Genomic DNA, 115,576 nt, shown 5'->3' with positions numbered 1-115,576 from the left:
GGGAGGGCGGAGGGAAAAAGTAGTCCCCGGCCCGGGCGCGCGGGGACCGGCGCGCGGCGCGGGGAAAGGGTGCGCGTGTGGCCGCGGAAAACGTGCGGGGGGGGCGGCGGGGCAGGCGGCGGCCGGGGCGGGGCGGGGGAAGGCGCCCGATGCGGGAACGAGAGGCCCGGGCGCGGAGGGATTGCGCGAGGAAGGCGGTCGGTGACGGCGCGCTGGTGGGCGGGGCCGCTCTGTGAGGTGGGGGAGGTGTCTCGGGGCGCGTTCGGGTGCGCGCGCGCGGCCGTTTGCTTGCCGCTGGGGGCGGGGGGCGCGCGGGACGGTCGGGAGGGAGGCGCGAGCCCCGCAGCTGCCGCCGGTCGCCGCCCCGGCCCGGCCCGGCCCGGCCCGGCCAGGCCTCCCGCGGCCCGGCGCGGTCAGGCCGGGGACCGGCGGGAACAAGCCGCGGCCCGCGGCAAGGCGCCGAGAGGCGGCTGCGGGGCCGGCGGTTCCCCGGGGCGACGCGGGGCCGGGGGAACGAAGCGGGCGGCGTGTCCTGCGGGGCCCAGAGCTTCGTCTTAAAGTCGATTGCCTTGCGGGTTCCCTGGCGTTCCCTGGGCCGCCGAGGGTTGGGTACCCGAGTTGGTGGAGCTCGGCAACGGCCCGGGCAGCAGCACGAGTGCGTTCGCAAGCGCCGCATCACCAAATTGTGTTTTTACACAGCGCCGCTTGTCTTTTGGCTCCTGCGTGCCGCTTCAGGCCGATCTCCTAACTCCTCAGGCCGATAGGTCTCTTCCTGTGCCACCGAGGCCCCATGGGTGTGATGCTCGGGGGCACCTCGGCTACCCTAACCGTCAGTTTAGGGAATGGTATTTCCCACCCCTCTCAGCAGGAAGGCATGACTCCATGGGCATCGCCTTCCCACGAACAGCAGCTTCACCCCAGTGTCCCACAGGGCCCCTCTGCAAACAGGTGCCAGCACCACCTCCACCCCACCCTGGCTTTGGGAGCCTCTTTATGGGGGATTTTATTTTTTTTCCTTCTTACTGTTGTTTCTCACCTCTGCCTAGCATGAATTCTAATGTAAATCTAGCAATGGCTGTACTTGTGTGGTACTTTAAAGCTAAGCTATTCCTTTCTTTATCCATTCCCCACCTGTGGTGGCTTGGTATGCATTTGTAGAACCTTAGAAGTAAAATATTTTTCGTATCATTGTAGAAATATGTATGTATTTTATTAATCTCACTACCTCAGATGTGCTTTCAGCTTCTGACAAAGAGCTTTTGTACACTTGAGGTGCAGGCCCAGCAGCAGGCAGTTTGCCCAGATGCATCCTGGAAGGCAGCCTGCTGACTCTGCTCCCTGCTCTTCACCACCTCCTGCCTGGTTAGTGCTCCTGCATCACAGTTGAGGTACAAGAGAAAAATAGGTATCCTGTCCATTAAAAACCTCACTTGAAGAAAGATCCATGTTTTTCTGCCTCCTGTTTTGTTGCAAGGTTCAGCCGCATCATTCCTGAAGGCCACCTGCGTTCCTCCAGATTTCACTGCTGAACAAATCAGTATTCATTAGCTAAACTTGGATGCGTTTCAGCATCCTGGCTGTGTTTTAAAGCACTGTGATCTAGTTGATGCTAAAAAATGAATTCCAGAATGGCGCAGCAGGAACATGTATGAAACGGCACTCTCTTAACCAGAATAACTAGTAGTGGCATACAAATACAATTGAGTAACTTCAAAGAAACATGTTTTGTTCTCTTCATGTTGTATTTTGAAATGGATGGTTCTCCATTACATACGTATTCCATAGTGCTGGGTGCAAATCTGCATTAGCTGTCATTCCATTCCTTAGTTGCATCTGAACGCCTTCCACTCCAATTCTCCACAGGCAGAATTGACATCTAGTGCCAATATATACAATGGCTCATTTTCCCAGTAGCCAAACTGGTGGGTTTCTATGGGTACATGCTGGCATTTCATTATATGTGGAGAAGGCCAATAGTATCTGTCTACTGCAGAATCAATCAAAATTCATAGTCAATTCACCTACGTATTTACTAGGCATACTTTATGTAATTAGAAAAGCCTGTTTCATTCTTTACCACATCAAGTGGGCTGTGCTGCTCAAAACAGATCTAGGGCTCCCGGTGCAGCTACCTCTGTCCTTTCCTTCTTCCAGCACAAAAATTCCTCTGTCCTGCGAGAGAGAAGCCGTCATCAACTCACCCTTGCTGAGTCCTTTCACTTCCATAATGAAGTAAGAAATAACTTTTTGTCCCCAAGTGTAAATATTAGGGAACAGTCACAATACATTGAACAGTGGATAATAGATGTTACAGAGAAGATATTGAAAGTCAACAGGATCTCAACATCAGAGACTCAAAACACATGAAAAGTAGGCATTCAGTAAAAGGAGGTAAGAGAGGTTACTTCAGGGTGTTTACCCAGAAGTTTATTAGTCATTTAACTGGTGCTTTTGACTTGGCTAGAAAAGGAAAGTAAAGAATGTCATGTAGCTATGTCATGCAGCTGTGTCATGCTACTAGTAAATTAAACCAACAAATAAGGTAACTGGAGGCGGGGGGGGGGGGGGGAAGGCAGGGGAGCTTAGAAAAAGTGGCATAAATTTACAGTTTTGGAATATCCACGAACTTGAAGCCAACGCCGCTGCCAAAGCCAGGTGCGCTCTGCTAGGAACACAGCTGTAGTGGACATGGACCAGAAGCACATTGTGGTCCAGTGTTGGAGGACATCCTACATATAAGCTAAATAAAAGGTAAACGTTGCTTAAATATTGAAGAGGTAAAAATGGTAAAATGCTTTCTTAAATGAAAGCATTATTTAAGAAAAAAAGTTAGAGGTGAGACTAAAGTGTTTTTTAGAAATAGCTGTATGACGATTTGAAAAAGGCACCAAAAATGTACCGGAAGCAGACAGTGCACTTGCAGGTGTTACTTAAGACCATAAACAAGTCCTCGGTCAAGGCGAAAAAACGAAGAAGCAAAGAACGACCATTTCTTTTTGATCCTGACTCCTCCCAAGACAAGGTTGACAGTTGTCTGGTAAGATAAAACTATGCTACTACCTGCTGCAATTCAGCAAAATAATGTGAAATGGGGGGAAAAAACCCAAACAGAACAACCCTGCACTCTGTGGGAGAACTGAAGTAATGCTGTACTAGATTTGATTTTTTATTTTAAGGTTAAGCAATACATACTTAATATACCCCCTTCTGATGAAAGGCTGTTAAATCTTCAACAAGATTGATTCAGTTTTCTCCAATGCAGCAAGGAAGGATCAGGACAGTTTTGTACTACATGAATTTGCTCTCAGCACAGGTGTGTTTTATTTGAAATGATGCTCTGTCAGCCTGCAACCTTGTACAGTGGGTACGCTTGCTGACAGCACGGTAACCTCACCCAGCAGCTCATCAGCACCAAAAGGGAAGTTTCCTTCTTCCAGACAGGCTGTTCCACGGCTCTTTGGGTTCCATTACATGCACTCAGCTACCTGGGGGAGTTTCACAGCCTAGGTTCATTTTTCCCCAGACATCTGAAGCTGTATTGATTTTAAGGCAGGGTTTGGGGAAATTCCAGTACGGTTCCAACACAACAGCAACACCACTTGATCAGTTAATATTCAAGAGGATTGCTTTGTGCATCTTCCTTAAAGCAGTTATTCACACACGAGTGCATATGCAAACTCCTAGATGCAGAACAGATTAAAACATCTGATGCTTACTAATTAGTGTGTTTTTTTTAAGGTAACAGAGCAGCACTAGGCTATCAGCTTTCAAACTGGAAGTCCAGATTAAGACCGCAACTACCGTTTTCTACTTGCTACTCACTCCCTGCATTACCACCTGTCACTTGAAAAGCACATTTTTAACAATATTAAGAACATGGTTAAGAATCAAAAGTTACACCACTTACATTGTGAGTTGTCATAGTCAACACAGGTGCTACAGAAACATCCTTTCATCATCAAGATTTATTTGGCTTTTGTTTGGTGATCACAGACACTATGAACAATTTTACAATTGTTTTTATTCACATAGGTTTTTAAATCTAAAAACTGTAATTCTGTTTTTTTCTAAGACTATTTCAAATATTTTTCGTTTGATCTTTGTAGACAAGCTGTCCTTTAAAACTGGATGTGAAATTCCAGCATCTGGAATACTGACATAACAAGTTACATCTGCCAAGCAGAAACTTTTACTTAGTCACTATTTAAAGATATAATAAAAGTTTCCAATCTCTCGCATCACAGCTACAAAGTTGTTGGAAAAAATAAAGCTGCAACTACCAAAAATAACTTTGTCACAGATATACATCACTCAGCAAGAAATCCAACACTAGGGAGCAGTTTTATTAGATAAGCAATTCTACTGATGGTACAACCATAGATAAAGATAAATAACTAAAATGTTAAGACATTCTCAACATATCATTATGAATTCCAAAGTCTGATCTGTGTTATGCTTCATTTAATAGGATAGAAAAACTGTCCCTCACAGCCTATGGAACATGAAGCCTAAGCAAGGCTTCAAAGCCCACTCCTTAATGTAACATGCCATTAATTTCTGGTTTCATAGAAAACAGACCACCAGTACATGATTTTACCACTTAAAAAAAGCATTTACACTTATCTAAATATGTAAAAAAAAGGGTTGAGTTGGGATTCTCTCCTTTTTAAAAATGTGTTTTCTAGAACTACTAAAAAACTTGCATTTACAAAATAGCTGATAAAAATATTCCTCTGAATTGTACAAGAAGAAAGGTATAAGGACCACCAATTAAAGACTTGGTACCAGATGTTACTCAGACTTAGCTTCTTTCTCTACTGCTGCATCAGGTGCTGAGGTCTGAAAAGAAGACAAAAAAACACAATACTTCAATGCAGAAAGTTTCCGAGTGACTCAGCCTCTTAGTTCGTAGTATTTTTAAAGCACAAGTTAGCTAACCTGGCACACAGGACAACCATGACTTGTTTCTACGTACCATGCTTTAAAGTCTTAGTAAATTGGTGTTGTGGTCTGCTTATTTCTCTTGGATAACAACCTACTAAAAACAAGCTGTCTTGAAAAGGCTTCTATCTTCTCAGGTATATCAGTATGGATTTCAGAATGTTGCTGTTGTTACTACTCAATACACACTGCAAAGGGGGTTTATTTTTTTTAAAGAACAAAGCCCCTTTCAATAATTACTGCCTTTATGACAGGAAAAGGAGGCTTTTTAACATACTAAGCTGAAATCCCTGCATATAGGGTGTTTTTCTAGGAAAGACTATAGATACACTTCATAAATTTCAGTGCAGCACTGTTAACATATTCTCAAATCTTACCATGTTTTAAAGTAACTGAGACTTAGAAACACAGTACTGCATTAAATGAAACATAATTTTGTAAAAATACATTCGATGAAACTGAACTGTGGCAGCAGAGCTATACTGTTTTCAAGTCAAGTCTCTATATGCTGTACCTCAACTTCAGAACAAGTTCATACAAACTTAATCGATTAAAATTACAACTCCATTTAGATTGGAAAACTCGCTGCATTTGTAACGTAGGTTAGAAAAAGGAACTTATGTATTAACATAAAAATTATACTTAATTATTCCAAAGCTTTGCATCACGAGCAGCAGAATAGATTGTTTGGTCACACCAGTGCCCAAAACGGAACCCTAACGCCCCTTCAGTCTTCAACTGCCACCTGGGGGAAGCTTTGGAAGGATGAAGTACAGAAGCCGTTTCCATTCGCAGGCCTTAATCTCTCTGAGTGTCACCAGAAGTCAGCCACTGGCCTTTCACCAGATCGTGGATTAACAACAGCGTCACTGACACTATTGTCCTGATTGAAAACAGTAACGTCCAGCAGGACAGACTAAACCTCTGCGCCTCTTCTCGGCTTAGGTATTATATTAAACCTGCAATTTTGGCTGGTGTGACCAACATGAGACCAGCATGAAGATGTGCCCCAAAAGTCATCATCCATTCCTTGTAAATTTATAGCGTCTCTGCACTAGTGCACTAAATAGACCCCAGTTGAGAAATATTGCCAAATTTAACTTTTGCTGGTATTGCTGAAATACAACATGCACAAATTAAAAGACCAAATTATGCGATAGTAATACAGAGCCAGAGCTACACAGAAAGTTAAGCCAACTAAAGAATTCCTAGTTATAGCACATCTTTTTCACAAAGATCACACTGTAAGCTTGCAAATGAAAAAACTTACCCCAAAGTAAGTTGTATTCTACACTCAAGCACTACCCTGTACCTTCCTCACCCACCAAAACGCATCATCTACCTAAAAACCAAATACTCTTTTCCTCTACTTGAAGATCTATCTGCACACTGATAAATGAGTGTAATAGAATTCAGACAGACTTTTTTTTCTATCTTAAAAAAATTACTTTTCAATGCAACCACCAGACAGGAAGCATGAGTCACACATTTACATTAAAAAAATCATCTGACTATCTGATCAGCAAACTCCACTGAACTAATTAAAAGGAGTGAGGTGTTCAATATGGCAGAAACCTGAGACTATTTCTAGGCCTGTTACCACAAGAAAACTTGTGTTTCATCCAGCTGTTAACAGCTGCCCTAATAAGAGGCACTGCTTCTCCCTACAGATCTTGCCCTAAATTTAAAACTAAATTATGTCCACACTCCAGAAAAAGAATACAGTGTGGAGGATGTTTTACGTTAGATGATCAGTGACTCCAAAAACTTCAGCAACACGGCCATTTTAGCACAGTATTACAGCCAAGACTGATTTGGCGTGTTCATTTCTTCAGCAACAACAACTATTAGTAATTCTTGCACTTTCTCTTCCACCCCTGCACCAACCTGTCTCTTCTACCAGCAGTGTCTGTATCTATGACTACTATAAATGTTATCTCAACTTTGGTTAAATCATTTCAACTTTGGGTTTTCAGTGAAAACTGTTTCCAGTCCCAAGAAAATGAATATTGCATTTGTCAAAAAACTTCCGTAGCAAGAAGGAACCTCTCTTCCAGTAACAGCAAAGGCAGACTAAAACCCAACCCAAACCCTCCAAAGACAGACCTCACCCCCCCACCGCCAGAGCAATACCCCCTCTGTACACCCTGTATGTATTATTTTGCCAAGACCTACACTCAGGGAAGACAACCCCTCTCTGAAGGACATTATCCTGTATTGGCACTTTGGTAAAATTCTCATCTTTTTCCTTTATTTTAGGGACTGTTATCGCATCACTGCAACTCTTTTTGGGACAACTAGAGTTTTCCAGGTATATCTACTCATGTTTCAATAGCCCACATCTTTCTTTTGGCAGAAATAGATTCTATTACAAGAACTGCATATGTTTCCGATAGATGTTTGGATAAACCAGTACAGCAAATTATACAGCTGCTTTGCACCAAAGAATACAGACAACTTTACCTCCTCACTCTTAGCTTCCCCATTTTCTGCAGGCAAATTGTCCTTTGTCTGTTCTTGGTTGGTCTCTTCTGTCTGTTTTCCTTTAGGCCCCTTCTTCCCCTTTGATTGAGCTTTCTTGTCCTCAGATTTATTCTACAATGAAATAAATTTCCAGTAAGTAAATTCCTATGACCTACTAGATAAACCTTGAAAATAATGAAAAACACACAAAACCAAGATAGACTTGCTAAACAGCAAGAGCTACTACCAACAGCTAATGAGCTAATACATAGTTCAGCTGCCAAAAAACATTTTCCGAACTATACACAGACAATCAAAAGTTTGAGATAGTCAGTAAAATGAGAGACTTGAACTCAGATGCGAAGAGAACTAGATTCTAGTCACTAGAGAGAACAATTTGTAATATATGATTTAACTTAATGGTGTATTAAAAAATAGCAGTCCCTCCATTTTTGTAAATACAAAGCACCTCAAACACTCTTTTTCCTCTTATACGGATAGGCCGGAATTTCAGTAACCTAACCTAAATAAATGCATCACCTAGAAGTATCATTTTCAGTGCTCCCTTGTTAGTACCCCTACTTACAAAATACTTCTATCCATTCATAATTACATAAATGCACTGGTTTTGATATCATCTGTCAAACGTTACTTTATGATACTAGCAAAAATTTTCAATAAATGACAAACTGTTACACTTTTTCTGGGCAGGTACAATGTGAATAAGTGGCAAGAGAACGTAATGTACTTATACCTCTAAGCAGAAGACCCCTACACTGATCTACCTTAAAATGTGTCTAATCTCATTAAAAATACTGTGTGCATTTCCTAAGTATGTTCTTCAAATTATGTCCTAATTTGTTGTCTCTGACCTAAAATTCACTCCAAGAAATAAAGTTCTCATTTTGGAATATTTTAAGTACTATAGAAATGTCTATCTCAGATTACTATAGAAACCATTTGGTCAGAAGTATTCCATACTATCGTCACTCCAAGCATTCTTCTGTACAAAACCCATGCAACTTCCTTACTTCACACCTGCAACTTTTTAATAGCTATCTGAATACACTTCCTATGTTAGACGAACGTTCATGTAAAATACTGTCCTCATGAAAATATGGTTTTGTCAACCAATTGCAACTATTGAGCAAAAGTTCTAAGTCTTTTACACCACTGGATACAAACATGCAGTAAGTTACATTACATATGTAAGAGATGGAAGGTTTAAAAAAAAAAAATCAATGCTGAAGCATCTTATGTCAGGTAACTAAATTGTCAATGTACACAAAACTTTAGAAATTCTTTGCTCCTATTATTAGAAAAGATAATTTTTTTAATCCTCATGAGCACAGAGAAAAGAGATTAAACATGCTAATGGAAAAAAAATCCTTTTAAAAAATTATAAAGGCTAAACTCAGTATTACAAATACAGGTAACACAATTTCACAACATGTAGACTTCTGTGTTTTGGTTGTTACAATACACTTTTTCTTCATTAATATTTATTTAAAAAAGAACAAACCTCCAAGTAACTCCATAATGAGCAAACTTCTCCCAACCAGAAAAAATTCAGGGAAGTTTTAAAAAGTCACAAAGTTGATGCAAAGAAGCATCTTTTGATGGATCAAATACGGAAAAAAAGACAATAATTTAAAAAAAAAAAGTAAAAATCTATCATTTGACTGCTATGTAGCCGTGTCATATTTCTGCAACCCATTTAAAGAAAGTCCAGAGATAGCTAAAATGAGAGAAAAATTACAGAGGCTGGAGAAGTAAAACGCAATCAGAACAAAAGGGATTTTTACCTTAACAATGAGAAAGTTTCCAAATGACAAAAGATTTTAGTGACAGCATGAGTTTTAGAACAAAGAGGATCAAATATAAAATAAGTTATACATTTGTTTGAATTGCCAATAGCAATAGAAATAAAAAAAAATATTGTTCACATATTCACATTACAGCAGCATTGCATGGGGGCCTCGTGAAAGGTGTTCTACTTAATATTCTACGATGACAAATGTTTGTGATGTACTTGGTTTACATGAATATGTTCCCAGCTATGAGCTGTGGAAATGCTTCTTTCTAGAAGTAAAGTAGTCATAGGCAGCAAGTCAGTATCACACATATCAGCCAGCATCAACTAGCAGCATTAAGAATTAGATGCACCACACACAAAAACACTGGAAAAAAAAAAGAATCAGAACTGAAGTAAAATTGGAAAGCTTCCCCAAATTCTTTAGTCTTAAAACTTCGAGAATGGGAATGCACTGATATTCAAACCACTGGAATGAAGGTGCATTACTAATAAGTAGCTGTTCAGTAGGATTAATAAAATGGAAACACCAAAAAAGTCTGCAAAGCAGAGTTCTGTATTAGTGTATTCGAAATGCTCTTAATCCATATTAAAAAGAAAAGTTTATAATCACAAAGGAACACTTAAAAACACATATACCAACAAGCCAACAGATACACAGCTTCTTTTATTTCTGCCAAGAAATTTTACACCTCAGTTACTGGCACGGTGAAGGCTTTACTGAAAAACTGAAACATCATACTAAACCATGCTTACTTACACATACGCACAAAGACCTGAAAGTTATAGACTACATGAACACAAACTCAGAACTTTTTCAGTGGCTGCCTCATTCAATTTTTTTTTTCTGTCCTAACACGCTGCCTTAAATTGTGAGTATATTTTATCCCCTTTCATTACAGCGATGAAATACAATCCTATGTACAGTCACTTTGACATTCAAGTAGTTCTGCTCAGTACCAAACTACCATCTAACCCCATGAATCAGTGCCCACATTTCTGTGCCATACTTCGAGTGCTTGACAAAGATCTAATCAAACAGTGGTGGAATGTACCCGTAGGTACTGGCAGAAGCATCGGAAAACTATCCTTCAGCTAAATGAGTGCTCCCACAAAGGAGCATGCGAAGACGAGTAGAAACGTTCAGACACCGTGCATCGACGACGCAAAACGGGGCGCCAGCAGGCGCCTGCACAACGAACTCAACCGCCTCCTCTCCCTCCCCTCTTCCCAGTGGCTCTCACCTTTGCCGCTAACTTTTTTGGCTTCGGCTCTGCTTTGGCAGGAGCAGGTTTCTGAGAAGAAAGAACCAGTAAGGGAGAGAGTCAGCCCTCGGTGACCCCCTTTTCGGCAGAAGACACCCCCCTCTCGCTCCTGTACTTACAGCGGACAGCCGCGCCGATCGCCTCTTCGGCTACAGGCAGGGAAAGGAGAGAGAGACGGCGTGAGCGGGCGGGCCGGCAGCGGCCCGGGGCGGGCCCCGCCTGGCCCGCCGCCGCCCTGCCCTGGGCACCTACCTCCTCGGGGGCCTCCCCGTCCGCCACCGTCACCTGCCAAGACAAACAGCGCGCGTCAGGCGGCGCAGGCGCCTCGCGCCGGGGCGGGATGGCCGCGGGCACGTGACGCCGCCGCTCGCCCGCCCCTTCCCGCCGCCGCTTTCGGATTTCGAGTCCCCGTGAGGCGAGGCGTCCGGCGAGCCTCCGCCGAACCTTCCAGACACCGCCGCCGCCCTCAGCGGGCCCCCGTCAGCGGGCAGGGGGCCGCCCGCCGAGGGGAAGGCGCCGGCCCCAGTCAGCGAGCGCCAGCGGCACCGCCGCCCGCGGAGCGGCCGCTCCCCTCCGAGCCCCGTCCCCGCGCGGTTCAGACCGCCCTCCCCGCCGCAGACCCGCCCGTCCCTGGGGCCGTGGCGCGGGGCCGCCCCGGGCAGCGCGGTTCGCCGTCGGCGGCTCCGCTCGCTCCCGCCCGCTTCACCTTTCTCTTCGGCATGGCGAGGCTGCGCGGCGGCGGCTCCCGGCCGCGACCCCTGGAGCTGCGGCGGCTCCCGCCCGGCTCTTGCGCGCGCTGGGTACCTCACGGCGAGCCGCTGCGGCTGCCTGCGAGCCAGCCTCGCTGCGCAGGGAAACCGCCCCCCCCCATCCCAGCAGCGCCAGCGGCACCGCAACAGGATCCAGCCGGATTGGAGGCGGGGGGGGGGGGGAGACAGGGGGGTGGGAGGGGGCGACAGCGGGGGACGCTCCCCGCTCTCCGGCGGCCGCCGCCGGCACCGCCCCCCCGCCCGCCCGCGGGGCGCCTCCGCGGGGCGGGGCTGGCTGCCGCCCGCGGCCCCACTGCGCGCGCGCCCCCCCTGCGTCTCGCGCGAGGCGGGATCTCTCACCTCGCCACCGCCTCCCCTTGCCGGGGGAAGGGGGAGAGGCCGCTTGATTGGCCAGCCCCGTCACGTGGCCGCACCTGTCCCCGTTTCCCCTCACACAGACACCCGCCCGCCGCGATGCCGCCCGTGCGGGCAGCTCGTTAGTGACGGGGGGGAGGGAGGGGGCGTGCCCGCCCGCGGAGGCGCGCGGCATGGCGGAGAGCGGCGCCTGGCTGCTGGTGCTGAGCTCCGTCTTCCTCTGCAACGCTCTCAAGATCCTCCTGCCCTCCTGCTCCTCCATCGTAAGTGACGTCACCGCGCCCGCCCCGCCCCTGTGCCGGCCGGCGGAGGGGGGCGGTGGCCGTTACCAAATCGGGGCCGCGGCCGAGCGCCCGCCGCCTTCCTTCCCTGTCCCCTGGCAGCGGGGCTGCGGGCCGGCCCTCGCCTCTGCCCGCGCGTTGCTGCGGGCCTCGCCCTGCGAGCCCGGGCTCTGCCGCCGTCCGCCGGGACAAAGCGGGGGGGTGCCGGGCCCTCGGGTGGCTGAGGAGGGGGTGAGGCCGCGGGGCAGGGCGTTACGGAGGCCCTTGCGGAGCGCCCGGTGTTTTGCGGAGGTGGCGTCACCCCTGCCGGGCCGCTGAGAGATGAGGGTGGAGTGGGGAGGTGGAGGGGAGCGGTGCCGTTTCGGAGGGCTCCCGGTGCCCCGCGTAACGCATCCCCAGCTGTGACTAGCGGGGCCTGGTCCTGCTCCTCGCCGTAGAAGAGGGAAAGCTTGAGAGGCTGTTGCTGGAAGAACTGGAGATGATGAAACCGAGCACCGTGACAGTGGGCGACTCTAGCAGCCTCGATGAAGCAGGTCTTTGAAGGAAAGTTCTGGGTAATGAGTTATCAGTGTCTTAATTGATGCTCCTCAGGCTCCAGCCCTTAGGATGTTGCAGGGAGCATAAAGGACAGCTTTGCTCAGTCTTCCATGTTTTCAACAGATGGACATCTCCGTTGTTGAGAAGGGAGATCAGTGGATACAGAGATTAAGGAGTTAGGCATCACAGGAGAAAACGTTAAGTTGCAATCACTAATCAGGATGCCCCCTGGTCTGATCTTAAGTGTTTCTGTGGAAGTGTGGATAACAGAATTGCAGACCAATAAACTCTGTGATTGCCAAATAAACTTACATGTGAGCAAGCATGCTAAAATACCTATCATTCTCCTCTTTCATGTAAATAACTTCACTGTCATGCAGATCAGTGCACACTGTACAATAATGGATACAATTCCTTTAAAACATAAATTACTCTTAGCAATTGGGGAAGCTGAACTTGGTGTTACTATAGATGACTAATGAAAATCTCTGCTCAACTTGCTGCTGTGGTTCCTGACAGAAAGTAGTGTAATGTTCTCATTGACTACAGTACTGAGTACCTCATTTGTGGGGAAGAAATTGCATGTGTCTTGAGAAAGCTAGAAGGATTTGCTAATGAACAGCAAGAAAAAGATTTTATGGCCTTTGTATCTTCATTTCTAAGGTAAAAGGAGTTCATGAACCAACAAGTAGGTGGTGTCTCGTGAAAAGGAAGTGGGAACATGTGATCAAGTTCTTACATTTCCGTCAGCAGCAAATAATTTTAGCCAAGAAACCAATAAGGTGTTATAAGAAAACTGCATTTAAACACATGGATAAGATGTAAGAAAAACAACTAATGCAAATTTGTGTTTCTGGTTTTGAGGCAGTGGTAAGATACTGCGCTATATGGATCACAACTCTCAGCCAGTGTGGCAACTCGTGTGTTTCTAACAGCCCAGACCAGGCAATCTGTAATCTAGAGGAGTCATTCCCGATGGGTGAGCCATGCGTTATTGGTGAGGTCTAACATTGGGCTTCAGTGAACTAAGTTTCCACATTAATTAGTTTAGGCCCTTGCTGAGGCTGCTGGAGCTGGAAATGGGAATGATGAATGAGTAAGGGGCATTGCTGAAGCTGGAAAGAGTAGGGATGAAAAGGAGCGCTTCTCCGGTCCTTCCTCTCCTGCACGTGTCAGGTGCTTGTGATCCAAGCAGTGCATGATGAGAATTTCAAGGAGGGAGGACAGCAGCACAGCTCAGGATGCAGCAGCAGGCAGGGCCTGGGAGGTTTGAAAGGTCTCAGAAGGCAGCATCATCGAGAGTGGGGAGATGAGGAGATGAAGGCAGAAATAGAGAAGGAAAAGGCAGTTAACCATAGCAGAAAAGTTGAAAATCACTGCTCTACAGGAACAATTTTCTTTGACCCTTTTTTTTTTGCTTCAGTTAGAACAAGACAGTAAAAATTCTTTGGCTTTTAGAACATGTTGCAGATGTTAAGCTGAGATTTTCCTGTGTCTTGATGAAAGGGTCTTGCTTTATGGGAGACTTTTGAGTACGTAAACGACAGGTTTATACATATTAAAGAAAATCAACAGAATTCTGGATAAATAACTGATACTATTTCTTTACTTCTTAGATATCCAGATTGTTACAAAAGGATGCAGAGCAGGAGTCCCAAATGAGAGCTGAAATTCAGAACATGAAGCAAGAACTCTCAACCATTAGTATGATGGATGAGTTTGCTAGATATGCCCGTCTGGAAAGAAAGATTAACAAAATGACTGACAAGCTTAAAACTCATGGTAGAGTGCAATGTTTATTCCCTTTTCTAGTTTCTGAAAAACATTTTTCCAGGAGTGTTCAATTTTAAGTCTGTTTCTCCTTCAACTTTTCTCCTCCCTCTCTTACCCATTTCCAGTGTTAGTTTGTTGTTTGTTTCTTTCTTTCTTTCTTTCTTTTTTCTTTTCACTTTTTGGAGAGCTTGCTTTTGTCTTTCAGTTGTGCATAGTTCTGCATACACTGGTAAGGGAGTGATTTAGAGATAAAATTTTCCTTACAAGCAACTTCCTGGGCTTCACTGTCCTCTGCTGCTTATCTTCCTTGCAAAAGGATGCATTGCTTGGTTGGGGCTATTTGGTTGGTGTACTACAAAATGCTAGAGAGAAAGCATTGGTCTATAAGGTAACCAGATGAGATCTTTCCTGTCATTTCGCAATCCTGTTTGACCTTATGCAGCAGCTTTTGCAATAAAGCTGTAGTGCTCTGTCTCGATTAGGATTTTACAGTAGTATAATCCATCATCTCATTGTAGAAAGTACACCTAAACTTTTGGCACCAGAGCTTTTGCTCTCGTCTTTGCCCAAGCTCACTAACGGATCCTAAGAGGATAGGAGACTGCTTGCTTTGTCTGCCTCCCTCTGTGCAGAATGGGTAGATGTTTATAGGCTCCTTGCTTGGAGGAAGGACAATATTTACAACTGGCAGTTTTGGATTGCTTTCAGTAGTAGTATTCTTAACCCAATAATTTCAATTAAACTAGATTTGAGTAGTTTACTTAGCAACCAACAATGTTGTTTTGGAAAACTTTAGGCCACCATTATGTTTGAAGATGTGCTGTCTTCACTGGGCTTCTTAATATTGGTCTGAGGTACTGTGACAGAAGAAAAATAGACATGACAAGTTTTAATACTGAGCCTGACCAAGATTCATTCAGTGAAGGAATAGTTTTAACTGTGTTCCTGAATGAAATAAAGCAAAAAGTGTATCTGCTAAAGCCATTGTTCTCCCCTTTTAGGAAAGGGAAAAATTTACTTTATGCTTCATCTGAAGCAGGTCACTAATTTAAGACTGTTCTCATTTGGGAATAGTGTTCTTGATTACGTGTGACATTTCTCTGTCTAGGATATCAGTGTTTTGCAACTTTTCATAGTAGCATTAATGAGAAGCTATGTTGTGATGCGGACCTAGCACTTTCTTGCAGAAGGGTACTTTCAGTATAGCTATGAGTCATTTGAAAAGAGTTTTTTAAATAGTGTATTGTCCTGGTTTGAAGAGTGAAATATTAATATGTTAATAGTTTTATGTAAGTATAATTCACTATTATAAATAATGCAGAGTAATTTTTTTTTTAACAGTGAAAGCACGAACTGCCCAGCTAGCCAAAATAAAATGGGTTATAAATATTGTGTTCTACATCTTACAAGTAAGTAAATATTTTATTATCAGTAGAAATTGCTAAACTAAATCCTGAGTGGTGTTACAATTCTCTCCTGCATTTATTGGCTGCTGATTAGTCACACAGGTGTTTGACATTCCAGTGACACAGTGCATGCCAAACTGAAACAGTTTCTTGAAATAGAAAGGAGAGATGTTGCTGATAAGGACTGGTAGTTGTGGATGAAAGGATTTTGAGTTTCATTTTGGCTCTGTGTTTCTGGTTTTGAGATGACAAGCTAGGAGTTCGTCTTAGCTCTTTCATCACTGTTTTTTTTTTCATTTATATATGGCTCTGGACCCAGGAAAGTTCTGACACCTGTGAATACATTTTGCTTATAGTTTTGAAAACAAAATGTGCTTTTGATGAGGATGCAAACCTCCACTTAACAGCTGCCGCACGTTTTGCCCCAGTGCCTCATCAGATTGTCTCTGTAGTTCAGACGTGATGCCAAAGAATTGTCCGCTAATAAGGACGACAGTGGTCAACCTGAAGATATCTTCAGGGTAACGTTAAAGCTAGTTGGATTCCTAGCAGGCAAGGATTATGGCTAAAAACAGTCATCAGAATTTAACAGTTACTATTACTGTGTTTGTCTGTGCTAGGCTTGAACCAGGGTCTCAAAAGAAAGCAGTATTTTCTAATGTCTCACTGCTACTTCTTAATATTGTGTATAAAGTGAAGGTCATACTAATTTTAAAATATTTTGAACTTGCTTAAGAACAGTGTAAAATAACAAAGAAACTATTTGCTTTAATTAGAATTTGTGATTTACTGCTTTAAAATGGCAGTGGAAATGTACTTTGATGTGTATTATTATCCAAGCTAATAAAAAATTCAATTCTAGGCTGCCTTGATGATCTCTCTCATTTGGAAGTACTATTCTGAGCCAGTTACAGTGCTTCCAAGCAAATGGCTTGCTCCGCTGGAGCGCTTGGTAGCCTTTCCTACGGGGGTGGCAGGTAAGGACTGTACAGTAGAAAAAATACATTTCCCAAGCCCATGCAGATGCTAGCAATGTAGTGACAAAGAGCGTACATAGATTAAAAGCACTGCTTCTGTACGTTTCTTCTAACTCCCTTAACACAAGGAGGAGTTTCAAACATTTGATTAGCTGTTTCCTATGTAGTCAATGAATGGTCTTTTTGTCATTTTTATTTCTTCTCAAACAGTGCAGCTTTATCTTAATATGAAGTAGACCCTGGAGAAGATCTCCAATACGAAGTATTTTTATATTAAGGAGTCCACTGAAATAGTAAATTGGGTTTAAAAATGGGCAAATACTCCTTAGGTCTGTATCGCTTACATGTGTTTCTTGTAAACTGCTGGGGTTTCACAGCAGTGTAACTCCAGAATGATTTAGGTATGCCCTCTCGGCATTTTGTCTTGTCCGTTGCCACACTTTTTCCTATCACGCTTCTGTTGCATTTTTACCTACGTAAATCCTTTTCTTTTGGGCAGTTTAATGATTAGAATGCTGTCACAGGTTGTGGATACCTGTTTCTGAGTGAAAAGTATGCTGGCTCTATGCTAACAGGATAAGTAGACAGGCAGAATGACAGGACAACATAGTGTGGAGATTTACCATCAAGCTAAAATGCTGCTGGTGAATCTTCATGTTAGGCTTGTAGGTCCCAACTGCCTTAGAAGGAATTCCAAAATACATTGTTGGAATTTTATGTTGTTGTATCTTTAAAAGCTGTCTAGCGAATGATTTGTATCCAGCAAGCTTACGGGACAAGAGAAGAGTCTGCTTCTGTGCAGGGTGGGGGAGTAGTCCTTGAAAGACATTTATTTAAATAGCATTTTAAGGAATTTAAAAAGGTTCACATCATGCCTGCCTTCAAATCTCCTTTTTTGTCTTGGCTGATAATCACAGTAAAGAGATTGCTTTTGAATTGTAGGTTATAAACACAAAAATGTCTAAAAATCACCAAAAAGGTAGTTTCTTCACATGCCTGCTATGCATAGCTATGTATTCTGTGATACTATGCAGCTTGATTCTGTGTAGTCTGCAATATGGATGTACTGTGTATTACAGTCAGGGCACACCCTCGGTTCCATCGTACCAATACAGATTTCTGTGCTGCTAGTTGGAATGACAGGACCCTGTAAAACAGCAGTGCCAGGCATCTGGGTCAGCAGCAAAGGTCTCAGTAGCGTTTTTCTGTATAGCTGTATGGGGAGCTTGCAAGGGGAAAGCAGAGAAGTAGGGATTTAAAACTGTTTAAAAGACTGATTTAAATTTTGGAGGAAATTTACTTTTTACCTATCTCAAATCTTGAATTTAGGTTCTAGCAAAGTATTACGTTACTTGCCATGCCTTAGACGTTTTCTATTAGATACATAGTAAATGTTTTTAGAAGCTGTGGGTTGTATGTACCACACTTTGGCTCATAATTTGTGTTATTTGGTACTCTTTTCCCTGGACAATCTTCAGGTTTTCTCAGGACCAGCGTGGAGTTAGCTGCCATCCCTTGAAGGGAGACCTTTGTGTATAAAAAGAGAGATGTTTTATCCCTGTTCACCTCATAACTCTTCAGTTTTTATTTTTTTACACTTCCAAAGTTGTTTTCAGAAGCTTGTGTGCTTCAGGATAATTGATGCAATGACTTAAATTGTGTTTTATATCTCTTTCAGGTGGTGTTGGAATTACATGTTGGCTTGTGGTTTGTAATAAAGTTGTAGCTATCATGCTGCATCCTTTCAGCTGAAGGAATCCCAGTAATCCATGGAGTCCTCAACTACATTTTCATTATCACTGTTTTAAATGAATAAAAAAAAAAAAGAAGGAACAGTTGTCTTTCATGAGACTAGGTCTGAGATAATCTTTGTTACTTCATTTGGATATCAATCAGTATTCCTTTTGATTTATTTTATCTTTCCTTAGTTTTTTGTTCAGTTTGGTGGTCAGTTTTCAAAGAATAGCATTGTTGTTTATAGAACTTCATTTTGTGTCTATTTCAACAAGTACGAGCACTGATTCATGGCAGAACTGCAAGACACTTGTCATGGCCTATATTCACCAAAATCTAAAAGTGTTGGATTTGTGTTTTTAAGTTGGAAATGCACTGTCATTAGGAATTAATTTGGGAGCTTTGCTGTTTCTTTGCTGTATATTATGGCAGTTTCACCCAAAGGTGGGATTATATTTGGTGGCAAGTGGTACTAGAGGATAGAGGTAGGTGGTTTGGTTGGCTTAGCATAAAACAGAATTAGTTTTCTCGTCATTTTTTACACTAGAATTGGTGTATTCATGGGCTGTCTTAGAAAATGTGTTACTGATACATACACAGAATCAACCCTTAAGAGACTCAGTCAGTTGCCAAATACAGGATGGCTGGCTACTTTTTCCTCCCTGACTTTTAAAATTCATTGAACACTTGAATTTTTTCCTACTGTTATTGATAACTGACCTTTTCTTCCTTGACATACTTTCCTCTTCCCAAACTGAGGGAGGATCACTGAAACTGTTTCCTTCCATGTTTTAGGAGGAAAGGTCTGGCCAACCTTCTCAAACTCCATGTTAAGAAAGAGAAGGTAGAAGACAGTGCTGTTCCTTCAGAGGACTACATTTCTAAGGGCTTTAGCATACATTAATGACAGGCCAGGATAGCCCAAAACAGCTATGTAAATGTAAAAAAGCAAATTAGTGATTTAAACTTGTGAAGTAGTAACAGAATGGTAGTGAGCAGGAGGAGGAGGGAAAACAACTTTCTCTTTTGGAGTAAATCCTTCTTGCTATATTTAGGTACAGGAAACAGCCACAATATTTTGAATTTAAAGGCGGACAGAATTCTTCCTAGTACCGTGCCTGTAGAACAGCAACGAAGTTGCGTTATCTTCGATGCTGCAGTGGTATCTGCAGCCCTGTCGTTGCTGCCCCGTAAGACAAATGGGTGGTTTATGAAATTCTTGTTCCACACTTCCTTTGTTTTTTGACATGAGCCTGAACAAAGCTCTAGGGAACACCTTTCCCTCTTCTGCCGGGCTTTGGTGATTCTGGTTCAGCTTCCCACTCTGTACAGTGGAATGCACCTGTTACGTTATTTCAGGTCCTTTGCCTTCCTGCAGGAAGGGGCTAGGGCCCCTCCGTAATTAGCACTGCATTTAGAAATTAGTTCAAAAGGTCATGATACATCGTATGTGTGTATGTATATATGCATGAATATTTTTTTTTAAATGTTAATTTAAAAAAAAACTGGTTTTATATTAGGGATTACATTTAGCCAACATGAAAATAGATGCATTAAATATCATCAAGAAAAAATTGTTGCGATTGAATGTTATGTATAATTGTGTTTTTATTAATGAAATAAAGCTTTTCAACCCATCTTAAGTTTTCTAACCCATTTTTCAATGTTAATTACAGTTTTCCAAAAAAAACCAAAAAAAAAACCCCAAAGCCCAAACCAATGACAGCTCCCCCCCATGTTCTTACATAAGGAGATACTGTTGGAATCAACAGGCCTAATTTATTATTTTTTTAAAGTATTTGGGACTGATTATTTAACTATGACGTTGACATATTTCTGAATCTAAAGATGTGTCTAATGGTGTTTCTACTTAGCTTGTTACAGAGTTTAACACAGTGAAGTCAAGAAAAGCAGCATCGTTTAAATTCTTCACGGTGGCATTTGCTGTTTATCCACACTTACCATGGGGTCATCAAATAGGCAGTTTGTTGCCTGCTCTGGTCAAACATTTGGGTAAGTAAGGGCAAAAAGGCTTTTGGTCATCAGTCAGTACAAATCAGAGTGTTGGATTGTGTATGCTTGTTTGCTCGTAGCTTTGGGACAGCAGTAAAGGTATTGGAGAAGTATTACTAGTTCATAGAGGAGAAACACCTACTCTTCTGACTATACAAAGTCATTCTTTGAAACCTGTCTGCTGTACAGCTTAAGTCCTACTTCAAGAAAAACCTTTGAAATTTTGAAAATAAATATATTGCAAGTAGGTTCAGATCTAAATGTCTTAATCACTTTTTGCAGTATAATTTTTGGAGGTTTTTTTTTTAAAGTGCTACTGTCTTTTAAAATTAATAAAATACACATAGTTTTCCCTAACTTCACATTGTTTTAGCAAGCATTTAATGAATTACTATGAGGAACAAAACATAATCCTCCTACCCTTGCTTACATAACCTTAAACACAGGATTTTTAAAGGCTTTTTGAGAACTGGATATGCCTGACTTCTCCAAAACAATAGTTTACTCTTGCACATTCATCTTTGGATGTCAGCTGTGGAAGTTACCAGGCAAACTGCTTTGATAAGTTCTAACAGTGGAAAAGAATGAAGCTTTAGAGCTTTATAATGCTAGTGAAAACACTGTAATAGCGAATTATTTTTATTACGTGTGAATTCTGGAAGCTATTTCAGGAGTGAAGAAAATAAAAAATTATTTTCTTTTATTGCATTGTTGGTACTAACCCAATAATGAACCTTATGAAAGCAGATTGCTCACTTCAGCTAGCTAACAAATAATCAGCTTCAAAATTCAAACTGCAGAGAGAATGCAAAAAACTGGAAATTACAAAACAAGGACTAACTTGGACACCTGATTAACAGGTAAAAATGTCATCATTGTTAAGGCAGTCTTACTATGATGTGTATGCATGTACATGCATGCACACGGACCAAGGACAGAAGAATGTTCTTTTGTGAGAACTCATTTGACTATCATTTTGGAAAAATCATTGAAAGAAATTCTCAGTACTTGTAAGACTTAGTATGCATTTAATGAAGGTAAAAACATTGTTTTGTAAAAAAAAAAAGTTTTAAATTATCCATATTTCTAGAGTAAAGATACGTTGATGTACTTAACTAAATACCAAATAAAATAATTAGTTTGTGTATTCTCCTGACGATTTCATTAGTGTTAAATGCTTTACATTACAAACTAGTTAGTAGTGGTGATTTGAAATTTGGCTTGTGTAATCCTGCATCCTTTCACTTCTCTTTCTTCATTCCTCTCATGTTAGAACTTGAATGGCTGTCTCTTCAAACACAGCCTGGTCCAAAGAGTTCTTTCATAAGGCTGTTTCTCCTGTCAGCAACTGTCATACAAGCGCAGCCTTCCGCTTCAGTGGAGCTGTCCTTCCGCCTTGTTTTGGTAACTTCACCAAAAGATGGTTCATATAGCCTAAAGGAATTTTTGACTTTTGATTCGGCTGTGACACTGCAGTCCCGACCTGCATGTCTATGGTTGCAAAGACTGCCTTTCTTGGATTTTGTACCTGATGTAGGAAGCCCATGATGCAAATTCTCAGTGGCTTCTGAGAACAGGTATTCTTTTTTCCGCCTAATGAGTATTTTGTTTCTTGGACTGGGAGTTACGCATTTACTCCCTGCCTTCTCACTGTTATTTAGCGGTTCATCTGGCTTTTTTTCATCTTTTTCATGTTCTTCCACTGTATCTTCCTCTTTATTGTTCTCTTTTACACTGTCACTTAGAGGAGTTTGTTCAGTTTTCACCAGTTTTTTTCAGCTCCCGTTTAAGCAAATCTGTCTCTTTTTCTTCTTTTATAAATTCCAAGCAAGTGTATTCTTCCATCAGTAGTCTGCCCTCCCTTAAATACTCTAAAATGAAATATTGTGGGTTTCAGGAATGATCTTAAATTGCCTAGGAACATAAAGAGTCATGAAGCATTAATAAGAGCAAGTTTTACCTTCTTATTTCATTGCTTAAGTTGTTATTGATGGTATTTCAGTCTTGAGGGTTATGACAATGCTATTTACTAATAAATATAACAGGATGGGGCAGGATTTGAACAAGATCATTTTGCTGTTGGATCCAGGTAAATATCTTCATTTTTCATTATGTTTAATTTTATTAAATGAGTTAGCATGCAAATATAATCAGTAATGGCTAAATATAGGGCCAGAAAAGTCATGTACAATGCAGCAGAGAAACCACATGAGATCTAAACTCCAATTGTAATTTTCTTGCTTTTAAATGGAACTTGAATATATGTATGATTTTCTCTCCCTTAATTGACAACATAGTTGCGTGTTGCGTGGAGCAGAATATACTGCAACTCTTTAACCTATAAATGAGTTGGCTCCACTTTTTCATAGAAAAAGGTATATGTATACTGAACACCTACAGTAAATACATTTGTCTGATGCAGGGGACAAATTATAATAGGTTCTGTGCTTTGGAGAGACTCAGAGTACCTCCAAAATGAGATAAGAGTCCAAGCTTAAAGGAGAAGAATGAAGTTGCAATGATTAAAATAGCTAGATAAGACTTCAACAAGTAGGTCTAATATCAGCAGTGGGAGAAAGCTGGAAAAGAGTCTGGCAAACAGTGAGGAGAGAGATTCACAGGCAGAATCAGAAGACCTGTGTTTTCTGTCAATTTTAAAAGGGGATTTCAAAGACATGGTGACTTCAGTTATCTGGTGGGGTCTGGAAAGGCTGCAGGCTGAAAAGGTGGAGTACAAAATGCAGGAGTTAACGCATTCCAGATTACTAGCTCTGTTACTGGTCTAGTAAGTGACCTCAACAACCCGTTTCACCTCTGTAAATGTGTGATCTTCAGGTCGTGTAATGTCTCCTACCATTTGTGAAGTATTTAGCATGATGGCATTCAGGTCTTGGTTATTACTACAAGCCTCACTATAATGAAAATAACATTAGTATTTTTGGAAAGAAAAAATCAGATAAAGGAATAGATGCATTGGTTTCTTCTGTTCTATAGAATCTCTTCAAAATAAAGGTGTTTATAGATGAGTCCCTTGCATATAACCATTATATGAGAACACAGTCAATGGCTAAGATTTACATAAAATCTATTTATCATTGTAACAAGGAGACACTCCCAGCCCTTGAAGAAGTCCTTTTCCTTTCTCAGCAACAGATCCTGAGCCAGAAATATATGTTGACATCAGCTATGATGAATATTCACAACCAACAATTTGAGATCAGTATTTGCTTAGGGTGGAATTAAGAAACTACCAGCTGAAGTATACTTTTACAGATAAAGCACTGACTTTTTACCAATATGACCAGGAACTCCGTTTAGCAGTACAGCAGTATGAAGATGCCTTATACTGTGGAGCTGCTCTGCTGCTAGTGCAGCACTGCCAGCAGCTGGATTTCAGTGATGCTTAATATATTATTTTGTCAAACTCTAGTTCCTGTCAGTCAGGTGCCAGCTGATGGCTGTCAGACCCATGTAAATTACCAATACAATCAGTTCATTCAACTTTCGAAAAGATCAAATGAGTTTCTGAGAAAAATGTTAAAATATAGCTCTACATGTTCTATTAAAAGTTTCTGGCTTTGGTATTTTCTGGGTTGATTGCTTTTCTGTTCTACATTGGGCATCTGTGTATGCTTCATTTGCTTTAGCTTTTTGATTCTTATCTTTGGAAGACTTTTTCTCCTATAATTGGCAATTAAAGATAAAAATAACGGGGGAATACTTGTTTAGTAACTTTTAAAAGTAGTCAGTGCACTACTTATAAAAAGATTAGTAATTTCTATTACTATTATATTCTTATTTTGTATCACAATGTTTGTCCTACATATTTTCTGTAATGTAATTACATTCGTACAAAATCCATGTCCTAGAAAGTTAAGATGACTGATCAGGCTATTCAGGCATACTACTGAAACTTATGGAATAACATACAGCTTAGTTGAGAGTTTAGACAAGGGACTGGATCCAGACCCTTCATACCTTTGTTAGCTGAATTGGACCTTTTTCTTTTTCCTGAGTTTGGTACTGGGACAGCAGCAGTGATCTAAAACTCTGTTTATCTACTTGTACTGATCTGTTTATACTAAGACCTATTGAAAAAGGACAATTGTTAGTAATACAGTAGTTTCTGGAATTATATTGTTGGTATAAACAAAAGATATCTTTGATGACTGGTAATACTGGTTTGTGGCCTAGGATTTGAACATTTATTTGCTGCATGTCTTAATGCCCTTTAATAAAGAAATTCTTTGTTCTGCCTGATCTATAAATGCTGAAACTACCTGAATACCTACCTGGACTTTTGAGCATTTTCATCCATACATCATAAACACACTTAAGTTTTAGATCTACAAAGTCCTATTCGGATAGAACATGCGAAGTCAGACAAATGTGTCTATACCCTAGAGCCCATATGGGTTTAATTTGTGTGGCAACATTCTAATGTAAATTTAAGAGGTCTGGTGTGATGCCTCAGCTTTCAGGTTCCTAAATTTGGATCTTACAGAGTATAATAAACATGCTTGCTTTTATGGCTTCTGACTTGGTTACTCACCTTTCTCAAAGTTAAGCACTTATGTAAAAGCTTTATGGAACCAAACTCTTCAGAGGAAATGCTTAACACTGAAATATCTATGGTGTTTGAAGAGAGATTCCAAGGGAGTGATTGAATGAGAGAGACATTTAAAGCAATAGCTGAATGGAGATGGGATGGGATGGGACAGGAAGGTGAGTATATTGTTCTTTTATTCTATTTTTAGAATAATTTTGACATGAGTACAGTAGCTGAGAAAGTTGCTAGCACAGCAGCAAAAATATGATCTTACCTACATCAACATTTGACCTTATTCCCAGTTTTGATCTCAGAAATCAGAGGAAGACTATCCATAAAGATGGTGATTTTCCAATGTTTGCAGTTTGGTGGTAAAAAGGATGTTGATAACTAACTTGAGGATTACTCTTGAAGGAGTGGCCCTTATGATGCACAGGGAATTAGGTTTCCCTTTCTAAAGGGAACCAGCAAGTAGTTAGTTCAGCAACTTTTTCAGCAGAAATCCGCGGAGCATTCCTCAGATTCAGAACTAGGGGGAGCTGCACCTCTAGATGAGCTGATGTGACCTTCCCACAAATGAGCAAACTTTGCTCTCATGGAGAGCTTATGAAATTAATGGCTTCATTCAATAAATCAATTTTATTTATGTACATAGAGCTTTCTGATAACCTAAGCAAGCCTACCTTCAGCTATTTATCAGGAGTGTTAAAGAACACAGGCCCACATTTCTTTTTTTCTTTCCTGCTGGGTAAAAATTTTTGCAAATGCAGAATAGAAAATAACTACTCAAAGTAGCTCTTTCTAAGTCTGTTACAGGAAAATGCAAGTCAACAGTGAACAGAAAGCAATTGCCAGTATTCCAGTTCTAAGTTTCTAAATCATCTGTTTCCATTAACTGGCAGAGAATGAAACCTTTACTGGCCAAGAATACCAAAAGATCAGACAACTTTGCTTGGTACCTTTTCATTACAAAACATCAGGTTTCTGTCCAACTAAGCTCCCTCACCTTGCTTAAAGAAAAGAAGAACTTAAATAGTAAATAGTGATTTAAGTAAGTACTGTAATTTAAATAACAATATTGTACAGGTCCATATGTGAGTAAAGTTTAAAAAAACACAGCTGGTTATGTGACATAACTAAAATTGGAATTCAGAGCTTCATAAAAAAATGGGTCTGACTTGGAATGAGAAGTAGCAATTTGTGTTTCTGAATTTTACAGCTTGAATTACCAACCTTTTCTCTGTAGTTCACTTGTAGTTAAGGTAGAGTAATGGATTTGCAAAGGCAACAAAGAGGAAAGAAACAAGCAACTGACTATGATTAAGACTTTGTACTGATACCGTAATTTGAAGAATTCTGTGGGCATATGTAATATTTCCAGCAGGTATGTTTGCTACCATGTAAATTTTAAATGCTCTTCTGTACCCAGATGAAGAAAGTTCCAATTCCTCCTTCAGTTTAGGAGCAGGAATATCTGACCAGTATTTTAAAGAGGTGCTTAACGCAGGAAAATCAATGTTCAGATCATTATCCAAAACTAAGGGTGTAAGTTTGTTGTGCAGAAAGCTCTCCTTTAGGATATTGACAGAATGTTTATGATCCTCAGTAGGAGGCAAAATATTACTTTCCATGTGGGGAAAGTACTTGAAATCTGTTTATCAGTTTCTGTATAAAACATATTTATTAGTAAATTCTAGATACTACATCTAAAGCATATGACAATTAGAAATTTGTAAGTCCTTCTAGAAAACTATCTTCTTCACCATTTTTGTCCCTGATGAATATAGTGAGCACATGGGCAACATAACAGTTCTTGGATTGTACCATTTGTAATTGTTTTTAGCTGTTGCTCCCTCAGTTCAAGGGGTGGGATCCACTTGTCTGAACACAGGCGCCTCACGCTATTTGAGGTGCCCTCAAGTATTCAAGGTATCCACGTAAGGCTGTCCGATATGACACAGGACCAATGGAACACCCATGTCCTTCTGCAACAACAACTACAGGGCCAGGCAGAATGTGGTAGGACATCTCAAATGACACTGGATGCCTATAATTAGGCAGTTGAATCCCACACAAGGTAGCTGCTCTTGGAATGTTTGATAGACAAGATTGCATATAATAGATATTTCTCTCCAATACCTGCCTGAGCATCCACATGAAAGAAATACTCTTTACTAAAGAACTCTTTCTTCCTTGCTAGAATTAACTTTCTGTTGTTCTCTTCTATCATTCTACTATATTATTCTAAATAACATCAATTCTGTGGATAGAATTTATTGAGAGGATATACAATAACCAAGTTATTATGATCTCTGGTTGCCCATTTAAATTTACTTATGCTAAAAACCAAAGGACTACTAAGGATAAACATTCTTTTCTCTCAGGTAAGCTAACAGTATGACCATCAGACTGGCCTTTCAACTTCCTAACCTTGTATTAGGAAACTCCTCCTCTCCTTTCACCCTAACAAAATGCAAGTTGCAGGAGCTTCAGTAATGGACATTGGAGCATCTCTGCTATTCGTAAGTTACAGGGTTTAAGGATTTTAAAGATGAGAAAACAGCTTTTAAAGACCCAATTAAATTCATTATTTTTGCTCATACAAAAGCACTTTGAAAGTCTGTACTAGAACTAGGAACTTGCTACAGAAGGGTTGTTTGTGAGGTGCTATGAGTTAGTGAGCCATGTCGTGGGAATTCTAGGTCTAGGGTGGACACTTCTCCAGGCCAAGTCAAAGGGAACAGCCTGAACAAAAATTAGTCTGCAAAAGCTTTGTGGACTGATAGCTTCACCTAGTTAAAAAACAAATAGGCAAACAGCTCTTGATGCAAATAGACAAAATAGCAGCACTACTTCAGTGTCACTCTTAGTATACTAAAACCATGTATGCTAAACGCTATGATGAAAATTGGGTTAAATATTAAAAATGGGTCACGTATTTGTATTCATAAAATAAATGAGCAAAAACCCAAGCACTTCTCTTTAAATGACATATGACAGAATATTTTTAGCCCATACAAAAGTACTATATTGGCTTTTATTTTGGAATATACATCCCAGTTACAAAACAATGTAAGTTTCACGTAACTAAACAAAAAAGGAAAATTAATATACACATACTTTTTTCATGAGGTACTGAATCTCTTTTGTCTTTTGGGTTTTTAGGCATCTGATTTGCATAGATATTTTTTACATAAAGCTGCCGATCCTTTTCCTAAGAAGAAATAGACACTATTAAACTTCTAATACGCATTAAGAATTACTTTTTACCAACTTAATTTTCCCATGTTGGGAGAAAACTGTCAGTGATTTTGCTTTGTGCCAGGCCATGTGGTGACTTTGTCATTTACATAAATAGGAATCTGTCATTTTCTTTCATAAGCCAAATCAAAATTCTCCCTCTTTAAGGCTAAGAACGCATCTGTACACCTACAGATCTTTTCCATAATACAATATTCAGAAGATTAAGTCTTCTCTAATGATTTTTTCATGTGTTGTTCTGAGTTATTTTTTTCAGACCAAGCAATTTTTCATTTTACTTCCTTTTTTTAAAGTTTATTTACTCAGTGCCCTTGGTTACAATGTGCTCAGTTCTGTTTTACAACCTATCGCTTGGGAGATTACATAAACTTCAGAGGCACACTTTTAAAATCTATTTAGCAAGAGTCCTCTTTCCTTACTGAAATCTACCTTAAACACAGAAGAGAGATTTCAATAACACTCTCACCGTATCAGTTTTTAGTGTGAAAAATAGAAGCTGCATTTACTTTGGAGATACAGGTTGTCCTGAAAGCACGTCTGAATACCTTGAATGGTCTGAATAAGCCAGGTGCCCAAAACTATGAATGTGTAAGAATAAACTCTGTTCTGGCACAGAAATAAGGTTAATAAGCATATCTGGTCTTCTTTGTGGTAAAACAATAGAAGGTTTTGTGAACCTAAATATAACATTAAGAGAACTGGACATACATAGAAAACTGTGTGGAAAGCACATGAAATAAATAGGAATATTTTAGAGAAGCGTTAAGGTGGGAACTGTACTTTAGAATAATTTGCATTTTGGAACAGTTTTACATTAGTATTCCTGGGACTATAATTATTCCTGTCTCCCAGATCTGCACATACAGGAGGAGATCAGACTCTGACAGGGCACTCCTGGAGCACTGCAAGTGCTGTTCGGGGGACTTTGGTACGGGGCCCGGGAAAAGCACTGTACTTTTTTGCTTTCCCAACAGCACACCAGGCTTTTGCAGCTGGGCAGCCTGGCTGCTGCCAAATATCAGAAGGAAAGTTTCTGCACCTCATATGTAGGTAAGAGGGACAAACAGTGCCCAGTACAGAAATGCAAATCTCCATGAATCCTCAGGAGTTGCCTGTTCTGCCCTTCATAATGTCTGGGGAAACTCCTCGTAACAGCATCTTTCACAGACATTTGATTCCATTTAGAAAGAGAAAGCTCCTTAGCAGGATCAACAGATGGATCAGTCACTTTACATTAGAAATAAAAAAAGTATATTTTAACTGTGTAACAAACACAGTTTAAATTATTAAAAAGCCACAAGGGTTTTCATGTTTTCTGGAATATGTACTGTTTTTCTTGTTTACAACTCATACCATTCATGGCAGTTTTGTTTCTATTTCTACTTAGTGCCATTTTTAGGTTTTCCTGTATGTTTGGTTTACAAGCATTACAGTAAGTGTTGAACTGGACATATTTGTCCCAAAAATATTTGTCTAATAACTAAGCTGGAATTTAAACAAACTATTGAAATATTTACGTAAGACTTTTTGTTAAACTCTAGTTTTGCAGATTGTAATATTTGGCTCATTTTGATTTGAAAGTGTTTCTGTAAGGGAGCTCATTTAAAGTTAGTAGATTAATATATTGACCTAGATCTATCAAAATGGTAACAAGTTGGTGTGGATAATTTGTTCAAATTGTGATGCATTAATCTCTGTTCTGATTAGTTCTAGAACTACTTTGAACTTTTGACAAATAGACCCTACAATAATGTCACCATTTGATATTTTGACTTCTTTTGGTAGACTATAGACTCAACTAGGAAACAAAAATTCTATTAGTAAATAATATAAAAGCGGCAAAAGGAATAGGTAACATTAAATACTTGAATTTTCTTGTAGGAACAGAAACCTGTTTAAAATCTTGAATACCTTAATTTTTTGGTGAAGAGAGTTAATTTATATTTGCAAGTTCTTCATAATTATCCTAGCTTCCACAGCTTTTTTGTTCTCATTTGCCAGCTGACGACTAAAGGTGCTAGTGTTCACCTTCAGCTGCTTTTCTAGGCTCTTAAAAAAATGATGTATTTTACCATATGGATGTACTCAGTATGACTGTTGAAAAAATTCAGTTTTTACCAGACTTAAAAAATAAGCATGCTAATATAATGAAAGCTAAGCTGATATTAATTATATGCTATTGTAAACAATGCATGAAATTATGATGAAGTATCCGAAAAATTACTTTAAAAATGAGCAAAAACTGGCTTAAAACCTAATTTTACTAAACAAAGTTTATTTGGCATTCAAAAATAAAAAATAAGGCTGTACATTACCTTTGTGATGGATTAATGAATACAATCATTTTTAAGAAATGTTAAGACAACATTTCTGTTCACACTGAGATCTATTAACTGCGGCAGCATAAGGAGGCTTAGTGTAAATGAAAACTAGGTAATTTATTGAGTACTTGGTCAAGTAGTTTATCATCAGAACCCAGTGCCATGCACTGAAATTATAGTGACTAAAACTGTAAGGTGGACACCCAACCCTGCATGCTTTTTATAGCTTCTCACTAGGACTTCTGTAAATAGAAAGTTTTCAAAAGAGAGACTGAATTCAGTTGTTTATGTTTTCATTTTCATTCATATAATAAATGTACTTCAGACCTAGCTGTTCAGATGGTGAAATGACTCTAATATTACCTGGCTCTTTATTTAATTCTATGCATAATATACCCCATAGGAAATAGAAATTAGTTCCTGGAGGACAATGGAAATTCCGCTTTTCCAGTTTTGCATTAAAAACTGTATTCCTGTCTTTTTGTGAAAGGTTCAATAAGAGTAAAGAAGCATGAGATCTTAAAAGGAGCTGAATTATCTCCTCTTAAACTCCCACCAGGCTTTTGCTATTTTTTGCATAATTTTACTATTTATTATTTACTATTATTTGCATAATAAACCAGCAGTAGAACCAACCCTAAAATCTAGGACACCTGACTACTGCTTAATTCAGCAGCTGCCCTACAGCCGACTACAGTGAGTGACAGTAACTAGTGAATAGGAGATGTAGGTATGTCCGTACTGCCCACCAGCACCACGTAAAAATAACAGTGCTAGTTCCAGATAAGCCAACTTTAGTTGTTCAAGGAAGTAGATCAGCAGCAGCCTGGTGGTCTCCATGTATGACTAATCCTGTGCTTTGCCAGGGTAAATTAGGGTCTGTGCTATTGTGGTGAGATGGCCCAAGCAAGCCTGGATACCCCATGCTGCTGGCAGAGAGCAGAGTAGACACTCTGCTGAAGATTGCTCTCCAGCTATATGCTACGCTTCTGACCTAACAGGAATATGACTTAATTTCTAAAAGCTCTTTATTGCCAAACTTAATCTACTCATACATCCCTGCCAGATTTTAAAATACTGGAAGGGGGTACTACTGCCATTTTTAGTACCTTACACTCAGGACAGCACTGGATTAGAAAGAATGTTCAATGTTCAGGATTGTATCAGAATCATTAACGTGACAAGAAGCAGCTAAAAACTTTCCACTATTCTTGCACAGAAACCTCTCCTATTATTATTCCACAAATACAACGCACATATTTGTGGAGGAATGGCTTAGTAACAAGGGACACGATCTGATTCCCATGAGCAACCCAGTCTCTGATGAGGGGGAAGGCTCAGAGGAAACCGTTAACTGTCCTTGAAAGCCTGTTGTGATAAGAGACAGTGGAATGGTAAACAAGAAGAAGGAGCTACATCCACGAAGAGGAGAAGTGCTCTTGTGCGTGCACAAGAGCACTGTACCAATCCCACTCACCACCTTGGCGCGTGAACAGAGGCTGTAAGCCAATTATACAACTGTTGCGGACGCGTGTTCTTGGCATCTGTCTACATATACTCTGTAAGCTTGAATAAAGGGGAGAACGACTATACTCATATTGAGATTCCATCGTTACTCTGAGTCCATCTCCCACTCCAACACATATTACCTGTATTCTCTTTTCATTCACTTCCATTTTTTCTGTAAGGACTCATAATAAGTGATCAAGTTCCTCTCTCTCTGCAAGAGCTTTGTCTTCTGAAAGCATATGCAAGGTCTGCAAAGCATCTTTGGCTTTTAGCAGCTCTGCTTCAACTTTTCTGAGCTTCCTGGATGTATTTCTCTCATCCTCCTGAGACATCCTCAGGAGTTTCCTGAAAGATCTCACATCATTATAATGAATTGCTAAAAGATCCAGCAAGTTACTTTCTGGATTTTCATATCTACCTATTGCTTTCAAGTGTCGACACTGTGATTTTCTAAGCCTGATGCTTCTAATTTGTGTTGTAAATCAAATATTTCATTCTTCAGCTCTTTAATTTTGTGAAGGCTTGCTGATGATATTCGCTGAGCCACTGCATTTTTTTTCTGGGAAATCGTACTACTCTGCAGGCTTAAAAATGAAGAATTCTGATGTGGTACCTTCTCAGCTGGCAATTTTTTTCCTCCTGCATTCAGACCAAAGTAAGCTGGCATTGATATATCACAATCATTTGTGACAGCAAAATCACTGTATGCCTTTACTGCTCACATAAGCTCGTATACTGCTCATCCAAGCCACTTAACTGCAGTACATTTGACAAAATGCCCAAGATCTATACTAAGACTCCAATATGCAAGTATTTCATGGACAAATCCATCAAAGATTTTATATCCCTGTGTGTGCATTTGTGTGGCTGCATTGGGCCATAGCTAACTAGGTCTATAGGAGGTCAAGGTTCCCTCCTTTCATTCTCTGAAGCCATTTTCATTTGAAACAGCCATCATGCTCACTTTCCATCAGTAAGGGTAAATATACAGGTGGTGCCTTCTGAGGCAAACAGCAGTGATAATCTGGGAATAGCTTAGCAAAGCATCTTTATGTTAATACATTACTCCAGTATCAATGCAAATATATTTTCTCTCTGTAAAGCATGCAGTTCACTAATGCAGGCATGATCTAGGGACTGATGAACCAAATTCAAGCCATCGAGAAAGATTCCCAAGAAGGAGGACCTACACCTTGAATAGGAGTGATAGAAAAAAAGCAATTTAGTAATCTACAGGTCTGCAAGAACTCAAAAATCAAGGTGATCACAATAGCATGTGGTTAAATTTCTCTGCAGCTAGGATTTCTAACCAGCTTTCTAGAATTTTAAAGTCAGCTTTGAATTGAACTACATTTTTAAACCTTACATGCTTGTTAGTATAGAACAGTGATGCAGTTGTGTACACTGTTTCTACATAGCAATTGAAAAAAATCTTTATGGGCTAACATTCTAAGTGTATTACTGCCATTTGGCTTTCTTTATGGCCAGCATTCTGAGTCAATTACTCTCATTTTTCTTTCCTGGAATTAGAATTTGAAAATAGTCAAGACTGTAAATCTGTTTCCCTTTTTCAGGCATATATTCAGTTTCACTATAGCTCTCAAGCCATTTCAGGTAGTAGTTTGCTAGAAGGTTGTTATAATAACTTATAGATCACATAACATTTTATGGATAAAATAGGCAAGGTCCTAACCTAAACACCAGAGGAAAGGGACAGATCTTTTCAAGCACTTCTGTTGAATCCAACGGGTGTTCTGCACACAAACTCCTTACAGGAGCAGGCCCCAAACAGAACACGCTGTTGCAGATGGGAAGCAACATCAAATCAGCAGTAGGAAAAGTAAAGCAGGACACTGCGTAGGGCACCACCATGCCATAGCCTAAGCCAGAAGCCAGAACAGTGGAATGCTATGGAAAGAGTGTTTTCTAGGAAGACAGAGATGTGTGGGGCAGTGGCTTCAGCGGGGAAAGGGCTCTTCCCTGTAGCAGCAGCAGCAGCACCTATTGCTCTCTCCCCCCTTCCCTGCTGGCAGCAGCCACACCAGCCTTCCTGTTCTCCACAGCTTCAGCCCAGCTCTGCTCCTCCCCTTCCCACGGCAGGGCCTGGGGTCGGGCCTGGGCCTGACACCCATGTGCCTAGCATGCGAGGTAGCAAGTTCGAGGAAAGTGTGAGGAGGGTCGGCTATACAATTCTGTCTGGCCTTTGCTCTTATTCCTGAAATACCTGATCCACTCCACTCTTTCAGGATACAAACTGGATGGTCTTTGTTCTGATGGCCCTGCTGATAGAGGAGAGAAAGTGGGGGCAAGCTGGTGGGACCTTGCTCCTCGCTCCCTCGGAGCCACCCAGGGAGAACAGACTATCAAATTCAATGTGATAGCAAAAGGAAAGGATAGAAAAAAATCTGAGATTAGGAATCAAAAGGAGAGAGACTGTGATTTGGGCAGGGCAGTTAAATTTTTTTACAAATGCTTTAAATGGATTAAGAAGTACTATCATGGTTCCAGTAAACAAAGAAGAAATTACAGCCATCAGTTCAGGTCAGACACATTCAAGACCTTCTGCAGTGAGAAAAATTAAAAGATGCTGTGAAAAAACTTACCAGAGGTAAAGAACAAAGCAAATGGAAGGTACACAAGCATCACACCTGCATGTTCTCTGTAATAAGATTCCACTGCAGGAAGACCACAATATGACCACAAAGGTCGTCGCACAAATATTTGCACAATGAAAACAACCATTACATTACTATTTTCTTTTGCCAGAATGGAATGAGAGGATGTAAAAGAAATGGGAAAATACCTTCCTACAAAAGCTGGCAAAAATACTGTAAAATCTATACATGTCTATACAAGGTGAAAATGTAGGTTATAATTGTGTTCCTGGGAAACTGATCATTTCAAGTAGCCATGAACAAGCAAAAATAACCTTAAAATATCCAACACAGCTAGTAGCCAATAATGATTCTTCTGCTGAACAGATTTTTAAAATGTGGTTATTCTTCCTGGTCTGCTAGCTTCATGCCAGTATGACTTCTTGACAGCAACATGTAACTTATATAATAGAAGAGATAATCAGTGGTTCCTCTCTCTTTTTTTTTTGGTTGATTTGCATCTTTTAGATCTGGTAGATCTAGATGAAATTTTGAAGTTCAGCAGGACAGGAATCATTGGGTTTACATTTATTTTTTGACATGGCATGGCGGGATTTAAGAAAGTATGGGTCTAGATATGACAACATGCAGACATGCAAAGATTCTTCACTGTTAACATTTACGTAACGGGAATATATTTGTGCTATATGGTCATTCCATTGAAGCACAAACTTAATTTTACATGATACACCATGACTAAGCTGGCCAAAACATCGCTTTTTTGTCCAAACTGACACTTTTGTGCAGACATACAGTTTTTGAGTAACTTTCCTCAGGAAAGGCTTTTTCAGACTCATCATGTGATGCATGGTCAAAACCAGAACTTGCAGTATATGTGGGAGAGCCATTTTCAAGTCCTCAGATTGAAACTGAGGAATAAGGATTGCAAAGGTGCTCCCACATCTCAGATGATGATCCTGCCTCTTGGATTGCCGAGTATTGTGGGATAACACAATAGGGAATCTCTCTGTCTTCCCTCCCCTTCCTTGTGTTTGAATTATTTATTATTTTTATTCACTGAAAAACTGTTTCCTCCATCTTCCTAATTACAGAAAAAATGCCAAAGAAAGGGAACAGCTGTATTTCTCAAGAGACTCTCATTTTACTACTACCAGAAAACAGAGTACCTTTTTTATTATCCTGGAGAAAGATACACTGTCCTTTTTTCTTCTTTTCCTTTTCCTTTTTTTTTCCTTTTCCTGTGTTTTCTTCTCTTCAGTTCCTGATACTTCAAAACCTTTGCTGCTTCTAGCTGTTTCAGAGCAAGTCACTGGCAAAGCCCTCAGAATAGTTAGAGTGAGATTCTTCATTTCTGTATTCTCTACTGCATCGCCTACAATCATTACCTCTGCTACAGCTGCTGCTTCTGATACTTCTGTGCTTTGGGGAATCTTTAGTATCCCTGCTTTTTGTGCCACGTTCTGACTTATTATCTTCTGTCACTAAAATATGGAGGAAACAATCATCTCAGTTCACCATTGTGTTATGTCAGAAGACTTAAAAGTTGACCTCCATATCCTATCAGGATTCAGAATTTTACTGAGTTGTTTACAGTTAACATAAACAATAATAAACAGTATTCAACTATATTAAACGATGCTAAAAAATACTAAGTTACCTTTAAAAAAAATCCAGTCATTACTCTTTAACCCATTAAAATAATTGTGTGGTCTGTAGTAAGTGGGTAAGTTTGTTTCCAGAATGAACTGCAATATGAAACATACTAGTTTTTATCTCAGAATTTACTATGATACTGACATGTGTTTTCTAAAGATTTACAAGGTACTACCATTTAAAGTTAAATAGATACCATAGTTTGTTTCCTGTAATGTATACATTTTCTCCACTGTTAATGTAAATTAAAATAAGTGTAATTGTATTTATGCTCAATACCTACAAAGTGCTTCACAATATTAAAAAAATAATTGTTCAAGTCTCTAGAAACTGGATATTTCTAATTGTGTTTTAGTAGTATTTTTAGCTTTCCATTCATGTCATAAAAATACCATTTTTTCATATTTTGCAATAATTAGATCACAGATCAGATCACAAAATTAACTTATGCGTTAAAATAGAAAAAAAAAATCTTAGCTGCCATATAAACATTATAGGCAGAGGACACAGCAGCACCTAAAGCTGCACAACAGAGTATCTGATTTAGAGACTGAAATAAAGGTTTTTTAAACTTTTGAGTTGCTGTTTATTTTATGTATTTATTTTTTAATCAGAATTGTTTGTAAAAACAAAAAAGCTTGCTAAATAAAACCTCACAATGTAATAAAAGCATCTCTGCACAATTTCAGAAGAAACGTTAGGGAAAATTTCAGTATTTTTTTAATGAAAACAAATTCTTCACAGCCTAACTGTATTTAACACATTTGTTTGCTTTTCAAAATGCTGTAAGACGCTTATCTCCATGTCTACACACCCATATAGCTCGGAAAATATCAGCTGTAATGCACTGTTGTCAGAAATGTGGTTCTCTGATGAGATGATGATCTCACTTTGTTTGATCGGGTTCTAAGTAATGTTGCTGCTTCCTCTGGAATTGTCTTTTCTCAATAGTCTAATTTTCAAACCAAATGAACTCTCCTAATTGTTTAGTTTTTTAAAAAACATATATTCAGCATAAAATACAGAATGCTGACTAATTTTGTATGTCTTTGTGAATATCTGTTACACCTCAATATTTTTGCCTACTGACGCTACCGGAGAGTAGAACAGATTACTTCATACTCTTGGCAGCATTATTTAAACGCTGTGGTTCTGGTAAAAATTATTTCTTGGGATACAGTTCAATCTGTTTCATTTTCTTAATATCACGTGAAGACTACCCAGACCATAGTTTTATAGATGCAGAACTCTACCCACTAGTAGAATAAGTTGTGTATTTGGAGGGGTTCTAAAAGGGGCATAGCAATTATGTAAAAGAAATTGGGGGGGGGGGGGGGGTAAAATGATATTTTAGTTCAGATGGACTTTAACAAGTAGCCTAAGCTAAAAAAATGAGAAGAAATTTTTATAACATTTTAACTACTTTGTTGGCATTTTTGCTTTTTGGTGGCATTTTATTTTAAATTAAATTAGATTTCTTAAAGGGGAGAGGGGAATCATGTAACTTGCAAAGAAAATTAGAAAGTGTAATTTAGGATTGCACAAAATGTTCTAGGCTGAATAAAACCAGTTTCATTACTCTTCATTCCCTTACATGAACAACTCTTCTTTATGGAAGACTGAGGAGTGCCCAGGGTCCTACTAAATTTGAGCCAATGCAATAACCTGTAAGAGATGGGAACTTATATTTTAAGATGAGGATTAGGCAAAGGGCAGCTTGGTACATAAATTTGTATTTCTGTTTGATTTGGCACTGTCAATGCTTTCTGGCCAAATTGTGTTTAAATCAAATTAGCTTAAATTAAACTTAAAACTACTGCTTTAATTTGCTTTGATGAGAAGCGTGGGCTTAACCTCACCATCCAGCTTTGAGAGCAGATGTAGAGAAGTAAGTAAAATGGAAAAGAAGAAGAAAAGACAAAAAACCAAAAGGTGAAGGATAAAAAACAGAGAAATTAAATTAAAGCTATTACTACAGAAATGAAGAAAAAAAAGCAGTAGCTGAAGGGGGACTGAAATGGACAAACACTAGGAGAAGTATGTTGAAGGAAGAATCACAGGGGTTGGAAGGGACCTCTGGAGATCATCTAGTCCAACCCCCCCACCAGAGCAGGTTCACCTAGAGCAGATTGCACAGGAATGTGTCCAGGTGAATTTTGAGTATCTCCAGAGAAGGAGACTCCACCACCTCTCTGGGCAGCTTGTTCCAGTGCTCTAACAACCTCAAAGTAAAGAAGTCCCTCCTGATGTTTAGATGGAACTTCCTATGATCAAGTTTGTGCCCATTACCTCTTGTCCTGTCACTGGAACCACTGAAAAAAGACTGACCCCATCCTCCTGGCACCCACCCCTTAAGTATTTATAAGCATTAACAACATCCCCCCTCAGTCTTCTTCTGACTAAAAAGATGCAAGTCCCTCAGCCTTTCCTCGTAAGAAAGATGTTCCAGTCCCCTAATCATCTTTGAAGACATGTAGGAACAAAAATAATTAGGGCCAATCTATCTGTTCAAAGATGAAAATGCCATTTAAAGCATCCAGAAACTGCAAAACTGTCACAGGGAAGAATTAATTGTAGTCTGTGTGCAAAAACAGAGTAAGCAAATGAAGCGGGAGTCCTGGTGGGAGAACACTGTCTGACTTCCCAGACCAGCATGGTGAAGCAGTCCCTCAGCCTCACAGCCTCACCCTGAGCCCCAGGGGAACCAAGCCAGGCGCCAGGGCCCACCTGCTCACCAGGAAGGGTGAGGGTGTATCCAAGGCCCTCAGACCTGCCCCCAGGCTCCCCCAAGAGCCCCAAACAGCTCCGTGGTGTGGTCCACGCAAGGCAGAGCTCCCCCACCACCCTCACAAGTGCAAGGTTTCCCAGGGTGCTGGTGGGGTCCAACCAGCACACCGCTCTCCCCAACCGCCTCAGAGGCCTTGAAGCCCTGCAGCACTCCGCCCCCCCCCCCCCCCCGCCCCGCCCTGATGCCCCGGCAGCACCTCCCCGCCCCAACAGCCAACTCAGCACCTCAACACCCATCCCCAGGCCCTGATAGCCACTTCGACACCCTGGCACTCAGACCCACGCCCTGCCACCCAGCCTGACACCGCCCTGCTCTGCTCTCCCTCTCCAGAGTGGGAGAGCATCCCCCGCCACAGAGCATCCCCAGGCAGGGGATCCCACCTTCCCCTCTGCCCTCTCAAGAAACCTTCTCCATCCCTCCCCCGGCCCCACTGCCCACCCCGGCCTTCCCCATCCCCTCCCGGGGCCTCCCGAACGTCTCCCCCGCCACCGCCACGGCCCCCGCCGCCATTACCGGCCGCCTCGGCCGACAGGCGCGTCGCCGTTGCCATGGGGACAGGCGGCGGCCGCGGGGCACCCTGGGAGCTGTAGTCGCACCCGGCGCGGCGGCCTCGCCCGCCCGCACCGCCCCCCTCGCCCCGCACTCTGCAGAGATGTCTGAGTACATATTTCCACCCTCTTATTTCTGTACCCCACCGGAGTCTTAGTGGGAATTTGACAATGTGGTGTAGCAGGCAGCGGGTCCCTCTGCGCCACGAGCTATTGGGCCGTGGAGCCTCATGGTGGCGGTGGGAGCATCTCGCCCCCGGGGGTGGGGTGGGGTGTGGTGCTCACCCTGAGGGCGCACAGGCCAAACCCCAAAGGCGCCAAACTCACGGTTTGGTTTACCCAAAACGTTTTTATGCCAAAAAAGGGGGGAAATCCCACAGGAACGAAAGCAGGCGGAGCTATGTTTTTCTTCAAGGCTGGACGCAATGGGAATTGTGCCCTAAAGTCCTCGGCTGCCAAGCCCTAGGTGGGCCGAAGCTTTGGGCCGCATCCTGGTTTTCCCCTGTGTAGTTCAGTGGGCATTTCAGGTGTGAAGCAGAACAGGAGAGAGCATTAATTGGCAATTTTGTCCCAGTCCTGACCGTGGATGTTTGATGGTGCAAATGATACCAAAGACTTAAACAATTTAGTTAGCATACAAAGGACAGACCCCTTTGTGCAAACTTTGTACAGGTAAGTTAAGAAGGTATTGCATCAGATGAACTGAAATATGCATTAGTTTTCCTGAAAATGGGCTGGGTGTGATGTCTGGTTGTTTTGGGTTGTGTTGACATTGTTTACCTTGAGATAAACAGCGTACTGAGATATAACACCCTGGAGGAGCTTCTGGATCTCCTGATAGCAGCTGGGTATACAACTTTGAGATTTGGTGTTGTTTACGTACCAAATAACAAAGTCAGTGCAATGCCCCAAATGGGTGTCCTAAGGCTGACCTACCTCATTATAATGTGAAAACCACATCTCCTAGCTAGAAAAAGCCCCCAACCCCAATAAGCCCCCCACTCTCTGGGCATGCATAGTGAATTAAAAGAGAACTGTATCTTTAAGATGAAGTAAGAAAGGTAGTAACCAATAGTTAGTTAAGGGGTTGGACCAGTAGGCGTAACTAACTTTGTTAACTGTTTAAATACTTGTCATGTCAACTGGGTGTGCATGCTAGGAGGAAAAATTCCTCATGCACCCAGTGCTGCAAATCTATGTTGGCTTTCTAAACTATCATTTGGTTTAGAGAGGTTATGATTTTCGGTAACACAAATATTTACTGCTTTAATTACTAGTATTGCTATACTTGCAAGGCTTATCAGTATGCTTTGAAGCCAATGACCACTGCATCCTTTGTTTGTACTTCTTCAGAGCACTAGTAACCAAATAAATTAATTTGGAAATGGTATGTTCCAAATGGCCAGTCATTTCTGTTGAATTTACTAGGCTATACTTATGTACAAAACCTCCTGAGAAACAAGCATGTGTAATAACTCCTGGCAATAATTTATGTTTTTGCACTAAAGTGGCGCTTTTTTGTTTTACAGGAAAGTAGTCTGAAAATACCTGATTCTAACAGGCTTTTCTTTTTGCCGGACCTCCTATTGCCTCTCAAAAGAAGAAAGAAATGACATATGGTGAGTCACAGTAAACAGTGCAAACTATCAATATTGTTATTTTTAGTTTTCAGTGAGGTTTTTCAGGATCCCTGTTCCATATATGGAATACTGCATTTCCAGCTTCACATAATGGTTTGCACAGACAAAAAAGTTACTTTTAAGAGCATCTGTACCATTGTGCATTTGGTCCTACATAATGAATCCTGGAAAGAAAGTATTATATTCCATTTTAAGTATTTTCAGGATTGGACACTGCTATATTCAATCTTAACATTTGAAATGTGCCTAAGCACTTTCTAAAACCTAGGCCAGTTTCACCTCTGACATAGGGTCAGATTTACTGAGCTCAGTGGCATGTTGCTTACAGCAGAAACAAACTTGGCCCTTAAACTTTGAAAGCAATCTGTTATCATTTAACATTCTTAAAATACCTGTCATGCTCAGAGGCCTCCTTAAGCAAGTTAAGTGCAGGCAGCCACTGAATTGTGACCATCTCTGGGGTGGAAGGCGACAACCAGATGGAAAAAGAGCATCCTGGATAACACAGTAGAATGGGATATATTTTACCAAGTATTCTGGACCTCCTCTTACACCTTGTGCCCTGCCAATTTTCACTGGTGATGCAAAAAGAAGGAAAAAATACAACAGTAGGTTCTGAATACGTAGAATCAGCTAAATCACCTTCCTCAGTATTAGGAAGTGTACTGACATGTAATTATTTCAGAGAAGTCCCTGAGCCCTGCAGTGTGGATGATGATCTGAATTCTTCAAAGCTGAGAGCATTTGTAACCAAGGCTTATTTCAATATGATCTCTGCTATAATTACTTCTGCATCTGTGTTCCCCTTGCCCTCCCCTTCCTCCTTCCCCTTTTATAATGTAAAATTTGCAGCTACAATTCCTAAGCTTCCTTGCTGTGGTCAGGGAGAGGGCGCAAGCCCTTTTATGCAGGAGGTAGCTGTGACAGTGCCCATGCAACATTAAACACTACCCGACAGATTTGGGATCACCCCCAGAAGTAGGTTGCCTGCTTCCTGTCCCTTCTCACTTGTCCCTTCCCCCTCTCCCAAATATTTCTCCAGCCCTGTCTCATTGGTGCACTACTCTCCTTTGCCTTTTTTGGACTGCCACCCTGTCAATCTAATGCAATAAGGCCAGGGGCAGGTGCAAACCCCTGGCTATGGCTCCTCTTACTAACCAATCCTCTACTGGCCCCTGGTCCCAAAATACCTAAGAGCCAATGGAGTGGGAAAACCTGGGACTCCGAGGAGAGGGAGAGGCCAAAGCTGCTGGATTGCGGGGGGGCAGGGGGGTCATACATTTAGGACCTGGGTTAGCCCAGGAGCTGCCAAACGCTTGGATTCTTCTTGGGACTGTGGTGACTTGTGGATAGCAGGCGTGCTCTGCTGATTCATTTTCATCCACTGTCAACATGGTGATCAAAGTCTTTGTAGCCACATCTTCGGGGTCTACAGCGGTAGGTGTCTCATTTAACACACTCCTCTTTCTGCTGGGATCAGGTTGGTAAATTAGCCTAGAAGATCCCAGGACAACCTGAGTTTGCATGGAGAAAAAAACACTCTTTCTTCTAGGATTTCTTTTAGTCTGCATTGCGCACCTGATTCTTGAAAACTGCTCAAGATGTAGAGAATTTCTATTAATGCAGGCTTGCTTGCATGTGAGGTTTTACTACAGGTATAACAGTTCCATATAAATTATCTGTCATTTAATAAATCTACTTCTGTCTGAAAAAAATGTATGCTATATATTCACTGAAGAAGGAAAAAGTGGATATTGTATTTGCACAAAAGCTAAGGTAGATTGTTTACACTAGAAATTAATGTATTTGTTTTTAAAAGAGACTTTAGAACACTGCTCCTGCAAAAGGGAACTCTGTCTAAGAAAGAGCCTGGAGCCAAAGTAAGCTGACTAAAGTTATGCAGAAAAAAATTCTTCCCCACCCCCCTCCCTTTCCCTAGGTTTTGGGGATTTTTTTGTTTTTCCTTGGTGGTTGTTTTTTTTGGTGTGTGTGTCTCTTGAAATGCTATACTGATGATTTTTAGTATTGAGATCTACTGCGGTAGCTGTCAGCATAGTGTATCAGCTGAAGGGAAGGGCATGTTAATAGTAGGGACGTTGGAAGTCTGTGGGAGGTGGGAACCGGGAAAGGACTGTTTCCTTTTATATCCAGTTCCCAGATGAGCTCAGATTGCAGTTTTTCTTTGGCAGTCACTCACTCCCAGTGACATGGCTAAACAAACTGGCTGGTGCTTGCACATAGCTGTTACTACATCTTTGTCTCTCTGCCACCCGTTCCGTGTCTTTAAGAAGCTTCCAGAGTTGAGAAGCTCCAAAAAACACCCCCTATTCATGGGGCCATCACCTCTAGAAAATGAACCGGGGGTCATTCACTAAAAATCGAATTGGAATAAGGCTGAGGAAGTTTGCAGTTCTCTCATCAGCTTGTCTTGCCAGCCTATCGCTAAGCCTGACACTAGATTTACTATTGACATTTTAGCATTCCTCTTTTTATAAGAAACCTCAGATGCAAGGGAAAAAAAGAAGAAGGTGTTGGAAACTGCAGGCTTGGTAATTTGTAATCTAGCAGTTACTGCTCAAATAGCTTTATAAATTGCTATATGCTGTGGCAGGCTTTTCACTCCTGTTTTGGTCTCCTGTTTTGGTCTCCTGTTTTGGTCTCCTGTTTTGGTCTCCTGTTTTGGTCTCCTTTGGCTGACCAGAGAAGAGTTGTCCCTACCTCCTTTGCCACTCATCCATTTTCTGGGGAACGTTGTGCCCGTGACTGAAATCCCAGTGCAGACATTCCGTATGTGTATGTTGGGGCCATCATCATCTTGTGTGCCTCAGGCACGAATTGTTGCCACTCCAGCTATAGGATTGGGGCTGTGGTTCAGCAAGGCAGTTGTGTGAGTGCTTTGATTAAACACTGACATTCAGAGATCACTTACGCAATTAAAACTAAGCATATTATATATTTAGCACTAGCTGAACCAAGACCTTTCCGCTGCTGTACACATTCTCCTCCCAGCTAGCAGCTATAACTAAATCTTTTCCTCTTGGACTGCAGTGAAGAGATGTGTATGCTACACTGAACACTGAGCAACATGCAGCCATTTGGAGACGTTTAGCATTGCTGCTGTAGTTTATTACTGCTAAGAAAGATAGCTAATGCCAGTGAACTGTAATAGGTTTTACGCTTATTAATGCCAAGCTCCGCTGTGTGTTAGCAGCCCACAAAAGCAGCTAGTGAGATCCCAAACATATGCTGAAAGGAAGGGTATGGCATCTTTACACAGCAATATGCCTCTCTTTCCTCCTTTCTGGTGTGTTGGGTGTATGTATAGCTGTAGCAATCTCGGAAGGCAGCATGTGTTCAGATTACTGATACGTAATTGTAAAGCCAAGTAAACACAATGTTCAGCTGGAGTAGTTTTTCACATTTACTGATTAAAATGGATGGAAGGTATCCTATCAATGAACCTTTAATGAGTTTTGGTATATATAAAATAAAACTCACTCATGCAAGGAGCCAGCACAAACCCCAATATATCACTAAAATCCTATTAAAAATTTTTTGAATCAGGCTTGTACAGCTTTTCCTGGGAAGAATTAATTTAATCCCTCAAGAGCTTAAATTGGAAGTCTAAATTGTCCTGGTAGCACTGGTGCTCTCTTCAGTATGGCTGATCTCCATCAAATGTGTGTTGTTTATTTTGAATTTCAAAATAAGATGAGGCCAGCCTCCTCTGGTGTAAATCAGCAGAGGATCATTGGTAAAGAATGAAAAACGTTTCTATTCTATGTACTACACAGTCACACTACTAATTGCAGCTGATTATCATGTTAATAAATACTTTTTAAAAATTAATGCAGTGAACCCAGTAACATTCTGGTGCTCTGGATCAGATGCTTGAATGTTGTAATTCACTGTGGCTCTAGAGCAAATCTGCAGTCTGTATTTTTCTCCTCAATGATTCAGAAATTTATTTTAAATAACTTCAGCTTTATTATCTTTCTGCTCCAAACTTAGCTGATATTGAACTATTCATTAAGGCAAGCAGAAGTGAAGACACTTATTTATAGCACTAAAAAGTACTAAATGCTTAGCTTGAAGCAAGCAGTAAAAAAATAAAATAATTCTGTTACTAGCCACGGAGGTGTTTAGAAATGGGTAATATCCTGCAAGGTTCTAAGGTACCATGAATCACTGGAGAAAGGGGATTCATGTCTTACCCGGAGGAAGTCTTCCAAAGTCTTCTCTACTGCTGCTCATGGTTAGGGCACCTCTAAAATCCTTTTATTCCCAGTGTTTCTGGTGACATTTTATGAACTTGCCCAACTTCAAATCTGGAAGTCTCAGAAAGACTGAGGAAAATGTAGACTATTTGAACTATGTCCTCTAAAATAAAGGTTAGAGGTTTGTCATCCATGATTGTGAATCTAGCCATATATAAAACCTGAGCTCAAATGTCAAATCAATTTCAAGTCAAATCAGAGGTTAGAGTGTGATAAATAAGAATAATTATCAGGAATAGGTTGTCCATGTGGTGTTAGAACCAGAAGCTGCAGCAACTCTGCCTACCAACATTATCGTTCCTCTTGCTGTAAGTTGTTGACTATGTACCATTTGCTTCTGTCATAGGCAGCTGGTCAACACGAATGCTCTGGATTATGAGGATATAGATGATGATATTTAATTATGCATCAGGTGAAACTAATATTATCTGTAGCTCCTACACTCTAGCTAAATAATATTTATTTAAAACAGTTTTTTTCTTATTTTAAGGGACTAGCAGCTAGGGATGGTGGAACTTAAGCTTTGTTGAAAGGGAAAATGACATTGATGAAATAATATCCTGCTCACCATCACTTTCCAGGGAATCTATGCCCAAGTAATCTGAATTCTTCCCATGCCGTCAGACACAAGTAAGGGCACAAACAAGCTCCTACAATCTCATCCATTCTGGGAAAACCTTTGCATGTCCTCTGTGTTGTTATGTCCTGGAAGATTTCCCTCTCTGAGTGCTGTTTGCTGGAGAAATTCTTTTGGTTGCCCAGCTACCTAGCGCCAGCCACAGCAGAAGCTTGCTTTATGGTTTCATACTTAGCATGTGTCCCATCTTTTGCTCTGCCTAAACCTTAGTAACTGTAAGCCTTAAGATATAGTACATCTTCTGCATAGTTTGTTGTTGTTACCATAATGAGAAACATCTTGCCTTTTCCTTACGCAGGCATAATTGCATGTAACTTTTTATTTTTCCTCAGCATTCATTTTTCACACAACCCTCTCCTAAATTTTGCTTTCAGTCCTGGTGCTGTCTGAGCCTCCTGTGTATTATGAACCTCAAGCTGAAGAAAAATTATTTATCCAGGTTTAATTCTAAAAGTTATAGCTACAGCTGTAAACAAGGGAGCACAGAATCTATAGCTCGGTTTCCATTATCTCCTCAGAGGCACTATCCGTCTGGGGCACTAGCTATTCCAGGAGCCATATCTACTTCAGTGCCTGTGTCCAAAGAGACAAACTGACGCTGAACTTGCAGCTGACAGCACTTGAGTACACTGGCTTTCAGAGCATATGGTGAAACTCTTAGTATTGGCTCATGCAGATTTTATTAACCATTTATACAAACATTATCCTGCCACTTCCTCCAATGAAGTGTCCCTCAAGCAATCCTTTCTGCTGCCTGAATGTGTTCTGCAAATAACTGCAGCTAAATAGCCATTAAGAAAACGACCTCTGTTTAAAAAGTGAAAATAAGAATATAAATAACCACCTTTGAGATCTGTCGACTGCATGGCTTTTGAATGCCTTGGATTAGTGTTTCCATTGAAAGTGATGTACTTTTTTTAGCTCACTGTAAATCTCTGTTGTTGTCATAAAAATGTACAGCATTTTATGTTTGTTATTTTTATAAGCAAGCATAGCTGTATAGATAGATGCTTCCTTATTTAAACAAGAAAAAGAAAGTTTCTCCTTAATCATGAAAATTCATTCTTCCAATATTGTAGACTATCACTCTACTTCAGCTTTTCAGGTTTATTAGATTACAGAAATACATCATCCATCAATTATTTCTCGTCTCATTGTCTGTCTCAAACTGGTTTACACTAGCTTGGTGTCACTTTAAATTCAGTTGTTCAGATGCCTGACTTGTGGAAGACATGGTTTCAGATCATATGATGGCTTGTATGTAAAAATTACCTTCATACATCATTCTAGCTACCATCTATATAGGACATCATTAACTTGCTGCATGGAGTAGCATAACTGGGAGGAGAAGAGAGTCACGTCTGGAACGTGATTGTGCTAGACAGTTATTCAGTTGTCTGTGACCGAAGAGCAGTATGAGAGAATTTGTGCAGATCAGTCCAAACAGTGCTTGCTTCAAATGCTGCAGTACTTGTGGGGCTAAAGTTTGGCCTCACAGCTCTTAGAAAAATTAGACATATAAAAAATGGGGAAGTTCTTTAAATGTTGCTTAGGAGTAGCATTCCTTTAGTAGCGAAGTATAATCAGTATTGCTTCTTCAAAGTAAAGGGATAAGTTATAAGGTTGATGCCTGCATCCTAGGTGTATACAGCACTAGCATCAAAAGGAATAAAGGCCATGACTGAATTTTAGCTGGCAGAGAAGCTGTGTATAGAATGCTTTATTTGTATGTAATATGTTCTTAGTCCAACTGGAACATCATTCTGTAATGTGGGAAATACTCAAGCACAGGAGTTAAACTGTACTGGATCTTCATTGAGCTTTCATTCATATTTAATTATGCCTAGCATTAAAGAACAGGGACAGAGGGAAACATGTGGCTCATGGAAAGCTAAATGTCATATGTAATGAGTAGGAAAAAGGAGACTGTTACATGTTGGGGAGAATATGTACATTCTCAGACCCGTGCTGACTTTAGGCGGGATTAGCTTACGTATCTGTACACCACACTCACAGATCTGGAAACAGAGTAGGAGGCTTCCTGCTGAGCCTCATCTCTTAGATGGAGGTATCACTGCTTCCAGGGAGGAAAGAAAGAAGCTGGGTGTGTAGGGGGGAAGTAATGGCAATGGTCTGGGTGCTGAGAAGCAGTGTTGAACCTCAGCTTCAAAAAGTTTGGGGGCTACTGGAGTAGTGGATCCAACTTGACATACTTGCATTAGTTCTGCTTGTAATAGCAATGGCTTTTAGCAAATAATTTTCATTTTAAAGAAGGGATTTTGTTTTTCCTCTTTTCTAACCAGATCAAAAAGAAGCAGCAAGAAGTAGTGGGCTTTTTAGAGGCCAACAAGATTGACTTTCAGCAAATGGACATAGCAGGTGATGAAGACAACAGGAAATGGATGAGAGAGAATGTCCCAGGTGAAAAAAAGCCTCAAAATGGAATTCCCCTCCCTCCACAGATCTTCAATGAGGAACGGTATTGTGGGGTAAGAAGCTGTTTGGAAATTTAAATACCTTCAGAGAGCCTTCTTTCACAGAAAGTGACTCTTTTCCATTAGTAGGAAGTGTCCTCAAACAAACTCCTTAAAACAATTTCAGATTCACTTTGGAAGAACAATTCTTAGAAAGCATTTTTTAGGCACAGAAAGGCAATGAAACAAAAGATTATTCCAACAAAAGAAGAGAAAAATACACATGGAGGGAAAACTGACCAGAGAGACTATGCTCAACAGGTTGTGTGGATTATCCCCTGCAGACCCACAGCCTATGCAGGACCCAGAGCTCACTGCAAAGTGTGGAGTTTGCCACCTGTGAGGAGCTCTGTGTTTTCCTCTCACATTCTCCTACCTCCTGCTGTGCAGCTCACTCACAAGTCATCCTGCTGTTGGCTCTCTGCCCGCACTCTCACTTCAGCTCCTGAAGACCAAAGGCAGTACTGTCTAGGTGATACTGTGGCTTCTTCACGCAGTATCTCAGGATAACCAAATGTAGACTATCACGACAGCTCAGCTGTACTTGGAATAGTAAACGCTCAATTATGTGGTTTGACAACATCGAGCTACCCAAGACTAGTGGCATTCATAGCAAGGCTGATTTGCTATCTCTAGCTGTATTGCGCTTTGCTTCTTGTATGGTGAGTGTTGATATTTTGTTTGTTTGACACAGACTTGTCTGGGCAGCTAGGAAGTCAAGTAGGTGTCTGAGGCACCAGAGGCCGTGAACAGGAATCTTTCTTTTCAATTATATTATAAAAATAAATAGGAATTATAGTTGACTGGAATAGTTCTAGTATGTGGTTTGAATTATTGAAATTATATTGCTTATTCAATAAATATCCAACTCTTCATTACAGAAATTGTAACATTCATCAGATGCTTTTGTATTTTCATATATGCTTGTAACAGGTTATTTCTCTTGGGAGAGTTTGTTCAAATCAGTGATAGATAATACCGTACCAGCATGAATATTAGGATCATGAATCAAGAGACATATCTGAGACAGTTTTTTTCTCACAGTCTGGATGGAAATACGTAGTCTGGAAAGTACTCTGATATGATCACGGAAATGAACTTGGAAAGTACTCTGAAACGTAGATCACATTGTGAGCCCAGTTTTAAGTTACTCCACAAATCCAGTGTGAACTACTGCAAAGGTTGTTTTGAGAGAGAATGGATTTACATGCCACTATGTTTTCAGAATTAACTTCAGTGCTTTCAGAGCAAAAGTTGATAGAATGAGTAATGGAGTGCAGTTGTTTCCTCATTTTTTCATAGGAATCTTAAAAGAGAACTTGGTAGGTTAGAGTTCATGTGTATTTCAACATCCAACCTGCACCAATAAAAAGTGTAATTTGATCTATCTTACTCGGATTTTGTGGCAGCCAATGTTGCAATAAATATTTCTGATATTCCCTGAAGAGGTTATATAGTGAATTAAACAGTAATTGCCTTACAAAGTGTTGCAGCTACTCCGCCTTGCCAGTAAATGATAAATACACAGTTTTTACTCCATGTCTGAAGCTGTTTCAGGAAGCCAAATAATCTACATCTTGAAATAAATTTAAGCTAAGAAAGAGTCCTTTGCAAAGGTACTTGCATGTGGAAAGGGGTCCAGAAAGCAGTTGCAGCTACTGATTTAAAAACTAAATCAAATTTACAACTAGTCTAAAAGTCTCCAGATTTCTAATGTACCCGGTTCTCAAAGCTCATAGCTAATGATCTCAGTGGGTGCATAACAAAGATTAATTTATAGCATCATTATTTCCAAATAAATAAGGTAAGGAGATCCATATCAGTACATGAGCCTTACCCTTCTCCTCAGGGGAAGGTGCTTAAGGGATCTGCACAGTGAGTGTGAAGTGGGATTATGTGGGCTGGTTGAGAACATGGCCAGGGGCTCGCAGACTGGTGCAAAATTCTTCCAAGTGACACGATGTCTTCTGTGACATGTCTACAATATAAAGCTGGGGATTTGCATTCTACTTCCCTGCATAACCTGTGCAGGTCCAAGAGACCCGTCGTTCTGAAATCCAGAACTGGTTTACACTGTTTTAGGTTTACATGATATATCTTAACTCTTCCTCTGTGTCCCACTTCCTTTGTCCTCAGCCACTTCATTAAAAATAGGGCTGAGAATTGCAGAGGTCTTTCTGAGTCATGGACTCCAGTCTAGTATCCTGAATTCATGAAAGTCCCTTTAAAATGTTTTGCTCTTCTCAGTACAGTTTTCAAGGGTCTCAGCCTTGTGACATCTAGAAACCTTTGAATTTGTAGCCTGGGTATATGCAGCCAGCTTATACGCATTTCCTGGTATACCAAAATCACCCTTTAGCTTAAACAGCTCTAGTCCCGTGTATGTGTAAATGGGAATCATGCCCTTTTTTAATCTTCATTTTGCTATGTTAAACAAGTTAAGCTCTTTACATCTCTTTTTTTTTTGTAAGACATTTTCTTTTTCTCTTTCTCCTTCCTACTGACTTTTTTCTTTCCTCATTCCCGGGTAGTCCTTTGTTTTTAGGTCAAACTTGTTACGTTTCATTTCTTCTCATTCTCCTTTCTGAGATCACTCTTTTCGCTCACTTCCCTTCCTATCGATTGTCCTGTACGTTTGGTTCCCATTTACACGTGTGCATGTGTATACACATTAGCAGCATGCTGGCCTGGGAGCATTGGCCTTGGGGGGATGAAAATTCAAGATAAAAGAATTCCTTCCTCACCCTGAGAAAGAGGGATTTGGAGAGATACATGACAACCTTCAAATATTTTAAGGGCTGCAGCAAAGAGAAATTCATTATGGGTCTGAATTCAGTGTTCACCCCGCTTTGAGCAGTGGTTTGGACTAGATGGTCTCCTGAGGTCTCTTCCTACTTAAATTATCCTGTGGTTCTAGGATTCTGTAAAACATGTTCTGCTCCACACTCACTGGAGGTAGGACAAGACGTAATGAGCAAAAAATGCAACAAAGGGAGTTCAAGTCAGACATCAGAAAAAAAGATGTAGTGTTCAGGAAATTGTCTCATTATCTCATTAAAGGTCATTACCAATGGATTGGATAAATACCTATCAGGAATAGTGTAGTGGTTCCTGCCTTCGAGAAACGGTCCTTTGAGATCTTCTCCAATACCCTCTTCCACAGTTCAGTGACATTTTGGGGGTGGGGGTAAGGAAAGAGGATACTGGGGACAGGTGGAGAGGCTTCCTTTTTGTGCTGGAATAGACTGATATAATGAGCAAGTAAATGCAGTCCTGTTGCTAATCTGCTTTTCTACTGATACATAAAAGTGTCTGCATCTTCTGGCTGACCCTGAAGAGCTGCTTCACTTCCTAACTTGTACTGTAAAATGGAGGTTTCTTACAGATACATTTATGAAAATACACCAACAGTGCGCAGCTTTTCCGTGAGGTCAGAGATGCTTAAGGCTGTCTTACAAATGGCTTGAATCTTATTTTTCTTTCAGATCTTTGGTATTGCCACTTGAAAAAACAGATTAGAAATGGATTAATTTTGTATGCCTGGCTATAGCACCAATTCCAAGTATCCATTCTAATCCATCAGTGTTGGCAATTATGTTCTTATTTGATCTTTTTCTTAAGCTGCCTTTTTGCTCATGTCTAGACAGACATCTGCATCTGTGTCACTTTCTAAATATATTGAGCACTCTGTTGCTCTTGTCTTTACTTTTGCTTAATAAAAAGAACCTTAGAAAACTAGGAAAGAAATGGAATGTAAATTTCTGGGTTTCTCTGTAAGCTGAAATCTATGCTTTTCTCTGTAAATAGAAATCCATAGAATAAAATACCCATGTACTTTTTTTTTAAAAGAATCTCTGAATTGTTAGGCAAGACTTTTATTTGATGCTTCATATAACTGCTGAAGTCAAATATATGGAAATCACAGAGACCTCTGGAGGTCTATAGTCCAGCCTGCTGCTCAAAGCAGGGATCGCTTTAAAGTTAGCTTATGTTGCTTGGGGCTTTGGCCATCTGATTTTCAAAAGTCTCCAAGGATGGTGTTCCCATGCTCCCTCTGTGCGCCCTGACCTGGTGCCATACCACTTATGTGGGGAAGAACTTTCTGGTGATGTCTGGTTGGAGTTTGCTGTTTTGCTGTCTGGCATTTCCACAGTGGTCATACAAAGGATGATAGCATAGAGTGTATATGTGCATATGCACTCCTATCATAAAGAAAAACTCATGGAGTTTTTTTTTTTTAAATACATTTCACTGTATTTTTCAAAGACTTGTTCCAAAGACAAATGACACCACGACCCTCCACCTAGACCACTTATGTCTTCTCATACAGATATAATATTATTGCTTACCTGAAATAAATTGTTACTGCTCATTTTTCTCTCTGCCTGCCTTGGGAACAGTTATCTTTGGTCATTCAGTGAATGGAGATGTGAACAAGTCACCACTAGGGAAGTAAAAGTGCAAATATACAATACAAACACTATTCCCTGAACACTGTAGTCATGCTTTTATCTCATGATAAATACCTAATAGCTTAGTCCTCAGTGTAAGCAAGGTAGGTGACCTTCCATTTACTGTGAGATACCACATTTACTGTGGGATGTCATGGTACACTACCAGTTGCCAAGGAGTACCTGATACGATAGAAGGTTGTATCATCTTCTGATAAGGAGTCCATCTGGTCATTCACATGTCTTGCTTTTGCCCTCAGGTCTTGTTATCTACAAGGCTATGTGTCTCTGGAGATTTTTAGTACACTTGCTGTCTGCTGCATTTCCTCTGGGGAGGAACTAACAAGACATATAAAATATCAAGTCCACTTCATGGCCCTTCCTTGTTATAGTCTTCTCTTTGTTTCCCACATGTTGTGCCATAGTTTGCTTAGGCTGATTTATGAGTATGTGGTATGCAGGAGGACACAAGTTTCCTGTGTTTGTATGGCCTGTCAAAGGCCCATGTCAAATTCCAGCCCTTCAAATTGCAGAAAATGCTTGTGTTCTTGTTTGCTGTATTGCTCCTAAGTTTATGGGTTAGACTTCAGACACTGGCTTTCTTAAATACTTAGGGCAGACCTGGGTTAAATAAGAGGGAGAACCCGACAACTACGTGAAAACAGCAAAGAGATGGTTTGAGAAATGGGTGGCCTGGAGCAGCAGCAGGTATTCTGCCTGGTCAGGGGAAAATGTGCTCTGGGTCTTCTCCCAGACTGGGCAGTTTCCACTGCCTGTAGCTAGGTCTATGTGAAAGCCAATCTGTCCCTTAGATAAATCAGTGAAATGGGCTGTAATTTATCCTGTCTGTTAAGCTATGTTGGCTCTTCCAAACTGGACTGAAATGTCATTGATTCCAGTCTTGTTAATATTAAGGTGACTTCTAAACCATCCACTCCAACCTTTCCCTAGGATTACCCTTGGCCAATAATTTATTCTCTGGAAATACAAAAACAGCCCAATAAAACAACTCAGGTCCTAACCCAGCTTTACAAAAAAAGTCTCAAGGATGAGTCAGCACCTTGTTATTTACAGCCTTCTATTTTGGAGTTATTTGGGATGAGGAGAAGGGTGATAACATGGTCAAGGCAGTAGTCTAGGACTCAGCAGACATGCATTCATCCCCTGTCCTACACAGAGCTGCTGTGTGATTGTGGGCTGGTCACTTATGACCAGAGTTTCTGCTGAGGTCTTACATACGTGTTGATTTTTACCTGTGTAAGATGCGAGTCATGAACTTTCCAGTAACAAACGAGTGATAGCAGAGCTTCCTTAATTGATAGGAAAGCTGTATAGGTAAATACAGTAAAGATCATGCAAGTTCTAGATGGTAGGATAGGAGCCATCCTTCACATCTTTTCAGTTATATAAGCACTGAAGAGATAACAGGTATTTAACATAATGATTTATAACTTCAGTTCACATGTGGACAAGACGTTGTGGCTGGTACATGTAAGTCAGAGGGAGCAACATAGTCCTTTGTTAAGTTCATCTGAAAAGTAACTGCATTTTCTAAACAGAATGCCTTCTTTAAAATAAAGTTTCCTCACTATCATTTTACTTGTTATGTTGTTATGTTGACTGTCGTGTTTTATTTGCCATAAAGCTGTCCAGGGTTTTGAGGGCCTGTTTTGTGTTCTTACTCACAGCAAGTTTTATTTTAACATTTAAATAGGAATAGCTTTGCTTTGGTGTGTACAGCTGAGGCACATTAAAATGAGATGTTTAATTTTATCTGATTCTGACATAGATGTGATATAATTAAAGTGTAAGTCTCTGGAGAGGTTTGCCCATTTGTTCATTGTGCCAACCGGTGTGAAACTCCCTTTGTCTGAGTTTTCTTCCTGGGGCTTAGACAATGCAGGCGCTTGTACAAATGCATAGTCATTCTCACCAATATAAGAAAGATTTGCGTGGGCTAGTCTCTTCCTCCTCTGCTTTTTGTTTGATATTTTTTTACCAATTCTCTGTTATTTGTTTGTTCCTTTTGTAGGATTTTGAATCCTTTTTCTCTGCTAAAGAAGAAAATATTATTTATTCATTCCTGGGTCTTGCTCCTCCTCCAGGCACAAAGGTATGCACTACTGTCCTTCCATGGGGGCCATTTATTTGATTTTAATAAAAGATGAAGATAGGCAGTGACTCAGCATGTCAAATAAGGGGCAGTGACAGGCATTACATTAGATGCTGGTGCAGCAAAGTGTTCTTAAGGGAAAAAAAAAGTGGCTGGTTCAGTAAATTCTAGAAAATACTTCTCTCTTCCCCTCTTTCACTGCGGGCTTGTTACCATGCCTCCAGCTGACGATTTTGTTGTTGTTGACACAAAGCAGTATTTTATCATGTTCAGCTTTTAAATGAAGCAGAATTTCCTGATGCAATTTGTAGGTTGTGTTAATTACAAGAAACCTTCACTTGCCCCTGACTGCATTAAACCTTGGGCAAACAGGGTTTGTACTGGCCACCAACAGAGGGGCTGGGGTGTGGACCCCTTCCATCCTCTGTGTGTACACGCAGACTGGCGCTATGGGGTTTGCTCCCTCTGCCTTGAGGAGATAACTTAAAGTCTCACCCAGGATGTCACAAAGTCCCTTTGGCAGGTCTACCTGTTGTTCTCTATCCACTGTATTTTGGCAATGTTCTAATATATTTCTGGCAAAAGAAAAAGATGTTTCTTTTGGTTTTTTTCTTTTTTCTTTTTTCTTTTTCCTTTTTGGCTGAAGAACTCCCCGGGAGCCTGAGATCTGCCTCCTGGTCCAACTCTGCTGCCAACTGTGTAGCAACTTTGAGTGAAACATTGTTGTAACTGTCTCTGTTAGAAAAGGAGCCTTTGCTAAGTGCTTTGGGAGCTGCAGATGAAGAGATACCCGGGGGAGAGCCGCAGTTGCTATAAATGTCTTTGACGCTCAGTCCCTGTGTGATAAGGAGCAAGTGATTTAAACTTTCTGCTTTAGCTGTGCCATTTCCCACCAAGGGAAATAAAAATTACTTGCCTACTTCACAAGGGTCTTGTGAGAATTCATTTAATTAACATCCACAAAGCCATGAAAGGCTTAAAGGACTGCAGGTATTACATATGAAAATCATTATAAAAGATACATGGAGAATCAATGAGATAAAGAAAATTGCATTTTTTCCATCTTCCCACTTCATATATTATCTGCTCCTTCATGCAAGGTTCTGTTAGATAGTGTGTCTATGAAGCAAAGTAGCAATTTTTGTAAATTCATTCATTCCCAGATGTCAGCAAAGGCTATTACAGTTTCTACTTCGTGACAACTTTGTAAATGCTGAAAATAATATGTTTGGTACATTCTGCTGGGCAGATAAGTGTTAGTGCCATTGGTAGCAAGCAAGTATGGTTTAAGCTGATTAACTGCTGCATCAGTGGTGGTGGTGATTGTTTCAGTCCAGCAAGTGGAAGTAAGTCACAGTGTTTTTAAAAAATCCGTGTAAAGAGTGGAAGTATATTTCAATTGTCTCCCTTTTAGAATCTGTTACTGAATTTAAGAGAGACATATAAAAGTGTTTTAGCATTTATTGCAGAGGTGTTTCTCAGCATCTGCACTGCCTGACAGTCTGGCTGTGCTTTGTCATACAAATAACCTTGCTGCACTGCTTCTGCTTTCATTTCATTAGGCTGTCAATTCAACCTTAACATGAAGTACAAGGAATGGCTCGTGACATTGATTTCCAGCAGCATGAACCTGGAATAATAAGTCAGGTGTGAAAGAGATGGTCATGATGACACATATGACAGGGCTTCCTACTAGTATCTTCTTAAATAACTGTGGGGTTTTTTTCTGGAATATGGTGATAACTTATAAAGCAAACTATAAAGCATGGGAACACCACAAAACAGGCAGTAAGCATCTGTTTTCTAGGGGTTTTTACCTCACAGAGACATTACAAAGATTAATATGAAGCTGTTACATGATTTATACTCTTGCCTCAGAAGACCCTTTTTCCTTTTCCGTCCATCTTTTGTCACATATTGCACCAGCAGTAGAGAAGTTCTTTAATGAGCGTGATGCTCTTTCACAGCACAGTCCACTAAGATCCTGACCCAGGACTGTTTTGAGCCTATTTTCTAGAGCAAGCAGACGAATTTTTGCTAATCCCTCAACAAAGTATAACTTCCCAACAAAATAACTGTAGTTAAATTTGTTGCCTTGTCAGCCTGCTGAGTGCAAAATAAACATGTTTCAGTTCTGCAGATTCTCATTTTTGTAGCCCTGACTTCTCTCTGGGTTAGGTGGCTACAACTTGTCACCAGACCTACTTGTCCAGTGTTTACACTTTACAGTTACTGCTAGGTATTTGAGCTCTGATGGTGCCAGAGCCTAATATGCAACCTGATCTACACTTACAGGGTGAGTCTGATATGTCTAGGACACATCAAAGTTGTCACCAAGGTGCTTATTGACTCTAAGATACATGTAAAGAAGCTCTGAATACACACAGATATAAAGAAGGTCCCTCTCAGATCTGCAGCACACATGCAAAGTAGTCTTTACACACTTATTTATTTAAGTATCCTCTTACTTACAAAAAAGCCGTAATTGTTTCAGCAGGAAATAGCAAATCAACATCAAAGTTAACCAGGCTGGCTGGAAAACAGGCTGGGGGGCAGCTCCCTATGCAGGTGCCTACCCCTCCCTGCAGCCAGCCGTGTTCAGACCTCTGCTAAGGGTTCTGGTCAGGTACCACTGTACAAATGACCAGTTGCTGTGTCCCTCACCATGTTCCCGGATCCAATACAATTGAGTATTTAGATGCTTGGATGGCATATGGAAACTTCTGCAGATCTTGGTGGAAAGGCCAAAGCTCTAAATGCTAACTATTTGCTTAGACCACTGTGGAAGTCAGTCACAGATCTTCACACTTTTTTTCCTATATACCAAGTACATTTTTATCCTTAAAGGGTAAAGGCTATGTGGCCATAAAACTCAGTGACATTACAGGAAATCAGTATGTACTTTTGGTACTTCAGAAAGGGTCAATTAGGTCACGGCATCTGTTAGGTCATCTCCTGTTGCCTCCCCATCACACTGGTCATCATGTTTTCTAAAGCATCATTTAACAGGGAGGGGTAGCACAGTTTTATGTGCCTAAGAGAAGAAGCAGGCATAGTGTTTATATTAATAAATTCTTTACTTTATTAATATGAAATACCTTCTCACTTTAAGGAATATCAGATCTAGAATACTTCTAACTTCTAAACATGTTTCATGGCAGGCTGGGATTTAGAGGACAGCTGTGCTTTATGCCTGACCCAAAGATCACTCAAGGTAGTGATAGATTTCTGAATGATCCCATTTAATCTTGGATTAGTGGCATGAACAATGATAAGCCAATAGTATACCTGTGTACATTTGAGCTATAATCAATGCAGTTTATATGTCTAGGGTCAGGTGTGTCAGTCTCAGCTGCCCCCAAAGTTGGGTACGTTTTGTCAATGAGATGCCTATTACTTAAAATAAGAGACAAACATTATGCTGTATTACTACACCTTCTGAGTATCTTAGCAAGGTTTGAATGCAGGTAATTAATTGCTTTTTATTTTCAGGGACAATCAGTTTTTTTGAGAACTTTATTAACTGTTGTGGAATACTGCTTCTGTTTCCCAGAAGTCCGGAGAGACAGTAGCTTGTAGCAAGATCATTTAGGTTTGCAATTGCGCTGTGAACTCAGTGAAGCTGATTTACTTGAGCTGAGAGTGTGTTTTCAGATCTTTTATATACTTATGTCCTTAATCTTAGTATTCTTGGTCTTAATATCCATAATCTTGATATCCCAACATCCGTAGATACTTGAGCTTTAGTCTTTTAGTTGAAGACGACTTCTACTAAGACTGCTTTGAATTACAAATTTACAGTACGTGCATTTTATTTAAAGAGAAAATGACCTGCCAGCCAATCTTTATAAATTATTTTAAATTTTAAATAATTTTAAATTAGTTAAAAATTAAATTTTGTGTTTCTGTGGAGAGCTATATATATATTATACCTAATTATAATATTCCAAACAGCACAGTTCTCCATATAATTAATAAGAACTCTGTATGTGTGTGTGCATGAGTGTGTGCGCGTGTGTTCTGGCTGTTAACACACTACTTCTAGGGTTTAGTTCTTTCAGCTGCAACTTTTTTTTGCCTTATGCTCTCAGTAAGTATATGATTCATCTGAGATAGTTTTACAGAATCACAGAATGATAGGGATTGGAAGGGACCTCTGGAGATCATCTAGTCCAACCCTCCCACCACAGCAGGTTCACCTAGAGCAGATTGCACAGGAATGCGTCCAGGCGAGATTTTAATATCTCCAGAGAAGGAGACTCCACAAATAGGTCCATTTTAATTAGAATGCCATCTTCAGTCTTTATGTATTTTATGTATCTGCCAAAAAATATTGAGTACATAGATTGTAAAATGAAATGTTAATATACATGCTGAAAATAAATATCTAACCAATTTAGTTTTCATTAACACTATCCTTTTCATTTTAGGAACTGCTACAAAGAAAGTATCTGTAAGAAAGTTATAATTTGCTTAAGAAAACAATGTATTAATACAATGTTGCACAAGAGAATTTCAATATATGTCTGTGTTACTACACATTTTAATCTTCAAATATTTTGTTAGCTTGTGGGGGAAAAGTAAAAGATAAATTAAGCCAAACAAATGTCTCTTGTAGATCTGTTTTTAATAACAATGCCACCAGCATCAGAGTGTGATGAGCCCACAGTTTTAGGTGTACTTGAAAAGAGACAATATTGCCAGAAATAGAAACAGTCTTTTCTCCTTCCTTCTTCCGCTGGCTCCTTCTGCTTACTCCCAGCTGCTCATTTCTCTCCCCAAGCATCCCCCACGTGCTGGCAAAACCATTTATGCAGCTGTGTAATGGAGTGTGCAAATTGCGTGACATGATAGAAATGTTTTTCTTTTTAAAGCTTTAATCTCGATCAGCCTCCTGCTCCAGTTCACCACACAGCCCTGGAAAGGCTTTTGGTGCCTGGAGGGCAGGAGCAGTGCAGTGCTAGGGAAGGACTGCAGGGAGGGCGATGCTTGCTGCTTATACGTTTGTTTGCTGCTGTTGTTTTTCTCTGTGGAGAGGAAGGGGAACTTCTGAGCCTATGTGCCTACTCTCTTTTCATTACAAGCTCCTTACATATAGAACACATTGCCCATGATTCAGGAGAAAACTGCCAAAAGGGCACCAAACCTTACACACAGTGAATTTTCAGGAAAAAGGTAAAACTGCAGAAGTATTTTGTCCATTTTCACTCTGTCATGATATCTGCTTCCAAACATTCCTGACCTCCTTTCTATCATTCTTGTCCCCATCCAGCAGAGCATCCCAGCAGGAGGGTGTGTCTTATATTGCACACCTCGTTATGGGGCAAAGATCCCTAAGTCAGCACTCATCCAAGTCTGCTCTGGGGCTAAAAGCCAGATAGCTATGCTAGTGTCACACTTCTGCAGGCTAAGTACACAGGCTGAAGAAATCATATATGATGAGGACGCTGCAGGAGGACTTGAGAAGCTTAAAGGACAGGGGATCATGACTGGGCGCTTTTGTTTAACTGCAGAGACAAATGAAATTATGGAAAAGAAGAAAAACCCAAACCGACCAGGTGGATATGTTATAAAGGCTTGGTCACAGGGATGAGAAAGGAGCTTGTCTTCTGATCAGGGATGTGGTGCTCTGCCCAAAGTGTGTAAGACTTAGGATGACACAGGACAGGACCTCCCCTGAGCCCAGTTATCTGCTGCTGGAGGCAACCACACCAGATAACACCTCTCGGAAGTGGTCAAATTCCCTTTTAATGAATGAGGTCCTTTGCCTCAGCTTCTCTACTAGAAAGCTTTTCCAAAATTTCACACTGCTGATTATTAGAATTTTTACTTTCAGCCAGTTTGTACTCACTTTGCATCTACCTCAGTGTTCTTCCTTAACCTATCCCTCCTTGATGTTTACTCTGATCTATTTTTAGAGGACCATTATATCCCCCCACAGCATTACATCTAATAGATTAAAGTAATGAAGCTTTTTTTGTCACCCTCTCATAAGACAGGCTTTACACTCCCTCAAATATTCCTGTAGCCCCCCTCTGCACCTGTTCCAGTCTGAATTTCTCTTTCTTGAGCCTGAGTGACTGGAACGGTAGAGCGATCCAGAGGAGGTTTCGCCTTAGCCTTGTACAATGACATTAATATTTGCTTTCAGCTCCACCAGCTATACCTCACCTCATACATCTGAGGATCACATTTATTACCTCATTCACTGTCGCATCACATTTGTGGCTCAGTTATTCCATGATTATTTAAATACATCCATCATCTTCTTCTTCAATGATCATTAACTAACAAGCTTCCAAAATGCAGTAGAAACATCTGTTTCTAATCTCTGTCCCAGAACTACCTATCCCAAATAATGTGACTTTGCACCTCATGCTATTGTATTTCGTCCTATTTCTATTGTTCCACTTGAGGCCATACAGGTCTCCTTTTAGCTGACACAGTGTGTGATCCAGTGTAGCCTTTCACAGCTGCCTAGCTGAAAGTACAACAGGACTTAAAACAAAGAGCCTTCTTGGAGGTGCTTGTTCACGCTGCTGGAATAACTAGATTTGATAGATTGGTGTGTGAATTGAGGAACAGTTTCCTGATGATTTTAAACAAGAAAGTTAAGAGGCTATATATGAAATCCTTTATTACTCCTGCTTTTCTGTAGCTTCTTAATGATGTTTAATTGGAATACATGCTGGTGAAAAAGGCTTTTTCTTCTGAAGCTAAAATGTGCCATCAGGGTGAGCTTCGGTTTCTATTAAACTTTCCACAGAAAAGTTAGAGAATCTGCTATGCTCTGAAGAGGAAGCAGTGCTTGAATTCACGTTTCCCCTACACAAACCCCATGCCTTTAGCAACAGACCAACATGCCAACAAGTGTTCCTTTCACAGGAAAATGTCCAAGAGAGTATATTTTCATTTGAGTACTGAAGCAAAATTAGAAAAACACCTCTCAAAACTGTAAAGTCAAGAGTTTTATAGAAATGAATTGTTGGTTATGTGCCCTGAGGCTGACAATAACTTCTCCTTTGCTGCCAGGAGACTGAACAGTCTGATGCCATGGACAAAACTGAGGCACACACAGAAGACAAGGCAGATGAAGGGGCTCATGAAGAGGCTCAGTCTGCTCAGTTACCATCAGAAGATCAGCAGGTAATTTTTTCTTTTTCCCTTTTTGATATGAGGGTTTTACCTGTGCTAAGCACATGAAACAGAAACCCACAGGCCCTCCTAGTGTGCCTCAGAGTGGGAAGACTGATTGCAGAGTGGTCCTGCTTGCTTTTGGATGCATTTCCTTTGACATCATGGTGATATGAAACATAGATAAAACTCCAGGGAACTTCACTCTGAATCCTGAATAACAGAAGTTATTTAACAGTTTCCTTTTGCCACTTGTTACCATGAGCTTTTTTTTTTTAATGCTCATTTGGAACCAGACTCTAGTTATTGAGAATAATTTAGGACTAGACATATGAGTCCTATCTGTGTGGAAAAATTTGCTGCTACCAATGGCCAGCATCTGCAGTGCTCGTAAATCTAATTGTTAATATGTTTGTTGTCATGTACCAGCATTGTCTGCTGTTGCAGCCAGCCACATCTGACAGTGTCTTCTCCAGGCCATGCAGAAACCCCTGGGCAGTGCAGAAATGGAGACAGTTTTTCTCTTTTCTGCCTGCATGATGGTCTGATATTACAGTCACAGGGGCAGATCTCAAACTGCAGTGCTAAAGGTTCTTGGAAGAAGCCACCTGAGTTCCTTCAATTCCCTAGTATAATACCCTGCAGTTAGCTAACATCAGTAAAGTACTTGTGGTTGAAAGGTAGATGGATCCCACAAAAAGGGACCATTCTGTTGTGTGCCGGTGTCTTCCTCAGTGGGGTGTTTATGTTACTGGCCACGTTGTAGACCCAGTAGAGACTAAGCAGAAATGGATCCCGTGTCTGGAGATAGGGATCCAGATGCTTTATTTCTCCTGCTGCTCTGGCAGTTTGGCATTTAAGGATGGGTTTATTTTGAAGTTGCAGTGTCGGGTGACTCTCTTCCCAAAGAATCAGGCCTACTGCTGGATCAAGCACTTACACTTGTCAGGATTTTTTGTGGTTTGGAGAATAGATGGTCCCAGTGGAATATCTGTCACAGACGCATCATCTCTTTCACTAAAGACCAAAACAAATGTGTTTTGGTTTTTTTTCCATCTAGCTGCAATGTTTTTCCAGAGGAAGCCCCCCTCTGAAAGCCTTTCCCCACTACCCTTTTTAACAATGACTGAACCAGTCATTGTTAGGCTGGAAACGCACCCTTTTACACAGCCTCATGCAAGTCTCAGGCACTGGGAAGTCCCATTTAAAATTTCAAAATGGTGATGAGGAGAGACAGTCCTCAGTGGGAACTGAAATTTCTCCTTAAATTATATCCAAGCACTTTTCATATCTCTGTGAATTTCAGCTGGCACATAAGTGCCATCAAATGCCTTTTTCCTCGGCTCTTCAGAGAAGCCCAGCATAAAACTGCAGTGCATCCCCTGGCTGGATTAGGTTACTTGTCATTCTGGCCGGCAGTCTACTCTAATGTTTTTCAAATGAGAACAGAATGCTGGAACACATCTGCAAATGTGTCAAACAGCTGTGTATGAGAGGTTTTGTAGTGACATAATGCAATACCTCTACTATACAACAAGCACCTTGCTTCATTTCTCACAGAATGGATTGGAACTGTGAGTGGAAAATATATTCTCCTCTAGTTTTAGAGGGAAGGGATCGGCAGAGGAGAGAGCACTAGGCAAGATAGTGTGTTTGAAGAGACCTTTCTGTGGTTATGAGGGCATAAAATATTATTAGTCTTACAAATCCTCCCCTTTCACCTGCACAGTCTTGGCAGCGTCGAAATGTTCTTACACAGTCTTACATAAGGAGGAGGAAAAGTCTTCCTGAAATCATGCAACTCTGATACCCACCTTCAACATGCCAGGTGTATATTAGCTCCTAGGGGAAGAAAAAAATCACTGTTTCTGTTCCTGTCTCACTTGTTTTTAGAGAGGCTACTCACCACTGCAGGCAGCATGGTACCAGTGGCTCCTGCCAGGGATGCACAAAAAACATTTTTCACCCTGTTCCACCACCCACTTCCCATGTCACCTAGGACAAATCACTTCAGTGACATGGCATGTGTCCACTTTGCCACAGTTCATCCCAATTATCACTTCTGTTGGGATGGCATGAATCATTCTGTAGAAATTCTGGTATTCTTATTGACTACAGACAGCACACAGAGGATGAGTTTAGATGAGAAAAGTAACTTTGAGGCAGCTACAGTGAGATGAATTCCACCTTTTGTCTCTGTATCTCATTTTACCCTTATAAAAGAAAGCTAAAATAACATCTCCTTACCTGACCAGGGTTTTATGAAGTTAAATACATTTAAAGACTGTCAGATTGCCGTTGGAGTATCTCCACTGGATGTTAGATCCTAAAGGCTACATGTAGTATCAACACAATATTTTCAGTATTTCCCTCTTTTCCTCTCATCCTGCAGCCCAGCACATCATGTTTGACTGCTTGACCACATTGAATAGATGTTTTCTGTGGGCTCTCCCCACCCATGTCTTGTTTTCTTCTAGCTTATTAAGAGCTGGTCTCTGTATACTGAGTTCTGAAAGGGGGACCTTTTTATCAGCAGCCCACTGTGTTTTGCAGCCAAACAGTTGCATCTTTTGAACAGTAGTCAGGTCCCTTTTGGAGTATCAACTTACTCTTTTGACAAACCCTCAAATCAACATGCCATAATTTAAATATTGCAGTTTTATGTTCTGCTTCTGAATTAATATACAAGTGAGAATCTAGTATTGGCCTTTTGGCCTTATTTAGCACTCAGTTTCAAACCAGCTTAAAAATTACTCTGATGTGGGGTGTAACCCAGCCAGCTTTCCTCCAGTGACTTTGCAGGAGAAATGCCAGTGCTATGGAAAAATTCTGGAAGAGTCTTGATGAGGTAAAGATATCTCAGTCTTTGCCAATGAGCATAAGACAGATAACAAAATAAACTGTGACTGTCTCAATTGTGGAGCTGCATGGAGGGTCCCAAATTTCAGAAGCCTCCTCCAATGCCTCAGTAGCAGGAATGGCAGCCGATGGTCAATGTGGGTATGTGTGGAGGCTGCAACTCTCCCCTACTGCATCTGCTGCCCTTGCTGGGAGATGCATGAGTCCAGAAGCTCCAGCTTTTTGTCTCAGGCTGGTATGACGCTGAGGAAACCAGCGAGAGACCCTGATCCTCTGAAAAACAGATCTCTTAATTCAGCAGCTGCCTCCTGAAAGCGACAGGGATAAGCGCACAGTGCGACAGGCTGTTCTTTGCACACCTCACATTAGACTGCCTAGGCTTCAGCAGCTCCAGTCCTTCATTCACACAAGCATCCAGGAAAGCCCAGAGCAGATGTCAAAATAGAAAGTCCCTTACACAGATCCAGCACTAAGTAACTGGAACAGCTTTCAGCCTGGGTCACCAAGGGACAGCTGCACTAGGATTTCTTTAGATTATGAAATTTTTTTTACCTTAAACCTGTTGCATACTTTCCTTCCCTAATCACTTCATCAAGCTTATCCTTGACTTCTTCCTAATCTTTTTTTCATTCCTAATCCCCATCCTCTGATGGAGAAGGGTGAGAAACCATTTTTTTTTTATATAGTGTCCCTTTTTCTTGCTTTGTCTGTCCCTCTGCTTCTGAGTTTTTTTGAGGAAAAGACTGTGACCTCCTATGCACGTGGCGCAGCAAGGGGTCTGCTGGTCACTAGATGTGATGGTAATAATTTTTCTTTATTTTTACTATCTGATTTTAACTTTAGATTTTAGTGTGGGGGTTAGAATATTTTTAAGTGGTGTCCTAGTTAAATCAGTTTGCAGGACAGATTAGGCTCACTTCAGGGCAGAATTATTTTATAAACATGTTCAAAAATCATATTATAATGCAAGTCTATATCCTGCCTCAGCAATTCCCCAGGCCATATATAAGCCCTGGAACTGCAGCTCACTCTGTTATCTCAACTCATTCTGTGCAGACTTGCATCAACCGGTCATGCCTTCTGCATGGTACTATTCCATTTGCCCTTTCTTTTTGGATTTTGTGTAAGATTAGCTCTTGTCTCCAATAACCAGCTTGGTATCTAATATTAAATTCTATTCATTGTACATTTACATTTTTTTCTCTTTTATCTCTCTTCTCTTCATCATTTTTGCTCAATCTTCAGCCTAAAACCAGCTTGTATTATTTCTTATTCCCCAGTACTGTTGAGCCAAGGCACCTGCTCCAGCCTGCAACAGTTAACAGAACTGCAAGCCAGATTCCAAGTGATGATCTGTAACATAGATAAGACTCTGTATAATGCTGATTTAGCTTTCATTTTGCAGACCAGCTAATTAAAAAAAAAAAAAAAGAAGAAGAAAAATCACCTGAAAAAGCAAACAAAACCCCAGCTCTAATGCTTTGCTTGTCAGTGAAGCAGATTTGATTGGAAGTAACTGAGAAAAAGGGAGCTGTATTTAATGCTTTTATAGCCCTTTTTCAAAGTAAAAGCTTAGCTTAAATGTGCTTTGTGAGTTAATCTGGAGGACATTATCTCAAAATAAATCTACTGAATTCCACAGAATTTTCCTAAATTCAGTGTTTAATTTCTGCTGTGTTTTGCCTGTATGACCTCTGATATTCTTTCTTTGATTTATCTTTTAAACTTTTTGTTTTGTATCGCTTACATAGGAAAGCAAGGAAGATCATGCAGCAACAGGGGTATAGTATATTTGGACATTTTGCTTTCATCTTTTGTTTGTTTGCATTTAATTCCTTTTCAGTCTCTTTGCTTCACTCAAAAGATAGTAAATTCTTATTCATGAAACTAAATATACTAGTATTATATTCTGCTAGAGATAATTATTGGTCATGTCATAGTCTTAGTGTTTGGGAACAAAGGTAAGCCTTTAATCATTAAAAACTATAACTGGAAGAGAAATTGTCTTTTACAGACTCTTTAATAAAATTTGCCAAGGATTCCCAAGACAACTATTTCTTTAACAAACACCTACTGACAACATGCTGATTACATTTTCAGTGTCGTGACTGTGAAAGAGTCATTCTGACAATTTAGGCATTTCTGCCTATAAAGGAAATATTTTCCTTGCCAGAATTTGTAAGACCCAGGTGCAAATCCTTATATGCTTTTCTGCTTTGCCCAGCATTGCAAGTTTATGCCTTGAATATTTCTACAGTGTTCCCAGTAAAACTAATGATTACTTTAGGCTATTTTCCACTACAAACCTGCAATTAGTAAGAGGACACATTCACATCTTCCCACTTCCGAACTGCAATACATGCATATATACATGTGTATACATACACATGCCCACTCTCAGAGTTATGCATTGTGGACCTGGCAGATGAAATGGAGCTCCTGGGCTCATGGGCAAAGCGTGGGGGTTCCTGGTGAGACTGGCGAGGGCTGTTAAGGCTGGTTAGTGCACCCTGGCACCACTAACTAATGCTTCAAGCAAGAAAAATACCATTTTTTCCCATAAAAGGTAATTGACTTGAATTTTGAACTGAAGTTGTTAATATCTGAAAGATGTTGCTTGTCTATGGGCTTGCCTGGCCCTGCTTCAGAGAGTGCTAATGAAAGGCACCCCTCCTGGGGAAAGATACTGAAAGAGGCAATATTCCTTTGGCATGAGAACTTCTAATCCAGCTGACCTGTGCGGGCATTCGTGTTACGTTTCTGCTTTTGCAGGGACGATCCCTTAGTGCAATAGTTTTCCCTGAAAAACGATTCAAACCAGGAATCTGATTACAACAGGTCCATTCCCAAGCACATGTTTAAGCAGGTTTTTACTTCAGTGACTCAGATGTGCCTCTCTTACAGACAGTATGTGTCTGAGAGGAAAACCTAAGGTCTGTGCTACTCATACACTACTTGCAGTCCTGACTGAAAACTGGTTATGTATTCATTGATTGGTTGATTATGTCAGGAGGAAATTCCCATGATTTTTCTAGTCTAGGTAGTATATGAAGGTATGAAATTTTGAGATAAAGCTTGTTTATACACATGGGTGGAATGCCTTTGAACAAGAGTTTGCTGTAGGAGAAGGAGCAGAAAAGCCTACAATGCCATTTTCAGTTGTTTTTCAGAGCAGGACTACACTTTAAAGCTTCATTTATTAGCTCTTAAAAGACACTAAACACAGATTGTTGTCTGTGTTACATAAATGTTAGCTTTCAGATAAATGTTAATTTGGTTGACTGAAGGAAAGGGCTATTGCCTTTAAGTTGTACCATTTCTCCTTTATAAAAGAAAGAAATAAGGATTTTTGAAACAGAAACAAGGCTGTATTATCTGACTCTGAATGATTTTTGGACTATTCAGGAGTCTAGTTCCTGTGCCATGATTCTTGACTTGTTTACTGCTCCAAGAAAGCATATAATTAAAAATACTAAACTTTTTCTCATATTTACATATATTTAATATTCCCATTTTGATCTTGAACATCTATTTACAGCTTAACCATGTGCCATGTTCTAACCTCTCTAGGAGGGTTCTTATATTCCAGCACTTGCCTATTAACTCCACAAAGCTAGAGCCCTGGCATGTTAAGATTAAAAGCTCTATACGTTACTCCTCTGTTCTATTTTTTAAGCTCTAATAATATTGCATTTACTAGAAATGCAACAGTTGCAAAAGCAGAGCTCTGCATTTCAAGACTCTTTATTTTTTCCTTCATTTTCTACATAACTACAACTATTTTCTATAAAAAAGGAAGAAGAAGAAAAACAGGAAGAGGGAGAAGAAAAGCAGGAAGAGGGAGAAGAAAAGGAAGAGGAGGAGGAGCAAGGAGAGTCTTAGTACACTTCCCTATGACACTTTCTTTCTTGATCAGGTTTTCAGGTAACTATTAAGATATCCAGCACAGTTTCTAAATGTTCTTGAAGTAACATAAACTTGAAAAATTTGTACATATTGTTGCTAGATGCAATGACAAGAATGGAAAGAACATACCAAAACTAAGAAAGGTATTATGCATTTGACACATGATGGTTAGTCAGAACTATTGCCCTTAGTGAGTCTATTAGCTTTCCCCGTTTCTGTGGCACCAATGAAGCAGACTTTCCTACGCAGCCATCTCTGTCATCCCTAATACCCAACAAATACTGCAGGCCCTTCGATCCATTCCCCATCGCTCTTACAACCTTCACGTCCCTGCCAGGCTTCTGACATCTGCTTTGGGCTTATTCCTTAGCATCTTCGCATGGTACCCCCTAGCTCTCTGCTGTGTCCCCTGAGTATGAGCAATGCAAAGTGCAGCATGCTAGGTGTGTACTGCTTGAGTGGTCAGTGTATATGCATGAAGTGCCCAACTGATGGGCCAAAAGTACCCTTAACTGTTAGACTCATTGCAGCTTCGCTTTCATCTGGGATAAGAATTCGTCTCTCTCCTCTCTTACTCAGCTATTGATTTCACTGAAACTTTTAGGAGCTTCACATCTCAAATGAAGCCCTCTCTCCAATTTAGTTGAAATGTTAAAAAAAAAAAATTACTGGAGAAGGGAGAGGAGCCTGACCAGAAATACAACACACTATAAAATTACTCTGACTGCCTTAGAAACTAGGCCAAATGTGCTTCCTGTTCCTCAAAACAGGAAGCATCTGGGAGGCACAATGTGTACATGTATAGATGTGTGAGCATCCAGCATTGCTTAAGTTTTGTCAGCACGTGGTTTCAAATCTAATTTTTACATTTTCTTCTTCCTCCTACTGTCTCTTCTCCTCTGCACAGAAATAGAGATCAAATGATCACTTACTAGGGAAAAACTGTTAACCTACAAGCAAGTTGGAATTTCCAGCAGGTTTTTCCTTGGGTGGTGGGACTCTCTCCTGATTGCAGATGGAGAGTGTGATATGCTCTTTCTAGAACTAGTGAGTTTCCCAGCTAACTCCGCCTCTGAGGTAGCTGCCATAGTTTTCACCAACCGCACGCTGATGTGGAGACCCAGTGCCTTAACAGGACAGAAAATGCATCACTTTTTTCACGCTACCTCTCCCAAATCTGGGTTCCTCTGTTGCATGGGAATTAATTCATCCCAATGTTGTCCAGGGTTCAGACATGTAAAATCACAGAAGGAGTGCTAAGTTCTAATCTAATTTTCCTTATTTTTGTTCAGGAAGCACAAACCGGAGCCGCCCTGCCAAAGAAAATAAAATCATTGTTTCAAGCAAACCATCACTACCTTTCATGCCTGTAGACTTATGAACATACAAATACATAACAGAACAAAGACACCATTCTGTCCTACCTGTGGCCTTTATATATGTATTTGGTATTCCATTTGCTTGTTAAAATGGGTCTTCTTATATCTGACTGATGATATTTCAGTTGATTGATTGTTATATGTTGGAATAGTATTGTCCATGACACATTTTAGATTGCAAACTCTTCAGGGCAGGAACCATGTCTTTCTCCATGTTTATATCCTGCTAAACACATTGCTGCCCCTCAGCAGATAACTGCACTCACACAAGTGACATGTTCAGAGAAAAAACAATTCAGCACTGAAAAATGCAAAGAGGCTTCCTGTACACAAGCTACGTGAGTCACTTCTCCCTCAACTGGCGTTTGAAAATGATTGAGATTTCCGTTGTACAGCAGTTTAAATAAATGTGTTCTCTGTCATATCTGTTCTTTGTCTGCAAAAGCATTAATTTAACCCTAGCAAGCTGTGCTAAGATCTGTAAAGTTGTTTTCTCCATCGTTATGGTTGTAGGCTATGCAAAGTGCTTCACCTTGCTTTATGTTTCTGCTGATGTTTCTGGTGTTGTGTATAAGACCTCAACCACGAGGATACACAATCTGCATTGAAGGAAGGAGCTGTCCCAGTCCCTTCTACTGAAGCCTTGTCAGTCTTCATGGATACATCTGTATTCACTGGGCCAGGGAGGCAGAGAAAATTAATCCACGTTCACACTGTAACTGTTGCCTAGAAGTTCACTGAGGAAGATGGACCTTGGATTTCAGTCCCTTGTCCAATTACTTTTTATGAGATTTATAAAAACTGCTTATAGAGGAAGGGAGGGGATGAGAAATGCATATTGCCAAAGTAGCCCGTAGCTTCATAGACAAAACAGTCATCTCCAGAGGAACCACAAGTTTATGTTTAACTCTGGTCAAGAAGAGGTTGGCTTTTCAAGCTGAGATCTCCTAATCTGTGAGTGCTTGAACAATAACTGAAGAAATAAAGTGCAAGAAAAATTTGTGGAGGTTTCCTGAATGTCCTGAGTGGGTACATTTTTTTGTTCAGGATACATCTAAAGTTGCAGTTGTTGGGAGGGGATGGATGGGGAAGCAGTGCTCTCTGTCTGCGCTGTTCTTATGCTTGTAGGTGATGCTGAGCTCAGAGCTGGCAGGACCAGCTGAGGGAAGAACCTTGGAGTCCTCACTAACAGCTCACCAAAACCACCAGCTCTGCAGCAGCAGCCAACAGCCAGGAAAATGCTGGGCACCGTCAGGAGGACAGCATGACTTTTTGCTGCCATATAAAGCCTTGCTGAGTCGACATCTTGAGCACTTTGTGCAGTCTGGTCTCTGCATCTCAGGGAAGACGTAGTGGCATAAAAAGAGGTACAGAGAAAACAACAGTTGGAGAGGATGAAACAGCTGCTCCATGAGGAGACTGAAAAGACTCTTCAATTTGGAGAGGAAGACAAGGCATTTACAAAAATCATAAAGACAGTGAATAAGATGAATGCAGAACAGTTAGTCAAAAAATCCTGCAATACTATAATGAAAATTAGTATACACAGTTAGTATACACAATGAAATTAGTAGATCAGCTTAAAAGAGATGAAAGAAAGTACTTTTTTATATGGTGGGTTGGGAACTTCTGGAATTTGTTGTCACAGGACATTTTGGAGACTGACAGTGTCAACAGGCCCAAGAAGGTGTTGGGCAATGTCAGGAACAGGAGGCTTGTCAGTGGATATTACAGCCTGGGATGTGTCCACCAATATCCCTAACCCAGTGAATCGTGGACGCTGGGGATTTGGGACAGAAGAAATATTGAATACAGCGGACTTGCTGTCCCTAAATAGCATTGCCCATTTCCACTTCCTAAGACTGAGTACTGGGTTAGGTGAGCCACTGATCTGACCATTTCTTATGTTCCTGCAGGTGATTACTGTTCCCAGGGAAAATGTTCCCCATCTCACCGGCAGCCATATTGGTGTGCCAGTCATTGCTGCAGTAGTTCTGAGCAAAAGGCTGGTCTTTTGGGAGTGTGGTAGACAAAATGATAACAGAACTGTTAATCACTTTGGAAATGCGGTAAATCCAATGCAGTGAGTGTGTGTTGTGCAACAGCCGGTGTGTTCGTGGTAGCCTTGAGATATCCCTGGGCCCTCTGCGCTTCGCATGGCTGATGAACCACGGGCTCCACTTTTCCCCCCACCGATGTACAGAACAAAGCCTGAGCATACTCGGTACATCAGGCAGGGCCACAGGCTTTGGGCTTGAAACAAAAACACCACACATTGCGTATTCAGGTATTACTCGTTAAGGCAGAAATATGGCAACCATCTTCTCAAGAGGGTATAATCTGGAAAGCTCGTCAGGGAATGTGAGGAATGCTAAGCCTCCGATACAGGAGTGACGCACTCCTCTGGTCTTCAGCTGGTGACAGGTTATGCTCAGTATGTAGTGAAAAAGCAAATGGGATAGCGGATGGTCGTACTCACAACACAGCTCTTCGGTGCGTTCCTTGGCATAATGCTCTTTAGCATTTGCTGATCATCTTTTCCACCAGACGAAAGGAGGTTGTGAGTATGCAAAAGATAGATAAACTGAAAGCTGAAAGCTGACTGCTGCATGGTGATTTTAGCCATAACGCTAATTCTGCTTACATAAGCTTAATACTTTCTGCAGTAATTTAGTGCGACTAGGAAAAGAATTGAGTCTTTTCTAACTGCAGCACAGTAGCACAAATATGTGTACTATTGACTTAAATGCATTTGAAAACATACTGTCTGCATTTTTATATCATTTATATTTTACTGGGAGAAAACAACTGCAGTTGGTTAACAGGGCGTGCCTGGTACACGGTGTTTCACATGCTTCAGGAAACTGTGGATGCAAAATCATCCCGATACACGCTGCTTTTTGTGACATTTTGGTATGTAAAGTATTTCCTTGGATGACTGATGCTAGAAACTTCTAGTATACTGAAACAAGCTAAAATTAGAAAGGCTTCAAGCTATGCTTCTACATATGTCATAGGATGGTGGCTGTTTGCACTTTAAAATGATTGATTGTCAAGTTTAACAGGCTGCTGAAATGTAAAAGAAGGGACTACAAGAATCATCACAAAGCCACTAAGTAGACAGGGCTAGTCGATGGCTTGTTTTGTAGGAAAATAAATATTAGGAGCTTCCTTCTGTTGCTAGAAATAAAGGGTCTTGAGTAACAGGTCCAGAAGGCAACCTGGGCCATGTTGTGTCTTGCATGAGAGCGCAACAAATTGTGTAAGAGCTTTTCTCCTAAGAAAACTCTAAGGGAAATTTATTGGAGAGAAATTAAACTGTTCAGCAAGCCCCAGTCAGTGTTTCTGGTCACCTTTCCAGCCACCTCATCTGTTCACCTGCCTTCCAATTAGTAAGACTTGCTAATAGTCTTCTGTTTACTGTGAGAATATCAGTGTTAAAGGAGATAAGACTATTTATCTGCATGCTTTGACAACTTCAGAAGGCTGGAGATACACTTGACAAACAGTCTGGGAAGCTGAAAATTTAAGATAGTACTTTCTTCAGAAGGCAGATCAGAAGTTTGTGGTTTGATGTCAAATATCTTGAAGAATGCTTGCTGTTCCTCCAGTTGCAAAGTCATTGCCATGCATGTAACAAGCGGAGGAAACGGCAATTCTCAGCTGAGACTCTCTTTCTTTATGAGTTACTGTCTCCATTTTGCTCACGGGGAAAGTAAGGTGCAGAGGTGGGATGACATGCTTAATACCACAGATCAAGGGCACTAGAGTCCAAATTAGATGTGGACTACCTGCTGTGCATTCCCTTGCTCCAGGACATACCAACCACGGTTTTGCATGTGGTGATGACTTGCTGTCACTAAATATGTTGAATCATTTAGGTTGGAAAAGACCCTTAATATCATTGAGTCCAACCACAAACCTAACACTGCCCACTCCACCACCAAACCATGTCCCTGCGCCTTTTAAATACCTCCAGAGATAAAAGTAGGAAGGAACCATGGACTACTCTCAGAGAGATGAAGGATGAATCTCTGAGAACACCTGGAACTGCTTTACAGTGACCACAGTTTCTTTGAGGAATGGTACCTTTCTCTTTCAGGATGTTTGATTTGTGAGGAATAAAATTGTCACCAGGAAGAGAAGCTGAGTTTTGATACTAGCCCATCCAAAACCATTTTTGACCACAGACTATTCAGTTAATTTTCTTGCACCTTACCTTCCCTATGAAAGTGAGAAAATACTTGCAGAAAATGTATAGGAATAAAATCAAAGTATCAATGCACTAATTGAAAGATGAAAGTATGACTGCATCTTCTTTCTTTGATAAGGTTATTTGCTTCTGATTTGTCCATTCCACATTAAAAATGTTAATTTCCACTTTTTTTTCCATCATATTGATATCTGAGAGCTATCAAAACCACTTTCTCCCTTACATTACATCTTCACTGCTTTCTCACCTAACTACTATTAAGCACCCTACAGAAGAAAAGGCTGAAAAAATAGTCACCTTTGCCTCTTTGTTGCTCACTGGCCTAGATTGGGATTGCACTTGCAAAATGGCTCTTCAGGAATTCCTCTTAAAAAGTATCAACTATGTCAGCATCTTCATTCTCTCAGAGTTTAACAAGCATGTATCTACACACACCTATATCACAAGCTGTCCTCAGAAATGCGTATGTGTTTATAGTTGTTTGATTTGAAGTCACATTCATACAACTTACACATTTACTAAGTAATATATTTTGAAGCTGAACAGAACTTATCTGGGTTTCCTACTTCATTGAAAAAGTTTAGAACATATTTCCGAAATTGCAGAAGCTACTTCTTTATGTAAGTAGAAAAGGATGTCACACAGAGTGCCTTCCTGTTAGCTAGCTGTGATTTTGCTGGTAGGTGTGGAAAAAAGGCGCTAGCATCTCTAGTTTTTCAACAGTGTAATCCTTCAGGAAAATGTAACCCCAGAAAAGGAAGCCTGGAGGCAGAACACAGCACAAGAACCTAGAAGAACTTTTATTTTTTCTAACTTCTTAGCACCTGAGTGGGGCTCGGCAGATCAAAGACTGAAGAGAAACATTGCCTGGGAGGCTGGGCCCATCAGCGACCCACCTCACGCTGACGTACACCCTGTGCAGAAGCCCCGTAGCTTCTGCATGCTGCCGTGGGGGCTTTCCCCTATCCCCAGTCACTAGCTCAGCGCCTGGCTGACGAGATGGAGCAAGTCCCCATGCATCCCCCAGATCTGCTGTCCCCACCTTGGCGCAGCAGAAGGGGACCCCTGGGGAGGGTCAACCTCCTCGGTCCCGTCAGACGGCTGGGAGGTACCCATGGCTGGAGAGGAGCCCGAGGAAGCCTTCCTCTCATCACGGACACTACGCACTGGCAGCTGCTGAAGCACACTGCTTTCAGCATTAGAATAAAAACTATCCTGTCGCTGCTGCAAACAGCTCTGGACAGCAACACTCAGTAGTTTAAGCTGACTTGATGGTGGCCCAAGCTGGGCACTTGAGACCTGTTCTCCTCTTTGGTCTGGGAGAACTTCAGCTCTCCTGCTGCATTCTTGTGCTGCCTGTCCTGCAAAAGCAGCCTTGGAGGGGTTGTTGCGACAGGGGAGTCCCGGTGAGCACGGGAGATGACTTCAGAGATAGATACTGGGATACAGTGGAGCTGGGAGTGCACAAAGGTAGGGATGAGGGTAGCTGTCGAAGCGGGAGCACCCGACTCCCAGCTGAGTGCCCACGTGGAGCGATGGCTGCGGAGCTGGCAGCAAAGCACGATGGTTTCTGCTCCACTGACTTTAAGGATGGGATGCTGGACGGATGCCATTTTTCTGTCAGTTCCAATTTCCAGCTTTCTGGGAAAATTTTTTATTTCTTTTTGACCTTCAAGCTTTACAATATTTGAGCAGTAAGGCTAGAAGAGAGTTTATATAGTTTTTCTTAATAGTGGCTTAGCATGCTGGAGGAGTGTTTGTGTGTGAGTGCGTGGCAAAATCCACTCCCCTGCACCCACCAGCTCCTGGTGGGGCAGAGCAGAGGCTGCAGGGGAGCGCAGAGCCAGAGCAGCACGCTGAGCAATGGTGAAGCCTGCTATTGCTGCCCTTAGCCTTCAAAATCACATTACCCTGATAAAATTAGCAGTCCCAGGGCTTGCCAGGCAGCACAAAGCACATGAACTGCCTTCTTTCTTGCTCCCCAACCTGTATTTACCCTCCCCTCCCCATGGGGATTTTTCTTCCTTTTTTTTTATTTTTAATTTTAACAAAAGTGAATCACCTCCACAATAAGCTCCGAAGAAACAAATAAAGCAGATGCATCCTCTTCCAGCATCCCCCTGGGTGCGGAGAAGGTAATTCCCACAGCAGCAGCCCTGGCTGGTGTGCTGGGCACAGCAGTAGCAGGCAGCAGGGCTGTGCATGGGGCTGTGGGGTGCAGCTGGAAAGGGCTGGGCTGCTGGGGATGCTTCTCCCAGGCTCCCAAAAAACGGGTGCTGTTCCAGCCCTCACAGCTAACTTAGCAGCAGTATCTCGGGTGTGAAAGCTTGGCAGTAACTCAGTGATGTTTCTTACCCAGACTGGAGTGGAGGGAAGGAAAAGCAAGAAAAGTGAGAAAGAAAATGGGGGCAAAAATCCCCTTTGGGCTAGGAAGCATCTTTTGGTCATTGCATGTTAGCAATTCCCAGCAGTCAACAATAGAGCATGGTGTGTTAGAGGAGTTTTGGCTTTCTTTGTGCTCCAGTACTTTTCCATAAAGGTTATAGCATTGCTGGATTTTAATGACATGGTGTGCTGCATTAATATTGGCTACATCCAACTTAAGTGGGTCTGATACTGGCGTCCATGTGCTCCTAATCAGATTTTGATGAAAGCTAGAGGCAGTAAAAGAAAATTATATTCAGCTTCTGGCCAGCCTCAAGCTGTTTTTAGGGCAGCCGCCGGTGTGGCCCATTGCAGACAAATGCAGGAGCTGGAGGAAGCGACTCTGGCAGGACCTTGGGGGCCCGGGTGGTCAAAATCTGGACAGGGAGTCACCCAGCTGTGCCGACTGTGATAGGGTGGGTGATGTATTGCCCGGCTGTTGCTGGAGGTGGTGCGGATGCCTCCACCTGACGCCCAGCACTGGGAGAGGAGAAGGTGGTGGGGAAGGAGGGGCAGGGCAGCCCCCCGTGGGCTGGCAAGAACGTACCTAGGGTAGTGAAGGCCTCCAAGGATGGGTCCTGGGGACCGCGGTTAACCAGTGGCCCCAGCACAAGATGCGTGTGCTGATGAAGTCTGGCATTGGCGAGGAGTTGGGGAGCGTTGCCAGTGTGGAGGAGAAAAGGACGGTGGCCCAGAAAGAAGTGAAAGACCCCAAAGTACGGAAGTGAGATAAAATTTGGCGGTATGGAGTACCGGCATTATGTGCTTTGGGGGAAATAAGAATTTCTGCTACAAGCTGGGAGCCCATCCTCCTCGGATTGGCATAGGAGGAGAAAGGTTTGTGTGCACAGGTTCGTCTCCAAGCCACAGGGAGCTGTAATGTGATGCAGCGGTGGCAAAGAGAAATGTGATGAGTAGGTGCGCTAAGGAGCTATTTTCAGAAGCAAAGGGAATACTGAGCAACATTGCAAAGCACTGCAGTGGCACCTCCTTTGGGGTAGGTACTGTGTAATATTTGAACCCCTGCTCAAAAAGGATGAATTCACACTGAGAGATCGAGGAAAAGCTATTCCAGGTATCAGGGACTTGCACTGTCTAATTTACGAGAGGAGGCGACAGGACCTTGGTTGGTGTAATCCAGCAAAATTTCCAAATTTGGAATTCCAAAAAATGGTGGATATTGACAGTATCTGGAAACATCTCTCACCTGAAGAGAGGAAGCAGCTAGTTAGGCTGGGAGTGACAGGTCCCCTTCACACTGCTGTGTGGCTTTTCCCTGTGGTGACACCGCCGAGACTTTGCGGGACTTTGCAAGGAAGCTGGGAACTTCCCCTGAGAAACTGGCTGCTGTTAGCAACCAGGGTTTCACTGGTGGAAATCTGCTACCTAGGGAAGTCTGGAGTACATTAGAGGTAGCTGAAGAGAGTGAATTCAACCAGTGCTATATATCCTTAGCAAAGTATTCTACACTCCTGCTCTTAGCAGTACATTTTTAACCTGCAGTGATCTTTCCCTGACTGTTACTATTCTAATGTCAGCATCAACATCTTCTCTCAAGTGACTCATGCTAAAAACACAGGTATTTTGGTGCATGGTGTCTTGAGGGTGCATGTTGAAGTCTTGTCCACTACTATTCAAACATCACGAGGGCCTGGCAGACACTTGATCCCCATCGGCGTCAGCAGGCGGGACTCAGAAATGTGTGCTGAGATAATCCCCTGGGAGGTGACAAAGCCTCTTTGGGTTACAGACAGACCCACCCAATAGTCACCCGCGGCGTGCGGCCGAGTCCCAAAAGCTGGCAGCAGGGCTTATCGACATGCTGTAGATGAAGGACAGAGACTTCTAAAGGGTGGCCTGTCAGGCTGTATTTTTTGTTTCCAAATGAAATGTGAAGCTGACGGTAGAAAGTCAGCAAGTGCTTCTTCCTCGCTTGGTGCCATCACCCAGCGGGTTGGCACCTGGGCAGCAGGTCCTGCCCCAGAATGGGGAAAAGCAGCTCCAGGGGCAATAGCTTTCCCTTTCCCTTTCCCCTTTCCCTTTCTCAGCCTCCTGCACCGAAACAGCTGTCTTCTGCTCACTTGCAGGAAGTCAACAGTACTTCCTATAGACCAAGGTTTCATGCTTATTTTTCCATATTTTACCCATATTTTACGTATTTACACCCCGTGAGGAGTCACGGGGTGTAATGGGAAGGAAGCCAGCTTGTTCTTTGCCTGTTGAAATTAGGCACTGTTGCAGATGTGTGCATGGAACGAAGCGGCCTTGGAAATATTGGTGCAATGTGGCATTAAGAGGTGACTTATCAGACAGATCTCTCTTGAACAGTGACTTGTCCCTTTTGTTTGGTTAAGCGGTTGCCAAGTGAATAGTTTTTGCAGGATGAGGCTGGGGGCTTGCGACTGCTTGCACCACGTCGTCTGACCTCGAAGGTGGCAGGGGAGGGTTAAGCTCACCAAGCGCTCATCAGATGTCACTGTTGAGGGTGATTGGTTGCTAGTGCCTCAAATTGGGCTAATGGAAAATCACTCGTGAACTGTGTGTCGCCTGGTAAACTCTCCCTAACCTCATAAGATGCCGTACTTGTTGACATATTAAAACACCCCACCTCACTGGCATGCCAGTTAGGTTGCGATCGAAGATGGCAGGGCACCAGAGGGCAAGAGCCCGGCAGAAGAAATTGTCTGCAAATGGTGTACCCAAGGGAGCAGGGGGAGGCTTTTGTCTCTCGGTGGCATGGCTCTCTCGCAGAAAAGAAACCAGCTGCCTTTTGGGCAAAAATAACGACGCCAGCAATTCTTTTCTATGAGTCAGATGAATTTTTTTGTATGAGTCATTTCCTCTAAAGAAGTTTGATTAAAAAAAAAAAAGTGTTTCCCAAAAGCAAAGCTCAATGACCTCCTCGAATTTTGCCGGAAATTTTGTTAAAAGGAACAGTTTCCTCTCTTTCCTTTGTGTGCAGGGGCCTGGAGACACCCTCTGCAGCAGGACACTGCCAAAAAGGGAACTTCCAACCCCAAAAGAGGTGTGGGGTGGGTTTTGCCTTGTGGGGTATTTCGGGCCCCCTGTGCAGCCAGGACAGAGGGGGAGAGCAGAGCTGGGGCATGAGAGCTGCCAAACGTGGCTCTGCGATGCTTCTGCAGCTCAGCAGTGGAAGAGGACTATCCGATGGGGAGTTTGGGATTCCCTGAGCCTGTTGGCTGCTCCAAGCCACCCGATCGGAGGAGCTGCCCTGCCCTGCCCTGCCCTGTGCCTACCCACTGCCTGCTGGCCACCCCCAGGTAAGTCTTTGTGCACCCAGGTGCAAAGTTTAGCCCAGCGTTGGTGAATTACTGGATTTGCTGTTGTTTCAGGCTGAATGACAGAGCTATTGATCTGTATTTGTCACTGTATTGTTATTTAGAGATAAATTATCTCTGAAGCTGTTGGTCTGGTGCCTGTTGCTGTATCCTGACCCCATAACTCGCTGGGGTTGCCCTGAGCCCTTGTTCTGTCTGTCTTGATTTTGTGGCTGACCATAATGCTATGAAAGCTTGCTGCCTAACGTGTGAAATTTTTGGGTGCGCCAAGGGAGACAATAAAGTAGACGGATGGTTGTTGTTTCATATAGGGTAGGCATGGACAATGAAACAGCTGACTTGCAGAGTGGGGTGGAAAGTAATAGATGGTCCTAAAAAGTCACTTCAAATTAATGTGCTGTGTACTAAGTACATGGCAGAGGGTATATGTTAAGGTTCAAAATATAGCAGAAAAGTGCAGTATGTACCTATTTAAAGCTGCTGAGTTGTCTATTTTTGAAATATTCGGTCATTAAAAATCTTCTTAGACATCTAAGAAAGTGCATCAGCTTTTTTTTTATTATTTTTTTTTACCCCAGGTGTCTTTTTCTATATTAATGATTAACATGGCTTCATGATTACCTCCAGGAGCACAAGTGCAACTCTATATACTTAGAAATACGGGGGAGGATGAAAATGGAGGCATCCCAGTTCGATGCTTTAAGTGGAAACCTTACACTAACTGAGCTAGAGATACTGCAGTCTCCAATTGCTTGAAGATTTGATGGTTTAATACTCGAAGCCCAATACTGACGATTCAGATGTACACGTTTCTATCGGGCATTCATCACACACTGCTATTCTGCCATATGTTTTTGTTGCATTTTATTAGTTTTTCATTTCCCTGTGATGACTGCGCAGACCCCGGGGGGCAGAGTGGCGAGGCTGCTGTGGGTACCCCACGGCAGGAGTGTGGGTTCATCTGCCTGAGCACGGCTTTTCCGTGCTCAAGTGGGCGCGGGAAAGGAGGCTGTTGGCAATCCTAGCACAGGCACATTTTTGAGCCCGGGAACCAGAAGGGAAAAACATGAGTTTGACACACTTAATTACACTGAGACTTTTAAATAATACCAGCAGAAGGGGTCCGTGTCCTTAGCAGCTGCGTGCAGGTGAATGCCCTCGATGGGCAGAGCTGCGCTTTGTGGAGCTGTGGGCTGAACTAACTGGACGACATTCATTTGCTGAGTAAAATGCTATGGGATATGTTTTGCAGTCGTTAGCATGAGGACTGCTTCCAGATAGAAAGATTTTTTCCTTTCTTAATTACAATTCCATTTCCTGAATCCCAAAAAGCAGGGATTTGATTTAATGGGCAAGATGAAACAAGGACAGGTACATTTATTGCTCGTCTATGTTTTGCTGTACTGTATTAAAGATTAATAAACTTTGAACTTGTGGGCAGCCAGTTTTCCCGGCCTGACCTGTGCAAAAGAAGAGCTTGTGGGGCTGCCGACACCCCCATGTCTGGGTGCGCACAACACACCCTGATCCGGGGCAGATCACGGTTTCGTTCTGTTGGGAAAAGGAGGGTTGAGAGGGGGAATATAAACTAGAGAGAAGATAAAATGCTTGTAAGCAAAGCAAGTTGAAAATATCGGCCAAATTTTTTTTAAATATCCTTTTTTTGATTAAAAAATGCCTTTCATAAAAAGTCATCTGGCAAGTGAGCAATGAGAAATAAATATAAAAGTAGTCAGCTGGACACTGTTGGAAGCTGTCCATATCGGAGATGTCAAGTGTGAATTAGATACCTGGGAAATCACAGGGGAGATGGACTTCTGGCTACCAATATTCACTGTCATTCACCTGAAAAAACCCCACCCAAACACCCAGCACAGAAAAAAGCCTGTACATTTTAAAAAGTATAAATATTTAAAAGGCATTGATAAATATTTGTGGAGCCAGTGGTTTTTTTCAGTTTACTAAATCACTGCAAATAATACTCTTAGGTAACAGAAAGTAGTGTAGTAGAGCAGGGTTGCAGGCAGGTGGATAGAGGACTGTACTGATAAACAAGGTTTTACTGAAAAAAATAAAAGGTAAAATAGTTATCATTTTATTTCAGATGCTGACATGGCAATGCATTATAGATCAGTTCCAGGTTTTTAAAGAAAAAAATGTTCACTGAATGGCCTTTTTTTCTTTTGTGAAAAACATGTTTCACTTCTTGGAAATCATCTTGAAACCATGCGGAAACATTTCAAAGAGGAATGATATCAAAAATTATTTCATTTCTGTTGACCTTTCAGGAGAACTTTTTTGAATTTTCAATCTCTTTGAAGGTAATATTGCATCAAATTTCCCTTGCATCCCATTTTATACCAACGCCATACCCAACAGCAGGTTAGCTTGTTGTGTTCAGCTGGATTCGGAGCCTTCTGGTACAGGAAAAAATGGTGTAGGAGCCGTTCCTGCTGGTGTTGTAGTGCCCCAGATGCTTCTTTGAAAATCATGGGTACCAGATAGCGCCACAGCCTGTATCAACCACGATAGACTGGTACTGATGCAGCTCTGCTGCCTTCAGCGCCAGCTGAAAAACAGGTGAAAAGTCTGAAGAATTAAACTGGGCTTGGTTTTCGTTTCTGTTGCGTTGGTGCAGTTCTGCTGGCAGGTGCGGTCTCACGTGGGCTGGTGAAATCGGGCCGTCCATCGTAACGGCGATGAGCAACCCCAGGCCCGAGTCAAAGCCGTGTGCTAAGGTGTGCTTTACCCATCAGGGCGAGCGTTCGACAATGGACCTGATGTATCAGTGAACTTTAAACTTGTCTAACAACATTATATGCCTTTGCTGGCTCTATACAGGACTCAGCAGGACACACGCAGGCCACAGGGGGCAATTGCCCACGAGATAGGCTCGTCTTGCCTTCCAGGCTGTCGCCGACAGCTGTGTTTGCAAGATGGACCTCCCATTGCTACCGACGGTGCGTCTGCCAGCCCGAGTCCTGCCGAGGTGGGGTACAGCTCTGCTGCGGGCACGTGCTGCCACGTAGGGTGGCATGTTGCCATCCCTTGCACTAGTCCTCACTGGCCATGCAGAGGCAGCATCTGGGCTGAACGCTCGCTGGCAAATTGAGGTTGGTGGCTCTGACTCTCACCTTTGCTGGTGCTTTGGGGAAAACCATCCTGCAAGCTCTCTAGAAACATGCTGGAAGTGATTTGGGAACAATTTTCCCTCTGAGAAATACTGGTGTTTCTTTAAAATGCAGAGAAGAGATAAAAAAAGGAGAATATAGTACTTTGTTTTTAAATTTGGAAGCTTTGGTGTAGTTGGTTTTAACCCAAATGATCTGAAACTTTCCTGTTGACAGCCCGTGTTTTAAGCCAGATCAAAAATATGCTACTTGGACACCTTCCCCTTGGCATCTGCTCTCTCACCGGCCCAGAACAGGAACATGCTGATAATAAATTTAAAAAAAAAAACACATTAAATTCAGCAGCTCAGAGGGATCCATTTGTCAGAGCCATAACTGAGTGAACGGTTTTCTGGCACTGCAATCAAGCTCCATCAAAACTTTCATCTCAAGCTATGTACCAGATAACGGTGCTCAGATCAATCAGTGCTGAGAAAACATTTGCAGGCAGATAAGGCTGGAAGGGAAAGAGTAGGAGTTATATTAAACCTGGTTTTCAATCATTATTTCCCGGGGATCGCATCCTTGTCCGGATGGTGCCATTCCTTCAGAGGCAAGGAGATGTGAGCTCTGCCCCAGCTCGCCTCATCTGTAGCACATCCCCGTGGGGAGGCTGCAGATGCTCTCCATCCAGTGAGGGGTCCCAGGCACCGGCTGCCCCATGCTGAGCCTACAATAGGCATTCCAACGGCTGGGCTTCATCCCACGGGTCTGCACAGCTCCATGGTGACTCCTGCCCACCTCCTGGGCTTTTCATGACTGCCTCACTACTGACAGGTAGAAGATAACATGGTGCCATGCAGGGAGAAGAAGTGCTTTTCTGTGAGGCACCGCATTTTCCTGCAGAGTGGATGTGCCCCGCAAGCTGTCGTTCGATTTTTCCTGCAAGGGGGAATAATGAGCTGCTCAGGATGGGACCACTGAGGACGGGGCCAGAAGGCAGATGGTGGGCACACAGAAGGTCAGGTGGCCGAGCCATAACCCCTGGTGCAGGATGAAAGCAAATCCTTTGTGTCTGACCCATCCGTTCCCTGCCCCCAGGTCAGGCTGTCGGGTTGGGGGCAGAAACCCCTTCCTGAAGGGAAATCAGGGCATACAAGCAGGGCACATGCCTTATGGCTTTGCAGCCGTTGTGGCCCAGGGTCCAGCACCCAATTTTGAGCATTTTTTCCTTTTTTTTTTTTTTTTTCCTTCAAGCTGGGGGACAAGGCAAAGAGACACAAACAAATAAAAAGCCTCCACATACTTCCAGTTAATTGTGCAGTGGGCAGGGGCCAAAAAAAACCTGCTTTCCTTATTCCTGCAGGCCAAAGCCCTGGAGCATGTGATTTGATTATCATTATTGTTGTAAGGCAGCGCTTGGCGCCTGCTGCGAGAAAGGACATTTCTGGGGGACTCAGGGGGTCACTGGCAGACGTGGTGACCTCTGGCTGTGTCCAGCCCCTGCCCCTCCAGACTCCTCTTCACGGAGATGTGCCCAAGACTCCTTCCAGGAGAGACCCGAAATGCCGCAGGCAGCGAGGGGGAGGCTGTGCTGTACCTTTGTGATGGCTCCGGTGTTTCATAACCTGCCCCATTCATTTAAAAAAGCCCTGTGTCTTAGTTAAAGCCTAAACATCTCAAAGCCAAACCTCCAGATGCTGTACCAGGAGGACTGTGGGAAGATCCGGTGGCACTTGAGAGCACCGATGGTACGCTTTTGTCCAGGGTACTCTGTTGGACCCTGGTCTCATGCTCTAGGAGGGACGTGGAAGTGATGTGAAGAATTAATGGGACCCAGACCCCAGAAAACAGCCCAGCAAACGGGGGATGTAATCAGCTCAGATTGCTCAGCCTAGCAAGGGGGGGACCGAGGAGTGAGACAGCAGCTCTAAAGTAGGTCACCTTTGTAGGTCAAACCTTTGAGCCCCAGCCAGCCGTGAGGCCGGCAGGGCTGTGGACAACTGGTGGCCAAAACCCTCAGCGCCGTGGCCGGCAGCACTGGGTCCATCCTCGGAGGGCAGGGAGGGCTGAGACCCATGTGGAACCAGGGTTCACCTCGCGCTTGTGATGGTGAGATGGCTTCAGCGTCTTCAGGAAGAAACCTGGGCGAGTTGGAAAGAGCCCGGAGAGAAATGCAGCACTGTGTTAATGGAGGTTATGGCTAAGGAGTCCTTGCGGCAGTGGCAAGGAAACCTCCAGCGCTCAAAGCCCCTGCCCCATGGTCAGCATCAGGCAGCCTTGTGCGCTGAGCTGACACAGAAGACGTGAGGTCCCTGTCTTCACCTGCTCACAATGTAAGATGACTGTGGGGAAATTTTTTGGGCAGCTTATTCAGAAGAAGCTGAACACTGATAGATTCAACAGAAGTCCTCCTCCTGACTGGAATAAATCTCTGTAGATTCAGTGTAGAAAAATCTTGAAAACTTCTATAAGAAAATTGGATTTAATTTTGCATTAAGGTGAACAGCCTTGAAACTTCCAGTGCAGTCAAGTCATAAAACCGTTAAAACATCCCATACCTACACCAAGTATGCAGCCTGTAAATTACTTACCCTCTTCAGCTGCAAGTGCTTCTCTGCCTTCCCCCACAGCTGTCTTATCAGCACATGCATTGAGAAAAACCCAAGGACAGAGCTCCTATTCACATTTTTTCTTACTGCTACAAAACAAAATGCAGCAAACCTCAACCGAAACCAAACAATGGCGTCTTTTGATGGGTGTTTGCAGTCTGACCTTATCTCTGCCTGCCTTATGCTTAAACAAGCTTGTATGTGGAAATACTAACTGTCACTTAGCGAGGCCACGTCCAACCAATGTTACTTGTCAGGGGAGACAGCAATATAGAGCCACCAACGCAACTGGTGTTTCAAGCTGTCAGTTTCCTGCCTGAAGGATAAAGGAGTGACGTGGATGGGGGTGCTGGGGGAGCTGAGTTTGGGGGTGACTCTGGTTTGGAAGGCAGAAATACCCCTTGGTTCAAGCCGAATATCCTGGTCTGTGAGCCCCACCTCCTCCTCAGCCAGCTGAGCAGCGTCCAAGCTTTCTTTTTAATTTGATCTAGCCTCTTTTGATGACTAAGGGAACAGGAAGATTATAGTTTAAGTATATAATTTTCATTTGATGTGACAGGTTAAAGCTATGTGCATTTAGAGAAGGCTTAGATTATTTTAGTTCAATTACAACACTGATTTAGGCCCTGACTCACTCTTTGAGGCCTGACTTCATGTAGACATATGTTGACTTACATTTACTGCTAATGAAATATAGGCATATGTTTATATTACTCCGCTTAAATGCTTTGCTGGTGTAGGGGTGGACTTACACAGCAAGTGCAAACCTGAATCAGAGTTATAGACAAGTAGGTTTTGCTTTGTTGGTTTTTTTTTCCAGCGCAAAGGCTAGATACTTCAGAGTTTATTTTTCTTCCTCTTGTGCCCCTCCCAGACATTAGCCTGTGTAATCTCCGGGCGCAATGTGTGCTTTTCAGTGTGCAGTCCTGCCCGAGACCGAATGCCCTCAAGTCTCCCTGGCTTTAATGACAGCTGGGCAGGCTAAGAGCTGGCGGGAAGCAAACTGCTAAAACACACAGCAAGCTGGGAGCAGCAGCCTTTCACTGGCATAGCTGAAGGAAGTGGAAACAGGTTTGATATGAAACAACGTATTCCCATTTCAGCACGCTCCTTGGCTAGGACTGCCCTGAGGGGAGCTGGTGAGCGATGTGATGTGCAGGAGCTGTGCGGGCGGAGGCACGAGCCCCAGCCCTCCGATGGTTTCCCATTTTCCACGGGAAAATGTCCCGTGTCCTGGTGGAGGGCAGGAAATTCGCTTGCAGAAGATTTTGTGTGTCCGGTATCTCTTGGACTTTGTAGGTCAGGCTGTGACAAAGAAAGTTTTAGCAATTTCCCAAAACTAAAGAAAAGGTTTTTTTTGGGAACTCAGAGCACAAAAGAGATGATAGTCATGCATGCAGTGGGAGGCACAGGCATCCTAGGTGCCTTAGCTAATGCTTCCTCCTTAGAGGAAACTCAAGCTACCTGGTTTTGGCTTCATGCCTTAAAAAAAAAAAAAAAAGGCAACCCCCCACCCCCAAACCCCCATGCTTTTTGGAGCAGTCCCCTCTGCAGCAAATCTGGAAACGGATCTGGACCTCTCCTCTTACTTGAATCTCTCCCACAAAGAAGAAGAAGCAAACAGCATTTTGTACGTCTCCGCTACATCTATCCATCTCTAGCCTTGGAGCAGAGGGGGAGGAGAAACAGAGCTGCCAGCAGCTCATAGTGATTGATTTGTCTCTTGTTTTTTATGCTGCGCTAGAACAACCTGTTTCAAAAATGACAATGAAAAACGAAAGCGAATGTTTCTTGCTAGAAAATCAAACTTCCCGAATTGTTAGCGGGTATGTTGCTATTAAACGGGCTGCTTTATCCACAACATTCATTTGGAAGTATTCTTTTCTGCTTGAGCTTGCAGCCCTTAGGAGAGAAATATATTGCCTCCAAGCCATTTGCTTTAAGAATTGTTGTCATGTGAAACTTTCTGTCATTGATTGCTATCACCGGGGGACAGTTTGCATATATACAAAGGTAAAAATCCTTCACTTCTCCACTTGCACCAAGAAGTACCGAAAGTGGCTCTGGAAAGGGATCAGGCGTCTCGCCCGCACTTGGACCAGCCCTAGAGCAAAGGCATGACTATGCCCGGGGCTGAGCGCTGACCTGAACAGCAGAGTGTCGGGGGTCAAGCAAGCACGGGGAGCCGAGGAGAGGGGCGACGCAGTGATGGGGGGCAGAGAGCGGAGACTGAGGACTGGGAGAGGGGTGCTGCCACCCAGGGTGGTGTCTGCTCCCCTTTGCCCCTGTCACCAGCCTGTCACTCCTCATCAGGGAAAATCCCGTGACTCCGAGGGTGCCTCAGTGCGGCCTTTTTAGCAGAGGGAGATTTCTCTCCCACAGCGCAAATCACGGCTGTATCGCTCGTAATTGGGGGCGCGGAGCAGAACTTTCCCAGCGCTGGGAAGGGCTGGCTCTGCTCTGACACCATTTCCAGCTCCGTGAGCGCCGCTCCCGCGCCCGGGAGGCCATCGCCTCCCCCCTCCCATCCAAAATATCCAAAATAAAAACATTTGCAGTCAGTTCCTAACTTTCCCTTCGCTGGCGATGGAGCTGCAGCGGTACAGTCGGTCTGTTACCTACGGCAGAGAAGGAGGGAGGGAGGGAGGGAGGGAGGGAGGAGGGAGAGAGAGAGGGAAGGAAGAGACAGGCAGGGAGCTCGGGTTACCGCTGCCGCATCGCCGCCTTCCCTCGCTTCTCGCTCCGGAGACACGGAGGGTCGTGCACCGCCTCGCTCGGGACGGCGGGGCTGCGGGGGGACCGGGGGAGACTTCGCCAACTGTAGCCGGCGCCCCCCGGTCGGAAGGGCCGCCCGCTGCGGCTCCCGCGCAACGTGGCCAGAGCCGCCGGGGGATGCGCCGCGGGCGCGGGCGGTGAGGAGGTGCCCGTCTCGCCCCCTGCCCCGGTGCAGGTGTGGCCGCGGGCGGGGGGGGCTGTTTGCCGCCGGAGCCGCCCGTGGACCCGCGTCACCCACTTTCCGAAACTCGCCGACTCACCGAGCAAAGTCCAGACCTCCCTCCCCGGGGAAGTCCCCCGCCCCGGCCGAGCGGCGTGCGGCCCCGCGGCGGTGCGGGGCTCGGCCGCGGGCGCCGGTCTGCGCCGCCCGTCCTCCGGTAAGGCGGGCGAGGGGGTGCATGGCGATAACTGGCGTGGGGGGCAGGCGGGTTTGATGGGGAGGGTAGTAATAGGTAATCTCGTTTGCCAGAGGATTCTGATTCTGCCGGTGCTTTAACGGGGGGAAGCGTTTTGGCAGCCTGTGAACCTGTCTCCAGAGAAAGACCAGGATCAGTCAGGACTAATACAGGGCAATGTTTTCCTCGCCGACCCGCGTGTTTGCCGAGACCTTGGATGAAACGCTTAAAAAGAAGAAGATCCATGAGGTACAGGTAAGCAATTAAAAACGCAGCCGTTGGGCCTGATCCTGCAAACATGACGGTCTATAATCAGCACTTGTAAAGCCAAGTAGCTATTTACAAAGGATTTGCCAGCATGAGGGCCCCACAGTGGGATTTCTGTTCCTCTGCTTTCGGCCCTAGCCCTGCTAATCAAAACAGGAGCTGGACACCGTCCCTCCCGGTTAACACTCGGCACGGGGCTGGGGCGGTGAGGGGAGCCTGAGTGGCTGTCCCTGGGCTGTCTCTGCCCCAGGTGGAAACTATATGATGCCCGGGAACGGTACCCTCCAAAAGTACCAGATTGCTTCTTTAATGACATGTAAATGCAAAGACTTAGTTCAACTGTTGTGTTGGTAGGGGAAGGATAAAGCTGCAAACACTAAAAAGCGACTGTGCCAAGAGGCAGCATGAAACGAAAGGGCACAGAATGGCAGGGACACCAGGCTCACCTACTCCTTGCAAGTGCTGCCCCAGCTTAAAATAGGGGAAAAAAACATCTGAAAGGTAGCATCCTGACAAGTCCTCATCCTACAGTGATATTGGCAGGGCTGAGCAGCACTCTGTTTATGAAAGGTTCAAGAGTGACACTGGAATGTCTTTATTGGTCATTTTTCCTGTTTTGAACATTTTTTGTACAATCTGCATAGCTATCTCTTCTCTGCAGTGCTTTTACTTCTTGCTTCATGTATCTTGAGATTGCTTCTGAGGGAGAAGAGCAAGACCCTCATCCTGTCTGAAACACCATTTTCAGTTTTATTTTTCTTTTTCATTAAGATGAAAAATCCAATGTGTAGTACTACTTGTAAGTGAGGGTGCAATAAATAATTTGTTTCTGGGAACACAGACATGTACATACAATTTTTGAAGAATGGTGCTTCTATAGCTCAGAGAACCAGACTGTTTGAGTCCTAGCATTGACATCAAGAGCTTAAAGAAGATTTTTTTTCTCATTGCTTTATTTGTTTATGAAGATAAGAGCATGTCTGTGAGTTGGATTTTGTTCCTATGCAGCACAATGAACCACATGGGTTTATACAGGGTAAGGTCGCTCTGATTCATCCCATCATGGACAATTGCTTACCTTTGGTGAGATCTGGAGTGTGGAAGACAGCAAGTAAAATACTAATTGTAGTGAAGTTGCTGATTCATGAGGCAATGCTTAAAAATGTTAAATATGCTTATTAGCATCAGTGATAAATGGAAGATGGCGGTATTGTAGGAGTAGAGGGAGCATTAGAAGAAGCGAGTCTATTAACATTGAAGAGAAACATGGAAAGGGACGTTTGGTGCACAGGAGGTGAAGGGAAGACAGAGGCAGAAAGAGAAGACTTTCAGGCTGAATGTTTGGAAAAAATTACTACCAAGACGAGAAAAGGTCCTTCTGGGAGAACAAGGAGGGAGCGCCTCAGAGGCACTGCTGTTTTCTCTGCCTGCAAGAGAGGATGCCTCTTTGCTGGTTGCCTGCCAGCTGTGTTTGGATCGCCTGTGGAAGTGGATTAAGTCAGCACTGTCCGAATATGCTCCTAAAAAGGACAAAAAGTACTTGCACCAGGGGCTGGACTGTAATTGCTGTCCTGTACAGTTTCTCTGCGTTGATAGCCTGAACTTTGCAACAGGGTGCCTAACAGCCCATATTGCAACCTCCACCACAACACCTTTCTCCTTCCTGGAAAAGGGATCTGGCCTTACTAAATATCCAAGCTGACATTTTGGTGGGCTTTTTAGGGCCAGGATTCATCAAGAGAATTTTGCAGGCAGCTTGGAAAAGCAAAATTATATTTTAAAATAGAAGTAAGCTTTCTTGACTTGGCTGAAGTCCCTGGAAATACATTTCTTTTTGACTCTTCAGATAGAGAGCTTCTTTTCTGTGACGTTACAGGAGCAGCTCCACCTCCTGCCAAATTTTTTGCTGGTTTTGAGAGCAAAACTGCAGTTTGGTCTGAGGATGCTGTTTGGTTTTTCCAAAAGAATGTCATGAGCAAGTGGTCATGGTTGGGTGGATGAGATCAAGCTAACGCCTCTTGATTTTTTTAATAAAGAGGAAGATGCTGTCTCTGATTCAGAAGATCCCTGCACCACAAAAGCCTTCCTTCTGCAAGAATACGCTTGCCATGATCTTTACTCTCCTTTTGGCATCGGCCACCTGGCTAGTGTCAGAGACAGAACCCAGAGGCCACGTGGACCTCTGGTCTGGGCCATTGTAACCATTTCAGCAACAGAAATCTCCTCACCCGCGGTGACATTTTAGTATCTGAACTGGAAAAACTGCGTTTTCGAGTGGATGAGACCTGCAAATGTTTGTTCTTTCTCTTGTAATAATAAAGACGCACCTTTTCAACGGGCAAACGTTGCATGCAAAACTACTCCTACGCCTGTGCTTTCCCTCTGAGAGAGCTGCCGTGTTAAGGTTATGTTTATACGTATATGCCGGCACCGTGGTTAACCACCGGTACATTATCATCTGTAGTAGAGAAAACATGATTTGGAGGAGGAAATGGTAGAAATTTTTCTTTGAAGAGATAAAGGTAAGGAGTTACAGCGGGTCATATTGCTCTTCTGGAACTGTCTCTGTCATAGCATGATGGGAGGAAATCTGGGGCATGGAGGTGAAACTTTCAGGGACTCTTACTCAGGTACTGAATTTTAACCAATTTATATTTTAATGTCTCTTTTTTTTGGTCATGGTTTTCTTTGATTGCTGGGAAAAAAGTTTCTTTGCTTATTATAACTATACCAGTATTTAGACTGTGTTGGTCATGCTGCTAAAAACAATACAGTTGTATGCATATATCTGTATACATCTGTATTATGTATATATGCATGGCGTTTCATTGGGATTAATATTAATCTAGAATTTAACATATCACTCTAATATGTTTTTTTCCTCTAGAACTATTAATTTAAAAACTTAATCTTTTTTTAAATTATTTTTTCCTTTTCTTATTAAATCCAAATAAAACCAGCCCAACCTTCTACAAAAAAGATGCAATCTGCTGTTAAAGTTACAGGGTCGATCAGGTACATGGGTATTAGTAACATAATGACAGAGCATAAGCCAGGCAACATAGTAGGATTTGCAAATCAATAACAATAATGCTCCTTTTTTATCTGTTGTCTAATTGATCGCTTAGGGTTTGGAGACAGGGACTCCTGCCGTGGGTCTGTGACTGTGAGCAAATGGCTCACCCGCTCCCCAGAGTCAGCTCCCTGGCCATAGAACATCGTGGCCTTTTTGGAGAGCCAGAGGCTTATTTTAAGCATCAAATGCACCCACCCCTCAGAAGTCCTCTCCTCATGCACACCCTGTCATGGCAGGCTGGGGATAGCGCAGAGAAAGAGAAGCTGGGAAAATCTGGGAATGCTAACTCCCCCAGCAGCATTGCAAAAAAAAAAAGACAAAAAAACCAAAGAGACAAAAAACAACAAAAAAAAAGGGGGGGGGGAATAAAGGGAGAGGATTTGGCTGTAAATAAAGTGCCTAGCAACTCTGCTTAAGTGATAGACACTGACATGTATGAAGCAGAGGAGCAACGTCTTGCTTTGACTCGCTGACAGGCTGACAAGGAGAGACAATCCTGATAGCAGAGGCTGGTGAGAGGTAGCAAAAGGAAAAAGGTTTTCCATGGTCTGACAGTAAGGGAGGCAGAAAAAGTTTTTCCCTTGCCCTGTACTCTTTTCAGGTTTCTAGCTTCTTGCCCGCCTGTCTTGACGTTTGGTTTGGGTGAGGACATTGTTAATACAGGTTGCTGTAAAAATCTCCCTCTGAAAAGTGGCATTTTAAAGCGCCAGGAAGGAGACATTTAGCATCCTCACCTTGGTGGCTGTTCACATGCAGGTCTTTCGGTTGGAAATGGCACCAGCGGCTGGGGAGGCTCCACGGGACGCTGCCACCGAGCGCATGGGGCAGAAGGAGCCAGCCACTGCTCCCAGGGGACGAGGCAGGGTAGTCTGCCCCGTGCGACCCTTTATTTTGAGTAGAGGTTCACCACCACTGTCTTCAGTAGTTCTGCGTGGGACCTGAGCAGGTGCTGCTGTTCCTGGCAAGTTCTGGCAGGCGCCAGGCAGTGTCCTGCTCCGGGAGCGGGGGGACAGCCTGAAGTTGCTGGGCTAGAGGCAACTGGTCATCCCTCCCTGACTTCTGAACTCAGGCTAAGGGGGAAACCCGGCTACCCACGTGTCTCTCTAAAAATGGTGACCACTGCTGAACCCACTGCCTCGCCAGAGATGTCATCTTTGAGAGCTCCAAGCTGGCCCCTGCTCCTCTGAAACATTTGCGTTTAGGAAAAAATAAAAGCTTCCTGCTGTACTTGACATTTTCTTATGATCTATACATGTTTAATCCCTCTTCATATCCTGCTGAGCTTCTGAGAAAGCAATTTAGAGGCTTTATTCTGAGGCAAATCAAAAGTTAGCAGGTATTATTAGTACTTATGCCAGGGCACATGTTACTTTCGATTATTAGGAAAGGAAAATGGGAATATCACTGCTGACTTTAACTGTGCGGTATTGGAGGTCGTAAATCCTGTTTACGCACTTAAATCACGCCTCTGCTTTTGGGTCTGCCTTCTCGCAGCTGCTGTGTCTCTGTTTACAAAGTGGGGACTCTTGCAGATGGTCAAAAGCACTTTGGTCGTTTGCAGTTTGGGTCATTCCCGGGCTGATGTGTGTGACCTCAATGCAAAGCCAACGCTGATCGTCCGCTGAACTCAGTGGCATGACTGTAGCTTTGCCCCAGAAAAATTAAGAAAATTTTATTTCTTAAAATTGATATTTTGAATCTGTTTCTCAGGGGGACTCTAGACCTACTTACCTCTCTCTGCCTGGGGCCAGACTGCTTTTCCTGATCTATGTGGCATATAGCCTTGATCTCTTGGTGCCGTTTAGATAATTATACTCATTAACAGACCTAAAGGAGGTGTCAGATTAATTTTGATGGAATAACTAGGCTTCATCACAGGAGTTACCATGGCCCTGTCACTGTGCAACATGAAGGAGTTACACAAGGGTCAGTGGTGTGAACGTAGAGACCCTAAAGCCAATCCGCCTACCACGGCAGAACACAGGAGGAAGTTCATGCCACTGGTGGAAAGAGGTACTTGCAAAGTAGAGGGCTGCAGTTTGACTAATTTGGATCACGGACCTTGACTACCTTCTTTTCTTCATGTGTTCGTTTCAGGCGTGTGCGAGAGGAGCGCCGGGCTGCGGGCTCCTGTAGCCCACGTTGCTTGGGTTCCAGGCTTCCGTGCAAGCCTTGTTCGGCTCTGCACAGAGCCATGAAACACCGTGCCAGTCAGTTTAAACAAACCGCTCTCTAGGACACGAAGCAGGTAATTTTTTGGCAATACCCTACATAAAATATTTTGCAGTTGGAACAACAGGAGATGGACAAAGCTTTGAGATAATTACAAACTGCAGTTTCTGACTCAGATCAGAGAGGAAAATCAAGTATAACATCATGCAAAAGGATTTTCTATAAAACCAGAAAGATTTGTTTCTATGCAAAAATACTGGATGCTGTTCAAAATGACCTCTAGAAAAGAGATTGGTTGCTAGTAAGTCTCCATTGCTTTCTGGACCACCTCCTGTAGACTTACTGTTCCCTTCATATTAACATCTCCAGGACTGTTCCCTGGAGATACGTGCATGCAGGCTGGAAATCTTGAATCACAGACTGTATTGTTTGTCAGACGCAGGTGAAGGAGGAAAGATACAGTGACAGATAATTTAGAAACTACAAGCCTTGTCACACCTAACCTATGCTCGTATCTCTGCTGTAGAGCAAGATACTTCAGGTTGGATGGTGATGGTTTTGCTAAATGCAGTCACAGCCATGTTGTCCTGATGAAACATAACAGAAGCTGTTGTTTTCCACCCGTTCTTCACATATCGCAGTTCTCCCAGGCACTGGGGGAGACAGAGCATTTGCTTCACCCAGGAATCTGAACCTGCTGTTCACAGGTGGGGTGAGGGATGGGACGGGGGCTCAGCGTCCCAGGGGTAAGGAGCCAATACCAGGGTGTTTTAATTCCCTGATATGGCAACTTAAGCGGTCCAAGGAACTGACCTGCCTGTGTTAATATAAAATGCTTTCGACTTTCAAAATTTTCCCTATTCACCTGAAACCAAGAATGAAATTGATGGTTTTAAGAGAAAAATGGCCTCAGCGAGAGGAAGCTGGTGATCTCTCTGTCACCCTTTCTTTTGGTGTTCTTTCAGTAAGTGCCAACCTTGTAACGTATTGCCAACCTTGGGTCTTTGGGACACCAAGGCTGTACCTGTGCAAATGCATCTTTCCCAGCAGTCCTCCCCCCACCACACCACAGGCTCTCGCTGGCCTCGGAGGCATCTCGGGAAACTCTTCCCTTCTTGAGCTCCGAGGGGGAAAAATTAAAGGCAGGGCCATCAGATGAGACACCTGTATGCACTCTCACCTCTTTGCTGAGTTTACCTGGAGAGGGGAGTTTGGGGAACTGGTGCTATACTGGGGAAAGACTATTGCAAGAGTGAAACAGGGAAGAAATGGGATTGCGACAGAAGATGGGGCACAGCCCCGTACGGACAGGGAGGCTGAGACTCCTCTACTGCACCTGGTCCGGGGGCTTGCATGGCTCTGCAGGGCTGGGGGTCATGGTGAGGAGCTGAAGCTGCGGTGAGTCCCCGGAGCGGGGACCTGCATGGCTCCCTCCTACGTGTGGCTGGGCAGGCAGAGAGAGCTGAGACACCAAACTGGGAATGCCCAAGGTGCTACTGATGCAATCTGGGTCCTTGCAAGCCCTCCCCCCAGTCCCCTCTACAGATACCTCTGTGGGTAATTTGCGAATGTTTCATCTGAGGAAAAAACAACACCGTTCCTACCAGTTCCAGATAAGCCTGAATTTGCTTGTAGTGATTAAACTGATGAGGAAAGCTAGTATTTTCCAGCTTTCACACATTCAGAACCAAATGAGACTTTGCTCCGGGAAGTGTGCGTTTCTTATCAAGGCCACTGCCTACACCTTGGCAGTAGGCAGGCACCTGCTGTGAAATGATACATGTACCTATGTGTGCGTTGCAAAATTTATAAAATATGTTTTACAATTTACGTAAATTTACAAACGTTTGCATTGCCCCTGTGTGTGTGTGTGTGTGTTTATATATCTGTATAAAGTATGCTGCTTCATACATGGACTGAAAAAGGAAGACAGTCTGGCTCTGGATGGGCGGTATGGCAAATACATGACAGAATGCAGGCTGGGAGGCTGCTCTCCCAGCCGTCCAGAACAGGGACCTTTTTAATTTTTTTTTCAGATCTGTTACCAGTGTCCAAACCCGGAAACAAGTAAGAAATAAATATGGTCAAGTCACACTAGTCTGATTCTGCTGAAATCTGGTAAAATGAGTAGTTACGTGTACGGTTTCTTGCTCCTGAGTATTTCTGAAAAGGTTTTAATGGGTTTTAATAGAAAATTGCTCTCAATTACTTTCCTAGTTCAGTAGTTGAAGGACTTTTGTTTGTACATGTTCTGGGATTCCTGTGACAGAGAAATGTCAGACTCTTGAACAGTCTCGTGAGAGCTGGCAACAGGAGCGAACCTCTTCTGCAGCTCTGTTGTCAACCTCAGAACATCATCCTTTCCTGAAAACACTGTTTTCAGGATATTCATGTGCTTCCTCCCAGGCACAGATGCAGAGCAGATTTTCATATAATCTTTTGTTTGTGTGTGTGTGTGTATATATGTATGCATATGTATATTCTCACACAATTTTACATATGTATTTAATTAAAGTCACTTTTAAGTTAATTGGAAGACTACTGTGAGCTATACATACAAGAAAAAACAGATCTGAGGAATGGTCTATTTAAAGTTAATTTAAATATAAGTGGCAGAAGAAATGGGAACTTTTGAAATATTTTCAAAATTCATTAGTGAATCATTGCAAAAATGCGTTTCACTGTGGGAGGAATTTCAGTAAACCAGGGCTCCATTTCTAGTTGTTTCATGCTTTTGAGAATACCGACTGAAGTTAATGGGACTATTCTTATGGGTAAAATGAGCTGGATTTGGTCCGAGGAACACCTGGCTGGACTTTAAAATGAACTTAAGCCTGCAACGCAAAACCTTTTCATTGCTTGGAAAGGGCAATTTGAGCAAAAGGAGGGCACAAATGTGGTTTTGGGGAGTCTAGGCAGAACATTCCTGGTCAGAAGGCAGAGATCAAATTTCCATGAAATCTACAGCTCTGGGGATTGTAAATTTGGTTTGCTGTATTTTTAGTTGGGAAGCCAGATCCAATTCTTTGTTAAGAAGTGGGGAAGCAGAAGGGAATGCCTTTCCCCCTGGTAAAAATTCCCCCATCCTAGTGCTCTAAAATAGTAGCTGGTGGGCCTGTGGCTTAATGGAATGAGTAACTGAACCATTATACTATTCTCACCAGGTTGATATATGGAGATGTGTAATTTTTTTGTCACTGTGACCTTTTTGGGTTTGCTTTGATAATTTTTCTCTCTCTCAGAATTTATACTAGATTTGTAACCAGATACGCAGCACATTAATCTGTTACAAGGATAAATGAACGGACATTTTTGTTATTGTTTGGATCTCTTTCACCTAGAAAGGAGAGGGGGGTACGGACAACCCCCTTCTCACCTCAGCGTGCCCTAGTGAGTCACCTAAACTCTGCAGAAGGTGAAACATCCAAATAATCTGACCCACTGTTGTTTTTTTTTCTGAGCAGCTGACCCAACGTCAAATACGTGAGTCATGGCCCCTCCAGCAAAAAGATTGGGAGCAGTTTCTGGGTCAGTGCAAGAGCCCCACAGGATGCAAAGAAGATGAAGATGGGGACAACCTGGCTGGGTCTGCCAGTTGGACAGCACTTGTTGGCTCTGGGACACAAGAACTTTTCAAACAAATGGAGAAACATGGTATTGAAAAAAAAAATACTGCTGTTGTTCTCCCTCATCTGTCATGGGCACATATCCGCTGCTTCTCCACTGTCTGGCTTGTGAGAGCCCTGGTGGGTCTAAGTCATGGTTTGTAACATGCTGAAAATGGGGAGGAGGTCTGAAACATCGGCCAGGGTGAGCTGGTATCAGTGGGCATGCTTGTGTGGATTTCTGAGGATATGCTGGCTTGGGGGCAGATTCAAGTAAGCACGAGTGTGAATTTGATTGCCAGCAGAACATCTTGTGGGAATGATACTAAGAGAAATGCATGTGGGCAAGTGCCCTGAAATAGGTAGCTTTCAATTAGGGACGACCTGGCTTTAAATCCCTATGCAGGGAGTTTGGTATACAGCACTGAAAGGAATTAGATATTTTTTTTTTTTAATGCGCTATTCCTTCTTGTTTCTTTCAGATGGATTTCAGAAAATTCAGGCTGTTTGTTTGCCTTCTAGGGCTCAGCTGTGCTAGCTTCTGGATTTTTTACAACAGTTTGACCGAATTCTGTATATTCTGTGAAAATAGCCAAGATTACATATTCCCCACAGAGACTTTTAGGAGAATTGGAGGAAACTTCTCACAGCTCCCGGATATAGACTGCCATAAGGACCCGCCTTTCCTTGTCCTGCTTGTGACATCCTCGTACCACCACGTGGACGCCAGGATGGCCATCCGGCAAACCTGGGGGAAGGAGAGAACAGTTGCCGGCAAGCGCCTGGTGACATATTTCCTCCTGGGAAGCACTGAGAATCTCAGCCAGCAGGTTGATATTGCTGCTGAAAGCCAAAAGTACAAAGACATTATTCAAAAGAATTTTACAGATACGTATTACAATTTGACTTTGAAGACCATGATGGGAATTGAATGGATTCACAAATTTTGTTACCAGTCCAGCTTTGTGATGAAAACTGACACAGATGTGTTTGTCAATGTTTTTTACCTCACTGAGCTGCTTCTAAGGAAAAAGAGGACCACTAGATTCTTCACAGGCTTTTTAAAACTGCATGAGTACCCCATACGAAGAAGAGGGAGTAAGTGGTATGTGAGTAGAGAAGAGTATCCAGGAAAGACCTACCCGCCATTTTGTTCTGGGACTGGCTATGTTTTATCCACCGATGTTGCTAGTCAGATCTATAATGTTTCAGAGAGTGTTTCGTTCATTAAACTGGAGGATGTATTCATAGGACTGTGCCTTGACAAATTAAAAATTCGGCTGGACGAGCTTCATTCAGAGCAGACGTTTTTTCCAGAAAGGATTAGGTTCTCTGTTTCTCGCTTTAAGAAAATTGTGATGTGCCATGAAGTAGAACCTTCTGAGCAGCTGAGCTACTGGAATCACTTAGTGACAGAAAATCATGGAGGAGTGCTCTAGCACCTTCCCTGCTCTAATTAACAGAGTGAAATGCTCTACATTTACAGGGCTGCTCTTGACTCCAGCAAAACTCCCAATTAACTCTAGATCCATCATATTAAAGACTTTGTTAATGGTTATTTTAATCTCCATTTCTGCACAAGAACATGCAAACCTCTTTCTCTCCCATTCACTCCCACCTCTTTGCATCCCTTCTCTACACGAGTCACAATTACTATTTTTTTTCTGAAAGATGCAGGCCTGCAAACCCGCCCTCCAGTTCTTGCTGCTGCAGGACTGGGAACATTTCTGCAGTGCCAAACTAAAAGTTAAAGTACTTTTATTCAGAGAAGAAAATTTGCACCCTCTTCCTGGTCCTCCTTGATAGATTACTGCATTTGCACCCATCTGTGCAGGCATTTAAGAAAAGGTGTTTGTAGCTGTCAGGATGTTCCCCTCCTGGTATAAGGAACTGCAGCCCTGCTCTTGCAGCCAGCTCTGTGTGGGCAGAACTGCGTACTGGCACGGATCCCTCCTTCAGTCTGCACAAATTTTTTGCAGCAATGGAAAAATTTGCCCATGCAGCGCTCTTGGAACAACCTTAGGTACTGCAGGTCACCTGGTGAACGTGTAGGGCTACTGCATCTGTTCCCCTGCATGTGCCTCCTGCTGAAAATGATATGTGGTAGAGCTGGATACATGCTCAGTGGAGAGTGTCCTGGTCTTTCTGTTAAAATAGACCCCGGAGACATCTTTTACATTTGTGTCTCACTTTGATTGCTTGAAAGCTCCTGTAAATGGTTTGCCAAGGCTAAACTAGAGCCACTTACAGTGAGCTAAAGAGTACATCTGATTTAGACATTTTTCCCTATGAGGAACTGGGTGTGTAAGGGAGAAGACAGGAAGATTTTTCTCTTTTAAACAAGACCTAGTGGGAAAATGTGCCCAAGTAATCCTTCAGGCTGGGAGCCTCATTTCTTATTTCATTGCCAAGCAAAGACTCATGAAATCCCTAGGTTGTTTGTAGGTTTCAGAGACAAGGAATTGAGTCTTTACAGTAGATGCTGTGAAAAATACATTTGGGTTACAGGGAGGGAGGAAGGAGTTAATACAATCATGCCTTATGCAATATTCCTATTATTTGATTTACTTTCATGCAAAGAAAAGGTCAGTTTTACCAGCAAAGAAGTATTGGATGCCTATACTATGTGTGAAATGTTTTTTTCAGAGAGCAGTAAAAGTGGGGCTGCTCCCTAGGGGAAGATGAGCCGGGAGCTGAGGGGATCCGACAACCCGCAGGGCTCAGCCCCACACACCCACGCGAGGCAGCAGGACAGAACCACAGATGGTGGCCAGGTCCAACCAAGAGTCCTGATCATAAGGCAGTATCACCGTGATGAGGTAGGTCTGAGGTCAAGCCAGGAACGGCCGGGCCCTGGTGATGACAGGTGGGGGTCAGGATCAGGCCCAGTGAGGGGAACCAGGGCCAGACACTGCCCTGGGATGGCAGGACAGGGCCTTGGGGATGGGGACGTGTGCTGAATGTGGTAAACAGCAGGGAGGAAAGACAGGGAAAGATACTTTATTGCTTTGGGGTTAGTTATTTTTATTGTTTCTTTTCTTTTTATCGAAGTTTGTGAGGACTGTCCAAGTGTCTTTTTTTACTTGCCTGTGTCTGAAGAGCAGGATAAATATTTTCAGCAGGAATATGCCCCATACTGAGAAGTGTTTAATAATGATAATAATATATTATTTATTTTTCTTCTGCTGTAGAATAATCTGAGCTCATGCACTTATTTTTGACAACTGATGAAGAAAGAAATAAAGTTTTTTTGTTTGGTAGAAGAATAATCTTTATTTTAAGTTTCCCATTCAGAAAAAAGCTGCTTATAGGGTGTTTGCAGGGATATGGCTATCCAGGTGGTCAGGTAGGTGACCAAGGAGGTGTTTGCCGTTCCCTAGTGCGTACCCTGTGCCAGGGGGTGGGCAGCCCAGCTCCGGGCTGAACAGCATCTCTCCGCCTCCCATCCCAACTCTGCAGGTGTATCTGCCCTTGGGCTCAAAGCCCTGGTGTAGCACATCTGCTTTTGCTGCTGCCTTCAGTAGGTGCAATGGGTCAGACTGATAAAGCCTCGCAACAGCATTTTAACCACTATTCTTTCTGTGTAACCTGCAGAAATGTCTTTTTGCCATTCATTGCTATTGTACCCAAGGTGCAAGCTGGCTATTGCTTTAATGTATAGAAAAATGTTGAGCATAAAGGAATGCTTCCTGGCCTCTCCTAGCTCCCTCTCTTGTGGGGTAGAGGCTCTGTGAGCTGGGACAGCATAATGCAGCCTAATGTTCATCCTGAACTCTTCTTGTTCTCGGAGAAATAATCCTGCAGCCCCTTGTGGGTCTCACTTGCACCTCTGTGCCTGGTGCCAACCTTATCCCAGCTGGCAGGACCAGTCCAACCGTGCAGTCCCAGGGCGCCTGTATCTCAGCAGAATAGCTATTCATTTACATACGACGCGTTGACTTGTTCACCTCCACTAGGTGTTGAGATCCAAGACGTATGGTGGTGGCACCTGGCTCCTGGGATGGTGCAGCTGCTGGTCTTCTGTCAGGCTGAGTTCACGGCCAAAGCGTGAAGTCTCCCATTGGGAGGCAGTATTTTGGGTTGCTTCCCTGAAAGATGGTTGCCTGTGAGTGGCATTAAAATATGTCTTACCTGAGCAGTTTGTGGTTTTGTATCGTCATAAAAAAAGTTACCTTTGAGGGCCAAGTTCTGCTAGACTTCTTGACTGTGGCTTTTATTTTAGTTCAGAAGTGTTCCTAGTTACTTGAATATAGCTACTAACTGGGAAGATGGAGCTATTCTCTGTTAATTACATTTGCAGTTGCTACCACTGTATTTTTGGGGCTAAATTCATAGGTACCATGCCATTGGGAATAAGGTCCTTAGGCATGTTTTAAGAAACCATCCTATTCTGGATACTGTTTCCAGGGCATCTATTTGTGATTTCAAGTGATCCATGCAAAATGCCTCTCTCTGTTACTGCATTGGAAATATTTTGTCCCCACTGAATGTATGTTGTTAAGCATCTAATGGCCTGCCTATCTGAAGCATTTGGCTTATCACTGAGAAATCTCTGATGAGGTTGAAATGTTATGGATTCAGATAGCCTGCTCCTCTCCTTTTTGCAAATTAGCTTCCCAAGTGAATGCTTTAGGTTGCTGCACATTATTTTCCTCAACATATGATTTTTTTTGTGCTCACACAAATTAGAAATTGATTTCATAATTCTCTCCATTCAGTAGGCTACTTTGAATAAGAATATAGTAAATGAATAATTAATTACTTAAAATATAAGGTTATCCCACTGGAAAAGGTGATTTAAGAAAAGTAGATTATTGCATGTAAGGCAAATTCGTTTATTTAAACAAAGCCACTGTATTAGTCAGTTTATATGTATCAGCTAAATGAAATTAGCTTTTGCAGCTTAGGCCTCAGATCATGATTTTTAACACAATCAAAACAGCATTAGTGGCCTTTTGCCAAATTATGCATATTTTCCTATGAAAGACCACCACAAAAAGATCTGAAATATAACTAGAACTGTAAATACAATACTGCAGTGTACATATACTTATTTTAAAAATTTTGTATAGGCTAATAAAATAATTTAGGCAATTTTTGGCAGTTTATCTGTAAAAGTAGTGCACTATCCTAACATTTTTATGTTTCCTGGGTCAGATGATAATTAAATCAGGTTTTTTATGAATAGCTTTGGAAAGTAATGCTGAAAAGTTATTCCAGTGCTTCTTATTTAGTAGGAAGGTGTGTACAAATCAACAGAGCTGATAGTGTGTTAGAGTTGGTTAGAGTTGTGCATTTCGGCATACTCTATTTCTTCCAGCACAAGATCAGGTTTTGAATAGAGAAAAATTAATGCATTTTTCACAATTATAACTCATCAACTAACATATTCTCAGTTTGGTTAGGATTTTCAAAAATGTCTATGAAGGATTTGGTCACACATCTCATCTGATTCAGTATTACTGAGGAGGTATAACTCTTCCAGGCACTCTTGAGAATACAGAGTAGATTTTTGTAATGAAACATTTGCCTTACATAAAAGCTGAATGGAACACAAGGGCTAACCGTCTGTAATGGATCTGACAGGAATGCTGCTCTTCTTGGATTTGTGCGGGTTACTATACAATGTTAATATAAAATGTGTGACAATGTTTGCATTATTTGCATAGAACATGAGAATGTTGAGCTAACTATTCAATGTATGATATTTTAGTAAAGTATTTTGTTACCACAGTTTTGTGCATTCACTTATTTTTTTGGTTGTGAATGTATTAACATTTTGGGACGTAGTCAAGTTAGGAGGCTTGCTCTTTTTCCAGTTAAAATGAATAGAATCATAGAATCATTTAGGTTGGAAAAGACCTTTAAGATCATTGAGTCCAACCATAAACCTAACACTGCTAAGTCCACCACTAAACCATGTCCCTAAGTGCCACATCTACATATCTTTAAAATACCTCCAGGGATGGTGACTCAACCACTTCCCTGGGCAGCCTGTTCCAAAGCTTGACAACCCTTTCAGTGAAGAAGTTTTTCCTAATATCCAATCTAAACCTCCCCTGGTGTAACTTGAGGCCATTTCCTCTTGTCCTATCACTTGCTACTTGGGAAAAGAGACCGACACCCACCTGGCTACAGCCTCATTTCAGGTAGTAGTAGAGAGCGATAAGGTCTCCCCTGAGACTCCTTCTGTCCAGGCTGAACAACCCTACTTACCTCAGCAGCTCCTCATAAGGCTTGTGCTTCAGACCCTTCACCAGCTTCATTGCTCTTCTTTGGACACACACCAGCATGTCAATGTCTTTCTTGTAGTGAGGGGCCCAAAACTGAACACAGTATTCGACGTGCCGCCTCACCAGTGCCAAGTACAGGGGCATGATCCCTAGTCCTGCTGGCCACACTATTTCTGACATAAGCCAGGGTGCTGTTGGCTTTCCTGGCCACCTGGGCACACTGCCGGCTCATATTCAGCCATCTGTTGACCAACACCCCTGGGTCCTTTTCAGCCAGGCAGCTTTCCGGCCACTCTTCCCCAAGCCTGTAGCGTTGCATGGGGTTGTTGTGACCCGGCACTTAGCCTTGTTGAATCTGAATCCGAATCTGTTGAATTTTCTCCCCTTCTCTAAAATGCCTTAGTATGGACATCCTAAAATGGCTGGTTTGTTCCTTTTCCTAAGGCAAATACATAATTCCCATAAAAGAGAAAAAGATCAAGAACAGGAGTGCTTTCCCAAGTATTAAGCACGCAATCCTGCTACATTAGCCACTCTTGCCATTAAGGTCTACACATGGTACACTTTTAACTCAAAAGCACCTTAAAACAAAACTTTATAAACAGGCTGTGATCTGAATTCATAATGTTTTTTCCAAATGACAAGAGTGTCAAGTGCAAGATTGTTAAAACCATAGCAAGGGAATTCATGAAAGACAATTTTAACCACCTGATTCCTTTTGAAAGATCAAGATCCAACCTGAAATGGTTTTGCCTGTGTCACCATAGGCAACACTGTCTGACTGTGGCTGACTAGTGTGCTACGTGGGACCTGGAAGCACAGCGCTGTTCTCTATCTCTTAAAAGGGAAATGTCAAATAACTGAAGGCTGTCAGATTGCTTGCCAAACACAAACAGTTACGAACTAAAACCCGTAACTAGAAAAGGTCTCCCTTGCTATCTTTATCTTTTGTCTTATCTTTTTTCCTTGCTTAACTTTCTGGTGCATTTTGCTTGTTTGCAGCTGGACTTAAATTCATTAGTTCATTCCACCAATGTATTTCCAGAAGCACCTGCAAATATTATCACACTGGATAGAGGAAAGGATCTGAGTTACAGAACTTAGATATATGCATATATACAGCCTGAAAAAACAGACTTGAATTTGTACATGTTCTGGCTGAGCAAATAGAGATTTTTTCAAAGCCTAGTAATACAGTGGTTTTAAGGCTAGCCTTCTAAAATTTCACTCAATTACATTTTCACTGAAAAATGTAATTGGACAATTTCAATGGTTGAGAAATAACCTTGTTGTTGCCTTACGTTTCACAAATTCAAAAATGCATTATTTTTGTGGGGAAAAAGGGAAATCCAAGTCCCTTCTTAGAATGTCTCCAACTGAACCACGTACACAACATCCCTTGTGTTCAGCTACTGACCTAACCTGGCCTCATTTAATTTATGTCTTTGGGTGCACGGATAGAGGCCCACGTAATCAGCTTCCTGTTCTCCCGTCACCAAAAGCACTTAGAAATCACAGCCGCCCTTACACTTACAAACTGTCAGCGTACAGTTGTAGGCGCGGCATGTCATAAATTAGTTATGTGGTGTGATTTACACCTCCAGCTTGTAGATCTTCCAGGCAGCTCTATTCCCTTCATGCTTAATTTAATTGTTATTGCTGGAACAGCAGTTGTAAGTAAATGTTTGACTCCAGTACATAAAGGGATCTGCAGCTTTTACATGTGCTTCTGCTAGTAAAGGTTCAACGAGGGAATTAAAAAGAAGAGTGAGCTGAGCCAGGAGGCAGGAGTGGGAGTGAGCCGTGGCGTGCGTGAGTAATGCAGCTTGCTCCTGCCGGGGCTGAGGAGGTGGCAGAATAACAGCGCTTGTTACTGGCAGGGAGAGCTTGGTGCTGAGCATGAGGGTGCACAATGCACCTCTGTGTTCTCCCAACACCCCAGCCCATTTTGGGGATCCCATCCTCTTACACTGAGCCCAAACCCTGCGTGGCTTGCAGGTGTAACTCAAGCAGCAGGAGGTTTGCTGCCGGAGGATGCTGTAACTGCCTTCTCCAACTTTGCTGAAGAAAGTGCTGCATGGGATAGGGGAGAAGACGGGACTGGGAACTTTACCCTATAAACATATCAGTCTTTCTTTACTATATTACTGACATCTTTCAGTAGTCACCAGTTCCCTAAGCTTTTAGGGAATCTTATTTGTATACAAGTGTTGCAAAGGAAATGGACGAATATCAAAATAAAGTTTACTGCTCCTCTATAACAGAAAGCCAAAATGCAGCAGTGGTCACAAGCACTTCCATTACTCTGCCACATAAAGAGAAACTGAATATCTGAAATCATCTCTGCCAGGGACTTTCAGTCACAGACTCCATACCACAGATACAGCGCATAGGAGACATTTATTTTTAAGAAAAAAATCCTGCCATTTCTACTTGCTGATCTTAACTGAATGCCCAAAGGGAGGAGTAAAATATCAGTCATAAGGATGTATTTCATGAAAATGCAAAAAAGACACAGCTCTTCCAATATAATGCCTGCTTTTATGGTGATAATCTGCTCTCTCAGCATTGCAGTGTCACTTTGGATCACGCCTGCAGGACACTTAGGGAATATTCATTAATCTTCTGTTTTCAGAGGTGTAAGTATTAATGTTTCCCATAACTGGCAACCTTGCAAAATCATCAGGAAAGAAAGAAAAAGGGTATAATTTCATACTCCTATGGTAATTTTCCCGGCATTATCAGGGAAGTCCTGTGGGATTTGGAGTCCTGGGCATAATGCTTGTATGTACATATCACTGACAGGGCTCGTGCACTGTTAATCTGACGTGTTGAGAGCTGGACTTACCATGCACTGGCTGACAGGTGTTGAGCGCACCAGTTTTAAAGGAGTTCTGGATAGATTTGCACTTTGCCTGAACTCCTCGAAGAATCTGGCTGCACATATAAAGCTCAGGAAGGAGTCTAAAATCATGACCCTAAGCAATAATGAAAAATGTAATAGTGATTATAATGAGCGTAGAGAATGATGTTCACATTTTCTTGGCACGCTAGCGTACATTGAAAAGTTCCTTAGAATAAACTGAATGATAACAAGAGCAATTAAGCTAACTGTTTGGACCAGAGACAAAACATTTCTAAAGCTAAAGAAAATGTTGCCAGGGGAACTGATGTATTAGAGAGCACTAAAAATTTCCTTCTTAGATTTACACTCCTCCTAACAGCACCAAAGCTGCATCTTCTTTCATTCTGTGATAAACTTTCTTACTTATTGTTGCCTGGACTCCATGACAAAGGTCTTCATCCATGTTCTCTGAATTATGACATTTTCATTTTACCAGCTACAACTCATCATTGATTTCAGTGCTGTAGATGAGGAATGCACCTGCCAAAGGGGAAACATGGAATGCAGTTCAGAAGGAGTGCAGGCAGGAAGGTACTGGAGAACTACATTCCAGTTGTGCAGATCTATTAATGCCAAATAAAAACTGCAAGGATATTCATGCAAATAAAGTGTTTAATCCTGTGGCCTCCTGTGTGTGACAGTCTGGAAGATTATATCCAAAGGTTTTCTCATCAAGGGCCCACAGCAATTCTTCACAGAGTTATGGCTTTATAATAACCAACAAGAGAACACTGAAGAAAAGACTCTAAACAACAAAAATCAGATGAGCTATATTGGCATTATGAGGTTTTTGAGGATTTGCCCTGGCCTTGATTCACAGTAGCATCACTTCATGAATCTTTAGGTCAAGACAAAGATGACCTACCTTCCTAGGCAGGAGATAAAACAGGATTCCTCGGATCAACATGAAACATCTTCTGTTGGTGGGATTGGTTTCAGCTAACTTTTGCAGCCTAAACCAGCACATCCAGTCTAACCCAGTCTTTCAGACTACTCTGTAGTCAAAATACTGAGGCAAGCCTAACCCGAAGGTGACAAATCTTGCCTGCCTTAGACCTTGCCTGCCTTATCAGGATAGGTGAAGCATCATCTGGTAGTCCTTTTATATCTTTAATGACTACAGAAAAATTCCTTGATAAATAGTTTAGGATAGATGCCCGTGTCTTAGCTGGCTAGCAATAGCTGAGGAGGGGGTGTGTATGGTTACTGGTATTCATAAGGATTGCAGCTCCTCTGGAAGTGCCACCACTGCCCCACTTTGTATCACGTCAGCTATTCAGTGGGGATGTCACAGGATACTGTCAGTGTCTTTCAGATAATTCATATATCTGTCCGGTAATACTTTTTTGTTCACTTAGCAAAGCATTTTTTACAAACTGATTTTTCTTTTAAAATATGGAGACAAACATGATATTACTGTTTGTGCAACAGAGGGACATCTGGGGTATCCTAATTTTTCACAAAAATACATATGTAGTAGACAGCAGGGACCCCAGCTTGCACTGTGTCTTCACTGTGCTTGATGTTGAAAGCAGAAATAGCTCTCTGGAGTTCTCATACCCTACAAAGTGGGAACAAGGTGGGGAAAAATGCATCTCAACAGTCATTTAGGTAATAGAAAGAGGAAATTACATGGCCCCTGTTATTTCTAGAGCTTTTCCTCTAGTGCATTTGGGTTCTGATTAAGGAGAAATGTGAATGAAAGCTTAAAACTGTGATGAGTCTTCAATACATTAACAGATTAATGAAAAGATTTTAAAAACTAAAGCTTGTGAGAGAAGGAGAGGGATCTGTGTATCTCACTCGACTTCTATAGCTAACACTAATAAAATCTGTTTTGAAAGAGAAACATGTCTTTCAGAGCACCAAATATTTTGGCAAACAGTAGAGGAAAGGTGTAAGAGCATAGGAAGAGGAGAAAAAAAGGAGGCAGAGTTGGAAAAGTTATGGCTTAGCATCTCTTTGGCCTGATCAGCTACTAGAGAGAAGCGTCCTGTAGGCGTCAAGATAGAGACAGTTAATTCAGTCACTAGGTCAGCTTGTCTCCTACCTTAGTGTTTTCTAGATGTTTCCATTCTCTTGTTCTTCACTAGAGAAAAAAACATTTATTTTTAATAGGGAGCTATTTCTCAAAGTCTTTGTAATATTCAAACCCCTTTTCAAGCCAGTTTCCATGGGGAAATGAAGAATTTTATTCCTGTTTCTAGCACTGACCTCAAATCAGCTTTAATGTTGTATTTCTAAAAGTGCCTCTTCTCTGCTATTTTAATGCTCGCATCTTCTGATTATATTTTCTTTGACTCAACTAAATAAGCTGATATACAGCATGGAAGTGTAGGGACTGATGATTTCCCCTGATGTATTCTCACTCATTAGAAGGAATATACAAAGGAAGGTGTCTAAATGCTCTTCATTTTCCATCATGACAATTTGTCCAATTCTCCTGTGAGAAAAAAAAATAAATTACACTTATAGCCACAATGACAATGACAGAAGGCTTCACTAAGCAACTCTCAGAAAGTCGATTTCACTTGGAGCTTCTTGTGTGGGTTTGCACAGCAAGCTGTATAGACATATGTTTCAGACTAACATACCTTAGAACAAAAAATGTTGAGGGTTGCTCCAGCAGTTTACACACCATACAGAAGAAATTATATGGTGTGCAAAAAAGAGTTTGGAAGGGTTGGGGGAAAAAAATACGGGCAAAAATCCTCCTACTCACAAGCAGAAGAGAAAGAAAGAATTGGAAAGAAGTGTCTAGAGAAACTGGAGTGGGAGGTAGAAATCTGCCTGGTATACAGGCTGGTGATTCACAAAATGATTTTCCATTTGCATCAGGCTGGCAAACTTAGGACCTGATCTTTTGAACAGTCATAAGCATGGGTAGTCTTGTACGTGTATGATGTTCTCAGCGGTTAGGGATTTGGACACTTTACCGTGCTGTGTGATGTCTTATCCCACGCACATTCTAACCAACGCCAATGGCTGTATTCATCACGATATCACAGTTCATTAGGAAAGTCAAAGTACGGAAGGAACTAACAAGGGCAGTGAGAAATAACTAACAAAATATTAATACAAGTGTTGGTTGCCTAAGCAGCCCCAGGGAAAACAAAGAACATTTGAAGCTAGTCACTGTGCACCAGATTCACCCAGGATTTCAGCTGATGAAGCCAAGCCAGCGAGTGTGTGGGCAGAGATGGCAGGTGCTCTCCTGATGACTCCCACTGGGGTCGGATCCAGAGCAGGATGTGAAGACGGTGGATGCTCTAGGCCACAATGCACCCAGCTCCCACTGTGGGCTTCAACCTGTCCTCTCTGTGTTGAGGGGACAGGACTGAAATGCCTGCGACTGGAGCCAGCAGACTGGTGTATGCATCTTTATGTGTGTACACCTTTAAGGATATGGCTTACCTACAGACCATGACAGACTGCAGTGTGATAAAGTGATAGCTGATCAGCCTGTGATTAGCTAGTGTTATAAAAACACCTGCAGCACAGGTGCAGCAACATGGCATCCAAAGGGACACTGATAAGCTTGAGGTCTGGGCCAACAGAAACATCTTGAAATCCAGCATGAAGAAGCACAAGTTCCGCACATCAGATGCAACAACCTTGAGGTACAGGCTGCAGTGGTACCACCTAAGTGACAGTGGGTAGAAATCTTGATTTCTTGAGAAAATTTATTGAGTTCTGGGTGAAATGAACACCAGGGTAAATGCAAGCCGACAATGCCCTCTCACCGCAAATATGGCAAATCATGTACTAGGTCACATTCAGAGAAGAGTGCCAGCAAATTCAGAGAAACTGTTATTCTCTACTAGACACATCTGGAAATCTGTGTGTGGTTTTGTGCCACTCAGTTCAAGCTGGATGTAGAGATGCTACAGAGGGTCCAGTGGCAGGACATCAAGTGGACAAAGGTCTAGAGCACAGCACCAGTGAGGAGATGCTGAAGGAGCAAGGCTTTAATCGGGCAAAGAAGAGGTTAAGGGGTCATTTAATAGCAGCTTAAATCTATCTGATGAGCAATTACAAAGATGACAGAGCCAATTTCTTCTCTGTAGTGCCAAATGATAGTTTTGTAGAAGTTTTAAAAGCAGTTATTTTCCTTTCGAAAGCATTTTAATGAAGAGTTATCTTTATCAAATCAAGCTGAAAATTTAGTCAATCCATTTTAACTTTCTGCACTTTTCCAACCTGGACAACCAGGAATGGAGTCTGCTTATTAGATGTTTTCCCTTTTCTTCCTCTAGCTTTATTTGGATGGAAATCAAACTATACATAGAAGGTATTTCAAGAATACTGTTATGAAAGTAGGACTGTTAGTTGAACAAGAGTATGAGGTTTTAGACTTTAAAAAAAGAGAACTTTGGAAAAGCAAAGAAGCAAAAAGAAAAAAATTACATCTGGTCAAAAAACTTCCTGCAGACTTCATAGCTTTTCTTTTTTTTTTTTTTACAGGTCAGGGTAATATTTTTTTCTAATAAAGCAAAGTTTTTGAAATTTAATTTTGGAAATTGATCAAAATTCCCCAGACTGTTTCATTTCCCTTTGCTGAACTGAACCTTTACATTTTATATCAGTGTGGCATTAATTTCTACTTGCTAGAACTGTTATTGTGCTTAGTAGGAAATATAGTTCAGGAAAGTCATATGTTCCTTCTTTATGATTTAAGCTTCCTGGCAGATGGAATAATCATAAAAATCTCCTGATGTGTCACTTCAGTTCAACTCACTGACCAATGACGGCATAATGCGAAGGATGCTGTTCAGCTGTCAGAGGAAGACAAAGGCTGCCGCTATTGAAAGAGCATCTCTCATGAGGCATATGGCAACTTTGGTGAACACACACAGTTGTCAAAGTGGCAGGAAGAGGTGTGATTTAACTGAGCAAACAAACAAATATTTCAGAATTAAATGAAATGTTCTAATGAACATTTTCCTGATGTAACATAAACATTTCCCAAAACAAAAACTGAAAGGAGGAAAGGAATATGAAAATAAAAAAGGAAAAAAACAACCCTTGGGGACTGTATTTTCTATTAAAAGATGGAAAACCAATTAATTTTGCTCGCCAGTTGCTTATAAAGTTGCACTTCACAGTAAGAGCCCATTTTGCCAGGGTCCTGAGCGCACTAGTGGGCCTGACCCTCCCTCAGCAGCCCCCCGGGGCTCCCCCACCCTGCCCATGGCCCAGGACCCCACATTAGCCCCCCCGGGGCTCCCCCACCCTGCCCACGGCCCAGGGCCCCACATCAGCCACCCAGGGCCATCAGCCCCTGCCCCAGCGATGTCTCAGCCTGCCCCGTCCCTGCCTCTGGCCCTGTCCCCTGGATGGGGCCCTTGGCACCATGTTGTGGCCTTGTCTCCAGCACTGTCCCTATCTCCTTCAGCTCCTGCCTGGAGCCCCTGGAGAGAGCCTGGCCCTGGCTCAGCCTCTGACCCTGTCAGGGGCTGCCGATGGACGCCGACAGCCCTGGCTGTGGTGACAGCGCCCGTTGGTGAGGGCACGGCCAGCACGGGCCCACGGGCGGGCGCTTCTGCTCTCTGCCATGTTGGCTGCAGCGCTGTAACAGCAGGGCGAGCTGCAGCCTTGGCGTGGGGCACCGACACACTCACCTGCGCAGTTATAAACCGAGGAAAATAAATCCTGTGCCTCCGGTCGCGTCCCGGCAAGGCAGCATGGCCGTCCTCTGCCGAGACGTCAGGCGGTGGCACACATCCAGCTTTTCTGGTTGGGACAGCGTGAAGTTTGCTCCTGCATGTGTGTCATCGGCTGTGCCTGACTTCCTCCTGCAGGACCGGTTAAATATTAACACAGCGATACACGTATTTGGGCGGGGGAAAGGGGAGAGGCAACCCTTCCCTCACCATATTGCGGGGACAATGTCAGGGCAGGCGCCTGTCTCAGGGCCCGGCAGCTGAGAGGCAGCAGAGGTCGGTGCTCCTTCCCCCGGCCCCTTGGGCAGCCGGCCCCGCTGCCTGAGGGAGGTTTCCTTGGGGCGAGGAGGCGAGGGCTGGCCTGGGGCTCCTTGCTTTGAACGCGGTCGGCCTCATCCTGTGTCCCCCCGGCGGAGGGTGCAAGCGGGGCCGTCATCAAAGGGAGAGCGGTCGGAGACACCGTCTCAGCACACGGGGAAGCAGTCCAGGTAACCCCTCCGGAGTCATTATTCGCTTCCCAGCAGAAGGAGCTGGCGGCTGAAAGATAATGTAACCCTCTCCCTGGCTCCTGCCACAGCGGGGAAGCCAGCCCTGGGCCGGCAACAGTGAGGTGAGCAGGGGTGTTTTGCAACCCCCATCTCCTGCTGTCATCCTTGTCCTTCGGGGTGGGTGTCCCCGGCATCGCAGGGTGCCCAAAGCATCCAAGCCCCTCTCTGTGCCGGGCCGGATCCAGCTGCTGCTCCTTTAGAGCAATAGTATCGCTATCATCCCCTTGTCTCCGGAGTGGATGCGGGAGGGAGTAGGCTCACAGCAGGGCCACAAGCTTGCGAGCAGTGCGTGCCCCCGCACGGCAGCGCTGGCGACGCGAGTCGCCCCATGCACCTGCGGGGAAGGTGAAAAGCAGCTCGGGCCAAACCCCAGGTATTTAGTTCATCATCGGCCAAAATATCCTGTTTCATCTGGGGATCGGGTAATATTTCCTGTCCCTTTGAAAGTCCATTTTGAAACGAAGCGAAACAAAACGTTATAGATCCCTGCCTTTCCCTTCTCGCTTTACTTCACTCCAAGCTATTTACTGATTTTGGCCTGAATTTGGGCATAAGATTCTAGCAAGTTTATTCTTCTCCATAAAACTTCGCTCAGCTCAGCTTGCATTGGTGCAGCTGGATTTGAAAGTGGAGGTATGAAGGCTGCTGCCCAGGCTGGTGGGGTCCTCTCCAGGCCTGTAGTTCCTGCCTGGGATTGCAGCTTCCTGAAAAAGGACATGGCCCTGACTTTTGGATTTGTTTCCTGGTGCTTTACTTGGGCTGTTTCACTTCATATGACAGATAATACTAATTCTTAAAAACTACCGACTGGTTTGCGTACATGCTGAGAGCTATCACAGTGATGGAGCAAGGAAAAATCCCTCCAACCTGTGCATGGTGACCCTCCTGCTCCAGCTGCCCGCTGGACACTCCTCTGCACACAAAATGTGCAAGCAAGCGCATAGCCGAGAAAAATCCCAAACCCTTTCAAAACGTGCCAGGTAAACCCAAACCAGTTTACAAACTGAAATCTTGCAAAACAGGAAAATGCGGAGCAAGCTGCCAGCTCGTCAGGACACAACTGCTGCAGTAAACTCAGTGAGACCCTCTGCTTAAAGCACCAAGCAGTGAACAGAGCTCTGGTATAGCTTGATGCTGCAGGTGAACATGCTTGGAAAGACAGCAAAAATGGGTTTTGTTGGTTGCAGTGATGCAGCGGGCAGGGGAGGTCTGGGCATGGGGCATTCCTCCTACGTGGGCACTCCATGAGACGCGCTGCCACCCACCCTCGTACTGTCCCACCACTGCTGCTTTCACAAAAGCCCTGCTGGGAATTAATGCAGGGTCTTCACACAAAACTGTGAAATTAACTGCTTGCTTGCCGGCAACAAAACAGCTGGGCCAGGGCTCCTGTGTTTTGTGCCTTGGTGTGGTTTTGGTTTTAGCAAAAGGGCAGTTAAGAAAGTATGCTTGTTAAAGGAAACTCAGGGATTCTCTGTGGTGATACAAATATTTATACATTGCACAGGGCTGCCACAAAGAACACCTCCTAAATAAAACACACTTTCTTGACAAGAATATTGGGCTGGCCACAAGACCACATCCTCCGGCCCGTGTCCCTTTCATGAAAGCAAGCTTCAATTTCCCAGCTGAGAAGTTTGTAAACCAAGCAGCGCAGTCAAACTCTCTCCCACATATTTTGAGGGGGAGGAGAATAATATCATACAAGTGAATCACAAATGCTGGAAAAACAGAAAATGCAGAAGGAAAGTGATGGCTTCCACCCAAGCTCTGCATCTTATCTCTGACCACGGTGGAGAGCTGGTGATGTATTATTTTGGGGTGTACGAGGCACTCTC

General features: G+C 42.6%; 5 protein-coding genes across 8 annotated transcripts; 3 read left to right on the top strand and 2 right to left on the bottom strand.

The window, feature by feature from the left end:
* Nucleotides 1-3,947: 3,947 nt before the first annotated feature.
* Nucleotides 3,948-11,217, bottom strand: HMGN1 (high mobility group nucleosome binding domain 1). Its single transcript, XM_059821218.1, has 6 exons — nt 11,189-11,217; nt 10,735-10,767; nt 10,602-10,631; nt 10,462-10,512; nt 7,405-7,536; nt 3,948-4,839 (listed from the first exon to the last, which is right to left on the bottom strand). The coding sequence occupies exons 1-6, from the start codon at nt 11,201-11,203 to the stop codon at nt 4,792-4,794; spliced, it is 309 nt and encodes a 102-aa protein (XP_059677201.1). The 5' UTR covers nt 11,204-11,217; the 3' UTR covers nt 3,948-4,791.
* Nucleotides 11,218-11,779: 562 nt separating this feature from the next.
* On the top strand, nt 11,780-19,846 carry GET1 (guided entry of tail-anchored proteins factor 1). The gene is made up of 5 exons (XM_059816080.1): nt 11,780-11,869; nt 14,041-14,206; nt 15,539-15,606; nt 16,466-16,580; nt 18,259-19,846. Exons 1-5 carry the CDS (start codon nt 11,780-11,782, stop codon nt 18,330-18,332), a joined length of 513 nt encoding a protein of 170 aa, XP_059672063.1. The 3' UTR covers nt 18,333-19,846.
* Nucleotides 19,847-21,568: 1,722 nt separating this feature from the next.
* On the bottom strand, nt 21,569-39,573 carry LCA5L (lebercilin LCA5 like). The gene is given in 11 exon segments (XM_059818610.1): nt 21,569-22,111; nt 22,113-22,198; nt 22,796-22,858; nt 23,882-24,008; nt 24,306-24,415; nt 27,997-28,090; nt 30,049-30,186; nt 32,108-32,409; nt 32,412-32,627; nt 35,778-36,023; nt 39,462-39,573. Coding segments are annotated over 11 exon segments (2,037 nt in total).
* A 2,922-nt stretch (nt 39,574-42,495) lies between these two features.
* On the top strand, nt 42,496-70,865 carry SH3BGR (SH3 domain binding glutamate rich protein). Its single transcript, XM_059816068.1, has 7 exons — nt 42,496-42,648; nt 48,429-48,614; nt 55,083-55,163; nt 62,196-62,309; nt 66,908-66,937; nt 68,952-69,080; nt 70,355-70,865. The coding sequence occupies exons 1-6, from the start codon at nt 42,604-42,606 to the stop codon at nt 69,036-69,038; spliced, it is 543 nt and encodes a 180-aa protein (XP_059672051.1). The 5' UTR covers nt 42,496-42,603; the 3' UTR covers nt 69,039-69,080; nt 70,355-70,865.
* A 2,054-nt stretch (nt 70,866-72,919) lies between these two features.
* Nucleotides 72,920-104,122, top strand: B3GALT5 (beta-1,3-galactosyltransferase 5). Of its 4 annotated transcripts, none has more exons than XM_059826117.1 (3): nt 72,920-72,934; nt 98,249-98,438; nt 98,872-104,122. In XM_059826117.1, exons 2-3 carry the CDS (start codon nt 98,346-98,348, stop codon nt 99,826-99,828), a joined length of 1,050 nt encoding a protein of 349 aa, XP_059682100.1. In that variant the 5' UTR covers nt 72,920-72,934; nt 98,249-98,345; the 3' UTR covers nt 99,829-104,122. The 4 variants fall into 4 exon arrangements, with proteins under 4 accessions (XP_059682100.1, XP_059682093.1, XP_059682085.1 ...); XM_059826110.1 differs by lacking the exon at nt 72,920-72,934 and adding an exon at nt 80,151-80,359; XM_059826102.1 differs by lacking the exon at nt 72,920-72,934 and adding an exon at nt 94,213-94,860.
* The last annotated feature ends 11,454 nt before the right edge of the window (nt 104,123-115,576 follow it).

The sequence above is a fragment of the Gavia stellata genome, chromosome 1 (genome assembly GCF_030936135.1).
Source record: "Gavia stellata isolate bGavSte3 chromosome 1, bGavSte3.hap2, whole genome shotgun sequence".
Classification (NCBI taxonomy): Eukaryota; Metazoa; Chordata; class Aves; order Gaviiformes; family Gaviidae; genus Gavia; species Gavia stellata.
Note: the sequence above shows the minus strand (reverse complement) of the source record. Positions and strands in the feature narration are given on the sequence as shown.

Bases quoted from the DNA above. Each gene is read 5' to 3' on its own strand.
- GET1 (XM_059816080.1), top strand. From the start codon at position 11,780: ATGGCGGAGAGCGGCGCCTGGCTGCTGGTGCTGAGCTCCGTCTTCCTC. The intron at 11,870-14,040 runs GTAAGTGACGTC...TTTACTTCTTAG, and splicing joins TGCCCTCCTGCTCCTCCATC to ATATCCAGATTGTTACAAAA. The intron at 14,207-15,538 runs GTAGAGTGCAAT...TTTTTTTAACAG, and splicing joins TGACAAGCTTAAAACTCATG to TGAAAGCACGAACTGCCCAG.
- SH3BGR (XM_059816068.1), top strand. From the start codon at position 42,604: ATGGTGATCAAAGTCTTTGTAGCCACATCTTCGGGGTCTACAGCG. The intron at 42,649-48,428 runs GTAGGTGTCTCA...TTTTCTAACCAG, and splicing joins CATCTTCGGGGTCTACAGCG to ATCAAAAAGAAGCAGCAAGA. The intron at 66,938-68,951 runs GTATAGTATATT...TCTATAAAAAAG, and splicing joins AAGATCATGCAGCAACAGGG to GAAGAAGAAGAAAAACAGGA.
- B3GALT5 (XM_059826117.1), top strand. From the start codon at position 98,346: ATGAAGATGGGGACAACCTGGCTGGGTCTGCCAGTTGGACAGCACTTG. The intron at 98,439-98,871 runs GTATTGAAAAAA...TGTTTCTTTCAG, and splicing joins CAAACAAATGGAGAAACATG to ATGGATTTCAGAAAATTCAG.
- HMGN1 (XM_059821218.1), bottom strand. The intron at 10,632-10,734 runs GTAGGTGCCCAG...CCCTGCCTGTAG, and splicing joins ACGGGGAGGCCCCCGAGGAG to CCGAAGAGGCGATCGGCGCG. The intron at 7,537-10,461 runs GTGAGAGCCACT...ATTTCATTGTAG, and splicing joins CAAAAAAGTTAGCGGCAAAG to AATAAATCTGAGGACAAGAA.